The 118,282-nt window shown below is 40.1% G+C and overlaps 4 protein-coding genes across 8 annotated transcripts; 1 reads left to right on the top strand and 3 right to left on the bottom strand.

Annotated features, from left to right (window-relative positions):
• Window positions 1-3,394: 3,394 nt before the first annotated feature.
• On the bottom strand, window positions 3,395-20,873 carry LOC133406699 (ankyrin repeat and LEM domain-containing protein 1-like). Of its 5 annotated transcripts, none has more exons than XM_061684511.1 (10): window positions 20,568-20,873; window positions 18,192-18,344; window positions 17,799-17,904; window positions 17,605-17,728; window positions 12,333-14,681; window positions 12,070-12,241; window positions 11,140-11,302; window positions 8,296-8,428; window positions 7,908-8,036; window positions 3,395-6,382 (listed from the first exon to the last, which is right to left on the bottom strand). In XM_061684511.1, the coding sequence occupies exons 1-10, from the start codon at window positions 20,630-20,632 to the stop codon at window positions 6,336-6,338; spliced, it is 3,441 nt and encodes a 1,146-aa protein (XP_061540495.1). In that variant the 5' UTR covers window positions 20,633-20,873; the 3' UTR covers window positions 3,395-6,335. The 5 variants fall into 5 exon arrangements, with proteins under 5 accessions (XP_061540495.1, XP_061540496.1, XP_061540500.1 ...); XM_061684512.1 differs by having other exon boundaries at window positions 12,333-14,678; XM_061684516.1 differs by lacking the exon at window positions 12,333-14,681.
• Window positions 20,874-22,040: 1,167 nt separating this feature from the next.
• Window positions 22,041-28,941, bottom strand: LOC133406223 (alkaline phosphatase-like). Its single transcript, XM_061683665.1, has 11 exons — window positions 28,866-28,941; window positions 28,559-28,675; window positions 27,889-28,004; window positions 26,857-27,031; window positions 24,866-25,038; window positions 24,600-24,725; window positions 24,409-24,478; window positions 24,130-24,268; window positions 22,848-23,038; window positions 22,652-22,768; window positions 22,041-22,326 (listed from the first exon to the last, which is right to left on the bottom strand). Exons 1-11 carry the CDS (start codon window positions 28,939-28,941, stop codon window positions 22,055-22,057), a joined length of 1,572 nt encoding a protein of 523 aa, XP_061539649.1. The 3' UTR covers window positions 22,041-22,054.
• Window positions 28,942-30,553: 1,612 nt separating this feature from the next.
• Window positions 30,554-44,889, bottom strand: alpi.1 (alkaline phosphatase, intestinal, tandem duplicate 1). Its single transcript, XM_061684183.1, has 11 exons — window positions 44,850-44,889; window positions 44,283-44,408; window positions 39,768-39,883; window positions 37,449-37,623; window positions 36,510-36,682; window positions 35,088-35,222; window positions 34,894-34,969; window positions 33,430-33,564; window positions 32,495-32,686; window positions 32,297-32,413; window positions 30,554-31,360 (listed from the first exon to the last, which is right to left on the bottom strand). The coding sequence occupies exons 1-11, from the start codon at window positions 44,887-44,889 to the stop codon at window positions 31,086-31,088; spliced, it is 1,560 nt and encodes a 519-aa protein (XP_061540167.1). The 3' UTR covers window positions 30,554-31,085.
• A 10,545-nt stretch (window positions 44,890-55,434) lies between these two features.
• On the top strand, window positions 55,435-58,855 carry srek1ip1 (SREK1-interacting protein 1). The gene is made up of 5 exons (XM_061683808.1): window positions 55,435-55,523; window positions 55,824-55,871; window positions 56,081-56,215; window positions 57,255-57,327; window positions 58,099-58,855. Exons 1-5 carry the CDS (start codon window positions 55,511-55,513, stop codon window positions 58,319-58,321), a joined length of 492 nt encoding a protein of 163 aa, XP_061539792.1. The 5' UTR covers window positions 55,435-55,510; the 3' UTR covers window positions 58,322-58,855.
• The last annotated feature ends 59,427 nt before the right edge of the window (window positions 58,856-118,282 follow it).

The following is a 118,282-nucleotide window of genomic DNA, read 5'->3' as shown; positions in this document are numbered from 1 at the left end:
TGGTATTTTGTTTCAAATTGCTTAATCAACTTGGTGACCGTCTGTTCTTTAAAGGTTTCCCAATTGCATACTTAGCTGCTGGCCCCATCTGGACTCATTGCCTCTTATCTACAGTTAGTTTTCTATGAGCAGATTAACAATGTTGCCTGGAAAAGCAACAACAGCCCAATGTTTCGTAAAACCTTTCACGCAAGGCGTTGGGCAGTTTTAGTCGTTGAAGAGCAAGGTTTACATCATAGCAAAACTGATTATTAATTTAGGTGAGTAGACAGTTTCATCCTGCACGTTGCAAGATGCACTCTTGACATTACAGCGCCCTGTAGACCACACCACACCTAAAAACTGCCATGACTCAGCAGTTACGAGATGACATCTTTCTCTTTCTAGTGCTATTTTAAAGGAAATAAGCCTGTTTCGAAACACTGACACTATACTTAGTGTCATAATGAGAATGTGTTATAGGAGTTATGTGCATACAACACTTGGTGACAGTTCATGACAGGCCAGTGTTGACATTGCTGGCATTTAATAATAAGTGAGGCAAAGCCAGTTCATTGTGCAAGGGTCTTGTTAGTGGAGAACATGGAGTGTGCATAGGCTCTAATAATACGTTTATACAAGTTCCTGTTTTAATCCTCTTTTACTGTAATTCTCAGGTTCAGTAGTGCACACGTAAATACGGGATATATGCATATGCATATGCATACAAATATGTCAAGTAAGCTTACTAATGAAATTGTGTTTAGAATTAGCATTGTGTGTATACTGTAGGCATTTGCAGATTGTGGCCAAGCCAAGAAGACGGTATTAAAGTACGGTAAAACCGTGAGAGCATTTTTTTGACATAGAAACATTGCAGCTGTGTTTTTTTTTGCTATCCTTGGTAACCATCGGGTTTGTGCTTGCCCCAGTGAACATTCAACGCTGTCGGTGAGTTTGGCTAAATTGGAAAACCATCGACCGTTGATTGTACCCTGTAGCAGGCTGTTACCCCAAAAATAAATATGCAGATCCTGCACAAAGGCATTGGCAATGACTCATTGACCCTTTTCTACAGGCAAGATGACAATTTCTTTCTTTCTTTTTTTTAAAGAAAAACAACCACAAAGGTCACAATCAACATTCATTGCTGTCGGTGGGTTTAACTGTATAGAAGAGCTCACTGAACGATGAATGCAACTGTGTCCCAGATTTCAGCCGACCATCACAACGCATAATGTCACGATATGCTGATGATGCTATTGTTTATATCTGTGCCTGCCCCGCTCCAAGCCTACCTCCAATAACAGGCAAACACGGCCTGCGCGAACTGACAGGAAGTTCAGATTGCATCTCGGTCTCACTGGCTGCGCTGGAGGGGTTCGAGTCTCACAACAAAAGCAGAACAGGAAGGGGGGGGGGGGGGGGGGGGGGGGGGTGCAGAGATAGTTGGGGAAAGAAATGACCTTTAAAAGAAAATTGCATTTACTTTTGATATGAGGTAGCTGTAAATATTAACTGAAGCAAATATATATATCCTAGATGATCCTATGTACCCAACAAGTTTCTTTGAGTGTTTTTTCCATTGATATAATTTTTAACAAATACTTTTTTAATAAAGGTGGACATGAACAGAATGATTTTTTTCCCTTTTGTATTCATTATTAAAACGTCATTGTTTGTTACAATACTTGCTGCTCGTATTATATCAAACAACATCCACTACAATGGTTCAGATTATTTTTTTTGTAAAGTTTTCCATCCATCCATCCATTTTCTCAACTGCTTGCCCTCATTAAAGTAAGGTGAGTTGGAGCATCCCAGCTGACTTTGGATGAAAGGCGGTGTACACCCTGGACTGGTCGCCAGTCAATTGCAGGACACACACACAACGGCACACATTCACATTTTCACCTATGAACAACCGCCTCCATCTAGATTCAAACACGGAGCCTCTGGACTGTGGGACAGATGTGCCAACCACTACCCACTGTTGCTGCACCACCTAATCAGTTGTCTTTTTAAATAATTAAATATTGAGCTGAACCTTAAATTACCAGCTCAGACTCATCACATTTTATCTTTAGTCGTCTTGCAATCAAATCTAACTTTACAATTCCATTTAATAACTACATCATTGGATATTCATTCTTTAGTGTCATCGTATCTTCTGTATGTCTCCATTGAAGTCATTTGTCCAACGAAAAGAGAAAATCGAATATAAATACAAATAGATTTTTTTGTTTTTTTTACCAGATATTTTAAAATATCTGCATTACAGCAATACCTTAACTTAATGTTAAAATATCTTTATGTGCAATAGGGGTTGCAAGACCAGATTTTTAAAAGTTGAAACTAATGTGATGAAAGTCATCGACAAGTTACTGATAGCATCATACATAGGCCTACATTTATTTAAAAAAAAATAAAAATAAGGGAATGAGGGAATGCTTACAATAATCTATATTCACCCACAATTGGAACACGAGTATTGACATGGCTCACTCGCTGTTGTGTGATGGTATTTCCAGCCAGAGATAAATATCCTCTCCTTCTGCGGGCTTACCACTGGGACAGCCAGGTAAAGTTTGCACAACTTGGCCAAATGAGGAAACTTGTCTTTGTTCTGGGACCACCACAGCTGTGGGTTCTGCATGGCGGGAATTTGCAAATAATCAAGACTCTTAACAGTGTTGGCGTCAAAAAGTTGTTCAAACTCCCGCTCAAGCCTGGCCCCCCCTTACAGGTTCTCCCTCACATACCAAAGTTGCACATTCAGAAATGGAAGATAATTTAAATCAATTAATATGTAATAATTTCATTCAGCGCACTATGCACTCATTTGATGCTGCAAGAGGTTCTGCCTTCTCCTGAAGCCAAAAACATGATTTGCGACGAGTCGACGTCACACTCCAAACGTCAACGTGGAGTAGTAAGTTGACAAACCAACTAGTCTGTACAACCCTTAATGTACAATATATTTATCTTTGGGTTTCAACATGGAAAACTATTCAGACCAATATGCATCTCTGCTTGGATTTATCCCTGCATTAGGTCAAGGGAAAACAATCCAGATGAAAGGCGAGCACACTCGGTCAGTTATATTAGAAAACATTTAAAATGAGTTGACAATGTATGACCATTGTGATTAAAAACAGCTTAGTATTATTATGAATACCAAAATGAAGGCTTGTTTATAATATCATTAACACTGTTTGTTTGCTATGTTAACAGTACACCTGCTTGTAACACGATAACAGCTATGGTTCTAGGTACAAATGTGTGACATCTGTTGGCCACTAGTGGAACTACATAAATTACGGCACAACAAAAGCACACCATCTAGTTCAAGTCTTGTTTTTTGTTCTCCTTTATACAAATTAAAAGATTGAAAGTTGAACAAGAACATGGTAGAAAGAGTACAATCGGTAATCACGATGAAAAGAAATCTGTTTTACAATCAAAGTCATGACAAAAAAACAAAGAATTCGGGGAATTGATTATGCTTGACATCACACATGACATCAGATTATTAAACAATATTGTCAGTATGGTCTAAGACCAACTCCCCTTCATGATCACATGCTTTGATGTACATAAACATTCATGTTGTCATCAGTGACAATTTGTATTACAGTAGAAGAAGAGTCACCTTTATTGTCATGAACATGCATGCATTCACATGAAATTTGTCCTCTGCATTTTACCCATCACAGTGAACACACACACTGGAGCAGGGGGTAGCTGAAGCGCCCGGGGGTTATCAAGTCCTCTAACGTAGTGTATAGTGGGATCTTACTAAAAAAATAGCGATACAACATACAACTCAAAAAATGTAAACAAATCATTTCACATTTCAGCCAATACTGGTACAACAATCCCCAGCCCCCAAAAAAACACTGTTGCTAGTACCAGCTAGCTTTATACACATCTCAATATTCCAACATTCCAACAAATTGAAATGGTTTCTCTTCTAGGAACTAGCAGGTTAAATTAGGAAACATGAAGAAATATACTGTAAACCAAAACAAAGCATTTCATATGATGGTTGAGATGATTACACTGCCCCATAATGGTATTGCTGTCATTGAATAAACAATTGAATTTTTTTTTTTTTTTCTACAACCGATGCTGCCGATGTTAGTGATTCAAGCGAATGACAATGTTTTGTAATAAATGTGATGCAATTTGTGATCTACAGAATGAATTCATGTTGCGCGAATAATCTGATGACATCTGCTCGGCTATCGGAAGAAAACCTTGCCCATGGAACATAATTAGTGACATGGTTGGCAGACCAGGCAGCATTCAAACCAGCGAACCACTAATTGAGTATGTGTGTACATCCATGAATGGTTAATTCTGGCAATGGAACCAAGACTCTGTCCTAGTGCCTATATTTTATGAATGAGATTCATAAAAGCAGAACCATGCACAATGTATGTTTTTATAAATATGATAAAAAGAAAGTCTGCGTGCTTCATAATCTAAAGTTAGAAATCTATGCAATCAATGTTTCACTTTGGTTGGTTGGTACACTCCAGACTACTACTTAGGGGTGGGAATTGTGCAGTAACGATATAAAATTGCAATATTTTGCCAATCATCTTTAATATCAGAATACAATTATGCAATAATCCATACATAGTGGTGCCTTGTGATGTGAGTTTAATTCATTCCTTGACCCAACTCAAAGCACCCAAAAGACGCCATGAACCAGTCACCCAAATAAAACAACAACACAAAATGTTTGTAATGTCATCTCATCTTCCATTCCGCTTATCCTTACCAGGGTAGCGGGCCTGCCCGATGGTACCTATCCCAGGTACCATCGGGCAGGAGGCAGGGTACATTGCCAGCTAATCGCAGGGCACATACAAACAAACAAACAAACCATTCCCACTCACATTCACACCAAAGGGCAATTTAGAGTCTTCAATTACCCTACCCGGCATGTTTTGGGGATGTGGGAGGAAACGGGAGTACCCGGAGAAAACCCACGCAGGCATGGGGAGAACATGCAAACTCCACACAGGCGGGGCCGGGATTTGAACCCCAGCCATCAGAACTGTGAGGCAGATGTGCTAACCAGTCGTCCACCGTGCCACGTTTGTATTGTTTCTGAGAAAAATAGCCATCGATAATATTAAACATACAGTAATGTAATTAAATGGAATGAAAAATATTTTTTTGTCACTTTCTCCTTTAATGCATATTGTGCTACGGACTGTTGTGCGCAGGTTGACCACGTGGGGGCAGTATGAGTTAGACACATAGATAAAAATATATACATACAGTGGGTACGGAAAGTATTCAGAACCCCTTAAAATGTTCACTGTTATATTGCAGCCATTTGCTAAAATCATTTAAGTTCATTTTTTTCTCAATGTACACACAGCACCCCATATTGACAGAAAAAAAAATGAATTGTTGAGATTTTTGCAGATTTATTCAAAAAGAAAAACTGAAATATCAAACAGCCATAAGTATTCAGACCCTTTGCTCAGTGTTTAGTATAAGCACCCTTTTGAGCTAATACAGCCATGAGTCTTTCTGGGAATGATGCATCAAGTTTTTCACACCTGGATTTGGGGATGTGGGAGGAAATCCCAAAAACAAGCGTGGTAGGTTGATTGAAGACTCTAATTTGCCCGTAGGTGTGAATGTGAGTGCGAATGGTTGTTTATGTGTGCCCTGCGATTGGTTGGCAAACACTACATGGTGTACCCCGCCTCCTGCCCGAAGTTAGCTGGGATAGGCTCCAGCACTCCCGTGACCCTAGTGAGGATAAGCGGCTCAGAAAATGGATGGATGGATTTGGGGATCATCAGCCATTCCTCCTTGCAGATCTTCTCCAGTTCTGTCAGGTTGGATGTGAACGTTGGAGGACAGCCATTTTCAGGTCTCTCCAGAGATGCTCAATTGGGTTTAAGTCAGGGCTCTGGCTGGGCCATTCAGGAACAGCTGTTTTAGCTGTGTGCTAAGTGTTATTGTCTTGTTGGAAGGTGAACTTTCGGCCGAGTCTGAGGTCCTGAGCACTATGGAGATGGTTTTCGTCCAGGATATCCCTGTACTTGGCCGCATTCTTCTTTCCTTTGATTGCAACCAGTCGTCCTGTCCCTGCAGCTGAAAAACAGCATGATGCTGCCACCACCATGCTTCACTGGTGGGACTGTATTGGACAGGTGATGAGCAGTACCTGGATTTGTCCACACATACCGCTTACAATTGTATTTTTTTGGTCCCGTTCGGCTGTTAGGTCAATCAGAATGGAGGATCTGTATCCCTTTTATGCCGGAACAGTTTTTTACTGTGTCACAGTGGAGTTTTTAAGCTTCCGCTGTGGTTTCTTAGTATTATAATTGAAGTTTATTGAGAATCAGAGTCGAATAGAACAAAGTTTCTAGAGGGGAGAGAGACAAACGAAGACAAAAGACAAAGCACTAATTGTAAACAAGATGAGAAAAGTTTATCTACAACAATGAAAGATTAAATATGAATGTTGCATGTGCCTGGAGTGCTACACAATGTGAGGGAAGGACAGGACAAGCTAGAACAGGACAAGGACAGGAGAAGAAGCATGCAGGACAAGGGTCATGAACCCGGCTGTACAACTGAAGTGCGGTGGGATTGACTATGTAAATTATAAAAGTCTATAGAAAGAGAGTATAAGTGAGGGGATACACAAGCGATTTGCATATTCATGAGTTATTTGTCACAGTAAGTGCGTTACCCCACACCCAGTGAAAGAGTCCCAGGGGTGTGTGCCTTCGGACACATGCAAGTGAATTGATACCGTTTTACATGCACAAAGACTGACAGAAGTGTCCTGTAATTGCTGTGCCCGTACCGCGGAGGCTGAGGACCCCACCCAATCAATCGAGGGGCGGGATCAGGCCCAGGGGTCCACCTGAGAGCAGCCCGGTGGACGGGACACGTCCCACACCAAGGGACCCAGGGCGCTCCGCCGGCCCCACCGAGACGCCGACAAATGGCCACCCGTTGGGGGCCGTAGGGACCAATGCACCCCCCCCCCCCCCCCCCCCCCCGAGTTAAATATGAGTGTCACGGCAAAGGGTCTGAATACTTTTTTAATAAATCAGCAAAAATTTCAACAATTAAATTTTTTTTCTGTCAATATGGGGTCTGTGTGTACATTAATGAGGAAAATGAACTTAAATGATTTTAACAAATGGCGAAAAATTTAAGGTGTTGTGGAAACTTTCCGTACCCACTGTGTGTGTGTGTGTGTATATATATATATATATATATATATATATATATGAGAGAGAGAGAGAGAGAGAGAGAGAGAGAGAGAGAGAGAGAGAGAGAGATACACACACACACACACAACCCCAATTCCAATGAAGTTGGGACGTTGTGTTTAACAAATAAAAACAGAATACTGTTTTGCGTGCGTGCGTCCGTGCGTGCGTGTGAGAGAGTGTAGATCAGTGATTCTCAACCAGTGTGCTGGGGCACATTAGTGTGCCGTGGGAAATCATAAAATTTTACATAATTGCTCAAAAAATTACTTATTTACAAGAAATGATGTATCTTTGTTCATCTATTTATGCCAGTGAGGCATAGTGACAGACAGAACAAATGAATGCTCTTCTATGAGATGGCAGAAAGTACATACAGTAATTCATTAATCCACTTTTTGTGACATTTTTGTTTCTTGGTGTGCTGTGAGATTTTTCAATTGTAAAATATGTGCCTTGGCTCCATAAAGGTTGGAAATCACTGGAGTAGATGTCTGTCCTCATATGTTCCCAACAATAAAGTAATTCCAGGTTTTGTTCAAGGATCATCGGGATCAAAGGCCATCACAAATAGTTTAAGTTTGAATTTGAGTTTGTGTCAAGAAGTCTATTTTCTGTTTGCTTATTACTGTCTGATGTCTGCTGGCCGGAGCTGTCGCTCACCTTCAGCCAAAAATATCTGCATGGCCCGATAAAGCAGATGGACACCCAGCTCACGCTTTTTCTTCAGCTGCCAATTTGACACCACACCATAGAAATCCCCACGCTTCAGGTTCGTGAGCATCTTCAACCCTGGGACATGAATAGAAGGAGGGAGTAAGGTTGACAAACTGGATTTCATAACAAACTGCTTGATGGGTTATGATTTGCATGTAACATGACAGTAACCTTGACTTTCCTCCACCAAAATTAGTTACATTCTAAGAACTTTTTTTCCCACAATCACACACCAACAGTATGAAAACTACCTGAAACTAAACACCTCATAGTAGACATCAGCAAGGGCATTTTGCAAGCATAATACAAAGAGCGGGTTCCTTCTTCCACTTACCGATTGCCTCCACCATGCAGGCCTCTCTTGTGTAAGCCTCCACTGGAATGACGTTCTGGAAGCAATGCAGTGAGATGACGCCCTGCTCAGCATTCCATACCTGAAGTATTTGCTGCACTTTGGGGCACAGTTTCTGTCACAAAGTTGAAAGTAATTGTTACATCAATACAGTATTTCATTTAGATTTATTCGGACACTAAAAACAAACCTATAAGATCAATAACAATTGATCATTAAAAGTGTTGGCAATGAATTTCATCATTGATTTGTTGTGTCATGCAATTAATACTCTATGTCAGTCTCACACTATGTTACGGGGCTCACATGAGTTTAGCAGGTGATGTATTCATCCATAAACCACAGATACTGTAGCGCATAGTTCAACAACAGGGTAAGTCACCACGGAATCCTCCTTTATTCTGTTTTGAAGTGAGGAAATTTAGCGTTAGCCTCTGCTCGTGCTTGGTGTATAATCACCTTGTATTGTCCATCTTGACGAGCATGAAGAGTTCATTAAACTTACATTAGCGCTATCTCGTTAATAATGGAAGAGCAGGTATAGTGTAGTTTGCCTGCATTATTAGGAATCCCACGCGAGTTCCTGGAAAAACATGACCCGCTGCAACATGATTGGCTCCTGCATCGTGGGACGGGCCGGCTACACATACATAACGAGATGACCATGCCAAATGTGTACTGTATCACAGTTGTACAAAATAAAAACAAAGAAGTTTGTTATAGTTAGGTTTAGGGTTAGGGCTAAAGCGGATTAGGATGGGTTAAGGCTGGGATTAAGGTGGGTTAGGGTTAGTGTATATTAATGCCGCCACACTTAAATCACATACTTCTTTTCCCCTCTGGAAGCAGGCTCTACCGGGATACAGCACCCAATCATAGTGCAGCGGCGTGTGTCCTGGAGTAAGACATGTCCTGCCAGGATCGCATGTGGGATTCCTAATAACCTTATGTCTAGCAAGACTAAAGAATAAGTTTTTGTATTTACATCTTTTTTTGCCCATTAACTGTTCAAGCGGTTGTCGTGTAAATATTCTGTGCTTTGTCCGACATCACTTATTGTTGATGTCGGAATATATGTGTTGTAGAGCTGTGCAATATATCGTTTGAGATCATCATCTCTACGTACGTGTGCACAATAGCCATATTGCAGGTCCTGCGATGCAGGAGGCAAATAAACAAGTGTTCCCATCTACCTGTACATTCAAGGGGAAGTGAGTGATAGGATTGCACAGTACCTCGCCTTCAAAGAAGATATGTCTTTTTAGTGATTTTTTTTCAGAGTGGGTATGTGCATTTTGACAGATAGCAGTCAATTCCAAATAAGAGGTAAAACATTATTGCTTCAAGATGTTTATTGTCACTCCCGGCTGTAGTTTACAGTAAAACTGACACGTAAAACAAAGAATTAAACGATTAACTTGTACGATAACCATCTATGGGGACACGGGAAAACTGCATGCCAGCATTTAATGAATCGTTCTTCAAATTCCAACAGATGGTTGGAGAACAAAGGCATTTTTGAAGAGACAAAGTTAAAGTGTCCATAACGTGTGTTGCTTGAACTAATAAACCCAAAAATAGAAATACTAATCCATAGCAAACAAATGAAGAGTGCTAGGAATGTACTAATGGTATACATACTCACTACGGTATAACTGGGCATGAAAATAAATAATTTTAACTTGAAGTCTATTCCCTGCTCTAAAGTACAAACCCCCCCCTCACAAATCCATATTTCTCATTGTTTTGGGAAATCATGGATGTCGTGTCCTCTGGGCCAAAGAGGAAAAGGACCATCTGACTTGTTAACAGCGCAAAGTTCAAAAGCCAACATCTGTGATGGTATGGGGGTGTGTTAGTGCCCATGCCATGGGTAACTTGCACATCTGTGAAGGCACCATTAATGCTGAAAAGTACATAAACAAACATATGCTGCCATCCAAGCAACGTCTTCTTCAGGGACATCCCTGCTTACTTCAGCAAGAAAATGCCAAGCCATATTCTGCACGTGTTACAACAGCGTGGCTTTGTAGTAAAAGAGTGTGAGCACAAGACTGGCCTGTAAGCAGTCCAGACCTGTCTCCCACTGAAAATATGTAGCACATTATGAAACACAAATTATGACAATGGAGACTTCGGACTTCTGAGCAACTGAAATTGTACATCAAGCAAAAATGGGAACGAATTCCACCTACAAAGCTTCAACAACTAGTATCCTCACTTCCCAAACGCTTATTGAGTGTTGTTAAAGGGAAAGGCGATGTAACAGAGTGATAAACATGCTCTTGTCCCAGCTTTTTGGTACGTGCTAGAGGCATCAAATTCAAAATGAGGAATGTTTTTTTTTTTTTTTTTTTTTAAACTAACGTTCATCAGCTTGAACATTAAATATCTTGTTTTTGTAGTCTATTCAATTGAATATAGGTTGAAAGGGATTTGAAAATCATTGTATTCTGTTTTTATTCGTTTTACACAGCGTCCCAGCTTAAATGGAAATAGAGTTTTTAGTTTTTTTTAATTATTCATGTTTTTTGTTACTTGCAGCAACCTGTTTGTGCACTTTTCTGCACTGTCAATTAGAAATGATGACTGTTCTTGAATAAACGGATGGAAATTTAAAAATGTTTTTTGTCCGATTCATTAATTAATCAAAAAATAATCAACGGATTACTCGATTATGAAAATAATCGTTGAAGCCCTAATATTTATAATAGATGTGAGTGTTGGCGACTTTTCAACTTCTGAATACAATGTACTCTACATTTCAGATGAGTGAAATTATTTAAAATATAATTATTCACATTAAATTTATTGTTAGGACTTTACCTTAGAGGTTTTATCCCCTTTGTAGAACTCCAACGCCTCATAAAGATGACTGTAGGGGCGTGAGCGTTTTCCTTTTCCCACATAAAAGATGGCATTGACAAATGTCTGGAAACACTCCTGTGGAGTCATGCTATGACTCCGGAATGGAAGATTGTTTGTCACTCTGACAGAAAAAAAGCACAGGAAAATAAATTAAATTTTATCTCATTAAAATCCATCAGTAAAATAAACCTCAAAAGTGATTGTACAGGACAAATGTCTAGGTCTAAAATACTGTAATATAATTCTCTACTGATTTGTCTTAATTAATTTGTCTCTGACATCCAGATGGCCTACAGTTCCATGAAAAAGTATTGCCCCACCTTCTTAAATTCTAATATTTTTTGATAGTTTCCCCACTTTAATGTTTAAGATCATCAAACAAATGTAAATATCTTCAAACATAACCCAAGTTAACTTAAAATTCTGTTTTTAAATGGTGATTTTATTTATTAAGGAAAAAGAATATTCAGTTACCTGGCCCTGTGTGAAAAATTACCCCACTTGTTAAATCATGAATTAATTGTGGCTAATCACAATTTTTTGTTAATTTACACTGATCATACCCCAGGCTGATTTCCTCGAGACCTGTTTAATAAGAAATCACTTAAACAGAATATGTCCCGACAAAATCAAGTCAGACAAAAGATCTAAAAAAAGCTGCAACAAATTGACACGATCCAAAGAAATTCCTGAACAGTTGAGAAATGAAGAAATTGACATCTATCAGTCTGAAAAGGGGTTACAAAAGCAATTTCTAAAGCTTTAGGAATCCAGCGAACCATAGGGAGAGCCATTATCCGCACATGGAGAAAACATTGAACAGTGGTGAATTTCAGGGGGTATTTTGTTCTAGAGATATCGTTTTTAAGAGTGAATCCTGAATATCACCTTGGGTCGAGCAGCAGGTAGTTAAAGCTGGACTTGATAATGCCCTCTCTCCACTTTCTGTTCTGATCCGGTTGGTCAAATTGTTGGCACAAGGCCTGCTCGTCATCCTGACAGTTAGGCAGCTTAAACGTTTTCAGGGCCAGATTTAGTTCTGCGGTATAACCTGAAGGTGCTACACACAGAAAAAGGGAAACCAAAACAAGATTGTTAAGATACAGCAACTAAATCAAAATGACAATTTTACAGTATGACAATACTGATACCAGTTTGTGGCTGTTCCACTTGATCTTCATGCTGTGATGGTTTAGAGTTTGACCCCTGCAACAGGCGGCACAGCCTTCGTATGTAGACTGGCCTGCTTCGACGGCTAATAGGGCCAGGACTCTCCCCCAGCTCTATTAACCTCCGTCTGAGCTCCTTATCCGTTATCCCATCAGTCTCTAGCAACAATCTGCACTTAACCTCATTGACCTTCTTGTTATTGGGGATCTCCGATGGCTTCCGGTTTTCCTTGCAGTCTCGTATATCGGCATGCATGGAGCGCCAGTCATAGATGATGGTGTCTTCACTGCTAGTGGTACTCATGCTGGAGTTGCATGAGGTATTAGCCGTAGGTGGAATGTGGGCCTCAATAAGTTTGTGACCCTGCTCCGTATCAGTGTAAAGGTACTCCACGGGTTCATCTGCATCCTCAATGTGCGGACGCCCTCCAGGGGTGTAAGACAGGTTGGCCAGGTGCTGTGACCTGCAGTGAGTTGACAGCCGACTCATGCTGTATCTGGGAGTGCATCCGGTCCCTGGAGTGCACGGAAGGTCTGAGTCTTCCCTTGACCTCCTTGGGGAAAAATAGCTGGAGCTGGATGAAGACGAAACAGATGCCCTCTGAGAGCTAGCGTCCCCCGTAATCCTGACGTCTTCCTGTTGCTGGTAACGTACTTCAGGTGGATCATTTGCCTTCTTTGTTGCCTCATCCGTACTTGTCACATCATCTGTCAAAAAATCCCTACCTTCAGAAAGTCCAAACTCTTGTCCTTGGAGGGCTTGGATAACCTCCGCAAGATTTATTTCATAGAAATCCATTGAGGAATCGTGATTTTCCTCTAGAATAACTGTGTCACAAAGACTCTGTGACTCAACAAATGTGTCACTGATGCTTTTGGGGAGGATAAGTGTATCAGGCTGGCTCAAGATCACACATGAACCTGTTCTCAGGGTGCTGGACTGAGTATCTGGGTAGTCTCTGGGAAAGGAGTCTGGTCCTGTGCTACTCTTTGAATTTGACGATGTGTAGCATTGAGCACGTGGTGAACTATAGGAGATGTTTTTCTGAAACCTGGGAGTTGCTTGCCGAGTTCGTATTGGTTCCCATAAAGTCTCCTCAAATAGACAAGAGGTGCTTAAGAGGCTCTCGGGGGTTCTGCTAGTGTTAAGTGAGCAGCGACTCTGCCTCGATTTTGTCCGGCCTGTTACAAATGGACTTGGTGTAAATTGTTCTTGGCCTTCAGCTGGATTCCCTAACTGAATGTCTTCCAATGGGTGGTCTGCTTCACTTAAAGCAATTACAGCAGAATCAATGAAAACCTTAGCCACATTATTGCTTAGATAATTATCCTCAGTCAAGCTCTGTTTATCAAGTTTAAACACATCAAGTGGAGGTTCATCTTGAGCGACATCTCTATCAGCATATTTGGTAGTTTCTTCCGATAGAGATGGCTGTTTAGGATGCATGAAAATATCCAGTGCACTGCTGAAATGGTCACTTTCACAACTACTATAACTACTGCTGCCTCCACTGCTAATGCTGGCTCCACTACAATGTGCAGGCTGTTCTATATTCTCTTGAGCTTCTTTGACACCCGCATCCCCCTTACAATCACTATGTTGCAAAGTACAGTGATTAATGACTGTTTTCTCCAGGTCTTCGTCTGTGCTTTCACTAATCTCCCGGCAGAAAACAAAGACATGGTCTGGTGAGGTGACATCTATGCCCTGCTGTGGTAGAACAGTTGCCAATCGTTCTGAATCCAGGAAGCTAGAGTACTCAGAAAGGTTGAAAGACATGCTTCCATTACACTGTGTACCATCAACGGCCGGCATCTTTGTGGGAGATTCTGGGCTGAAAACAGGAAAATATTCATCGACATTACAGAAACTGACACTTTTACGGTTCGGTCGTCTGGACAGATATGTGGTAAGCATGTCTAGTTTGGTGGGAGTGATTCGTCCATTTGTTGTGGGTAGATTAAGTACACCCCCCTTTGACAAAAGCACATCATCCTCAGCGAACAAATCATTCCCCTTTGGAAATGGTATTGTGGGTCCCGCTGTAGACATGCGAGTACTTGATAAAAGTGAGGCATCTTCAGATGTCCAGTGTAAGAAAGTGGTACAGTTCGGATTATGTTGTGGTTCACTGTCCCCATCAAAGAGTTTGTTATACATTATTTCTTTGCAAAGTGTCCTTCCATTTATGTTCGAGTTGATAAAAAATGATGACCGCCTTGTGCTGCTTAAAGGGGCTTCACCAAGGTCACTGATCATAGACGACTGGGAAGTGAAGCTGTCGCCAGATTCAGGATAGCCAGATGTGTCTGTGTGGTCGGAATATACTGCTATGGAGAGATAAAAGATAAAGAGGAAACTGATGACTGTCACAGTAGAGTGCTGAGGAAGTTTAGCTATAAATTTCCTGATCACATTTTCATCAGCGCCACTAGTTATACAACCCCCCGCAAAAATTATGGAATCACCGCTCCTGGAGGATGATAATTTGAAAATCATTGATGCTTCGTTCCACAAAACAATTTTCATTCAAAATAACAACCTTCTGGCTTTAAGAAACACAAAACAAAGCAAGAAAGAATATTGTTGTAATCAGCCAATTTCCTTTTTGGAGCTAGTCGAGGAAAGAAAATATATATATAGAATCGCTCAATACTGAGGAAAAAAATATTGAATCATGAAAAACACTACAACAACACTACACCACTAGTACTTTGGTTCACCACCTCTGGATTTTATAACAGCTTAGAGGCTCTGAGGCATGGATTTATCCAGTGACAGACAGCATTGTTCATCAATCTTGCTCCAACGTCCTCTGATTGCTGTTACCACCTCAGCTTTGCAGGTTGGAGCCTTATCATATACCATTTTAATTTTCACCACAGATTTTTGACTGGATAGAGATCCAGACTATTTGTAGGCCATGACATTGTAATTGTCTTTCTTGAAGGAAGGTTTTTATGGTTTTTGCTCAATGGCAAGAAACATCTTGGCGATTACATCTTGAAAAATGTAATCGCCAAATATCTTTTCAATTGATGGAATCATAAGTGTTCAAAATATCTATGTAAACGTGTGCATTTATTGAAGAAGTAATGACTTCCATCTTCCCTGTGCCTTTATCTCACATGCAACCCCATATGATCAATGACTGGAAATGTGCATGTTTTCTTCAGGCAGTCATCTTCATATATCTCATTGGAATGGCAGCCAACAAAAGTTCCAGCATCATCACCTTGCCCAATGCAGATTTGCGATTCATCACTGAATATCACTTTCCTCCAATCACCCACAATTGCTTTTCTTCAGCCCACTCTGGCCTTGTTTTTTTGGTTTTGGTGTTAAGGATGGCTTTCGTTTGGCTTTTCTGAATGTAAATGCAATTTCCTTTAGGTGGTTGCTTACAGTTCGAACACTGTTGACTCCAGTTTCCGCCCATTTGTACCTCATTTGTTTTGTTGTGCATTTTCTGTTTTCAAGACATATTGCTTTAAGTTTTCTATCTTGATGCTTGGAGGTCTTCCTTGGTCTACAGGATGCTTCCCTTTTACAACCCTCCCATTGTGTCTGTACTTCGTCCAGATTTTAGACACTGCTGAGTGGCAACAACCAACATCTTCTGCAACATTCTGTGATGTTTTACCTTCTTGAAGAACTTTCAAAATTCTCTCCTTTGTTTCAACTGACATCTCTCATGTTCGAGTCACTATTCATGTCAATCAACTTGGTGCAACAGCTCTCCAAGGTGCAAACACTCTTATTTAATTGCTGACTAATGAGCTCATTCAATCTGATCTAGGTGTTTGTTTTAGAACTGAAAATTACATGCTGATTCCATACTTGTTTCCTCGGAATTGAGCAATTCCATATTTTTTTCTTCTGCTTTTTTTCTTCTAGTAAATTTGTGACTGACTATCCATCCATCCATTTTCTCTACCACTTATCCTCACAAGGGTCGCTGGAGCCTATCCCAGCTATCTTCGGGCGGGAGGCGGGGTAGACCCTGAACTGGTCGCCAGCCAACCGCAGGGCACATAATAAACAAACAACCATTCACACTCACATTCACACCTACGGGCAATTTAGTCTTCAATTAACCTACCACACATGTTTTTGGGATGGATGGAAGATACAATTACCTTTATTAGTCCCACAATGGGGAAATTTCCATCAGTGTTCTGTAAATTGACTGTCTGTTGTACTAGAGCGGCTCCAACTACCGGAGGCAAATTCCTTGTGTGTTTTGGACATACTTGGCAAATAAAGATGATTCTGATTCTGATTTCAGTAGCAATAGTGGATATAGGAAATATAAATATGTAAGTAGCATCCAAGAAAAAACATCTATACAAGTACATTCACAAAATAGAAATCTAAACTATTGTCCATGCATAAACTATCAAATTCAATCAACCAGCAATGTTATGTTTGTTTGCAAAATAGCGTGCCGAGTTTTAAACCACAGTGACACGGCGGCAGCGGTGATGCGTTCAAACACACATTGGAAAATCCACGCTCAACAAAACAGACCAAGACATGGCTCGCTAAAACCCCTCCTACAGTAACAAATAAGAATAGCACACAACCTAACCCAGTTCGATACAATACGTTTATTAATCTCTATGCGGTGGTTCGCATGTAGCCCAGTCCGCCTCTCTCCCTGTTTTGTTTATACGTAGACTGGTGGCGTGGTGAATACTGAGGCTGAGGAGGAAGTTTGTTTTTGGATACTCTTATTTTTGTAACATGCTACCGGAAGTACGGAAGTCAAATGGAGAGTAGGAAACGCCTTGACTACACAGAGCAAGCAAAGCAGACACTGATGATTTGCCATAAGCTGTTTTGTGTATTGTACAGTACTGCATTTTTAAGAGTACAGCAATGTTTAAAGATGTTTCCATTCATCCATTCTATTAGTCTTTAAGGATCACAGATTGTGGTATTGTTGTTGTTTAAACTATTAATATAAGCAGTTATGACTTTATCCTTATCACAAATTCTATCACCTTTAGGGGGGGCGTCAATTATTCACATCTCCCGCCAATAACAGGGGTCCACTGTATATTGTACTGTTTTGTAGTTGAGTGGTGCATAAATGAATTTTTTTTTTCTTTTTTTTTTTTTTTGTCCTGTTCGGCTGTTAGGTCAAGCAGAATGGAAAATCTGTATCCCTTTTATGCCGTAACAGTTTTTTTTTTAACATTTAAACAAAAAATAATTTGTAAGCTTATTTTTTCAAAAACATTTTCTTACAGTATTTGAATTGAGGTAGGTCCTCCTCTTCCGTGCCCACAGAGCTGCACAGATACTCCTGTAAAACCTGAGCACACCTTCTGTTGTCCTCTTGTTCTGCTAGGTGCACTGGTGTATTTCCTTCCTGCATGAATGAAGAAGTGTTTTAAGAGATTGTGTACATTCTGTGGCCAAATATAGGTAGACCTTCTTACCTTATCTTTTATGTTGGGATTCCCACCATTCATCAAAAGCAGCTTCAGATTCTGATAGCATCCCCAAATTGCAGCTACGTGAAGGGGAGTTAGGCCATCTGATGATCTGTGAGGAAAACAGCAAAATTACTTTTCTTTTTTGCTGGTAATATAAAAACTCAAAGGGTTGTAAAATATTGCCATGAAATATAATCAACTAACTAATTAAATAGCATCTTATGACAAATACATACATGTTCAATCAGTTAACCATGTAAAGTGTTTATTGTCATATCCACAGTAAGGGAACATGTTCCCCTATACAATTAAATTAATTCTTTGCTGTCCACAATGTTGATTATGTTGTAAACTCACAAAAGGCTGGTCCAACATAGAGCACTATGTGTCACTCACTTAACATTTGGGTCTGCACCATGTTGCAGTAGCAGTTTCAAGCATCGCATGTTCTTTTCAGTCTCTTTGCCCACAGCCAAATGTATTGCAGCCACCCCCTTACTCCCCACAAGGTCTGGGATTGCACCCTGGGACAGAAGTAGCTTCACAGATCTGAAGATGAAGAGAGACCTATTACAACTAGTCATATTTCATCATTTCTCAAATTCAGAGAGGACACGCTAATCGACACATCATCAGAATTAAGGCGTTGGTTCATGAGACATACAAATGTGCAATAGGTCCTGTAACAAAGATCCAGAAGGTATGATTCTGACATTCTTGTCCTGCTTACATTTTCTAAAACATGAATCTTACTATAGATTTTGTTAATTAAGTGATTTGCTTTTGGCAATGCATCACACTTATGGCACAGGCACAGTGGGGTCGTCAGCACGCCTGCTTCACAGATCTGAGATTCGGGGTTCGAATATCGGTTCCTGCCTTTGTTTGCATGTTCTCCTCGTGCTTGTGTAGGTTTGCTCCGGGTACGGGGTCCTCTTCCCATGTCTAAAACCATGTATGTTAGGTAAATTAAAGAATCCATGTCCTTAGGTGTGAATGTGAGTGTTAATGATCGTTCCTCTATGTGCCCTACGATTGACTGGCAACCAGACCAGGTTGTACCGCCTCTAGCCCAAAGTCAGCTGTGATAGGCTCCAGGTCACTTGTGACCCTAAAGACGATAAGCTTTGTAGAAAATGCACACTTGGATGAATGAATGGAAGAAAAAAAAAAAACTTCGTCTGGGACAACAGCAACATTACACACCAACTTTATCATTCAGGAAATGACAATGCAGCATCAAGGTAGTAAATGCCGTGACATGCGTGAACGAATAAGAAAAATTATGGACCCTGAATGTTGGCCATAGTCGTTTCTAGCCCATATCCTTTATAAACAAGCTAGAAAAGTGCATGAACATACAGTACTTACTTGGTTGAAACATAATATTGGAACACCAAAAATACAGCACCCCCCTTGCCTCCAAAATTATTTGTTCCAATCCCTCCCACCTCTGCCTGACCATGTTCTGAGATCACTTTCTGCACAGAGCAATATGCTGCCTTCCCGCTCCAGTTATATACAGTCTCTTCAGTCGTGGTGTTAAGTACCTGTCTTATACCAGGATATGGGGAACATTTCTTAGCTTCTACCCCACAATACTAACACACTATTATCATTATCATTCTTCACGTCTGCTGCATTTAATCATAGCTCACCGTTTCTTTTGTTGAGTAGAAGTTAGCGGGCGTTTTTGCTTTTGTTTGTTTTTCTTGTTAGGAAATGTTGCAGCTGGTCAGAGACAGCACCGCTGTCCTCTGCTTGAAATGAAATGAGTGAAGCTACCTGTTGTGTCATGGGCACATGTTAATATTAAAGCCAAGGTGCGAGTGACAAGCTTAACTGACTGGAGGCCAATTCAACATTCTAACTCCTATTAGGACAAAGAGAGAGGGAGGAGCAAATAGAGGATTTTAAATACTGTATTAGCATTCAAAGTATTCACAAAAGTCAATTTATGTTCATGTGTTTTCCAACTTGTGCCTTGCATATCATCCATCCATCCATCCATTTTCTGAGCTGCTTCTCCTCACGCGGGTCGCGGGCGTGCTTGGAGCCTATCCCTGCTATCATCGGGCAGGAGGCGGGGTACACCCTGAACTGGTTGCCAGCCAATCGCAGCCTTGCATATCATATAGAAGTAAAAAAAAATCGAGTCCAAGGTCTATTTTGTTTTATTTTTAGTACTCACTTTAAGGGAAATTAGTATAGTAAAAATATGTTGCTTTTATAAATGCAATCCATTCCTCTTTTGCGGTGGTTCAGCATTTAAATAACCTTTGTCAGATTTGATGGATTTGTCACAGACTTTTCCAAAAGGTGCTGTGCTTAAATTTAATAAATGCTGGAATTAAATGACGTTAAAATGTACAAAACAGTTAAATGTATCTTTCCTGGCCGGGAGTTGAGCATCTCTAAAACCTAGAATCGCCCCTGATGACACTTCTGATGACGCTCTTACCGAAAAATACTCCACATCATGTCATGGGCTGGTTTGTTTTTGTTTTTTACCCACACAGAATTATAGAAGTCAAATCATTCAGCATCGCCAACATAATACGTATTTCTCCCCACAAGTATCTATGGGACCAGTAATTTATCCGACCGACCGACCTCCCTCTTACCCTCATTATACGTCACCCAAAGGGCAATTTGACAAAGGCCGGGAAAACGTAAAATCGACGAAATGACGTACAAAATATTTGTCCGAATTGGACTCGAGCCACGAGGCAGGCATCTTTAGGAAAAACAAAAAGAGTACGTGTACATCACCTAGGTTCTCCATTGTTCACTGCTGCACACAGTTGACTCTCCATTCTCCTTTTCTTCCGATCCATGGTCACATTCGTTCAAAACATACATCAATTCTCAGTTATTAGCATCTTCACGGTGGGACTATTTACACCCGTGCAGCAACATGATCGCGATAATACAATTGCAGCTAACAGGCTAACTTAAAAACCAAAAAGTTGGCTTTTCGACATAATCATTCAGAAGTTCAATATAATTGCCATGTGCCTTGATTACACAATTAAATGCAAGGTCGTCTTACACCTCTGTAATTGATATTATGGCAGCTTTTCGATAAAACTTGATTTGAAAAAAAACTAGATTTGAATAAAAGACTAGATCCGCCAGTCAGCGCGGCTACGGAAGTCACCTAAACGACGTGCCAACGTAGCGGCCATGTTGGCAGAGGCGACGTTCCCATACAAGACAATGCATGGACATTGAAACTGAGTCGTAACTTGCTAATTTATTTAGCCGATTCTTAAGTGGTTCACTTGTGTGTCAATAAAAAAACTTTTATATTAATAGAGAGCATTTGAAAACAAAGTCCAAATATAATATTCTTACCGGTGAAAGGTTATTCTCACTTCCTTGTCGTAAGTGTCCGCCGTTGCGCGCAACCGTATGCGGCAGAATGTGTCGGTATCCTTGATGTTAATATTTTCTTGCCGTCCACATATGGAATGCGCCGACGAGTTTGCCCCTACTAGCCCAGCGTACCCAAAGGCACGCAGTTTGGGAGGGGCGTGTCATATCTACCCTATGTTCTTATCTATGACACTTCCCTCCAAAAGAAACTAGCCTTCACTTTTGATGGCGGATACGGATGTCCCGCCTACCAGTGTCCTCATTCGACCATTTTTTTTTAATTTAACGTTTACGTCACACATAAATCAATGAGAACTCATAAACATGATCAGTGCATGTCTTTCCAAAGATGAATACATCAATTCTTAACAATAACTTTTAATTTAATATATTTTGAGCAAGTCTGTTAGAAATGTGTTACTAACAAAATCCCAAGAAGTAGCTTTTCACAAAGTTCGGTGACCCCTTGCTCTGAATTGTTAGGTGTGAATGTGAATGTTTGTTTGTCTGCATATCCTGCGATTGGCCAGTGACCAGTCCAGGGTGTACCCCGTTTCTCGCCTGACGGCAACTGAGATAGGCACCAGCACAGCCGCAACCCTAGTGAAGATAAGCGGTATAGAAGATGAATGGATGGATTTAACATGTACAGGTTATTCAAAATGTGTAGAAAAATAATTACAATTATTTCACATGAAAAATGGTGTATTGAAAGCAATGGCTTTTGGCAACACTGACATCGAATTTGAATGTCATAACACACAGTCATTATAATGTCAATAAATACACATTACTTGAAATGCCATTTGTAGTGGGTTTTACCACTATAGACAGTAGCCTATCCATAACATTGTTAGAATAACAAGTAATGTCGGTCACAATTACAACGAGAAGCCAGAGAAAATAATGAGGCCAATGAGGAGGAGTAGCAGGCTGGGGTAGAAGGATCCAGCGTGGTTGGGAGGGGTGAGTTTGCAGTCCTCGTAAGGCGGCAGACAAGCCGCGTAAGCCATCACATGGGCAATGTAGTTCTGTTCATGGACCCCATGGAAGAGGTGTGACATTGGACCTTTGGCATAGATGGCTACATCCTCGATGCTGTGGGTCTCTGAATTGAGAGGCACTGTAGCCTGTTGACGGTACATATCATCCACTGAAGGAGATACGAAAAGTGGATTAGGTTAACTGGACTCCGGAAGTTTCTGAAGCACATACAGACAGAATTGTTGGTCTAACCCTTTATGGTATAAATCACATCAAAAGCATACATACTGTAGGCATACTTTATGTATTAACTTTTGTAACGTTTTTGTTTCATGCTGTGCCATGAGACTTTTCTTGATGTAAAATGGTTGCATTGGCTCAATAAAGATTGGGAAATGCTGCACCCAATATCCAGGGCTCCACATCTTACACCACAAGATGGAGCTACTATATTACTTTGTCCTCTATAAAAGGCCTTCTGACAGTCCACTTACTTGAAATTGTCTCATTTACATCTGGACGAGTTCCATTGTAAAACTGGTACCCTGGACCATTTGCATATCCAGCAATTGTAAAGCGCTTGTTGTCCTCAGCAACGTCGCTGGAAATCCCTGTGGATCAAGTGATAAACTAGTATCAGAAAGTGTTTTTTCCACTCAACCCCTGTACACTGTACAGTAAAAGCATCACCTAAAACGGGGTTTCCCCTGGGTGAATTGCCACCAAAGGAGAAGACGTGCGAGTGGTCTGCAGTGACTATTGAGAGGGTGTCCAGCTCACTTGTGAGTTCAGCTGCTCGCCCAATGGCTCGATCAAACTCAATAGCCTCAGTGAGAGCTCTTTTGGCCCTCCCGCCATGGTGTCCATGGTCTATTCTTCCACTTGAATGACAAAGACAAATAACCCTCGGGATCACAAATGTGTTTGGGGCATCGTTCCAGAACCACCCCATGAAATTTTAAAATAATCCCTGCACACAATACTCAAACATACTCTTATTATGTAAATCAGTTGTCCTAAAACAAAATTTAACTGTACCGGACCAAATTACATATCAAACATCCATCCATCCATCCATGATCTTTACCGCTTATCCTCACAAGGGTCGCGGGCTGCTGGAGCCTATCCCAGCTATCACCGGGCGGGAGGCGGGGTACACCCTGAAATGGTCGCCAGCCAATCGCAGGGCACGTAGAAACAAACAACCATTCGCACTCATTTTCACACCTACGGGCAATTTAGAGTCTTCAATCAACCTACCACGCATGTTTTTGGGATGTGGGAGGAAACCGGAGTGCCCGGAGAAAACCCACCCAGGCACAGGGAGAACATGCAAACGCCACACAGGTGGATTTGAACACCGGTCCCCAGAACTGTGAGGCAGATGTGCTAACCAGTTGGTCACTGTGCCGGCCATATCAAACATAACAGATCAAATAAGTTTGAAATCCATTTTTTTTCATTGGATTTTGTTTGTTTATTCTTGACCAGTAAGCATAGCTGCTCACACAGCTTGCATGGAATCTTGAGCAAAAACTCTAATAATAGTATTGATTCTCAACTCTGTTACTTTCAACCGTGTTACTGTAAATTAGCGAATACTCAAATTAAATTAGTATTCAAATAAAATTGAACTTTCTTTTTTAAATCATAAAGGATGAATTTAGAAATTATTTTTACTATGTTCAGCAGGAGTCCGACTACCTTCAACAGGGTTGCGCCAAACACAGCAAAATAATGTACTGTATATGACATGATTTGAATAATAAAATATCATGTAGACGTGAAAGGCTGATTGTTGAGCAAGACCAGTCAAATTAATTTTTTTCTTGAAAACTTAACAGAAAACTATAAATTAAATTGTCAGTTTTTCAAAATCTTTCTGGAATAACCTGTTTACTCACATCATGTATTGCAATGATCTGTATCATATCTATATTTTGTGGTTGTATTGGATGTCAAACAATTATACTTATCTTCCACGAAAAGGAAATATCCTTTTGGGTTTTTGCTAAGAATCTCAATAGCTTTCTCTGTCATCTCAGTTAAAGATGGATCTGTTAACGGATTGCGCTCCAGCTCATAGCGACAGTCCTTGGGCTCAAAAAGGCCTAAAGAAGTTGAGAATAATAACTGTTTAAGGACAAATAGGACAGCTTTTAATATGAGCATGACAAGTTTGAATTTATTAATAAATGAATCATCAACAAACGTGCACAATGTAAGCTTGATGTTTGTGTACTGTACTTACCCATCAGGAAGTCTGTATTCACAGGATTGACAGCATCAAGTTGCTTTTTGTTCCAAACATATTTCGCGTTCTGTTGGCCATGAAAAGTACACTAATAAACTCATGAAAGAAGTTGCAGATTGTAATGAATGTTAAAATGTTTAATGGTAAGGACATTGCACACAAGCGTATATATAAAACAGACCCTTTACCTTTTTAGTCTTTAGCCACTCATCAATAAGGTTTTGTCTATCATTTCGATCTCCTTTAACGCTGGGATATTCTGGGTCTTGCATGTTTCTGGGAAACATGTAAACTCGACCACCCCCAAGTATGACCTTGAAAAGGACGTGAGCAATTTCCATTATTTTTTTTATACTTTGTTTTTTGAAGTATAAATGAGGATGAAGATCATGTCGTGGTAAATAACTGAGACAATTAAAGTGAAATTATCAATGTTCTCTGCTTTAAAACTTACATTTATCTCAACGTTGTGAACAAGCTGGTACGAGATATCTCGACAACCATTTACGACGGCCTCAGAGGTGAGATCCGAGTCAGCGTACCAACCTCGGTTGGCAGTGTGAGCATAGTTTGCACCTGGAGATGCATGCTGCACTCGGGTTGTAGTCACAATCCCAACTGATTTTCCTGAAACAAAAACAAGTTGTTGTTATGTGAATACATACAGTATAGTAGCTGAGCGTACCCAATATAAATTCTATGGAGGTATTTTTCTGTGATATGCCAATCTGTTGCAAAAAAACAGCAATCCTTCATTTAACTTTAGAATTACAGTAGTAGCAGTAGGAGTTGTTGGGAGATTGTCATTTTACTTTGCATTTCATATCATGATATGGTACTGTCACTACTGTTGATTCTGCTATTGTCAGGGTGCCGCCAGGGTTTTGGGCACCAACTGGAAAAAAAGAAAGAAAAAGAGAGACTGCTTCAATGCCACAAGGTGCCCTGTCTGGAATGGGCCTCGGGCCCCTGTCAATTATGGCACCTAAAAATCACATCCCGCTCTTATTGCAAACACTGGCTATCAATATGTACATTGCTCTGTCATCCACCTTTTAACATTTTGTCCCCTCTTAGTCTCTCTGAACTGGGCATACATTGTACAATTTTAGAAGCATTCTTTTTTTTTAATTCCCGCACACGTTAATCACCTGCAACATGGAAGAATTTATAGTAAAGACAGTCAAAATTATGTGACCCAAATTATCACACCACCAAGTTTTAATTTGAGTACAAAATATATATAAAACCAGCAGTACGTTTTGCACATTTAAAATAGTAAACAGCAATAACAAAATTATTTTATATGCAGGCAAGAAACCACAAAATGCAATTACAATTGACAGTGATATATTTAATTTTAAATCTAAAAGCCTTGCATGTGTATGCAATTCTTGGTGGTGAGATGACTCAAATGATTTGACGTGTTCCCCTTGTGCAGCAATTTTTTTCTTGCGTTCTCTGAATACAGGGTTATTATCTTGGATTCATTTTCCATCTGCTCTCTTATAAAAACTGAAATACAGCTACACATTAATGGATGTTGTCATCCTTGACTTCTTTTTCTTTTATTGGTTTGCTGTTGCGGCTCACAGTGGATGCGAGAAGAAGACTATACTGTACTACTCTTGGATATGCTGTTTGAAATAGATGCTGATTGGGAACTGAACCCACGCTTGCCTGCGCCAAAGTCAAGCATCAGCCAGGGCTTGGAAGGACTTCTTCACTGGCCGAAACCCTGTCAGAAGCACTGACCTAAGTTTACAACCCAAATTCCATGAAATTGAATTTATTCTCCGAAGTCTATTCTCTTCAATTCGTAGCATCACTCTTGGTTGCACCGCTTCCGTTACTGTATGTGGATGTAGGAGACAAAAGTCCAGTTAGATTTCAGTTGTCATGTAAATCTAATCTGCCCATGAGCTTCAGAATCAGTAGTGCTGGACGATCTATCTTAAATTTTATTGATAACGGGACTTTTTCTTAAACCAATCAGATTTCAAATTTGCCTCAGAAGCAAAGTCAGCATTTTTCCATCCTTTGATGGCCAAGTTTGACAAGCAAAACACGTCTTTTTGTGCACACATGAATACATTTAGTAATCAGCATCTCTGGTGAGCATGAGGTATTTTATTTTAAAATGTTTTTTTTTTTTTGGTCATGTTATGAAATAAATATTGATTCTAAACTGCTCCAGAAAATGTAATTGGCACACTTACATGCTGCTACATTGCGTTTTGTATAGTATAGATTTCTATGATCACAACGTGATTAAGAGGTGGACTAAGTCGGGTTAGTCCAAATGCACAACCCGCCACTGCCGCCAGTGTTATATCAAAATATACTGGATGAGGTTAAAAGCCATGTTTCAAGTGATTTGGCGCAGTGTAAACACAGTGCATTTGAATTAGACCGAGAGTGGGAAATAGCAAAATCTCATTTTACCTGCTTGCTTGGCCCGATACAGCACAGATTTGACTTCATTACCATAGGTGGCACTGCAGTTGTACCTTGGGGTAGCAGCAGTTACTCCCAAGGTGCCATAGTTAGCCTTCACTCCACATAAGTATGCAGTGGCTGTGCCAGCACTATCTGGCATTTGTTGGTCTACATTGTATGTCTGCAAGGCAAAACACAAAAAAATCTGGTCATATCGTCATGTTGATATTAGAAAGCAAGTTCAACAAGTAGGCGGCACGGTGGACGACTGGTTAGCACATCCGCCTCACAGTTCTGAGGACCCGGGTCCAAATCCGCCCTCGCCTGTGTGGGTTTTCTTTGGGTACTCCGGTTTCCTCCCACATCCCACATCCCAAAAACATGCATGCTAGGTTAAATGAAAGCTCTAAATTGCCCGTAGGTGCGAACGGTTGTTTATTTATATGTGCCCTGCGATTGGCTGGCGACCAGTTCAGGGTGTACCCCGCCTCTCGCCCAAAGTTAGCTGGGATGGGCTCCAGCACACCCGTGACCCTATGAGGATGAGCGGTACGGAAGATGAGTAAATGAATGAGTTCAACAAATTTTAAATTGTATCTAGTGTAAAAATGTCAATAGTATCCTAGTTTTTGGAGAGATTTATTTTCACAACTCTAAAAAATGTCTGTGGTACTTCCACTTTAGTAGTTTCAGTTGGTATTAACCAAGGTATTGTCATAGTACGTTGTACTTTGTGGACATGTGTCATGAACAGTTTGGGATTTTAAAAAAACATATTTTTACCTCTTTGTCCTTTTATTCATTCTTTGACCTTAGATTAAGGGACTTTTTGTTCTCTCAGTTTAGATTTCAGTTTTTGTCTTAATGTGTTGCTTCTGATTTCTGTTTCCTTGTGCAAGATTATGTCCTTTTGCTTCATGCTTGAGTTTTCTTTTTTTTTTTTTGTCTCTATGAGCCCTATGCATATAAACTCTGTATCTAGGTTTTAAATGAACAGCATCCTGTATTTGTAACCTGAGTTATGATGAGTGCACTGACCTTAGACAATGCCAGGTGAGGGAAGGTATCCATGACCAGACTGGTCTCTTCTCCAGACCGCCCTGCCATTTGGCCTTTGAGAATGCGGGCAGCAGTAACTGTTGTTAGTCCCATACCTGGAAGTGGGTGGGAAACCTGAATTATCGATAACATCGACAACCACGCCACAAGGGTGCCATTGCACTTTATGAACTCTACACAGCTCCAATAGTATTATTCCTTCGAAGGGACATATTGCAGTATTGTTGACCTTATTGGACTAAAGAAACAAAGAAATAAAACTTGAATTGCCCCTTAATGGAGCCACAAGTGAATAGAAAACAGACAATCCATTTTATAGATATTACCCAATTAATATTGAGCATGGATACTGTGACCCCAAGGTTTCTGTTCTCGACAAAGCTATCAGAACTCACTCATTGGAAATGCTCCAAATCTAAGATAAAAAATACCTTCAAAAATATTTAGTCTTTTTTTTTTCCCCAAGCAATTTATATAACAAGTCAAAAAGTCACCTCCCTCTGCCATAATAACTTCCTTTTTGGGCTATTTAGTTCACACTAATTTAATCACTTTTTTGAGAACTGTACTGTACCACGGTGATTGAACTTTTACATAGTAATTCCAAGAGGCTCTTTAATTAGGGAGATAATATCTTCCCTCAACTCACCGTCCCCCAAGAAGAGGATGATGTTCTTGGCTTGGTGGAGATTAGGCTGAATGTTGAGGGCAGTGTGAAGCGCTTGCTTCCCTTTGTTGTTCCAGTAACTGGCATGGAGCTCTTCCTCTTTAGAGAGGAAAGAAACAGTGAGTGAGTAACATCCAGATGTGGACTTGAAAGATTCCAATAATTACAAACAATTAAGACAAATTTTGTGTTCAGCCTTTGGTGTTAACACCTGTATGTCATCCTGGAATTATAAATAGTCAACTATAATTTTAAATGAATTATTATGAAATAAGTGATAAATCTTTACCGTCAACAGACACAGTTCTCTGGATTGAAATGAAAAGCAGTAATCCACATAAAACAAACACATGTTTCCCGGCCATGCTATTGACTATGTTTGAGTTTGAAAATATTCCACTGGGGGACATGCACGCACCTTGGTCTTTTTATCACCTCAGTGAAGGAACAAAGGTCTCTGTTACAACAGGCAAAATAGGACATAATAGCATACACACAAGGAACTGGAGTAGGGGCTGCTCTATTATTTGAGTTTTTGGCCTTGATTTGGGTATTGTTCATAAGGTTGTGTATTGATGCAACTCTCGTCAACTTAACTAGAACATTTAAGTAACCTGCAACAAATGTTTTTTAAGGCTTATTATATGTGATCTGCGATCGGCTGGCAACCAGTTCAGGGTGTAGCCCGCCTCCTGCCCGATGATAGCTGGGATGGGCTCCAGCACGCCCGCGATCCTAGTGAGGAGAAGTGGCTCAGAAAAGGGATGGATGGATTATATGTGATATTTATGAGCTCCACGTGCAAATACAATCACGTGTAACTAACACTTAACTTTGGGTGTGTTAGTGGAGTTGTAGTGGTCTATTATCTTATTTATCTTCGTTATACTGTTGATCATTACATGCTTATGATCATTACTTTATAGCCAGTGCATTGGAGCAGGTAGGAAGACTGTATTAAAGACCTTGTAAAGTTAATTCAGAGATTCGTTTCTAAATACATGATACGTTTGAAGATAATTGCTGAAAACATGCAAAGACTCAGAAAAATGTAGTACTGAATTGTGGAGATATAGCGTTAGCTAATTTTCACCATTTTAGTATTCCTGATTTTTTTTGGGCGTGGCTAAAACAACGTGAGAATTCTTAAACAAATGCCCCATAAACTGTATATAAGGTGGAACATACAAAATATGTATTATTAATATGTATTTCTTTCACACCAATGCAATGTTTTGCGACGGTTCACACATTCTGATCAAGTTTTCTTTCACAACTTGAATCACTAATCATTGAAAAACAAGTTAACAATCTAAAATTTAAAGTAAATAAATAAAAAGTATAATAAAAAAAACGTTTTATGACTGCAAAAGTCTTATTTAAGTATTATTTATATATTCTCTACAATCAGTCAGTGACTATTGTCATTTATCTTATCCAACTGAAAAGCTGCAGACCAATTACTTGATTAATATGACTAAACAATGATGCAAGCTTCCATCCATCCATTTTCTGAGCCACTTCTCCTCACTAGGGTCGCGGGCGTGCTGGAGCCTATCCCTGCTGTCATCGGGCAGGAGGCGGGGTACACCCTGAACTGGTTGCCAGCCAATCGCAGGGCACATACAAACAAACAACCATTCGCACTCACATTCATACCTCCGGGCAATTTGGAGTTGTCAATTACCCTACCATGCATGTTTTTGGGATGTGGGAGGAAACCGGAGTGCCCGGAGAAAACCCATGCAGGCACGGGGAGAACATGCAAACCCCACACAGGCGGGACCGGGGATTGAACCCAGGTCCTCAGAACTGTGAAGCTGACGCTCTAACCAGTCGGCCACCGTGCCGCTGAAGCAAGCTTAAAGAACAAAATTAATAATTAAGGGACCATTAATACTGTTTATTCTTATATCAAACATTCTGCAAAAAAGTGTATAAATATACATTTTGCATAGAAAATACATTCATGGAAAATTAAAATAGATTAGTAACAGCAACTTGGACAAACAAACAAATTAACTGTGGTGCCAATGAGGTCCAGATTTGACACCATTACATTAAAGAAAAAATAATCATCCTAAAAACCTGGAAAGACATACAGTACCATTTTAAATTCTTAAGGTCTATTGGTGTTCCAGGTTGGCATGGCAAGATGGCTCCTGGTTCAGAGTCCAGTGCTCCATTCAGTGTCAACATGTGCATCAACAAACTGAACAGTGATCCTTCAGCCTCCTTGTTGCCTTCAAGTTATTCTTGGTGTGTCAGCCTCAGATTCATGTGTAAAAAATCTGAGTGATGAGAGAAGGATAGAAACCTGACAAGCACATTATTTGTTGCCAACATAATATGACAATATTGCTTGAAATAAAATAGTTGCTTGAATTTTAAAATAAGATGGATCTATACACATTTACTTTAATTATTGCATAATGTGTCTGCTGCAAGCATGCCAGGTACTTGCATTATTAAAGACGTATGAACTGATGCATGTGTTTTTGTGTTGATGTCATCTGGACAGCCAGAGGAGGCTGATTAATCCAAACATTAGGTTTGAGGGTGTGCTCACACATGCAGCAGATGTGTGAGAATGAGGTTGAGGGGGACAGTCTTTGTAGGGTTCCAAACAGGCAGCATAGGCCATAACATGAGCCACATAGTTCTGTTCTTTCACCCCATGGAACAGGTGAGCCATGGGGCCTTTGGCATAAATGGCGACATCCTCGCCACCATGTGTTTCAGCATCAAGTGGGACAGCCGCCTGCTGCATGTACTCCTCGTCATCTGCAAATAAAATGAGTAGAGAGGTGAATGTAACTGAGCGCTACCCTTGTGAAACCACAAAGAAAGCACAGAAACACCATAAATCTCCGTCTTAAGTCAAAATCTTGCATTTGCCAATAAGATAATTAACTGCTTTGCTTTTCAACCATAATTGCGAGCCTCATTTGCCAGTGCAAGTATGATCCATTCCAGTGCCACTCAGTCACTACCCTAGCCCATATCTTTATGCCAGTTGGGGAAATCTAACATGGGGCCTTTTGGACACGGTGTATTTTTAGACACGAATGCACAGCTGTCTCTGCATCTGTGGACTGCAGAACCAACGTTCGGCAAATCAAATCAGCCTAACTCTCTCTCTCTCTCTCTCTCTCAATAGCATTTTCCATAAGTGAATCACATATATATAAAGAAGTATATAAATATAAGCCGAAGTCATACCGTTATCAAAATAATCTGCCAATATACAAATTCTCCAGACAAATACAGTATTATACATTTGACAAAGGAATCCCTCAGTTGTAGTCACAAGTTAACCAACGTACCAGATGTGTTGTGCCTGTCAAAACAAATGGTTTTAGTATGTGTATTTTTTTCAGGCAGCCAAATTGAGGGCTTGTGAAAATTATTCATCCCAAGAAAGAGTAATATACAAAGAGTATATAATGCAATGACTGAGTCAAATGGTGCAGAACAGGAGAAGGAGGAAATGGGTCAGTGCATGTCCAGTGTTCCACAAAGAAACACAAATAGTTTGTAGGTACATATACTGCACTTTTACACAGAGGAGTTTAAGACAAAACAGAGCGCGGGACAGTGAATCCTATAAATATTATAGCTGAACTTTTGCATCCCAGTGATTAAAAGCAAGCTGTAATTAAATCAATATACCCAAGCACAGACAAGTTCTGCATCTGAAAGTTATTATCATGTCCTTACAGTAATCCACCATCGTGATGTTCCCTCTGGTTCCATTTATATGCACATAACCAGGCCCATTTGCGTACAGGATGCTGGTGAAAGGCATTTGGTCATCTGCTTTTTTTGGTGCTAGCCCTGGGTCGCAAAAAGAAAATGGTGGTAAATGAGAATAATAATGTACTGGTCAAACGGATCATGAATTTAAATGATTCATACCAAAAATTGGATTTCCGCGGGGTGTGTTGCCGCCAAAAGTGAAGACATGAGAGTGGTCAGCCGTGACAACAGTCAATGTATCAGATTCTCTGGTGAGCTGCGAAGCTCGTTCAATTGCTCGGTCAAACATCACAGCCTCTGTCAGTGCAAGTTTGGCTATGCCATCGTGGTGTCCATGATCGATTCTCCCTCGTAACGGGAAACAAGAAAGAATATATTATTTTAGTTCTTGTTTTGTTTTGTTATACTGTTGTGATTATTTGGCACCAACATTCATTTGCTCTAAGTCCATCCATCCATTTTCTGAGCCGCTTCTCCTCACTCGGGTCGCGGGTGTGCTGGAGCCTATCCCAGCTATCATCGGGCAGGAGGAAGGGTACACCCTGAACTGGATGCCAGCCAATCGCAGGGCACATACAAACAAACAACCTTTTGCACTCACATTCACACCTACGGGCAATTTAGAGTCTCCAATTCATGCATGTCTTTGGGATGTGGGAGGAAACCGGAGTGCCCGGAGAAAACCCACGCAGGCACGGGGAGAACATTCAAACTCCACACAGGCGGGACCGGGGATTGAACGCCGCTCCTCAGAACTGTGAGGCTGACGCTCTAACCAGTCGTCCACCGTGCCGCCTTGCTCTAAGTCAATAGTTCCAAATCATGTTTTGGCTATAAACATGAACCTTTACTACAATTGAAGCATTGAATGTTCCAAAATTTCTTGGTAAGGTGAAGAGTTAAGATTCAGACGCAACTCAAGAGTTTGAGCCCAAATGCCAATTGGTTAATTGATTGATTGATTAGATATTTCTCAATACTTCTGTCCATAATGTTATGCATTCTGTGTATTTATAAAGGTATGGTATCTCAGTTCCAGAAGTTCCATTATGTAGTGAGACATCCTTCTTATATAGTTAGTATTAACCACTCATCTTCCACAAAAAGAAAATAGCCTTTTGGATTCTTGCTCAGGATTTGAATGGCTTTCTCTGTCATCTCTACAATAGAGGGGTCACGGGTGGTATTTCGGAAAACCTCAAATCGCATATCCTTTGGCTCAAACAGACCTGGAACACACAAAAAAGGTGAGATTCTAGATGCTGTTTTGAGTAGTATTTCAAATATTTCATCATATATGTACATTTTAGATCAGTAAAAGAATGACTGAACAAACATTGACATTTGCTTTAAGAGGGTTTTTATTGGCACGGAAGATGAATATTTATTTATTTATTGGGTCACTGATGATGTAGTGGCACACTCGCCTGACTTTGGTGCGGGCAGCGTGGGTTCAGTTCCCACTCAGTGACGGTGTGAATGTGAGTGCGAATGGTTGTCCGTGTCTATATGTGCCCTGCGACTGACTGGCGACCAGTTCAGGGTGTAATCCGCCTTTCGCCCAAAGTCAGCTGGGATAGGCTCCAGCGCCCCGCAACCCTAAACAGGATAAGCCATGTTGATAAAGGATGGATGGATATTAATTTAATTATTTATATATTTTGCAACTCCCAAAAAGTTTAGGTGGTGGAAACATAAGCTAGAGAAAGCAAAGTGAATGCTAGGAAAAACGTTAACAGGTGACATTGGCAGGGTTGGCTGCAAATGCCAAGTTGTTCACAGGCAAGGACGGTGAGAGTTTTAATTGTGTTGCACTATAATGACAACAGAAGAACACATTGAAAATACAGTAAAATTATATTTGGCCCATGGTATTCTCCCATAGTGTCATACAATCTAAAATGGCTGAAAATGAACATTGAACTACTAGTGACCACTGAAAGCCAACAGCTAGTGCCTCTATAAATAGTTATAAATGGATAAGTGACAGGTTCCCGTTCACTGCTTGTACAAATGCAAAGTATAGGGTTAAGTTACCAGAAATTGTGATGTAACAACATCATAAACCTGCGCTTCCAACTGTTTGTAATGAGTAACAGGCAGGTGATAAAGAATGAGTGACTACTTAGCCTTTTCATCGACAATAATGTGAATATTATTTAAAAGTTTCTCAGAAGGTTGTTTATTTGGTCAAACGGAAGGAAACAAGATGGTGCACAGTGCATTTAGTCAGAGCAAGAAACATGCCCTAAGGTTCTTATCACCATTTTAAGGAGTTAATGACACACAGCTATCAATTTACAGTGTCAAACCTTGATGACTTCATATAGCTGTTAAGATGAAAGTTGACATTTCGTTTCTGAACCTTTGCAAAGGTTTCACAATATAAGATAAACTAGATTTCTGTCTCTCAACAACTAGGTATGCTGGACATAGATATGCAAATGTTGGACATGTGTAGAATATGTTTCCAATGCCTTGATAGTAGTACAAAGTATAAGCTTGCATTTTGCCTGCTTGTCCGTCTTATTTGTATGTGCAAGTTAAAAGTTACCCACCCATGAGCCGGTCAGTAGTTTTAATGTTTATTTCATCAAACTCCTTCCTGTGCCAAACATAGTGGGAATTCTTGTTCTGAAAGACACATTAGAGTACACATAAGAAATAGCATTGACAATATATACTTTGTGTCATTTCATTGAGTGTCATAAAAGGTACTATTTATTTTTAAAGCCATTTTAAGTGACCCTACAGGTTTAGCATTCAACCAGACGTCGATAAGGTTCCTCCGGTCTTTACGGTCCCCCTTGCGAGAGTTGGAGGTTGGATACTCAGGGTCCGAAGTGCCTTTTGGTGTCATGTACATCCGCCCTCCTCCCAGGATCACCTTAAAAGGACGTCAGGTCGTTATATACTGGACTACACAAACTGAACAGTTCTATTGTCTTTTTACATTCATGTAGCAATGCACCATTGTTTGTGTACTTAAAAAAAACAACAGTTCTTTAAGTCATTGATGCTGTTGTTTTCAATCACAAAATGCTATATAAAATACGCTATTTCGCTTGTTTTAACGCATAACCTTTATAAACCAATGAGGCAGTACAATGTCAGTTTCATGTTTGTGGCAGTATTAGACAAACTCTGTGTCAAAGAAGATACTAATGACAGCTGTTGGATGTTGACTCTAGCCAAGCAGGAATAGATGCCTTAGCCAAGTAAAGAAACCTCAAACTGTATGGGTTGTTTTTCACAATAAACTGGTTTTGATATTTTCCAACATGGCATACTGCCCTTCCACTGTACACATACATTGGAAAACCAAGCGCCAAGAAAGCAAACTAAAAAGTGGCTTTTAATTTGTCAAGAAGGGAAACACAAAGGAGTTGGCAAGGTGATAGCCCTGGAATAAGGATTCCTGGATGACGTTAGTCAAAGGAGTGTGTCGAAGGGGTTAGCCAAGCCAATTGGATGGCTTGAAAAGAAAAAATGGATTAACAAGCTGTTGTACGCTGGCTTTGGATCAGCTGATAGACACAGTTGTCAACTGAGCAAGTATTTGTAACCTGCCTGAACACTGTGAACGAATATGCAAGTCATATTCACAGTATTTGGTCAAATCTTATTGAGTCAAGCGCAGCAACAACCCCAGTGCTTAATAACCACCCCAACAAATGCTAAACAGGCCTTAAATGCATCAAACCCCTTTTCATAATTATGACAATACAATACTGTATGTTTCTGACTGTCTATCCCATGTTCTTTGAGCACCAAAGTCCTTGCGCACCCATTACACTGTAAGAAAATAGAGCCACAAAATAATAAAGATTCACCTGTACCGCTAAGCAATAAACTTTATACAAAGTATTTTCTATAGTATGAATGTGACGACAAAATCCATATAATATCAGGCAAGGGTGAATATGTCTGTGAAAATTCCTCCATCCAAAACTCCTCCATCCAACAATTGTCTACAGTTTATTTTCAACTGACTTTGAGGTACACACTAGAGTGGTCACCAGCCAATCATTTTGACTGTGAGGCAGATGCGCAACCGTACGACCCGCCTATGCAATTCCACATTCAAAAACGATGGCTCATAATTTTGGGGGGAAACATTTTTTTACTCTAAAATCCTCATATATATTTTTAAAAATAACTGAGATGATCTCACGTCAATGTCAACGTTGGTAACAAGTTGGGTGGCGATGTCCACACACCCTTGATGACGAGCACTACTGGGAAGATCCGCATCACTGTACCAGCTACGGCTGACTGAGTGGGCATAGGCAGCAGCTGGTGATGCATGCTGGACGCGAGTGGTAGTCACAATACCAACTGATTTACCTGCACAGTGAAGACAAAATATGATTTGTTATTTGTGTTTACCTGCAAGTAGACTGCTGATAATGTCTGACATGCTGAGTAGCAGGTAATGTTTTTTTTGGTTGTTTTTTTTAGCAAGTGGAGCACCTTTATTGTATTAAAGCGCAATGCTATCTTTAAAGGTTTGCATGGGAAATTGCCCATATATGATAGAGCCAATTTGCAAAGGGAAAAACAATTTCAGTCTTGCTTAAGACCACGAGGATAAAGTAAATAAAGTACGCTTTACAAGTATGTGCATGCAGTATGTGTGTTGTTTCAGGTCTTCAGTAAAATTAAACATAGATAATTTAAACATCAGGAACAGACAATCAATAAAATTGGATATGCAGTCGGCACTAAATCAGAATAGGGCATTCTTACTGCAGTAACAATATAGCCTTTGTCTTTTTTGGCTATGGAATGTAATCCTAGTTTAGCAAGGTTTAACCTAAATATATATCAGGCTGTATTTTAGAAAGCTAAGAAAAAGTCAATCATACTCAAGGACTAGATCAATATCATGAAAACTGCTCTTTAATAGCCCTCCAGACATTTGATAAGCAATACAAAATGATCTCCTAGTTAGGCTTACTCTAAAAATTTAACTTTAGCTGTTGTTTGTACAGTAACATGCTTACCAGATGATGGTTTTATTCACCTTATTATGCAGATAAGAATCATATCACATGAACCTGCTGACCCTTTCCATTACAAGACACATGCATTTCTATTGTATAACCTTTACCTTTGGCTTTTGCGCGTCGCAGTACGGAGTAGACCTCGTTGCCAAAGGTGGTGTTACATTCATAGGCCACTGCATTGCCGCTCAGTCCAACAGTTTTGGCGTTGGCTTTCACTCCACAATGGTAGGCTGTAGCTGTGCTAGCACTGTCTGCCACCTGCTTGTCTACACTGTAGGTCTGGTGAGAAGAAATACATTTGCTAAAAACAAGATACATTCTAACTAAACTTGGGAAAACGTCACTGACATTTTTTTTTTTTTTTACTGTGCTGGTATGTCAGTCAGCTCTCCCTTTCAAAATGTGTTTGGTTTTCTTGCTGCATTACCAAAAAGTAACCCTATTGTGAGTTGCATTAAAAAAGATAATATTTCTGATAAAGACAGACTAGCCCTAGCACACGAGAAAATATTTAGCATCTAAAGTAGAACTTTGAACTTTCCTTCTCTCTATGATTATCATAATTAAAGACTTATGATGCTGGATTCAACTTTGATCCTACCTTCTACCCATTTTCTCTTGTTTTGCCACAATGTCAGGATTTTGACTTAAATTGTTGACTTTACCCAGCTTGAGGTTTTAGTGAGAAGGTATGAGTCAAGAGGCAACATGTAACGGGAGTTAATCATGTAAAAAACGTACACACAGACACATTAACAACTGAGCTTCCTTTCACACATGTACTGGATACATTGGACCAGATCTCCCACATTGTGGTTAAATTAAAAATGAACTCGTCACTTGCACAATTTAACAAGATCCAATTCAAGAGCTGTCTTGACAAAAATAATGTTCAGTTTTGATGGACAGTGCCAGCGAGGTATGAATTAAATTACATTCAGCACATGATAGGGGAAAAATATTTGTTTTTATGATATATTTATCAAATATGTAGTGTTGCTTTATAATTACGATTATAATAGGGCTGGGAAAAAAATCGAATAACTCAGCTAGGGCCTGGTACACACAAAGATTTTTGTACTCTTAAAGTTTTTTAAATCTGTGACAGACCTCAAACATAAACAGTTTTGGTCGTATTGTGTGTGTTGTGCTCCTATAACCTCAACACAAGACATCACACACATAAACATTCTGTTGAAATGCCGAACTCGAAATCTTGCATGATCACACATGATCTCACAAAACCGAAGAAACACTTCCGGATACGAGACGATGTTTCCCTAGTGTTCCAGAAGGTTGCCGAGATGGCAGCCGTATAAAAAATTACTTGCTTTGCAAAATACTTCTTCCCGTCTGGGAAACCCACTTTTATACAAAGAAAGGACATCGGGTAAGGCATGCTTATTTTTATTTGCAGTCGTTTCCTTTTCTTGAGTCGCTGTGCTTCTTGATTGGCTATCTTCCGATCCACATTACAATTCATGGCTCTCCCCTACACAGAAAGACTTTTTGTAATGAATATTGAACACGTTCCTTACTTAAGCTAGTCGGCCCCGACCTGTTTTGGACCCTAAAATCAGGACGAATTCACTCTTAACACACATCAAAGAACAATCTTATAGGATCATCTTATAAGATTTTTGACTTATAAGACTTATAAGATTGTTTGCCGTTTGATGTGCTTGGTCGGGCAAAATCGGCACAAAAACAGGCCCGAGTGTCTTTATGTGTGTACCGGGCCTTGGTCGACTTCAATAATAGGTTGACGCAAAATTTCGGCCTCGAAGCTCCGCCGATACCAAAACAAACAAACAAAAGAGTTCTGCCCGTAACCATTTTTGCGCTGCAGGAACCCATGTTTCACACAGACATTTATTGCAGACGGACGCAGTGTTGGGCTAGTGATAATAGCTCCAACTACCGGAGACAAATTCCTTGTGTGTTTTTGGTCATACTTGGCAAATAAAGATGATTCTGATTCTGATTCTGATAAACTTTGTCAAAAACAACAGAGGAGCGTCTGTAAGTGATTTTTAAGACACTGTTAGGTGTAATGTACTGTACATATAACATGATGTATGAGTGAGATGAATGGACGTTAGTGTTTTTGACCTAAAATGGTAATCGCAAGCCCACTAATGCTAATAGTGATTGCTAACCATTTAGCATTTATCTTTTGACTGTCTCACAGTGTCCACCAAATTTAAACCATACACTCAGTACTGAAATATGCAGTTTAAGGATAGAAGTAAATCTATCATAAATGAGAATAGAATGCAAGTTAGTAGTAAAAAAAATAAAAATAAAAAAAAAGAAGAAAAAAAATATTTTTTGGGCAGGGGCGATTCGATCAATAACCTATAGGAGAATCAATTCTAAAAATATTTGATAGTGACAGCCCTAATTGTGTTTTCACTTCACACCTTAGAGAGTGCCACATATGGAAAGGTGTCCATGGCCAGTACCGTCTCCTCCCCTGCATTGCCTTCCATTTGACCTTCCAGAATCCGAGCTGCTGACACAGTGGACACTCCCATCCCTGGAAGACAGTGATTGACAGGTTATTGAGTTGCTGTTTGATTTTGTTTTGCTTCGCTAACTGAGTTTACACTTATCACTGTTGTGTTTAAATAATAATAAAAAAAAATCAACACTGTGCATAAAAGATAAAACATTATGAACATAAGCACACAAAAATACTGTTCGATGCTTTATTTGAGGATATTTGAATGATGCAAACAGGCTAAAAGAATCTAACGTCACAAACAGGAAAATATGGTTTGTGGGAAAGTAGACATACAGCACTTGAATAAGCCAAATCAGAGTCATAGGTTCCTCTTCTGAGTTTAAAAAGAACATTATGGCGTATTGTACAGAGTTATAAAATCATAATTATTTTTTAACATGCCTTTTAGTCTTCCATTGAGTGTATTACTGTAATTATTTATTTTTGATTAATGACACATTTGAAGACTTTGTTAAAGACGGAAGGATGATGATCATGATGATTACATTTATTTTCAGGTTATTCTTTTGTTTATTTTTGTCAGATAATGACCTCTTTGACCCTCAAAAGTTCCCAAAGTTGTCCTCAGTTTATGAGCATCCAAAATCAAAACCAGACATTTGCCCTCTTGTTTGAATAGAAAAAAAAAATTGAAGAACTCAAGACTATTCCTGTCAAATTGAGGTAAAAAGAGGATTTGACCGTCTTCCAAGTAAACAAAGTGAATGCCATTAACATCAACTGAAAGTACAAACAGACCTGCACATTTAAGTCAGTGGTTTTCACAGAGAGCAGCATTTGGCAAGTATTAAGACCACTGTTTAAAGAATAAGTCGTGTCAAAATGTGTTACTGCTTTGAAGTGGTGAGTGGTAACAAGCTACATTTACTCCGTTACATTTACTCAAGGAACATTTTGGATTAATTGTACGTGTCAGTGTAGTTTGAATTTTAATTTATTGAGTTTTACTCCATCCCATCGATCGACCTGCCGATCGCTACTTTTATTTATCCATTATTGCGTGCACGATCCATTTTTTAGATTTAATCTTCGACTTCCGTATAGGGTGCCGTTGCGCCAATCCGACGTGATCACTAGTGTCATTTGACTCCAATTCACCAATCAGACAGCACAAGGCAGTCACATGACTGCACACAAAGCCTTTGTAGGCCAATCATAGTAACACATTTTTGAAAAAAAATCAGCTGTGTGAGTGTTTACTTCAGAGACTCTGAAAAACAACAGGTTTATGATGAACTGTAGGCTGCAGAAACATGGACATTTCAGCCCACTTCTAACTTGAGAAAGCACCTTGCGGTAAATTGCAGATATTTGTATTGTTGTTTCAGCAGTGCATATGGCAACATTAGCCCTATTTTATTGTCATAAATCACTGTAAAACAGGCATATTTTGGGTTATGTGCTATGCTGTAATCTCTCTCTCTCTCTCTCTCTCTCTCTTTCTTTCTCTCTCTCTCTCTGTCTCTCTCTCTCTCTCTCTCTCACAAAAAACATGTTTCTGTAGACCCTGGTGCATGTGTTGTTGGTTTTTGGCCACTTAAATGGTGGCAGGTGTTTTTGGACTCCCATATATTTTTAATTTTCATTTTATTTGATTTTCATGCTCAGATTTTTTTTTCTTTCTATCAGACCTTACCAGTTACTCTTTACTTGAATAGTTTTTTTCACTGGAAACTTTCTTGCTCAAGTAAATATATGGAAGACTACTTTTCAGCTTGACAGTATTTCCAGGTATTTACATCTGGATCAGTTAAAGAACCTGTAAGTGATTTCAGTGATTTGTTTCTAAACACATTCAATGTGTTTGAAGATAAGTGCTGAAAGCATGTGCAAAGACTGAGAACAACTTAGTACTGAATTGTTGAGATATAGCATGAAACTATTTTTCACCATTTCAATTGTCCAGATTTTTGGGACGTGGCCAAAACCAAGCCCAAATATGCACTTCCGCTTTGTGGCATAAGTCGGCCCTCCCCCCACTATACAAATACTGAGCACCGTCATTCCACATGACCCGGCCACCGGTCCGCTCACTAGCTTGCTAGAGCACTAGCCCGCTAGACCGCTATGCTATGTGGACCCACACGCGACACAAAACCGAGTGAGGTGGTGACTTATTGGATGACACCAACGCCAATAAGAAAGATAGTACCTTTTGTTTAACTCCAACCATTTGCCATGTACTGACACAGTAGGTCTGGTTTGTTGCCCATGTGGATCCTATTACATTGATTATTCAAACATTGAATAGAATGTCTATGATCAGTTTCGCATTTGGGTTTTACCTGTAAAGACTACATTTACACTAGGTAGAGGTGGAACCAACATGAAAACCATAGCAGTAGAGCTGTCAAAGAATATAAAAAAAAAAAACAAGCAACTGTCAAGATTAGAGAAGATGGAAAAATCAGTCATTGCACAAATATGGCCAGTCAGTACAACCATTTAGAATTTCCAAAGAAACCACTGGTGTACAAAGTAACAGATGTTGCATGGGTGCACCAAGGAAAACAACAGTACATGATGACAGAAACATTGTGAGAGCTGTAAAGAAAGTGGGCGCAATAACCTCCACAGAGCAGGAATAGATGTATCACCATCTATTGTTTGCACAAGACATCAGGAAATATAAAGTAAACAGAGAAGTACAGTAGATGATGCAAGACATACAGTCTTATCAAAAAGAATAGAAGAAACTGAAGGGAAACAAACAACATTGAAGGAGGCTACACTGAAAGTCTGGAAAAGCATGACAAAAGAAGACTGCAAAAATGTTATGTCAATTCCTTCCTGCAATTATTGCAAGCAAAAGTTTGCAATCAGATGCCAAGGCTTATTTATTTCTGTCTATTAAGTCTGTTTCAAGACTTCTCACCTAAAAATTTATGTTTTGTGATGAATAATGCCAAAGTTTTGTATCTGATCCATATGTGAATAGTGTACTTCATCTTTTTGGTCAACTATTGGATTCTCCCCATTATGATGTCCAGAACTCACACTTAACATCATACATGTAAAAACCGACTTGTGATTGTGTTACTGGTGAAACAAAACTAACTCATCAATGATCACCCTGAAAAGCTTTTATTTAAAACAGATGCTCAAGTAGCGGGAACACCTACAAATAATAATAATAATAGTAATAAATAAATACATAGAAAATGCATAACAGCAGTAAATATGCAATTCCGAATTAGAAGGGAACTTTTCTCCCATTGGTAACAGTCATCACTTGAGTTCCGTTGTTGAAAGAGGTCACATCTTGCAGATCTAATCTGACAACCATGGCTGCACTATTCGGCATTGCCACTTGAATTGTCGCTCCATATCCTAAGATCCTGCGGCAAAGACGTCCTCATCCCTGATTGACATACTGGGTAATCTGCATTTATATTGTATGGCCAACTGATAAATATAAGCAATTGTTTAGGTTATTGGGATCTTTTTAATCACAGCCCTTTCCCTTTTCTAACAAAATGCTGGTCAGTATGGTGGACATATGACTAATAATAGGGATAAACAATTAACTACATTCATACTAAGATTGAGCTGTAAAATAGACTTAATGGATTAGAAATACTTTGAGAACCTCTTCAAGCCCCAATTAAATGCCATTTTGGATAAGGGCTTTTTCTGGTCCAGCCTGACTATTCCCCAATGCACAAGGCAAGGTCTATAAAGGCATGATTAGATGAGGTTGATGAGGAAGAACATGAGAGCCCTGAGTCTCAACCCCATCAAATACATTTGTAATGAACTACAACAGTGAATGAGGTTGAGTGAAGTTCTTGTGTCCAACATCAGTGACCAGACAAATTGAATCTTGAATGATGAATGAATAAATTTACTTGATATATTGAATACATATTTTCACAAACTCACTCTATGTTATCTTTGTTCTTCCCAGATTTGTGGAAGCTGTTATATCTGCCAAGGGGAGATACACTCCACATGCTTTTTTTGGTTTGGCTTTAGGTACAATGGCCATGTGTATACTTTTGTCTGTATCCCTGAGGTGGACTTCAAATTCAGGTGCACGTTTGTGCGCCAGCCATTATTTCACATTGGCCTTTTTCATTCACTCCACCAAGAGCCGTATTTATTGGAATTAATCCTGTTAATCAGCGTACTGGAACGCTGAACCTCTATCAACTTCCCACAATATGTTCTCAATGGTTAGTCGTTTGGCTGTCATTTTCTTGCTGAGCACAGGCACATGGCTCTCTTAGTCCATCCAAATCCACTCAATTCTACGTGAACGAGTACTTATCTACTACCCACACATACACATTGTCCTGTTTTCAAAGATGAACTCTACTTTTCTGTAGTCTGTCATGCTGTATTTTGAATTCACCCTCCAACGAGACTGCATTAGCTTTTTGACCGAATATTTCTTTTAAAGTAACTCTACCATCTCCGAGGAACAAGATGACGTTTTTGGCCTGGTGCTCCCGAGGGCGGAGTTGCAACGCAGCATCCAGTGTCGCCTTCGCCTGGGCATCCCAGTAAGCTGGTTCTCTTTCATGTTCATACAGGACTGTGAAGATGACCAAGAATTGGATAAATGCATGTGTAGGAGGATTGATATTAACAGTCTCGTCTAGTGTACTAACAGAACGTTCTAGCTAAACTTAAACTACCCACCTGCTGTGCATTTCAACTTGAATGCAATCAAACTAAAACAACATTTTCTGTCCATGAAGACGCATAGATACTAAAAATAAATATTAACAGTTAACATTGGACCACTTTCCGTAAACAGCTAAACACAGTAAAAAAAATATGCGCCACACCATTTTTATCCATCAGCAGGATTGCTGACGTCTGTCTTTGCTTACACACCTGAGTTTGTGCATTCTGTTCTGAGGCAGAGTCTGTCCTCACACACACTGCCTTGTTGAGTTTACCTGCATCTGAACACACAGTGCTAGAAATAGCCCAACCACAGGGACCACTAGTATCCCTGTTGACTCCTCACCTTGGCTCTCCACAGCAGCCCAATGTCCTGCCAGCAACATAGTTCCCAGAAGAATGAATGGGAGATTCTGGGGCCAGCGATGTGGTGTCTGCATCCCTGGTGTGATGTGACCTGGAGGCTGAAGAGGCTGGAGACAACTGGTTTTCAGAAGAGATTGGCAAAACCAAAAAGGCAGAAGCGCATGGAGAGTGAGACCTCCCTTTTTAAAGCCCCGCAGGGTGTGTAGTAAGGAAGGGCCCTCGCCAGCTCATAGGCTTGGAGAGAATGTGAGTGAAGGAGGAACCAGAGAGAGAGAGAATGTTGAGAGAGAGGGAGAAAGAGAGAGACAGAGAGAGAGAGAGAGAGAGAGACCACACAGGAGTACTGTAGCATCACAGCCCCTCTCCACCCTCTTTTATTGTTTTAAAGGGGTTACTTTAATGCAGTCCTCCCCTTTCCCCCCTCTCACAAATGCGAGTGATAGAAACTTGAATGGGCCCTTGATGTGGTAAATGTCTACCAGCAGCATGCAGCTGGCTTAAATATGGGAGAAAAATGAGTAGGAGGCAAAACTGCTACAGCATTTTTGTTGGCATCCACCTCAAGACAAACCATGACCACTTCTCTTTCCATTTCTTCCCCCTGCCCCTCGAAAAGACAATCCATGCTATTCTTGAGAATGATTGAGAATGATTCTTGATGTGCTCTGCTTCATATGAGTGGGAAATGGTTGCATTTCCATGTCCACCTCCCTTCTCTAGCTTTGCATTTAAAACTGACCAATATTTCCCCTTTCACCAAAACAACTTGGCTTTTTTTCCATGTTTAGCATTTTTCTGCCATGAGTTAGCACAGACCGCCTGCAGGATGGAAATGCTTCTCCTCTGCGCAAGCACAAGAGTTAACGTGTGAAATTAGGTGATTTGAGCCGACTCTTGTTCAACACGGCCAGAGGAATCACATTTCAGGCGAACGACTCTTACCTCCTGAACCTCATGACTGCATCTCTTCTTTCTGCCAGCCGCTCAGCCGTTGCCAACAAGGCTTTATGGTTAGTCAAGTGCTTAATGAAAAGTGCGGTCTAACTGTACTGTAGAGCTGCGATCCGGGTAAAAGAGGCCAACACCACATGAGCTGGGAATACCACTGGCGGCATGCATGACCATGACACAATATCTTACAAAGCATGTTCCTCTGTCCATTCGTCATGGGTCGGCCCCTGACAGAAAGTCCAAATCATGCTGGGAAAGTGAAATTAGCTCCCCTGTAAAATAAGTGAAAATAGCTGATGGCTGTTTTCACTGTGGCCCCTCTATCCACGCAAAGGTGCATACAGACAGTGATTAGAGCAGCCGTCAGGACTTGTACAGTGGCAGTGAACTCTCTGGTTTTGTTCTCTGGTGGTTTTCTGTTTTTATCTAAAACATATCCACCCACCCTTACATGCATGCATCCATCCATCCATCCATCCATAAAATTGCAGGACACATAGACAAACAACCATTCACACTCACATTCACACCTATGACAGACCAATGGACAGGGTGTTAAAGTCTGTTGTCATATTGTGAACTGGTTATTCTTTATTTGGCCTTTTACATTGTCCCGTTTCTTGCACTGTATGTTTTGATAATTTTATCTATGATGCAGTTTTACTGTAAATTTTATGAGTTTGTGTTTGTCATTGTGCACCCCGATTTATTTATTTTTTTCATTATTCCATTTTTTGCACTACAAATGGAAATTAGCTTTCTGCTAAATCTGGTGCAAGCATCTTTTCATCCATCCAGCCGTCCATCAATTTTCCACACTGCTTAACCTCACTAGGGTAGCCTATCCCAGCTGAATCTGGGTGAGAGGTGGGGTACACTCTGAACTGGTCGCCAGCCAATCGCAGGGCACACATAGGCAAACAACCATTTGCACTCATATTCACACCTATGAGCAATTTAGAGTCTTCAATTAACATACTATCCATGTTTTTGGGATGTGGGAGGAAATGGGAGTACCCAGAGAAAACCCATGCAGGCACGGGAAGAGCAGGCGAACTCCAAACAGGGGATGCCACATATTTTCATGTTTATCGATATTGATTAATGTATGTGCACATTGTCCATAAACTAAATAACCTAATAAACTAAACCTAACAAATGTTTTTACAATTTGGGAAGAAGCTGGAGTACCCCAAGAAAACCCAAGCAAGAACAGGGAGAACATGCAAACTCCACATGAAAAGGTGCAAACCCTCAAAGACAGACCTCCTAACTTGGTGATTCCCAACCAGAGTGCTGTGGCACACTAATGTAATATATATATATATATATATATATATATATATATATATATATACACACACACTAAAAAATCTGTTATTTGATTAGGATTTTCCTTTGTCGTTTATTGGATTAGAACAATAATATGTACCGGTGATACGTTCCTTTCCATTTAACAGGAAGTCAGTCAATTTTGTGGTTACCATTTTCTTTCAGTATTAAAACCATTAATGTCGCTCAATTCTGAATGGAAATATAGGAAGTAGCTCCCTTTTTTGTATTACAGTTTCTTTTCCTGAAAAATTATACACCTCAAATCTTCCACAGTTGTAAATATGACATTGTCATTTATCATTTTAAATAAAAGGTGGAAATGAGGACGTAAAATATAAAGTATGAATGAAATATCCAAACAACATACAACGAAATGTACAGTATAAAGCATTGTACTGGTAATATAAAACTATCGAATATGTAAAATGTCCGCCTATAAAAAGTAAAGGTAGACAATGTCAGAGAGGTTCACTGAAGAGGTTGACTTCAAGTTTCTATGTAAAGGAACCTAAATGTATAGAATCCTATTGATATGTTTATAGTTTACACTCACACATACAGTCGAGTGTACACACACATGAACACATCAACGGACATACACACACACACACAACTACACACACACACACACACACACCTGCATCCTGGGGCAGACTCTTCTCAGTCAATTATAAATGTTAAACTACATGTCTACCTCTATCCTCAGTGGTCTTAACATGTCGGCATTTAAGTCTAAATTACATATCACAGAGGGCAACGCTTCATATAAGGTTGCTGAAGCAAGTATATACGTGTTGGAGTGGCTGGTGCGAGACCACACAGCCACCTTTTTATAGACAGAGCCAAATCTTTCTCAGTGACTTCAACAAGTTGGCAAGGGAGAAAAAAATGTTTTTTATGCATGAAAGATGAAGCAGAAAGACTGGGCCAAGAAAGAAGACGGTGATAGCTGTGATGGGACTCCAATATACAGGCGAGGAATAACTTCCTCAGATGCCAGACTTTTTTCTCTTGTTCGTATGCACTGTTGCACTTTTTGGAAAAAAAGAAAGAAAAAAAGAAAGCTGATGAGAGAACCCACCACTGATCCTTTCTTTGCATCGCCTAAGGTGTTAGCAGAAAAGGAAAGCACTTCTTTGACACTATGTATCATATCATGAAATGCTTTTGCCTCTCAACCACCATTGCATTAAAAGTGTTCATCAAGTAAGATTACTAGGCAATTTTCACAACGAGGAATCTCTCAATCTGAGTGGTTTTTCAGTAGTCAAAGTAGGACAACGGGTTGAACGATTCCTGAGAAACAAACAATGTTATATAAATTACAAAGTAAGATAATAAACATATTGTATTATATATGTGTTAAATGATGACTTGAAAAGTGAATTTATGTGGGAAGATTATAAAAAATGCACATTTGTATTAAGGATTGTAGGGGAATTGAACTTCAGTGGAAAACCCCCCCAGAGAAGTTTAATCAACACACATTCGTGCTGTACCTGACTCACTCATTTTCTTTGCATCCCTCCCTCACCACTAAGCTCCCTGCTTAGCCTAGATCCCCTTCACATCGAAGACCCTGATTACAGTCTACAGACCTTTCACATTTGCAGAGAGATTCTGGAAGGAAAGAAGCCTGGAGGGAGGCAGGCAGGTGGCAATTCATTGGGGGAACTGCATCTTTCTTACATACAATTGATGTAAAAGTCGACATGACGCTGTTCAAAGGCCAGGTTTTTGCGATCTAAAAAAAAATGGGACAGAGATATGTAATTTCAAGACTTTTTCCACCATTAATGTAACCTTTAACCTGTTATGACTCCATTGAGAAAGAAAAGAAATACTCTTTTAGGGAGGGGGAAAATAAATTGTGCACACCCATTATTACTTGGGATGTGGCTGTGTTCAGAATTAACCAATTGTATTCAAACTCACGATAAACGGGGCATCACATACCTGCCTCTGATTAACCCCAAATAAAGTTCCGACTGACTTGATACCTTTAAAGAACTAGATCCATCTGAAGCTGTGGAACAGGAAAAGCCTACTAGAACAGATGAACCTTAGTTGGGGTTAATCAGAGGCACTTTAAATGGTAGCATGTGAGTGCTGACTCCAATTTAATATGAGTTTGAATGTGACTGGTCAATTCTGAAAACAGGCACATCCCCAATTTCAAGAGGGTGTGCAACCACATCTCAGTTGTTAGTTTTTGCTTCCCCTCTTGAAAATATTTTTCTTTTTTCAATTGTGTTGTAAAGGTTATGGGTCACATTAAAGGTTTAAGTATTCAAATTATTTTTCCTAGTCTCATTTTTTATATTTCACAAATCTGGCATCTGAACAGGGGGTTGCAGACTTTTTATATCAACTGTATAATGGTAATTCCAAGATTGAGCACAATTTAAAATAAAAAATTCCCCTATGAAACAATGTAAATGTAATAAATCCATTCCGGTTTTTATTGACCAGACACATCAACAACTTACATTCTCACCAATAACTTTGATGACAAACATACAAACACAAAGAAAACAGAGAGTATGTGAAGAGCGTGAGTGCATCTTCTTTTATAATCATTGTTGAGTGATTATGTTGCTACAAGTGACATTTCTAATTCTATGGTTGTCATCGAAGTTTTCCTTTGCCATCAGTAGTACGTTTATAGTTACATCATTTGACAAAAGTGACCCTTTTCTCATAATGTCCCGACTTGGTGGTTTATAATTTCCACCCAAGATGCACCAAGTTGCACCAGATGCGTCACATTAACACAAAAGACCACATCACTTTCATTTAGTTGGTGAAAGGGGAGAAGTACATTGAAAAAAAAGAGAAGATTCATGGAAAATCTATACAAAAGGAAAGAAAAATCAAGCAACATTTTAAAGACAAAGGTCAGGTGTACCATCATCATACAGCATGAGCAAACGAAACAACACGTGTGGTGGAAATGCTCAGAAGCTCAGGTGGAGCTTTACGCCTCTCTTGCCCTCTCTCTCGCTCCCCTCCCCTCTCTCTCTTCGCAGTAATTAGCACCTCCTCGGCCGTGCACCTGTCACCAATCAGCCTTCATTACCACCTGCATTAAAGCCTCCCAGATGCCGGAAATCGTCGCCAGAGTATTAGTGTTTCTCCTGCGGTACAATGGCTCTCAACTTGCACGTAAGAAACGCCAGTCTCAGATTCCCTTGTGACCCCCGCGTTCTACCTTCTCCTCAGTGTTCCCTCTGTGTTCCCTGCCATGCTGACCTCCTCCGCCTTCCGTCAAGCCATCCACCTGCTCACGCCACCGCCTGCTGACCCGCCCCCAAGGATCCATCCTCATATCCGCTTCAATAGCCTTTCACCACAACCCTTTCAGCCTCCGCTTGCTTCCAGGTCCCGTTAACATCAGATCGTGACAGAGTTGGTTATAGTATATGTGTGACGTAAATAGCTTAGTGTGACGCGGGGAATGGCCGACTTTAAAAAAATTTTTTTATTGCAATTGTCCAATTCAGTCCCCTTTCCTCACTGTCGACACATGTGCACCTCAAAATTAAAGCACCGCTTTCAAAATAAAAGCACTGAATATTAAACATTTTATTTTGACTATATAGAGACAGCAAGGGCCCGTTACAGAAGAGTCTGTGGATGGGCTGAATGCGGCCCATGGGCTGTACTTTGCACAGGTCTGCCTTGAGACCGACAGTAGTGAGGGAAAAACAGTAAAATAATGGATATAATGGATACAATGATAAAAAAGGTCTTTTTTTTATATCTGAGTTTGAGTTTAAATAAATGAAAGCCAAATCAAATGGAGTCAATAAATCAAGATGTCCACTCATTTGTTGGGTGTAAATTTGGACGCCTGTTCTACAGGGCTTGTGTTTATGCTTCTGAATGCATACCAAAGCCAGTTTCCTTTTCCTACACGGCCACCCAGTCTTGAGGATCATGCTTGTGGGAGGAACATTGTGTCAAGTGGTCAGGAGACTGCACACACTGGTGCTTGAGGTTAGGCATAGGTTTATTTACACATTGGAGCCTTGCTGAAGCCTGGTGGGCCTCGGTCCAAAAACATCCTCCACGTTGGCCGCAGTGTCCGCCAGGTGCTGACCAGACACACTGTGAGATGAGATGCATCTGACATTCGATTTCAGCATTTACGTCACAATCTACTTTGTATCTTAACAATAAAGCATACACTAAACAAATATACACTACCTTATGAGCGACACAGACCACCCATGGTTTGTAATAGATCTGGGATTTATCATCCTGGGACTCAAGGGTGAAGACATCATTTCAGAAGTTGAGGGCTTCAAGAGCAAGCCAAATTTTATTCGAAAATGATTATCCTCTTGCATTCAACTGCATCTTTCCATAGTGCCCAAAGAACTAAATAATCAACGTGTCCAACACAGTGACAGTTAAGCAATGCAGCCAGGGAATTCTGATGATACAAAAGAATCAGTAGGGGAGGAACGAAAAAAACCCCATACATAACAAAGTTGCCAGCAAACTGATTGGACACAAGATGGAAAGAAGTTCTTGAACCATGTTTTAAATGTTATTTTGAAAAGTGCAAACCCTGTGATTTCAGACTCAAATGTGAATATAATCTGATTTCCTTAGTCCTCCATGAAAGCAGACAAATTAGTAAAAAATAATTATAATAATAGACCAAAACATTCATGGACATCAGCTTGGATTTAAGAAAAATGATTTTTGAAAATGTTTTGCCCATTTTCCGATGTTTTGACTCAAACGCTACCCTCGTCATTCCCAAAACTTAAAGAGTGGCAGGTCCCAATTTCCATCCATCCATCCATTTTCTGAGCCGCTTCTCCTCACTTGGGTCGTGGGCGTGCTGGAGCCTATCCCAGCTGTAATCTGGCAGGAGGCGGGTTACACCCTGAACTGGTTGCCAGCCAATCGCAGGGCACATACAAACAAACAACCATTCGCACTCACAGTCTCACCTACGGGCAATTTTAGAGTCTCCAATTAATGCATGTTTTTGGGATGTGAGAGGAAACCGGGTTGCCCGGAGAAAACCCACGCAGGCACGGGGAGAACATGCAAACTCCACACAGGCAGGACCGGGGATTGAACACAGGTCCTCAGAACTGTGAGGCAGAGGTTCTAACCAGTCGTCCACCGTGCCACCGTTCCCAATTTGAAATCTGAAAAGCCTTTGACTCCCACCATAACATCAACACGAGACTAAGGTCGGTAATTCTCAAATATATTGTTATAACATAATGTTATAAGTTACCAGAATAAGTGTACTGTATGCGAATGTGGGGATATAAAAATGCAATTTAATAATCCTTCCAATTATTAATTCTGAACTTTAAAGTAAACAGGTTTTTGTCCAGCCACATAAACAATAATTAACATATTGAAATACAGTATGAACAAGAAAATATGAACATTAAATTGGATAATTTTCTTATTTAGGGGAGAATGGGGTAAAGTGAGACTTTTTTTTTTTCACGCTCCCCTCTCGGCAAGCTAAGATGGTGAAGAAGTAAAATGTACACATTTCCCATTAACTTAGGATATTTTCTCACAATGGAAATGATCAGAAGATATTCAGGACAAAGGGCAGCGAATATATGAATGTGTTTTGGGTTTTTTCAAACTGATCTTGTCAAAACAAGACAGACCAGGGAAATCAAGGTGGTAAACTGACCCGCTGCCTTTTTCCACTTTAAAACTAATAAAATGTTTTTCAAAATACTTGAAAATAACAATACTGATCAACCAAATACAACACAATTTAACTCAAAATGTGAATGAATGTTTTACTTAACATTAAAATGACAGATAGAACCAGTTACATTAGGACACATTTTGGAGGTCAGAACACAGCACTATTAGAGCCAGTCAGTACACTGTCTGGGGGTCAGACCATAGGACCATCAGAACCAACTTGAATAGCGTGAGACTCAGAACAGGACTAAACCCATCCCACAAATATAAGTTAACTTAATTGACGACTCCTTTGAAGCTAAAATTGCGAAAAAGTGATCCAATTTCGGAATCACTTCAATATTATTGTAAATTAATTTCAATTGTATCTGTCAAAGTATGAAGCGATTGTCACACCGTTCATTAAAAAAAACACAACTCTGTTTTAAATACATTAAACTGATGACAGATCCCAAGTCATAGAAATGAGGCCGAGATAAGCACGAAAGGAAAGAAGCAGCATTAAGCCTCAATGGAATGTCTTGGCGGAGACATAAACACATCTCCGAACAAGCCTGTCTGAAGCTGCTATTCCATATGTCTGGACATTATTTTGAGGCCTCTTCTCCGCTACAGCAAGGGGATGCTATTTCAAAGTATGAGCATGAAAACAGAAAAAGTTCTTCATCCCACATCCCAGTTTAGTCAGTATGAGTAAGATGCTTGTTTTAAACCTTAACTGTGACTGAAATGCAAAGGAAAAATATACAGAGGTACTCCCTTTTGAGTTTGTGGTTAGGCCTCATGTACTAATGTAGGTAAGTAGGTAACATTGTCTGTTATATTTTAGCTTGATGACGTGATCAAAATCTGTGTGTGCGCGTGTGCGTGCGTGTGTGTGAGAGTGAGTGTCTGTGTGTGTTGGGGGTGTTCTGACAACATTTTCCATCTGTCAGTGTAACTCTTGCTGGCTGCCTTCAATTACCAGTAACCTCCTTAGAAACCACAATAGACTTAACTGGAAAAGCAATCAGTTATAGGGTAAATATTATGATAATTTGATGCACTAAATTACTACACACAGAAATAGAGACGAGGAAAGGTTTAAACTGCTTTGATTATTCTAGTCTGAGGTGGCAGAGGCGAAATTGTCAGAGGGTTGGCTACTGTCTATGAGACACTGCAGCCTATTTGAAAGCCCAAGAGATAGTACACAGTAAAGTGTCAATCCAAAACACACACTATGACACTTGTTTTCGATTTAAAGTTCCACCCTCTCAAAGTAAATCATCCATTTCACACAGATCCTGTATTTTAAAAAAAAAAAGTGTATCCAGATGGCTTTGTGGCCTACCGTCTGGTGGAAAAGTGTCCATTTTAATAGTATGCACCACCTGGATCCATGGCCAGGGAGACATAAGTAGAGCTGTCCCCCCCTTGGTATCTCTGAATAAACTCTTCTAATCTATTTTAATAACAATGCAAATTCGTAAAGGTAATGTAGGACATTGAAATTAAGCAAAAGTATGAAAAAATATATAATTTATTTTAAAAGCCATACAAAAATGCCAGGTCATCATGGGCTAGCGCTACTTTAACTCCCCCCACAGCAGTCAAAATTACACGTTGTTACGCACTTCTGGGTCTACTGAATATTTTAGTGAGACAGATTGTATTAATGAGAACTAACAAACTCTTCACAAGTCCAACTTTTACAATGGATGGCTTTACCTGTGTATATCCCTTTTTGAACTTTGAAGGTTATGGTACTTCTGTTTTTTTTTTCTTGGCAGAATCAAAGCAGGAGTGGCATGAGTAACAATAGAATACTGCTGCACTTTGCCGCTGTATTCTACAGGCTGACTTAATTATATTCTGTGAAAGCCCATTGTTTGTTGTTAATTTTTACTCACATTAACGTCTAAGGTCTTATAGTTCATATACCGTTTGAAACTGAATCTTTATTTATTATCTCCACGCAACTCTACAAACACAACATTAAAATAACACGTCTCTTAACAGTGTCAATAAAAAGTGAGAACGATTATTTTTCTCAAGGTACTGTAGAATTGTTGATGGTGTAATTGTATTAGATCTCATTGGATTGTGCAAGTGTAACCGGTGTTGTGAACGGTGAGCGTAGATTGCTATGCACTACCAAGAGTGCCAAAATGAAATAAATTAAATAATTACGTGCCATGATGTATTTATTTCAGTATTTCTTCATCTCAATATGCATTTAATTGTTTCAAAATGCATACAAGTATTTTAATGTGTAATTATTTCACTATTTAATGAATGTTGTCGCTCCTGTTGGCAGTACTGAACACTTTTTGAACACGGTAAAAAAAAAAAAGACTTGATTAGAAAGTGCTTAACGTGCGACACCTAGTGGTAAAATAGTGTTGGCGTTTGACTGTCCGGTTTCTGCTTTCTCGAGGCTGTCGTGTTTGGACAGTATTTTGTTTTTACGATTCCCAATTCCTCTTCCCCAGTATTGACAACATGAAATGATCAGCAATAGTGTAACAATTATTATTATGACAAGAATGCCTACCGTGTATTTATTGAAGTAAATAGAGGGAGGTACATAGGGCGGAACAATTGTATTCCCGGAACTATTAAGTCTACCCGGTTTTATTTTGGGTGACAACTCTGACCATTCGGACGGTTATGGCGGTTCCTGGTAAGTATCAGTTTAGTAACTTTACGTTTATACGGTTTACATGGGGTTATTTAATATACTCCGGGAGTTTCTTAGCATGTAGGGAAGTTGCTAACTTTTACTAGCCGAAACACCGACTCAAGCACTGTACTGATACGATTGAATTCCTCCTGCATTCTTGGTATTTGCGGATCTGAGGTGCCGGTGTGAGTTACGCAGTACTTCAACAATCCATGTCATATCCGAAATGTTTTGATGCCCCCCAGTTGCACCGTTGTGGTCCAACAAACCAATCTATATCTATCCTGTTTAATGACACAGGCCCGAATAAGGACAGTATCCGAGCTGGATGCAAGAAATGCGGATATCGTAAGTATACATTTGACCAAAACTCCCTAGTCACAGGATGTGTTCACCCCAGCTTGGATGACTTACATTCTGGCAGTGATTCGTTTCAGTTAAACTGAAGCAAAGACCAAACAGCCTCTTAGCGGTTTTTGCAATTATTGTCCAATCATTCTTTCACTCGCTCTCTCTTTTTTTAAATAGTTTTTTTTTTTTTTTTTTTTTTTTTTAAGCTGGCCACTTGACCTTTGAGTGCCGAAACTTTGTGAGAGTTGACCCCCAGAAAGACATAGTTCTGGATGTAAGTAGCACCAGCACTGAGGAAAGTGAAGAGGAAGTCCTTGGTAGAAGCGGGCAAAGTCGTAGAGGTAAGAGATCATCTTCAAAACACCAACAACACATGGTCTGATATACATAGCAATGATTGGTTGGTTATATTGTTCGTTGGTTTTGTGTCTGCTTACACATGTTAGATGAGATTCGGGATGTACCGATACCACTTTCTTTCAGACAGAGAACAAGTACTACGCGTGGGAACTCGCTGATAACAAGATACTTGATAATGCCATTACATCTTGAAATTGTGATTATTTTTTTTTTTTTTTTTTTTTTTTTTTGGTAATGAAATTTTGTTTAGAAAAACAAAACAAACTTCTCTTGAGCATGGTATAAGCATCACTCAAATGCTGTATAACACTTTTTATTTTAAAAACTTATTACTGCCATTTTCACATCCAACTGCTTGCCTTGGATGCCACATATTTCACTCAAATGTAGCCTGTAACACAAGGTCTCAGTTATATGGGGTCTCAGTCTGAACACTAGGCAGGTCACTATGGAAAAGTAGTAGCTAGATAGGAGATGAAAATGAACATCGTGTCTACTGGATATACAAGTAGGTATGCGAGCAGTGTTACCTTTGTGTGTTAGCTACAAAAGAAAGTGAGGAAGAAAAAATACAAATCTGCTTCTTGAGAATACCCCAAGTTACCAAATAAAACTATGACAGGACAACTGAAGTGACACTTACACCATTGATTACTTCTTTGTACTCGCCACAGCGCATTGCCCGCAGTCCCTCAGCTTTTTGACAGTAGCTTGGCTGGCTCAGACGGAACAGTGAATGGGACTCGACAAACTCGCTGCATGTGGGACTGCTCGCTGATTGGCCGCCTATGTCTGCAGTCTGCTAACAAAGTGTTGTCATCCGTCTTTACTTTAACTTATCTCCACACGGCTGACATGGCTCCTACTCCACCTGTCATGCTGGTAAAGTTGTATCGGTTGATTTTTTTTCAAGTCAGATTACGAGGACAGACGTACAGATTGGAACTGATACTGTTGTTGGTATCGGTGCATCCCCACAAGATTGTTGACTGTATTTCTGACTGAATTTCCATGTGTTAGACTCTCCTGCTGATGACCATAGAAAAGAGAGGCAGAAGCAGAAGAGGAACAAAGAAAGAAAATCAAGAAAGAGGTATGTTATTTCCATTGAGCGGTGGACAACGTCTGTCAGTTTACATAATGATGATTTCCAAAAATTACTTAATGATAATGATTCCTCAAATGGTTGGAGGGGTGTGGCATGGGCCATCAAGATAAAGATTCCTGGATTTTTTAAATTTTGTATATTCATTCATTCATTTTCCATACCGCTTATCCTCACTAGGGTCCCGGGTGTGCTGGAGCCTATCCCAGCTGACTCTGGGTGAGAGGCGGGGTACACCCTGAAATGGTTGCCAGCCAATCACAGGGCACACGTATACAAACAACCATTCGCACACACTTTCACACGTACGGGCAATTTAGAGTCTTCAGTTAACCTACCTTGCATGTTTTTGGAATGTGGGAGGAAACTAGAGTACCCCGGATAAACGGGCAGAGCATGCAAACGCCACACAGGCGAGGCCGAATTTGAACCCTAGAACTGCGAGGCGGATGTGCTAACCAGTTGGTCACCGTGCCGCCCCTATTTTGTATATTATTGCAAAACCTCCACTGATGACTATTAACACAATCTCTTCTCCTTTAGTTGTGTATGTATATATATATATATATATATATATATATATATATATATTAGTTTGTCAATGAACTTTTGAAATGACTACCGTTTTTCTAGTACTGCACTTGTTTTCTCTTAGCGTAATTTAATAGCCGCTTTGCTATAAGGGGGGGGGGGGGGGAATACATTGGTTACTTTGCGGAGGTCTGTGTTCTTTTTTTTTAAATTTGTTTTATTTCTTAGATATTCCTCACCATCAAGTGATGAAGAAGCTACCAGGAAAAAAAAGAAACGCAGCAGGTCCCTCTCCGGGTCTGATGATGAGAGGCGCGGAAAGAAAAAGAAACTGAAAAGTCACAAGAAGAAAAGTAAGAAGAACAAACGGGAGCATGGGAAGCATAAAAAGAGACAAAGGAAGAAGAAACGGGAAAGCTCCTCCAGCTCAAGTGAATCAGACAGTGACTGAACTGTGTCCAGGGGTCCAGTTTTTTATTTTTTTCCATTCCATGACATTTTCTTGACAAAACTCAAAAAGTAGTTTGTTAAAATTAACTGTTCCTCGGTGGTGGGAAGTAGAAGTGTGTGAGCTACAAGGAAATAGTAGCAGCCTTTCTACACTTTTATTTTTGGAAACATTGTGGGTTATTTTGGAAAGATGTATAAAGCATAAAAGAATCTGCTGAAAACTGATAGCGGTTCTTCTCTGGACATTTGCATGCAATGGGGCTCAATTTACTTTTAACTGTAGGTTTTTAAGACAAATACCAAACAAGGTTATCTGATGGGTAGAAATCATGAGTACATTTTACCATTGGTTGTACCTTACCTCAATAGTACCTTTCTACTGTAATTCTTTGTCATCACAACCATTTGATGAATAACTTTGATGTTCAGGTCACATCTCTGATGGACTATCTTTTGTCACTTGTTAGTAACTTATGGGTGTTTGAAAGGCAATTGAACCGAGAAAAATAAATATACATGCATCCCTGCTTTTTGTAGAATGTAAAGATAATGGAAAATGTCACATTCTTTCTATCTGACTTGTGCACAAAGTGACAAAAAGTTAATTTAATCTAAAATATTTTATTCCTGAGTAATCAATGATCAATCAGTGATCATTGTACATGAAGCAAATCCGTCACCTGTCATTGTATTATTAACAATGACCACAGCCAATACATGTACAGTATTTGACCTAATATTATAAGGATGCACAAAGGAAAACTTTGGGCAATGGAACAGATAATACTTTCCTGTAGATGGCAGCAGCCTGCCGTTATACAGTCTTGTCACGTAATGCCAATGTCCGAAGGCTCATTTGAATAGTTTGTCTGTTATACACCGTGTGTACCAACAAATTGAAAAACTGTGTTTTCTGTATCACTGCCGGAACTGTAATTACATTGCTCATTTCGGTGAGGGCTTCTGTAACATACAGTGGGGCAAAAAATATTTAGTCAGCCAACAGTTGTGCAAGTTCTCCTACTTAAAAAGATATGAGAGGCCTGTAATTTTCATCATAGGTATACCTTGCCTAAGAGAGACCAAATGAGAAAAGAAAAATCCAGAAAATCCTACTGTCTGATTTTTCATGAATTAATTGGTAAATTAATCGGTAAAATAAGTATTTGATCACCTACAAACAAGCAAGAGTTCTGGCTCTCACAGACCTACAACTTATTTAAGAGGCTCCTCTGTGCTCCACTCGTTACCTGTATTAATGGCACTTGTTTGAACTCGTTATCAGTATAAAAGACACCTGTCCACAACGTCAAACAGTCACACTCCAAACTCCACTATGGCCAAGACCAAAGAGCTGTCAAGGGACACCAGAAACAACATTGTAGATCTGCATCAGGCTGGGAAGACTGAATCTACTATAGGTAAGCAGCTTGGTGTGAATAAATCAACTATGGGAGAAATTATTAGAAAATGGAAGACATACAAGACTACTGATAATCTCCCTCGATCTGGGGCTCCACGCAAGATCTCACCCCGTGGGGTCCAAATGATCACAAGAACGGTGACCAAAAATCCCAGTACCCCACAGGGGGACCTTTTGAATGACCTGCAGAGAGCTGGGACCAAAGTAACAAAGGCTACCATCAGTAACACACTACACCACCAGGCACTCAAATCCTGGAGTGCCAGACGTGTTCCCCTGCTTAAGCCAGTACATGTCCAGGCCCGTCTGAATATGGTCTGATGAAACCAACATAGAACTTTTTTGTAAAAACTCAAGTTGTTGTGTTTGGGGAGAAGGAATACTGAGTTGCATCCAAAGAACACCATACCTACTGTAAAGCACGGGGGTGGAAACATAATGCCTTGGGGCTGTTTTTCTGCAAAGGGACCAGGACGACTGATCCGTGTAAAGGAAAGAATGAATGGGGCCATGTAGCGTGAGATTTTAAGTGAAAAGATGAAACTGGGTCTGGGTCTTTCAGCATGACAATGATCCCAAACACACGGCACAGGCAATGAAGGAGTGGCTTCGTAAGAAGCATTTCAAGGTCTTGGAGTGGCCAAGCCAGTCTCCAGATCGCAACCCCATAGAAAATCTTTGGAGGGAGTTGGAAGTCTGTGTTGCCCAGTGACAGCCCAAAACATCACTGCTCTTGAGGAGATTTGCATGGAGGAATGGGCCAAAATACCAGCAACAGTGTGTGAAAACCTTGTGAAGACTTACAGAAAACGTTTGACCTCTGTCATTGCCAACAAAGGGTATATAACACAATATTGAGATGAACTTTTGTTATTGACCAAATACTTATTTTCCACCATAATTTGCTAGTAAATTCTTTAAAAATCCGACAGTGATTTTCTGGGTTTTCTTTTTTTTTTCCTTCTCATTTTGTCTCTCATAGGTGAGGTATATTCCTGTGATGAAAATTATAGGCCTCTCTCATCTTTTTAAGTGGGAGAACTTGCACAATTGGTGGCAGACTAAATAGTTTTGCCCCACGGTATGCTTCTCACGTGTATTTTACTCAGTAGTTTATGTCGGGTGTTTAGAAACAATGGGGGTAAACGATTAAGTCGGCTACAGCAGTGCTGACTCTCCACCTTGTGGTCACAGTTTGAAGATCACAATACAAAACCGCAAATTTGGGATTTTCAGAGTTTGCTTGCTCATCTGTAGTTTAATTCTCGTTTCATAATGCATAATGCATTCAAATAAATGAAAACAAATGTGTGTGAAAGGTGTATAAGGCACACCTTACATGTGTTCTTGCAGCTCAAATTGTTAATAATTTTTGGCCAAGGCACATGTCTCACATCCATCTTAATGTAGTAAATATGTTGCAAAAGGAGGTGATAAACACGTGTATCAGGTTCACACTGGGAGCTCAAGCCAATATGTACATAGTGTGTAAGCAACACACACACTAAGCCATAAAGTTTTGATTCACGACTGTGAACACATTTACACTCAGTACCTGTGAATCGATTTAAAGGGCTGGTGAATACACAATTTTCTGTGACAATTCTCTTGGCAAGGAATCTCAAAAATCCTAGCTGGGTTTTCATGTCGCCAAGTGTGTGACGCTCAACATCTGAAGAGAATGTGCAGAGGCTTTAAAAAAAACCCCTTTGTAATGAAAAATTACCTCTTACAAAAAATATTTCTTTTCCATATTGAACTTTTTGATAAGAGTTTATAACCACCATTATTTCACTTTGATAAAGAGATACAGAAACATCTGTAATATGCTCATATCGTCACACCATGTTGATCTAAGTCCAGAGTTAAAATACTATACTACAAGGACTGGTCGACAGCCAATCACATGGGACAACTAGACAACCATTCGCACTCACAGTCATACTTACAGACAATTTAGTGTTTATATGTTTCTCCCAGTTCTTTCACCACAATAGAAATGACAAGGATAAGTGTTCACAAGAAATTGCCATCACAATGTAGTTTTTCTTTTTCTTATTCAACATTTTAAAAATCAGTTCAGATGTTAAAAGTTTTCTGACTGCAATGCTTTAGATGTGTTGTTGTTGAAGTGTCTAGTGACCTTGTTCCTATTAATTTGTGTAGTATTTGTACACTTACTACTTTCAAATATTCATGAAATAAACTCTTGAAAGTAGTAAACTTCATAATGGCCCAGATTGTAAGACAACATGAAATGAAGCCAAAGTAGAACTGTCCATGAGCAGCCACACTGAGCAAAACATATGCTCTTTGTGACAACAACAACTAGTTCCCCTCAGTCCATTGGCTTTTATTGAGCCTTTTGGGCTGCACAGGAAAGCAGAGAGCAAATGTGACTCCATGGAGCAATTTGAATGAAAATTAGATTTTCAAAGTCCCTTTGAAGAGAACTGAACAGCAGCAGTGCTGCGATTGAGCCTCCATGCAAACATCTTTGGTGCATTCATGTCAGACGGAGACTAAATAGTTTTTTTTTTGGGGGGGGGGGGCAAATGGCTGACCACAATGACTGAATTAACAAGGTGCCAATTCCAATAAGATTGTATGTTTTCAAATACTCAGTAGCGCATTTGTGGAAAACATATCCATGGGAGTCTAGATCCATTGTTATAGCCAATACACAATAGTGAAACCACAACACGCTTGTGGTGCACAGCTCAACATGGATCACACTCCTCAGCCGCCCTGGTAAGGTCTATTCAGGGGTTCTGTAGAGGAGGATCCGTCAGGAAGTTGAATCTCAGATTCAGGAGGATCAGTGTGGTTTTCGTCCTGGCCGTAGAACAGTGGACCAGCTCCACACCCTCAGCAGGGTCCTCGAGGGTGCATGGGAGTTCGCCCAATCAGTCTCGATGTGTTTTGTGGACTCGGAGAAGCCATTCGACCATGTCCTTCGGGGAATCCTGTGGGGGTGCTCCGGGAGTATGGGGTATCGGACTCCCTGATACGGGGTGTTCGGTCCCTGTACGAACGGTGTCAGAGTTTGGGCCACATTGCTGGCAGTAAGTCAGATTCGGTTCCAGTGAGAGTTGGACTCCGCCAAGGCTGCACTTTGTCACAGATTCTGTTCATTACTTTTATGGACATTTTAGGCGCAGCCGGGGTTTTGAGGGGATCCGCTTTGATGACATCAGTATCGCGTTGCTGCTTTTTGTAGATGACATTGGTTCTGATGGCTTCATCAAGCTGTGAACTCCAACTCTCGCTGGAACAGTTTGCAGCCCAGTGCGAAGCGGCTGGGATGAAAATCAGCACCTCCAAATCTGAGGCCATGAAAAAAAAAAGTCAAAAAAGGGTAGAGTGCCCTCTCCGTGTCAGGAAGGACATCATGCCCCAAATGGAGGAGTTCAAGTATCTCTGGGTCTTGTTCACGAGCAAGGGAAGAAAGGAGCGGGAGATGGACAAGCGGATCGGTGCAGGGACTGCAGTGATGCAGACTCTGTATCGGTCTGTCATGTTGAAGAAAGAGCTGGGCCATAAGGCAAAGCTCTCTATTTACCAGTCGATCTACGTTCCTACCCTCTCCTATGGTCATGAGCTGTGGGTCATGACCGAAAGAACAAGAAATGAGTTTCCTCTACTGGGTGTACGGGCTCTCCCTTAGAGATAGAATGAGAAGCTTGGTAATCCGGGAGGGCTCAGTGTTGAGTTGCTGCTCTTCCGCATCGAGAGGAGCCAGATGAGTTGACTCGGGCATCTGGTTAGGATGCTTCCCGGACGCCTCCCTGGTAAGGTGTTCCGGGCACGTCCCACCGAGAGGAGGCCTCGGGGATGACCCAGGACACACTGGAGAGACTACTTCTCTCGGCTTGCCAGGGAACGCCTCAGGATCCCCCCCCCCCCCCAGAAGAGCTACAGGAAGTGGCTGGGAAGAGGTCAGTCTGGGCTTCCCTGCTTAAATTGCTGTCCTCGTGACCTAATCTCAGATAAGTAGAGGAAAATGGATGGATGGATAGATGGATGCCAGCAGGAACAGGAGGTCAAGCAGGAATACAAACTAAGGAATGTACTAATCAATACAGTAAAGGATTATGAATTTTATTAACAGCAGTTTTTTAAAGCTCTTTGTGTTTTTAAAATCAGCACTGCATTTGGTCAATATTTGTTTCGATTTTCTGCCTCAAACATGCAACATTTTCAACAAATAAAAATATTACCTCATTCATTCCATTATCATCATTTAAAAGGTTAGTGAGGGATGTTGTACATGTTCGCTGCAGCTGCTTTTAGCCCCTTTAGAACCTTTTATTCACCGTGTGGTATAATGTAATGTATTATGTAACTATGTAACGGCACTGTATATCACACTGTACAGTTTGCTGTATTATTTGTATTTGCTTTTATTTTGCTTTGTTTTACTCTGTTGTCTGCTGCCAGGTCGGCATTGCAAATGACAATCTGTTCTCAATTGGCTGAACTGGATAAATAAAGGTTAAATAAAATTGTCTTTAAAAATTATACAAGTTTATTCATACACTTTAATCTCAAACTTTAATCACTACTCTCTGAAAAATACCTAACTTGTACCAATATAGGAATCGCTATTGAATGTTTAATCTGCAAACCTTTGCTCATGTGCCTCGTCCACTACACAGAAAAGCATAATATACTCTAAATATTCCCTGAAATTAAATGAAAATCACTTGTGATGCAGTTTGATGGGAGCAGCCCAATTAGAGATGGCGCCGGTTGTGCGTCTGCGACTACTATTGAAATATTGTTTCACAGTTGTACTTACTTGTGAACAAGTGCAGGTTGGAAGCTGTACATTTGCTACCAATTTAGGTTCTACATCTTAGATTTCATTTCTCTCTTCTTATTGTGGCCCTTAAAACAGCAAAAGTAGAGAATAACCTCTAGGATAAATAGACTGTAATCCATATGTCTCAAGTCATACAAAAAAAAGAGGCTGTAAGAAATACCACACAACTTCACAGGAAGTGTGTTCAACATACTCCCAAAACCCACAAGTAAAGATAATAAGGAACCAAATGGGGTGAGGATATTCTCTTGAAAACGTTTTGGGTTGTTGGAGTTTTGTTGACCAAGTTCGTGGCTCACATGGGGGACTTTATGCAAGGTCGCATTGATCATATTTTGTATGACCACCACAGATGACCTGTGTTGACCTCACTGCTTGCAGAGAAGGACAAGGAATAAGGGTCAATTAGAATAACAGATACCGTGATGGAAACCGTTCTTCTGAATTACAGTATTTGATATCTTATAATGTTTAGTTTTTTCCCCCCATTTTTTAGCTAATGGCAACTGTATTGTAGTACACTTGCAGCAATAAAGTCAGTGGAGACTCAAGTTAAATGTCAAAAAAAATAAATAATCTAATAAAAGTCAATTAGAGAACTGTATCAAAATTGTGTACCTTTAAGATGATAGAGAGATGCTCCAACATGACTGACCACAAGATCCAACAGGGTGCTTCCCAAACTGGAGCCTGTCTGACATGTCCTGATGTAAGATGTTGTAACACCCATCTAAAGCAACTTCAAAACTTATTGTCTTCAGGTGACACACAGCCAAGTCTCCAGCAAGTCCCGAAGGTGACAGGAGCAACTCTGGCTGACAATTTATACTTGAAAGGAGAACATTGAGAGCTTGTACCTTCAGCACCACTCAAAAAGATTGCAACTTGTGGTAAAATATTTATAATACATCTTCATCGTCTGACTGGGTTCAAAGACAATTGGCAGACAAACAAACACTTTTTGAATGCTTTCTGCTTCATATTTCTATTAAAAGGGTTGTGTATTTTTGTTTAATGTGACGTTATTGCACCTTTCTTTGTAAAAACCATCAAACTAGACCAGAGGAGCACACAATGGTTAACGGAAGATCAAGTTATTTTTCGTTCTCTTACATCATAATAAACCTTGTTTCCCTTATTTCCCCAGTCTTACCATCCCCTCCTTTTTTCCCTCTCGATGGAAAAAGGTCTTCATATTGCTCATTTTGCCCAAAGAGTCTCCCAGCTGGTGCATGGATACAAACCAGGAACCCTCTCATCACAATGTTTCTTTATAGTAACACTTTTCATTTGGTGAGTTAAGTACCTCACTCAAGGCCATTTAATGAGCACACTGCACAAATTTGACCTGAGGAGCTGTGTAGTTGCATAGCTTCACTGAAGCCGTTGCAGACAGTCACACTTTTACAGAATAACCCTAATCTCATCTGTGGGCTGTTTATTTTAGGCAGTTGAATGATACAAGGAGACATTTTCAGTGTTTAACCTCCCAAAGCGGGCTGAACACGCATACTGTTTTTTTTTGTCTTTTTTTTTTTTTTTTTGTCACCCAAACAACATCAGAACTGCTGAAGATGGAGCACAGGGTTAGGGTTAGGTTAGTTTACTATGTGAAATTGCAACCATAATATTATATGAGTTTAAAGACATATCATCAGATCTGTAAGTTTCTCAGGACTTCTATAATAACACTGGAACAACACATTACTCATGTAATAACATACTAATAACCACAGCACAGTTACAGCACATCCTCTTTTCAAGCATTGTGGTAGGTGTTATACCATTGTAAGGTCTAGTTATTCAAGTGTTCAATTCTATCTTTTCAGTCGCATGCAAAAACAGCATTTTGCCCTCCATCCCCTCTCCTGCTAGTTTGGGACCACAAATGTACATATTTTTTTCTGAAATGGATTTACAAGCCGAGAAACAGGCAAGAAAGGGAAAGCCTATTAGGGAGCAGGGGAAATGTGTAGGCGTGCATTTAGTGCAATGTTGTTCATTTAAAGATAAGTTATTCAGTCATTCCTGCAAGCTTGGCTTTTAATTGTCAACATCAATGCAGTTAATGCTCTGCCAATTACTGGAGAAATTCTGAGCTAATCACTTTTTGTCTAAGGAAAACAACAAAGAGCAGTTTTGTGTTGGAACCTTGTTTCGCAACACAATAGATAAAGTCTTTATCTTCATTTCAGGGACTTTCACCACTGCTTTTAGAAAATACTTAGACATTTAGCGTGGAGCATACAGTAGGAGCGCCTCACATTTTATGTCTTCAGGTTCTGAAGCTACTATAACAAAAGTACCTGCATCTTCTACAAGGAAAATACATTTTACTTTCCTTGCAGGAGAGAAACAATAAAGATACAGAGTCAAAATCTGAGAAAAATGACATACCAAATACAGAACAATCTTTAAGTGCAATAAAGATAGCAGATGGAGTCCATTCCAGAAGGAAAAGAAAAATGGGCCTCAAATACCTGCTAAACCATATTTTACTGATGTGATGTCTTACAATATCAACAGTGACAGTAAAGGATTTTGTCATAGTCTTTAAATGTCCTTCAGTTTTGTACACCGAATATTAACAAAGTAATCCATTGTCAAAGGGGCCAGTGTTATGAAGCCACTAAGTGTATTCACAAATCAAATATAATACAAATAAATGGGGAATGACTTGGATCTTAGTGAATTGATATACAGGTTTTGCAAAGTAAACACCTAGAAAAGTCAAAATGCAGATGCATGTAACTGTCATACTAAGATCACATAGTGCTTTGGTCTTCAGAAATAGGAAGTCGGCCCCAAAATTTGCATTAAACAACGATGCTCGGTTGCCACACCAGTCGCTTAGTTCTCACCAGTCTCTTTTTTTTTGGTCAAAGTGAGAGTGTTGTCATTTTTCATTCATTATTTCAAACACAGCAGTTGTAAAAATTGATAAGGAGCATAAGCACAGAAACAGAGGTAACCAGAGATGTTTTCTCAGTCATTCACTCCGGGATTTGGCTATAACCACGCCTGCAGCACATGGGAAAGGTGAGAGTGAGGAAGACTAAGACAAAGAGAGCATGAAAGACTGGCAACGAATGAAAGCGAGAGAGCAAATATAGAATGAGGGCTGATAAAACGAATGAGACTGATGGGAGGATGAAAGACTATTTTTCTGCCTGAACCTCAAATTCCAGGTTCAAAGTCAGTGGAAAGTAAAAACAATTGACATTTGAACTACTGCAAAACACGAAAACACGCTTAGTCCATTATTTGAATATCAAATTCTATGTTTTTTTGTTTTCTGTTTTTTTTAATTCTAAGTAGGTTTTATCATGTATAACATAATATTGTTGATACATTTCATAAATACAGTATGCATTCTCAATGATTGTTCTCAGTGAGTATTCAAATTAGTGATGCATCGAAATTTTGACAACCAAAATGTTTCAGCAAAAAATGGCCCAAAAGTGCATTTTCACTTTGGGACCAAAAAACTCTTGTCACCAAAATAAAACGGCCGAAACAGGATGTTTTTATGATGCAAGAAAAAACCGTGACCAGCGCATGGTCATGTACACTATATTGTAAAAAAAAAAAAAAACAGAAATAAAAAAACAGTGCGTCCGCATTGAACAGCTACCTACGAGTGACAGCTAACGCGACAAAATATGATGTTGAGCCACAGAGGCAAATGTTCGCTTTGCGTTCGGTGTCAATGCAGCATAAGTAATAGAAAGTGCATAAGTAAAAGCATAAGCAGCATAAGTAATAAGAAAATAATAAGAAGAAAGTGTAATTTGATAATACACATTGCATCTTGCTAACTTGACATGTTAAGAAGTTATAGTCCCTGTAAAGTGAAAATCTCAATGTCATAAATTGGACACACCACAGAAAAGTTTTTTTAAATGGATAACTAGCTAGCTAATTGCACGCTATAGTGATAGAAATGGGCAAGTAATTATAACCAAATAACTTATAATTGCGTCGAATAGCCCCTGATGTGCACAAAGGCACTCAGTTCTTGTATCGTGGGGAAGGGGCGACTCATGCTGGACACCCAAGTGTGCCACTGGGTGCCATTTTAGTCACACTCAAAACATCAAGAAAACTGAAATGGTGAAAAATTGAATACTACACTCTTCTCAATCTTTGCGCATGTTTTCAGCAATTAAATTACAACCCCAATTCTAATGAAGTTGGGACGTTGTGTTAAACATAAATAGAATACAATGATATGCAAATCATGTTCAACCTATATTAAATTTAATACACTACAAAGACAAGATATTTAATGTTCAAACTGATCTGATCAACTTTATTGTTTTTAGCAAATAATCATTAACTTAGAATTTTATGGCTGCAACACGTTCCAAAAAAGCGGTGACAGGGTCATGTTCACCAGTGAGGACACTAATTGTTGAAGCTTTGTAGGTGGAATTCTTTCCCATTCTTGCTTGATGTACAGCTTCAGCTGTTCAACAGTCCGGGGTCTCCGTTGTCGTAATTTACGCTTCATAATGCGCCACACATTTTCAATGGAAGACAGTTCTGGACTGCAGGCAGGCCAGTCTAGTACCCACACTCTTTTACTATGAAGCCACGCTGTTGTAACACCTGCAGAATGTGGTTTGGCATTGTCTTGCTGAAAGCAAGCAGGGGCGTCCATGAAAAAGATGTTGCTTGGATGGCAGCATATGTTTCTCCAAAACCTGTATGTACCTTTCAGCATTAATGGTGCCTTCACAGACAGATGTGTAAGTTACCCATGCCATTAGCACTAACACAGCCCCATACCATCACAAATGCTGGCTTTTGAACTTTGCGTCCATAACAGTCTGGATGGTTCTTTTCCTCTTTGGTGCGGAGGACACATCGTCCACAATTTCCAAAAAGAATTTGAAATGTGGAGTCGTCGGACCACGGAACACTTTTCCACTTTGCATCAGACCATATTAGATGAGAAAAGCTGGCGGCGTTTCTGGGTGTTGTTGATAAATGGCTTTTGCTTTGCATAGTAGAGTTTCAAGTTGCACTTACGGCTGTAGCGCCGAATTGTATTTACTGACATTGGTTTTCTAAAGTGTTCCTCAGCCCATGTGGTGATATCCTTTTTTTGATGCAGTGCCACCTGAGGGATCGCAGGTAACAGGCATTCAATGTTGGTTTTCGGCCTTGCCGCTTACATGCAGTGATTTCTCCAGATTCTCTGAACCTTTTGATGATATTATGAACCATAGATGATGAAATACCTAAATTCCTTGCAATTGTATGTTGAGGAACATTGTCCTTAAACCATTGGACTATTTTCTCATGCACTTGTTCTCAAAGAGGTGAACCTCACCCCATCTTTGCTTGTGAATGACTGAGCAATTCAGGGAAGCTCCTTTTATACCCAATCATGGCACCCACCTGTTCCCAATTAGCCTGTTCACCTGTGGGATGTTCCAAATAGGTGTTTGATGAGCATTCCTCAACTTTTTCAGTCATTTGTGCCAGCTCTCCCAGCTTTTTTGGAACGTGTTGCAGCCTTAAAATTCTAAGTTAATGATTATTTGCTAAAAACAATCAAGTTTATCAATTTGAACATTAAATATCATGTCTTTCTAGTGTATTCAATTCAATGTAGGTTGAACATGATTTTCAAATCATTGTATTCTGTTTTGATTTGTTTAACACAACGTCCCAACTTCATTGGAATTGGGGTTGTATGTTCAATGTATTTAGAAACACATCTCAGAATTCACCTAACAGGTTCTATGACCATTGTAAAACGTAAAAACAGTCAAATACTGTAGTCTTCATTTGTCAACAAGTTACAATGTGCGTTGGTAAGTCTCGAGTGTGTTTATGTCCCATACCTGGTTTACATTCTTCTCCATTATCTCTTCTTATGTTCTTATTCCAGCAAGATCCCTTTTTGAAGCTGGAACGTCCATTGGAAAAAAGCTACATACAAAAAACTAAGAGAACATAGAACACAGGGTTAATACGGTGATGCTTGCTGACCATTGTCCATGATGACAGTTTTAACAATGACGTTTTACATGACTTTAGAGGAGTATTACGGTATTCCTCAAGACATTGGACGAATTATGAACTCCATCCATCCATTTTCTTACACTTATCTGAAGTTGGGTTGAGAGGGCAGTAGCGTTAGCAGGGAAGCTCAGACTTCCTTCTCCCCAGCCACTTCATCCAGCTCTTCCGGGGGGATCCTGAGGCACTCCCGGGCTAGCTGGGAGATGTAGTCTCTGCAGCATGTCCTGGGTCGTCCACGGGGTCTCCTTCCGGTGGGACATGCCCGGAACATCTCACCAGGCGGGTGAGAAGGCATCCTAATCAGATGCCTGAGCCACCTCATCTGGCTCCTTTCAATGTGGACTAGAGTCCTGTTGATTTTAGCATTATTGCAATCTGCTGAATGCATTTATCCATCCATCCATCCATCCATTTTCTGAGCCGCTTATCCTCACAAGGGTCGCGGGCGTGCTGGAGCCTATCCCAGCTGTCATTGGGCAGGGTGGGGGGTACACCCTGAACTGGTTGCCAGCCAATCGCAGGGCACAGAGAAACAAACAACCATTCGCACACACATTCAAACCTACGGGCAATTTAGAGTTGTCAATTAACCTAGCATGCATGTTTTTGGGATGTGGGAGGAAACCGGAGTGCCCGGAGAAAACCCACGCAGGCACCGGCAGAACATGCAAACTCCACACAGGCGGGGCCGGGGATTGAACCCGGGTCCTCAGAACTGTGAGGCAGACGCTCTAACCAGTCGTCCACCGTGCCGCCTGAATGCATTTAAATGTTGTGAATTTCTTATTGGTTGCATTTGTAACACTGGGCTTCTATTAGGTTTATGTGTGTGGGGGATACGTGAAGCAACGTAGCAGGCATGGGTGGTCTCGGTGCTGAAAGGCCTAGTGTTGAAGAGCTCTGATTGATCTGTGCTAGAGATTGGTGGCGGCCTGTGTCATGCAGTTCCATGTGCATGTTGAGAGTGATTATATCAGTTGGAGATTTGAGTTATGCCCTCATTCCAAATACAAGCTGCTTTTCCCACCCTGGGAAAGTGATTCTTGCCAATTTTGCATTTGCAGTTCATTTTGACTGTTGACTGTTGCATAAGACAGGTTCACTCGTACTTTGTTTTCAAAACTAATGTACCTTGTCATTGTCAAGATTCTGTGTTTTATTAATTCTGTATTTTGCAATTTTAACTGAAATGCATTCATGTTCATCCGTCCATTTTCTATGCCGCTTATCCTCACTTGGGTCGTGGGGAGAGGTGGGTAGAGTAGCCAAATATTGTACTCAAGTAAGAGTATTGTTACTTTAGAATAATATGACTCAAGTAAAAGTAAAAAGTACTCATCCAAATATTTACTTGAGTAAGAGAGTTCTCAATGAAAAAACTACTCGAGTAACAAAATAAAATATATATATATAATATATGGGAGTCTACACACACCTGCCACCATTTAAATTTATAACTGCCCAAAACACAACAACACATGCATTAGGTCCTACAGAAACATTCGCTTTTTTCATTTAAATGACTTCATGAAGAAGCTGTTTTCTGGCCAGACTTAGTGATTGTGTATGTGTGTGCGTATGCGACACCATAGGATACGGCTAATGTTGCCATATCCACTGGCGAAACATGAACAGAAACATCTGCAACTTACCGCAAGGTGTTTTCTCAAGTTAGAAGTGGGCTGAAAAGTCCACAATTTAAGAGCTGCATGACAAAGCTGTGTCATCTGATTGTTGAATTGGAGTCAAATGACATTAGTGATCATGTTGGATTGGCACATCGGTGCCCTATGTGGAAGTCGAAGATGGAGTCTCAAAATAGATGCGCACACAAAAATGGATGGAAATAAAAGTAGCGAACGGCATGTCGATCATTGTAATGGAGAAAAAGTATCAATCCTTACTTGCATAAATACTCAAGTAAAAGTAAAAAGTACAGTGCATTTAAAGTACTCTGACAAGTACAGTTTATCGAAAATGTTACTTGAGTAAATGTAAAGGAGTGAATGCAACGTGTTACTACCATCTCTGGTCGTGGGTGAACTGGAGCCTATACCAAGGTGATTTTGGTTGAGATCTGGTGTACACCCTGGATTGGTTGCCAGCCAATACCAGGGCACATTTAGACAAACAACAATTCACACTCACATTAACACCTACGGAAATTGTTTGTCTTCAATAAACCTAACATGAATGTTTTTGGAATGTGGAAGGAAAAAAAACCCATGGAAGCATGGGAGAACATGCAAATACCACACTGGAAGGCATGAGCCTAGATTCAAACCTCCAACTTCCGAACTGCCAGGAGAATGTGCTTACCACTCGGCCTGCATTCCTGTCATTACGGGAATATCACAAATCCATCTTCCATGATACAATTGTGGGTGGTCAAAAGTTTTTAAGGAACAATCAGTGTCCTTGGAGGAGATGTACTGTAGCTGGCAACTGTTGGGGGTGGTTTAGGTACTCTCATATCAAAATCTTAGCTAAACCGTAAGCTCGTAAATAGTGGTGGCCCCCAAATAGTGCATATTCTTTCACAGCAGCAGTTTCACCGGTATTGAAAAACATCTATATCTAAAAGAAGAGCTAAATAAGGCGAGCCTCTAAATTTAATTGAAGTCCTTCAAATCAGAATTTGTCCCACAAAAATCCAGTGGTCAAACCACCTTCATAAAATGACGTTATGGAAGATTCCCACACATAAACATCTTGTGACACGGTAACCTCAGTTCACTGGGTATCTAAAAGATTCCCTTTTTGTGTGTGTGTGCCTGCATGTGTGCCACCGAAGGATACTATTTTTTTTCAGAGAAAAAAAAAAATGATGAAGACCATAGAAATGGGGATGGAATTCATTGCAACCCCTGAAAATAACATTTTAAGCCTTGAAAACGCATGTACTAACAATATGGCTAATGCAGCAACAATATGAGAAAACAACAGACTGAACACTAGAAAGTGAGCTGTGTTTAATGTTTATGTGAGCCAACTTGCCTTCAGTAATGGAACCTATCCTAGCTGACTTTGGGCAAGAGGCGGGGTACACCCTGAACTGGTCGCCAGCTGATATTCGCAGGGCACATATAGCAAACAAACACACATACCGGTACTCTCATTCACACCTACGGACATGTAGGAGGAAACGTAGGGTGGAAAACCAGAGTAAACCCACACAGGCACAGGGAGAACATGCAAACTCCACACAGGAAGGCCGGAACCCGGATTTGAACCCATGACCTCAGAACCGGGAGGTGGATATGCAACCACCATGGCGCCATTTTTATTTATTTTACTTTGAAGAAATCGGAGGTCGGCCAGTATTCAGGAGCGGATTGTGTTCAAAGGATTGCCTGTTGTCATTTATCATGTGTGATCTAATTCTGACAGAATCAGCGAGTTGTTAACGTGGTTGGTTTTGTCCTCTGAAGCACACCGAATGATAACGCCATTACTATACTGCCTTTGTATAGCCTGTTTAGAGTGAATGATAACTGCCTTACCAAAACAACAAGACCATAAGTGAATTATGTTTTGGGGTGGGGTTTGATCTAAATACATTTGTATTATCTATTCATCTTTTGAGGCATCACTGTTTTTTCTTTTGTTAAAAGGAGTAATTGGAAACTAAAGAAGTCAACCTTGAGCTTTTTCCTTATCCCCTTCTCCCAAAAATTAAACAATTTTAGATTGATGATGTCAGTATTTTGACTCCGGCAACAGTTAGATCAAAAGGAACCACTGCCAAGTTATACATGAAAAGAGTCTCAAAATCAAAGTGAGCTATTCAAATCAAAAGATTAAACCTATTATGCAGAGAACACCAGTTTGAGACATTGAAGTAGATTTCAAAACAACCGGGTGAGAGAATTGTTTTTTTATGGTGAATCTTGCTTAAGTCAAATTGAAAGCCAGAATAAGTTGGTTCTTAACTTACAAACTATCTTAATGCCTGGGGGGGGGGGGGGGGGGGGGGGTGTAGTTCAATGAGAGGATGCAAAGAGCAGAAAAACAGAGGTGAACTAAAATCTGATGAATTAGATATTAGACAACATTTGTAGCTATCTCCTTGCTTGGACCTTTCTGCAGGAGTTGGTCACATTAGGAGGAAAATTACATAAACTACCAGTCATTTTCTGATAGCCTTGTCGTCCATCCATCCATCCATTTTCTGAGCTGCTTCTCCTCACTAGGGTCGCGGGTGTGCTGGAGCCTATCCCAGCTGTCATCGGGCAGGAGGCGGGGTACACCCTGAACTGATTGCCAGCCAATCACAGTAGCCTTGTCGTATCCATGGATAAATATGGTGCTGAAGTTCATTTGGGTCCTCAAATGTTTACAACACACACATATGAATGACTCAGAGTGCAGAGGTAGGAGGAATCTCATGTTAACGTCTGAGTCGCACCCAAACTGACTTATATATTATTTGGGAGCTGCCCTTTCAAAACAAAGACAGCCAAGTCATAGTTGAGTAAACTGTAACTAACTAATTTGTGACATACTTTATCTAAATGGACAACAGAGTTAAAGGGTTTATACATTTCATGGATGCGTTTAAAGTAAAAACATGAGCTCATTTGTGTTGTTATAATTACTTAAAAATGAAAGGAAACATAAAAGAGAAAAGGAAAATATATTGTAATTTATATTTTAAGTGCATTTTCAATAGTGCCAATAAAAGACCCCTTTGACTACTTGATGGGCGATTTATTTTTTTGCAAAATAACAGAAATACTACACTTACCAAGTACTAAGAAACATATCAAAGTAAATATGAGTGTGAGAAATTAACTTGATTGCATAAGACTCAGGTGCTGAAGAACAGCTCCCTCACTGTCCAAGAAAACTATTTGTCCTCAAGTTTAACTACTGTAAAGCGATGTACATAATACGTAATATATTATAGAGTTTAAGTCTAAATTATAGTTTTTAATAATTGTATCTTTGCTTAATAAAATTATTGTAAACGAGAAAAAATTAATTCATATTGTCTCTTTGCATTTCTGTGAAGGATTCACTTTAATTTTGGTCTTAAGTCTTGATTTTCAATGTCTGAATCTGGGCTATGGTCAAAATTTTATGTCTGGCTATGTTTCACAAAGCTAATTGAACATGTTCCTGAACAGAAGGTTATGCGCTTACAGTAGATGGCCTGTCCATTCATTTTTGGTTGTCAAGCAATATTGTTTTATTTGGACCAAACACCCACCTACCTCCAAATAAGATGATGTAATATGTCTGGAAAATCATGACACAGTGAAGTAAAACGGTGATTAAATTTGCAAGTGACAGGTGAGGTTCCTGCCTCAATGTTGATGGTATTGAACTTTGGGTCCCCTTGGTCACATGCCGCACTTTTAAGTGCTTGTTCATGGACTAACAAACCAAAGATGAACAGCGATTTCCATGTTGGTACGGAAATGACACAGATGCCCTTGTGAAATCCCCTAGTGTGATCAGTGACATCATACTGTACGCCACGTTGAATGTAGTTATATAGGATCACACTCGCAACTTTATAGTGCTGTATTAGCCCTGAAGTTACCCGGAAACGATGGCCAATGTCAAAAAAATAATATATCCATCGTGGCTGAACATAAATCTCAATATGGGTTGAGAATGAGAAGACAAATGACTCTTCAATATGTCTGTACAGGACGACTATGCCCATCTCTGGAGATGTATTATGGGCCCATTTGCTCCTCAACTTCTCCAGGAACTATGCACAGTGAATGTATGTATGACTAAACAAATAATGATCTAACACGAAACCAAGAGAAAGAGGAATTATGCATTTTAAAATTGGATCAGAGTTGTTGACTGGGAGGCCTCAATGACCCGTTTGAGACTTAGCAGGGCAAGAGACAGTGTACGCTAGAAATGAGAGAAAAACTGTCATCTTTGCAACTTCCCAAATAATGGGAAGCCCCTTCTCTGTTATCATTATGTCAGCTCATGTCAAGGAGTTGATTTTATGACCACAATGCTATATTAAACCTATTGTATGACATTGCCTGTCCCTGCCTGTCTTAGTTTGTCTTAGCTCACATGGTGAAGGTTTCTTGATGAGATGAGATGTTCTATCAAATAGTACAATGATTGAAAAAAAAAAAAAATATATTTTGTTGTGTTTTTTTTTTTTAGGGTTTTAGAGCAGGATAGGTCACCACACTCACACACACCAAAATAAAACTTGTCTGCTGCAAGTAAAAAAATGCACATTGTATTTGCCTTTATTACATTATTTTCACTATTCTTGCCATGAAGCATTTATAAACATGAAGACAAAATGTCTGTTTATACAGGAACGGATCGCAGTAACAGGCCCCACAGTCTGTACTCCTGGAACATCCGTCACAGACATCTGCGGAGGACACAGTTGAATTCCCTTCCAATTGCACAAAGTAAGATAGCGTTCATTAGCTTTATAGACAGAATTGCTAGGCTTTGCCAAGACATTGGATTTGGTGACCCAAGGATGATCTAGTCTACTCTATTTGTAGACAATGTCATCCTGAATGCTTCACCAATTTGTAACTTTTTACTGGGGAGGCTCAATCTGAGTGTGAAGCTGCTGAGATGAAAATTAAAATAAGAAAAGTGGATTGTGCCCTCTGGATTTAGAATTGGAGCTTAAAGTAGAGGTGTCATGGGTGTGTGTGGTTGTTGTCTTACCCCTGCCTTGTACACACCTGCTCCTGAGAGCATCTTCCCCACCTGTGCCTCGTTTACCCTAATTACCCCATGCTTTTAACCTCGTGTCTCATTCTGTCACCAGTTTGTTCTGTCCTGAACGGAACAAAGGACAGGACCCAAAATGCACAACTCCAATTCAAATGGACAGTTTCAAAAAGAGAGGTTTAATAAACGGGTAGAGGTCGGTCCACGGGCAAGCAATCCGAAAAGGCAACAGTATCCAAAAAACATGTACACACCTGCTCCTGAGAGCTTCTTCACCACCTGTGCCTCGTTCACCCTAATTACACCTTGCATTTAACCTCGTGTCTCATTCTTTCTGGTCGCCAGTTCATTGTACCTTGTCGTCACGTTTCAGCATTCCTTGTTTCCACGTCACCGACTCATAGTAAGACGAGACCCTGTTCTGATTATTGACCTTGCCTTTTTGCCTCACGTTTTTTTGGATACTGTTGCCTTTTCGGATTGCCTGCCTATGTACCGACCTCTGCCCGTTTGTTAAACCTCTCTTTTTGAAACTGTCCATTTGAATTGGAGTTGTGCATTTTGAGTCCTGTCCTTTGTTCCGTTCATGACAAGAGGAGGTACTCATGTGGAAGGACTGCAAGTTTGGTTTCTGCTGCGAAAAAAGCCAGCTAAAAGCTCGCTCGGGCATTTACTATTGCCTCGTGGACATCAGGACCTGATGTAAGGGCAGAGATCAGTTGATGCATGGATGGATGATGCCTTGGGCAGTTGTGATCGTACCCTCCTTGTAAATGCCACATTCTACCAGTGCTATACTGTATATTAAAATGAGATAGAGAGAGTTGTAATGATTTCTCACTCTGTAAATAAATCATTGGAATTCAGTGACATATTTGATCATTGAACAGTTATCTCTGCAGTAACTTAAAGGTGCAGTGTTTAAAGTTGAAACTGCTAGCAAAATTTTAATGTAGCCTCAATTGACTACTCCCTCCCATACCACTGCACTCTGGCTGAATCCATGCCCTTCACAGGCCTGCACGCACATGTCACCAGTTGACTTCAGTGTGGTCACCATGTAGAAGCAACTTTGCCATTTTGTGGCATGTCTTTTTCACCTGTAACTACAAAAAAAAATTGTCATACTGTATATAAGTGGCAAACTATATTAGCTAAACTAACTAGCATTATAGTTAGAAAGTTATTAGCATGAAAGTTAGATATAATTATTAGCCCCTGATGTCATTGAGAAATTTTAATGAAATGTATTTACTCAGTAATGTCATGAAGCATGGATTTATATAATTACATTATACATATTTGTACATTATTGTATCTTGAGACAGCCATAAGATATAATTAAAACTCACCTTGGCCTCTGAGTTTGCAACACCTGAGTAGGTCTTAGCTGTTATAATCTGCGGCAGGCCACTGGTGACAAACAACCAGTAATTCCATTTTATTGTTATTGGTTTATTTGTAAGGGACAAGAACAGAGGAAAATTGACAGTTGCAGAGACAGCATGGGTTGCACTGTACCTTTGGTAAATGTTACTCTGAATTTGTGAGCTATACTGTAACGATTCCAGCTCTTCAGTGGACCTGAGAAAACAATGACGAAAAAGTGGCAAGTAGTGTGGTCATACTGATCAACAACAGTTATTCAATGCAGAATGCAGAATGAAGAAGCCACAACAATGAGTTAAGGTAAGGAGCAAGTAAGCCGAGGACAAAATACTATTTCTAAAACATTTCTGGTCAGTTTACGAGTTGGCTTTTATAAAACCCCTAACCACAGCAAAGGTCTTTTTTTTCTTAATTTAAAAAACAAAACAAAAAAAATGATATTGGCAAAAGTAATACATTATGTAATTCTGTACTTATCATAATATACCTGAAAGCCAGATATTTGGGGAGTTTCAGTCAGTCAGTGCATATTGAGATCCATTCTCTCTGTCATTGTTCACACAGGTACTTTGGGGAAAGGAATGTTACAAATATACAATCAATTGGGTAGGAATAAATACAAATGTAGTAACTTCACAACATTCCAGGAATGTACTTGCATAGAGTTTCATATGTCGTTTAACAAAGGGAAACACAGTTTGCAGCGATGTCGCTTTCAATGGCCCGAGTTAGCTTCACTCACTTTTTCTTTTTCTTCGTCTCATCATAAACGTGACACACAACTTTATCACTAAATAAGAGTAAGATTGATCAACGTACCTTAGCACCAACGTCTTTTATCATAAATATAAGCCCCTCACTGGCTTGTTCTCATACACGCTGTATGCTGCAGTTTTTTTGTTTTTTTTCCCCAAGTACAACTTTGAGCTGCTAAAGGGTTATTGTCATGCTAAATTAGCCCACCAGGCCTTTGTTGTTGTTGTTTCAAAAGTATCTAATTCCAAACCCACACTGTTGCATTTACAGAGCAGAACAGATCTCCTGTGCTTCTCCATGCTGCTAATAACGCTGATTACAAAATCTGTCCAACACACCAGCTATGGCTATCAGCTTGTCATAATGCTACAGTAGTTACTGTATTGTTAGCTATCAATGCAATTTTGCTGAACTAGTTTGCGCATTTGCCGTGGCCGAGTGCTAGACACGAACGCGGCTGCGAAGTTATATTTCTGAGGAATCAATTCAACATAAAGGTATGTGATGAACTTACCCGTCGAGCAGAAATGAAGCCACGTCACACTTCCATCAAGTTTCAGTCCATCAAGTTTCACAGGGAGTCGAGGGTCCAATGTGTATCCTCCTGTTTTGTTTCTTTCTATCAGATTCCATCTGTTTACATTTTCTGGTTCCTTCGCTCTGCTTGTGTTTCCTTGTTTTAGAAGACACAGTTGTTGGCAAACGAGGGATAGCCGCCGAAGGCCTCCGCGTCCACCATAGTTCCCAGAGCTTCCTTCTGGCGTAAATGCGCCTACACGAGAAAATGATTGACACACTCCTGGGCCACGTCTCCAGTTTGTACAGTCTCTATCTGGACAATTCTCTCCGTCACGGAGAGTTTTGAAATTAATCATGAAAAGTAAATTAGAGGCATTAGATGAGGTCGGAAAGGGGCGAGTATTCAAAAGATGATTTAAATATTTGTTTTTACTGTCAGGACATGGAGAGAGTTATAATATATATATGACAAAAAGTGTTTTTTTTTTTTTCCAATTACCCACTTCACCTTTAAACTGCACTCAACAAATGTCCCACTGTATCCATGGTAAACTATATCTGAGTCACAACATCGTGTAAAATACAGCACACTCCATGTATTCCATTTGTCATCACACATTTGAGATGACCTTCAAAATAGATAAGTAAAATAAATTTCAGGTCACATTCTGCTTCAGAACGACTTCCTTTTTTCCCCATTTAGGGGATTAACATTAACCACAACCTTGATTTATAAAACAGTAAAGAACTATTTCAGTACACATACACATGGAGAATTAAAAAAGTCAAAATATTAATATTGCATGACTTCAGGTGGAACGGTCCCCGACTGGTTAGCACATCTGCCTCACAGTTCTGAGGACCGGGGTTCAAATCCGGCCCTGCCTGTGTGGAGTTTGCATCTTCTCCACGTGCCTGCGTGGGTTTTCTCCGGGCACTCCGGTTTCCTCCCACATCCCAAAAACATGCAGGATAGGTTAACTGAAGACTCTAAATTGCCCGTCGGTGTGAATGTGAGTGCGAATGGTTGTTTGTTTATATGTGCCCTGCGATTGGCTGGCGACCAATTCAGGTTGGACCCCGCCTCTCGCCCGAAGATAGATGGAATAGGCTCCAGCATGCCTGCGACCCCAGTGAGGACAAGCAGAATAGAAGATGAATGGATGAATGCATTACTTCATTAATAATTACTTATTGCGGGTTAAAACTGGAGTTAAATGTTTCGATGATTTTGGATGTGTTTATGGTACATCTATAGCAATACATATAATCATAGGCTATTTATAGTTTGGATGGCATGCAGTATGTTCTTTGAGTCAGTAGCTTATTAGATGACAGCACCACTTCCCGGTGGCTCAGGTTGCCAGGGAAATTAGCATCCCCCAGAAAGCCTTTTAGTGTGAAATTTGCCCCTGAAAGCACCTGAGATGATGACATCTGAAAAGAACACACACGCACACACACACACACGCACACGCACACACACACACACACACACACACACACACACACACACACACGCCCTGAGTCCATGTGACTGTTATGTAATTTAAGGTTGAAAAGACTGATTTGTGTGAGTCGGTACATAGGCAGGCAAAGTTGAAAACATAAAAAAAGGTTTAAATCTCGCAATGCATCGCTTAAGACACTATTCATTGTGAATAATTAGATTCTTGATATACAGATATATACAGTATGCTTACATTCGAACTTACATTGGATTGTGTCACCCACTTTCATCATCACAGGTTTGCCCTTATTGAAGGCTGCTGAGAGCTGAATGGTGCTTGTTAAAGTGAATCACTGAACTACAAACAAAGACGCACATCCTCTTTAGTGACGAATCTGATTCAAACAAATAAGAGGAAGTGAAGTGTTCCCTTACGCATGTGCAGACAGGCATTTACTGTAACACCTGTCTGCAATAGTGACTTACAGTAAATGTTGAAACATCATCAACCTACTGGTATTTTTCGTGCTATTTACACCAACACGAATTATTAAAGACCCAACAAAGGGGCTGAAAAAATGGGAAGACGCTGTGGAGTATTGGACGATCTGCCAGTTCGCCGCTTATCCACGAGCCCACTAGGGGCTAATACGTAAAAGCCTAGTTGCTAGTAGCAGGCCACTTCGCAGCGGATCCCTCCAACTCGCCGTCAGCTCGCTGTGTGAGCTGCACGTGTAGTCACCACAACAGAGACACTAGCCCAAACAACACAAAAGCCTTCACGGAAGATGCATTTTTCGGGTTGTAGGCATAGTTTGACGGCTGACTGCACAATGCAGTGGTAATAGAAATGGGGCAAGCTAGTATTAAGTAACTCACAATTCCGGCAAATAACCATAGACTGCCCTCGTTAGTTATACTCGCATAGTGGGGGAGGGCCGAATTGTGCTGTTCCCTGGTGACATCAGTGCGACCCTGTTTTAGCCCTGCCCAAAAAATCTGGCGAGCTGAGATGGTGAAAAAGAGTTTTCAGCAATAGCTCAACAATTCAGTACTAAATTGTTTTCAGTCTTTGCAGGTTTTCAGCACTTACCTTCATGCATATTTTGTATTGAGGAATGAAACATGAGAATGACTTTGGTGTGTCTTCAAGTTGTCAATTATCAGAGCTTTATATTTTATGGTACTTTTCTTCACTATGTAATGTGTACATAGGCAAGTAGTTACTTGCTTAGAAGGAAGTTATTGAATTCTAAATTTTGAACATGTGAATGTGCTTTAGTCGTCATATGAAAGAACAGCTTGTAAGGGTGTGAAGGTGTGCAAGTGGGGTCAACATTAGGCAATCGGTGTCATACTTGAAGATGCTTAAGCAGAGTTCAGTATTTGGCAGTCGTGCTTTTGTGACACCTACAGTATTGATCAGTTAAGTGTTGCAATAATTTACAAAAGCTTCTCAGCAGTGTGATACTTAAGGTGTATCTTGATCTACATTTCCTCACACCGCTAAAGAGTTCACTTTTGGTAGTACAACCAAAATGTAGTTCTTTGTTTCACTTAGTTTCTGCATGATTGAGTCACAATGTTTCACATCACTCAAACCCAGCAAAAGACAACCAACACAATTACAAAGCTTGCATTTATATGACCTCTGATATGAGTATCCATATATATTCTTAGCACGCATCCCATCACAAAGGGGGAAAAGAATTGCAGCTTTACGGATTTGCCTGGGACCACTGGGGTAGAGGGCGCAAAACAAGGCGGGCCATTAAAAATGAATGCCAAAAAAGAAGGAAAAGGGGGAAATGTAACAAATGGGGGAAAATAGCCATTGACATATTACGCCGTTCTAAGAGAAAGTATCATTGTTTGGATCTTTTTTGTTAGCAACAGCAGGGGGAGGCTTCCAGCAAGGTCTGAGACATATCATGTGCTTCACTTAAACCACTGAAAGAGCAAATAGAGTGCCAAAACTTGGCCTGGACAGCTCCAGAGGACTTTGAAGTAAAATAAAGCCACCTCATCGATCACAGATTCAAAGGCCTTTTTTTCCCTCCTCTTGTCTCGCACTCTCACTTTTCACTCTCAGGAGACTTTTGTTTATAATGCTGTTATAAAAACCTGTTCATTTCCCCAAGGAAAAAAAAAATCTAAACAAAAATTATAAGATTAACTGGATGATATAATCACATTTTATGACACTGCTTGTGAGCATGTAATAATTTGCACAAAACCATGCAGAATAACCCAACACAGCTCAGCACCTGAATATTGAAGTCAAGTGTATCAAACACACTCAACTAGGTTATATTAACATTCCATCACAATTTCCCAAGTTGTTTTTTTGTACACTGATGATTTGGAATACATTTTGAAGGAGAGGGAAAATATTCACAAAATAGAGGTCGAAAAGCACAAAAGTCTAAATAATTAAATTGCTTTATTACCTAAATAGTGCTGACATTGTGGCGTTCAATTTGCAATCATCTCCAAGTATTACTATGGTATTGAACGGGCCTTCCCTGAAATTTTCCCATGAAAGTTGGTCACAGAATAGTCCCAAATGCCTTGGTAAAACAATGGATTAAGATTCAAGGGGAACTAATGGTAAAGGTCCAACACCATGATCGATATATTAAATGACTAATAAGAATTTTCCAAGAGTTTTGTTTAATTTCATTTTACAATTTACTGGAGATGGAAGCCAAGCCTTGTTTTATATGTCCAACAATAAGGAAACTCTGGCAGCATTAAATGAGGCCTCCACATGGAAAGATGTTCAGGAAGGTGTGAACAAGGGTGGTGCCCGAAAGAAAAGAAGCAGCACGATAGATATTTGAGTTCCTGGTTATGTGGTTATGTCATTACTCACATAAAAAAATGAATCATTTCAATCATGTGATTTTACTCAATAACACTATCTAAAAATCATGTATATGCAGTCAGGGGAGGCAGGGGAGCTAGAGCCTCAACTGCATGTGAAGAGTAAAAGAACAAACAAATAATATCCATCCATCCATTTTCCATACCACTTATCCTCACTAGGGTCATGGGCGTGCCGGAGACTATCCCAGCTGTCTTCAGGCGTGAGGCGGAGTACACCCTGAACTGGTCACTAGCCAATAGCAGGGCACATATAAACAGACAACCATTCGCACTCACATTCACACCTATGGGCAATTTAGAGTCTTCAATCAATCACTTTGGTTGGCAGTCTCCTTTAAAGTGGCTGTGGCAGCCACACTGAAGGGGGTGTACAGGTTCATGTTCTTCTTCTAAGCAGACACTTATAGTGGCTAGCTTGTCTAGCTTTTGTGACTTTGTAACAATACTAAAGGCTGATCTCATTGGACTGTATAGCTAATAAAAGGTGGGGAATTAATGCAAAACTGCGACATCGCTGCAAACTATGATGTAGACCATGTTACGCTCACTGTGCTAGCTATAATAGTGTCTATGGAAAAATCATTATTCCATTAAAGATACGCAAATTATTTCGGAATAGTTCTCATCAAAGAAAACTTTCTGTACTGAGAATAACCGAAAGGTATGTGAATACTGTCACAAAGAAATTGTGTGAAAAGGACTTTGAAGGTGATAGCGAGACGGCAGCTGCCTCCAGATTGTATGATGTCAGAATAACTTTACAAAACTGCATGCTCTTTTACAAGGGGAACCATTTCCAATGCAATTTGGAAGTGTCATCCTAAACCCGACAACCCGTGGTCTGCTAGACAAAGGTCGGATGAAGGCTGCGCCAATGCTGAGCTTGCCAACCTGGAATCAATTCCAAGAAGGAAAATTAATTTGATGACTCTGATGTTTAAAATATTTGCAGACAGTGAGGAAGGGAAGAGAGAGGCTGATTGGAAAGTAGAGTGCCCAACTACGAAATAGGTATAAAAACAGCTTTCAGTTTGGCAAGTGGTGCATTTAGAAGCAGGCATAAAAAATAGAACAGCCAAGCTGAACATTGTGTATGGCGTCAGAAAGACTGATTATCACCATAGAGTATGGTCTATTCAGGGTTTCCATGGGGTCTGGAATAATCTAAAAATAAGTCTTAAAAAAAATCTAAATGTTTGGCCTTACAAAAATCTTAAATTCAATCAGTAATATAATTTGAAATATTTCTGAACTGTCTTACGTTTATGTAACTCAGATGAAAAATGAAGCACTGATGAGGTGTGACAGAAAGTGAACATGGCAGATGGCATAAAGAAAAATGTTATGCAGAGAAAGCTGAATCGATTTAGTCAACATCTGCAGAATGCCTGACCAAAGATCATCATTTAAGGTGCAAACAAACATGGAAGATCTAATGGAGAACGGCTAGATGATATAAAGAAGAATGGTGCAAGACGTGGTGTGGCAAACTAAAACAATTGCCATGGATAGAGAGAACTGGAGGAAATTGGTGGACTTCTCTATCGACACCCTCACGATATGGGTCCATGAATATTAATCAAGTAAGTCAAGTCATTAACCCGTCATGGATCATGAAGCTTGCACAACTGCCTCTATATTTGAGCCTAAAATCAGCATGTTACCCCAGGGGGTGGTTCTGCCTCATGTAAATGAGCCACTGCTCACCCTGCCCCCCACTACTGGGCCAATACAGAGTACGGCTTTCATTACCACAATGACCGAGGGCAGAGCGAGTGGGTTTAGACGGACGGGGCAAGTGGCACTTCATACACTTGACAATAAATGTGCAGATCTGTGTATGCGGCACATGCAGTGAACACACCAAACACAAATACTGTACACCCTTTAACCCTTGCTGAAAGAGCAAAAGAGACAAAGATGGTCCTGAATTCAACATAAGTAGGACATACAATCAAACTCGCTCTAAGCTTTTATCACTGCAGGTCATGGACACAAAATTACTAAACACAAGGAAAAGGCGCAGGAACGATGGGGGTATAGTTTTGGGTGATATCATACTTTCCATAGTCCCTCTTTGGGAATGCTCTCCAAGAGCTGTTCCCCAACATTAGACCATTTTTAGAAAGTTCTTAGTGGCACCTGAAATATTAAATAATCCAAACGAATGCAGTGATTTAAAAATGATTTGCGTTTGCTACATATACATGCCTTCAGGAAGCACCCCTCAACTCTTTTGTTATTAACCTTGTGAGGAGATGTGCATTGTTAATTGCTTATGTCATGTTTTGGTAAACCCAAACCCCAAATTGTTCTTGTGCCATCTGTCTTGTTCTACCGTTTTCCAGCCCTCCCCGCCCCTGAACTCCAACTCCCCCATGCCCTTGCGTCTCGCACTGTTTTTGTCAATGCTCCTTCAGTCTTTGTGAGTGATCCCCCAGCCTCCCCCATTTCCGCCTGGTGCAAAGTTGTGGGTGGGAAAGCTCAGCCAAGGGTCACTGGTGTACTCTTGCTAGCTCCATCCCTGCGCACCTCTTTTATTTGCTTCATCTCTCGCCACAATCACCCTCAAAGACCGTTTTCACTCTCAGTCACCCCAAAGTCAGTGAGGACACAAGCCAACCTTATCCTAGTGTGAAAAAGCAAACAGGCAGAAAACGAGAATATCATTTTCAAATGTTCATGATACGAGCATTGCATTCTCAAAATTCGGGTTAAACTTTACAAGAGAAACCACTCAAAAAGGGTTGTGCGGCAATTGAAACCTCTGGAGACCTGTGGATCTATTTTATGTCCCTATGCCAAATATTGTTCCTACATTTGGCATCTTGTACAGTGTTGAAACTTGTTCTTATTAGATTTTGGTAGAATTTGGTGTGAAAATATTGTAGAGAACTAATAAAAAACATTGTGACAACACATGGGTTAAAATAATGCAAACGGCAGCGATATTGTGTAATAATAACGTTTACATATTACAGACAACTATCTATTCTGGGGAATAAAGTTGTGTCATACTGAATAATCGACAATACTGAAACAATATGGATGAAAATCAATACAGAGAAAGTGCTAATATAGTAGTAAGATACTTGCAAGGTAAATAAATACATTTCATGAATACAGGATTCCAAAACAGGTGTTCTTCATGTTCTCAAATGCCAGAGGACAACAAAATGAAAAGATAACTTGTAAATGTTTACAGGCTGATGAGAACAGTAAGTCATTACATTATCTACAACAATAAAACATTAAATATGAGTGTTGCATGGGGCTGTAGTGCTACACCCTGTGAGGGAAGGACAGGACAAGCTAGAACAGGACAAGGACAGGAGAAGAAGCATGCAGGACAAGGGTCGTAAACATTGTGCAACTGAAGTGTGGTTGGATTGACTATGTAAATTATAGTAGTCTATAGGATGAGAGTATGAGTGAGGGGATACACAAGCAATTCGCATAATCATGAGTTATTTGTTGCAATAACTGAGTGGCCCCACATCCAGTGAAAGAGTCCCAGGGGTGTGTGCCCGTGGACACATGCAAGTGAATTGACACTGTTTTACATGCACAAAGACTGACAGAAGTGTCCTGTAATTGCTGTGCCTGCACCACGGAGGCTGAGGACCCCACCCAATCAATCGAGGGGCGGGATCGGACCCAAGTGTCCACCCGAGAGTGGCCCGCTGGACGGGACACGTCCCACACCGAGGGACACAGGGCGGTCCGCCGGCCCCACCGAGGCGCCCCGACACCGGGTTGTCCCACTAACTTATCTCAAATGGTCTGCATGTCTTTGTGTGTGTGTGTTTGTGTGTGTGTGTGTGTGTGCGGGCGCGCGCATTGGGTGTGCGTGTGTTTGTGATGAGGGGTAATCAGTGCAGTAATGGCTTACATCTGTTGAACCCAGACTTCAAAACCCACAAAAATCTTCTGATAATGTGAGCAACTAAAGTTATACAGCCAGTTTAAGGCATAGAATCTCAGGTGCTGTAGTTATTTCATATATTTATTCAGCAATGACCAGCGGCTTGACAGAAACTGACAAACTGCAGTGCATGTGGCTCAAACAGTGCGGTCACATTCTCATCGGCGATGATTTCATACTAACTTGCAGTAAAGATAATGTCGATAATTATTCCTTTAACACTGCAACTGCAGGTTTAATGTTGTGCTTGATAAGATTAGGGTACGTGCCTTATCTCCCATCTCGTCTGCCTGAGCTGGTGATTTGGAAAGCATGTTGGATGAGGACTGTTTTGGGTTATGAAAAAATGGACATAAACACACGTAGCACGACATCAATATGCACAGTCATTATTTTAGATGGAAAAAATAGCTGTGCTCTAAAGACCTAGGTACGTTACTAATCAGGAAACCTACAATACTCCCACTTTTCTGATTCCTTTTTAAAATTGCATATCTTTTACAATAGCAACAGTAACAATTTTAAAAAAACAATTAAGAAAATCATCATCATGCATAATAATCATGCACAGAAAACAAACATCTACAATAGCAGTTTCCCAACTTTTCTATGGCACATGTAGAAAACTTGATCTTGCATAATCAAATAACTATTGAAAGTTACACTACATTTGAAAATGTCCAAATTGCACCCCCTAAACTATCACTGGTTGAGCCCTGCGCCCTGTCTACGTGATGAAAAATAAATGAATGAATAAATGAATGAATAAATAAATCTCTGAATGAAATACCATTGCCTATCAGAGCTCATAAGGGTGACTCAAAACAGCCCCTTTGGCCAATGAAAAAAAATTGGCATATGCCAGCCACTAAGATGTTAGAATAATAAACTAGGCATTATTTGTTTGTTTGTGTTTCTGATTAGGAAAATATACATTCATCAACACAGCAAGAAATCCTTTACAATATGTACTGTAACTATGAAGTTAGCACAGTGGGTACAAGTCATCCATTGTCCTGAAGTGGATGTCATCATAAAACACATACAGAGCAAAGCAAATGACAATCATGAGGTCAAAAGAACTGCTTGAAGAGCTCAGAGACAGAATTATGGCAAGGCACAGATCTGGCCAAGGTTACAAAAACATTTCTGCTAAACTTAAGATTCCTAAGAGCACAGTGGCCTCCATAATCCTGAAATGGAAGACGTTTGGGACGATCAGAACCCCTTTATAGAGCTGGCCATCCGCCCAAACTGAGCAATTGGGGGAGAAGAGCCTTGTTGAGAGAGGTAAAGAAGAACCCAAAGATCACTGTGGCTGAGCTCCAGAGATGCAGTCGGGAGATGGGAGAAAGTTCTAGAAAGTCAACCATCACTGCAGCCCTCCACCAGTCGGGGCTTTATGGCAGAGTGGCCCAACGGAAGCCTCTGCTCAGTGCAAGACACATGAAAGCCCGCATGGAGTTTGCTAAAAAACACCTGAAAGACTCAAAGAGGGTGAGAAATAAGATTCTCTTGTCTGATGCGGCCAAGATAGAAATTGTTGGCCTTAATTCTAATTGGCATGTGTGGAGAAAACCAGGCACTGCTCATCACCTGTACAATACAGTCCCAACATGGCGGTGGCAGCATTATGCTGTGGGTGTGTTTTTCAGCTGCAGGAACAGGGAGACTGGTTGCAATTGAAGAAAAGATGAATGCGTCAAAGTACAGGGATATCCTGGACGAAAACCTTCTTCAAAGTGCTCAGGACCTCAGACTGGGCCGAAGGTTCACTTTCAAAAAAGACAATGACCCTAAGCACACAGCTAAACCACAGAAGGAGTGGCTTCAGAACAACTCTGTGACTATTTTTGAATGGCCCAACATGAGCCCTGACTTAAACGCAATTGAGCATCTCTGGAAAGACCTGAAAATGGCTGCCCACCAATGTTCACCATCCAACCTGACAGAACTGAAGAGGATCTGTGAGGGGGAATGGCAGCTGATCCCCAAATCCAGGTGTGAAAAACATCATTCCCAAAAAGACTCATGGCTGTATTAGCTCAAAAGGGTGTGTCTACTAAATACTGAGCAAAGGGTCTGAATACTTATGGCTGTGTGATATTTCAGTTTTTCTTTTGTAATAAATCCGCAAAAAAATCAACAATTCAGTTTTTTTTTCTGTCAACATGGGGTGCTGTGTGTACATTGTGGAAAAAAATGAAACTTAAATGATTTTAGCAAATGGCTGCAATATAAAAAAGTGAAAAATTTAAGGGGGTCTGAATACACTGTATGTTTAAAATTTGATTGATTGTATTGAGACTTTTTTTTAAACATCCATCCATTTTCTACACCGCTTATCCTCACTCGGGTCGTGGGCGTGCTGGAACCTATCCCAGCTAACTGCTGGCAGGAGGCGGAGTACACCCTGAACTGGTTGCCAGCCAATCGCAGGGTATATTTAAACAAACAGCTCTTCGCACTCACAATCATACCTACAGACAATTCAGTCTTCAATTAACCTATCATGCATGTTTTTTCGGATGTGGGAGGTACCCGGACAAAACCCACGCAGGCACGGCGAGAACATGTAAACTCCATACAGGTGAGGCCGGATTTGAACCCAGGTCCTCAGCACTGTGAGGCGGATGTGCTGACCAGTCTTTCACCATGCCGCCACTTTCTTTAACATGTTTAAAATTAAGATTGGAATCAAATATTACTCCAAGGTGCTCAGTCTCTCTCCATCCCCCAAGACTAGGTAGCTCTCTCCCTCTGATGGTTGTTGGAAGAAAAACGTACTTAATTTTTGTTGTTGTTGTTTGTTTTTCTTTTTTGGGGGGAGGGGATTCAAATGTAAGCAACTTGATTGCCGCTAATGGGATACTGGAACCATGATTCCTGAGAGAATTTGAGTAGCTTCTTTTCAGTGGGCACGACAGTATAATAACAGCGTCATCAGCATATAGTTGGATTATTATATAGCTACAGCACTGATTTCCAAACTTTATGGAGCCAAGGCACATATTTTACAATTGAAAAATCTCACGGCACACCAACAAACAAAAATGTCACAAAAAGTGGATACATAAATTACTGTATGTACTTCCTCCCATCGAATGTAAGAGCATTTATTTATTCTGTCTGTCACTACACCTCACTGGCATAAATAGATGAACAAAGATACATTATTTCTTGTAAATAAATAATTTTTCGAGCAATTACATAAACTTTTATAATTTCCACGGCACACCTGAAGAGCGCTTACGGCTAATTTGCCCCGGCACACTGGTTGAAAATCATTGATCTACAGACATTTGGTAAGTTATTGACGAAGAGACTGAATAAAACAGGATCCTGCATTGAGCATGGAGACATTGAATCTCCAATTTGAACTGCCTCTTTTCTGTGCGACAGGTATGATTTCATTTAGCAGAGGGCGCTATTTGAAAAGTATTGCGAGTGCAGATGTGTCTGATACACACACACACACACACACACACTGAAGAAATCCCACACAAAAAACATTGAGGATAGCGAGGCAAATCACTGTAATTTCAGGTAAAATCCAGTCCATTGCGATACACTGGGTTTGTTTAGATTTTTTCTATAGAAATAATGCAAATAGAAATAAAAATCAATTACTTACATAGTAGTGTTATTATTATAACATTATGTAAATCAGTAGAACAGTAGAAGGACATTAAAATATTTTTTGTATTATCTTTCTGCATCTGTGCACTTTCCTAAACTCCAGAAAACTCCTATGCTGCTTTGTGATATCATGCTGACAGTTTGCTTTTATATAACAGCTGTCTTCAATTAATTTCAGATAAATCACCCTAACTGATGTTCATTGCATTTATAAGCAAGCCATTTTACCAAGATATTTATGCCCTTCTCCATTAGCTTTAAGCATCATCATCAAGTCGTGGGAGCAAATGGACGTTTCAGTCAGTACTCTGCACCTCCGTGCCTTCCAGAAACACAGTCACACCATCCAAAAGCCATTAAACCAAACAAGTAAGTTGCAAATGTTAAACACTTTAGAAAAACTGTTTATGCCCTCACAGGGTAAAAAACAATCTGGCATGATATCTGAGGACAAGCTCCAGGTTACATTCAACACGTCATAAAACTTTGTACAGCTCCACATTTGTATTACGTGTGTAGACAAGTCACAGTGAAATGGAGACTCTTCAATGTGCATTTCGTCATGGCTTTAAAAGAACAGCTTGATTTCCTCCATCGGGCCTGACTGGGTGTATGCTATTTGCAAAACCAATCTGCAAAGACAATTACAGTTGTTCATTCCACACTCTTCCTGAGGTGGATGAGTGGTGACTGACTGAGTTGCAATAGTCATTGCCGGACATTAAAGCCTTTTAACATGCATGGACATGCACAAACATACACTATGTGCTCCCTTGTATATATATGATGAAATTCCTCAAAATATACAGACGTACATACCAATGTAAAAAAGAAATGGGGAAAAAAAAAAAAGCAGCAATTGATGTTCTTGCTCACATGAACTGTTCCTGTGTCTTTGTTTTTTAGAATTAGGTCTCTGCTCCAACATTACATTTTCTTAACTGTTAAATGTCAACATTTAGTATTACAGTATATTGGTTTTATTGAAACGTGAAAACAACTACCCCATTGTCTCACATTTAAATGTTTCTATTCTTTTCTTTGGAAATGAAGCAGGTGGGTGGTAGGAACTGATTATGGGTGTGAGGTTAATGCCTGGACAACAATGACCTAAAATGCACACTGACCCTTATCATAGAAAAACACACACACACACTACCCTCACAGCAGCAGCACTTTCAGACGTCACTGTGACGGCATTCCACTGTCCTATATGTCATTGAAAGGCATTTTGGGAGTGATGTATGATCTTTGGGGGCAACACCTTTTCTTATTCTTCAGTCGGGCCATCCAAAGTGTGCAAAGAGTAGGGGTTTCTCTCACAAAAACAATACTGACTTAGCAGGATCCAACACAAAGTGTATAATGTAATTTATTCACAAGGATTTACACTGTCAGAGATTAATTTAACAGTGCATATATCTTTGGGTTGTACAGTAGTTTGCAGTGGTGTAGATCTGTACTGCATCAGAGTTTGTCTCTCCCAAGTACCTGAATGAGATAACCAAAGTATAAAAAAAAAAATTTGCTTGTGCTTGTATACCTAGTGTTTTTCATCCTTTTTTAATTGTTGAAACAAGTCTTATACATAATTATGTTTTGGATAAACCTTTTTAGAGCAAAGAACCATATTACAATAATTTCATGGCAACGTTGGAGAGTAACTAATTTCATGAAACACAATTATGTAATTTAATTACAAAATTTATGTAATTGTAATCTGTAGTGGGACAAAATGTGTAATTAAAGTTTTCAAGTTTTTGTAATTAATTACAGTTGCTTTTGGAAATTTCCATGATTACAATTTTAGTTGCAGCCCTATGGGGGGGCACAAGCCAATGCAAACTGTAGGCTGGTGCCAAGCCCAGATAAATGTAGAGAGTTGCATCAGGAAGGGCACCTGGCTTAAAACTTTGCCAAACAAATATGAGCGTTCATCCAAAGAATTCCATACCGGATCAGTCATGGCCCAGGTTAACAACGTTCGCCACCGGCACCGTTAACCTACAGGGCGGCGGTGGAAATTCAGCTACTGTGGCTTGAAGACGAAGAGGTGGAAAGCAGGTTCTTTGGCAAAAAGTGAAGAGCAAAGCACAGAGCCTTGAACTGAATGTGGGGACTTTTGAATGCTGGGACTATGACAGGAAAAGCTTGGGAGTTGGCTGACATGATGATTAGGACAAAGGTTGTTATATTGTGAGTCCAGGAGAGCAGGTGGAAAGGCAGTGAGGCTAAAATTTTGGGGGCAGGGTTCAAATTATTTTACCATGGTGTAAATGGGAAGAGAAATGGAGTAGGGATTATTTTAAAGGAACAGTTAGCTAAGAATATCTTGGAGGTGAAAAGAGTGTCAGATCGAGTGATTCGCCTGAAACCTGAAATTGAGGGTTGATATTTATAATGAGAGGCTATGCCCCACAGGTAGGATGTGACCTAGAGGTGAAAGAGATATTCTGGAAGGAGCTAGACAACGTAGTTCTGAGCATCCCAGACAGAGAGGAAGTCGTGATTGCTGAAGATTGTAATGGACATGTTGGTGAAGGAAACAGGGGTGATGAAAAAGTGATGGGTAAGTTTTCAGAAGATGCAGGAACATAGAGTGACCTACAAGATCGGAGATAGAAGCACGCAGGTGGATTACATCTTGTGCAGACGATGTAATTAGAAGGAGGTTACTGACTGTAAAGTAGTGGTAGGGGAGAGTGTGGCTCGACAGCATAGGATGGTGGTGTGTAAGATGACTCTGGTTGTACAAGTTGGTTGTACTTTTAGGAGTTGATGTATGAGGAAAATGAGAGAGAAGGAAGAGTAGAAGAGGCAAGTGTGGTAGACCAGGAAGTAGCAATGATTAGTAAGGGGGAAGTTAGAAAGGCACTAAAGAGGATGAAAAATGTTGTAGGCAGTTGGTCCTGATGACATACCTGTGGCAGTATGGAAGCATCTAGGAGAGGTGACTGTGGAGTTTTTGACCAGCTTGTTCAACAGAATTCTAGCAGGTGAGAAGATGCCTGAGAAATGGAGGAAAAGTGTGCTGGTGTCCATTTTTAAGAACAAGGGTGATGTGCAGAGCTGTGGGAACTATAGAGGAATAATGTTGATGAGCCACACAATGAAGTTATGGGAAAGAGTAGTGGAGGCTATACTCAGGACAGAAGTATTTGTGAGCAACAGTAGGATTTCATGCCTAGAAAGAATACCACACATGCATTATTTGCCTTGAGGGTGTTGATGGAGAAGTACATTGAAGGTCAGAAGGAGCTACATTGTGTCTTTGTAGATCTAGAGAAAGCATACGACGGAGTACCCAGAGAGGAACTGTGGTACTTCATGCGGAGGTCTGGAGTGACAGAGAAGTATGTTAGAATAATACAGGACATGTATGAGGGCAGCAGAACAGTGGTGAGGTGTGCTGTAGGTGTGACAGATGAGTTTAAGGTGGAGGTGGTACTGCATCAGGGATCAGCCTTGAGCCCCTTCCTGTTTGCAGTGTGATGGATAGGCTGACAGATGAGGTTAGACTGGGATCCCCGTGGACCATGATGTTCGCAGATGACATTGTGATCTGCAGTGAAAGCAGGGAGCGGTTGCAGGAAGAGTTAGAAAGGTGGAGGCGTGCACTGGAAAGGAGAGGAATGAAGATTAGCCGAAGCAAGACAGAATATATGTGCATGAATGAGAGGGGTGGAGGGGGAAGAGTGAGGCAGGGAAAAGAGATAGTAAGGGTGGACGACTTTAAATACTTGGGGTCAACAGTCCAGAGCAATGGTGAGTGTGGTAAGGAAGTTGGTCCAAGCAGGTTGGAACGGGTGGAGGAAGGTGTCAGGTGTGTTGTGTGACAGAAGAGTCTCTGCTAGGATGAAGAGCAAAGTTTATAAAACAGTGGTGAGGCCAGCCCTGATGTACGGATTACAGGAAGTGGCACTGAAGAGACAACAGGAAGCAGAACTGGACGTGGCGGAAATGAAGATGTTGAGGTTCGCTCTAGGAGTGACCAGGTTAAATAGGATTATAAATGAGCTCATTAGAGGGACTGCCAAGGTTAGATGTTTTGGAGACAAAGAGACTTTGATGGTTTGGACACGTCCAGAGGAAAGAGAGTGAGTGCATTGGTAGAAGGATGATGAGGATGGAGCTGGTAGGCAAGAGAGCTAGAGGAAGACCAAATAGAAGGTTGATGGATGTCGTGAGGGAAGACATGAGGGCAGTTGGTGTTAGAGAGGAGGATGCAGAAGATAGGCTTACATGGAAAAGGATGACACACTGTGGCGACCCCTAGAGGGAAAAGTCGAAAGGAAAAGAAGAACATTTTAGTTACATTTGAATATATATGAAATGCAACAATTAAACACGTTTTTATTATGTATTAACGTCTCCTCATGTTTTGTTATCAGTTTATTATTTGTGTAAAGAACACATACTGGTATGTGGTTAATTCCAAAATAATGATCTATGGTTTTAAGCCACTTTTTAGAGGATACATCCAAGGGTGCTGTTGATGCATTCATTCAAAATTCAGAAATTGTAATCAATATGTTAATCTAGTGTGAAGTACTTCTGTGGTAAAACAAGATTAAACAAGACAATGTTGTCCTGCAGTAAATTTCACCTCACATCATTTGAAATGTTCCTCCCCAACAAGCTCCAAATATTTTTAAATCTGTAGTGTCTACCATCAGAGCAAAAATGTGAGTTAGCAATCTCACCAGGGCTCAACACTGCCCTTGCAGCCATTTACCTCAGCAGTCTCTGGGGAGGCTCTCGGGACAGCAATGCCTTGGATTTATATGGGGGGCTGGGCTATTATTCATCCGCGCTCATTCAAGATCAGCAGCCTTTGAAAGCTTAATTGCACTGGATAATTGCTCTACCTCCCTTTTGCTAATGAGGGTCCCCTCCTTGATGATGTCACCAAAATGCCTCTCAGACTACTTTGGTGATGGCTTCTCACTTACGAAGGGCACACCAATGTCTAATTTGCTTCAGTGTGGTGCGGCAGCTGTAATGAAATGACCTTAGTAAGCCACAAACACAAAACTGGTTATCATTCTTTTAAAAAGGGTTAAAAAAAAAAACATATAAGACAAGACATCATAGTCAGTAATCGGAGCTCTTTATCAAGACTGATATTTGAAGAAAAGTAGCGATAGGGAGAGAGAGCGAGACAGAGTCTACTGTATATAAGCATATTGTACTGTATGATACACTAATATTGCATACAACATACTGCATAAGCAAAATATTTAGCAAAAAACTGAATAGCCCTGATTTTATTGTATGCTATTACACTAAAGCTGTAGTGTTGAAAAAACATAACTAAGTAAATAACATTTTCTAGACCAAAACGTGAAAGAAGTCATTGCATGCGCTTCAATTGAAATGAGTACTTCCTAGCCTTTTACGATGGCCATAAAGAGGAAGGAATACTGATGAGCTTCACTACACGAGGGCTTCATGTTTGCTCTTTACTGATGTCAATGAGTTCGTCAATGAACACATGACTAGAGGAGTCCAACACTCTCAGTGTGAATACTCCTTGTGAACACTCCTGTCCACAATGTGGTTAACGTAGAAAGGTGTTCTAACTGAATATGAACATGTCAATGGTGACTTTGAAATTTAAAAAAAGATAAAATGCATACAGTACAAAGAAAATGTGTGAAATAATGTGAATAATTGGACTTACGGTTTCATCCTTTTCGTTTTTCCTTTGGCTTTGTTCACACAGGCTTGATCCAATTTGAACAAGCTCTGGTGTAATTACTCTGCTCGTGTGATTTGTTTGTAAAAATGTCAACTTTACCAGTCAAAACAAGCACAATGAGACCCCTCGAACAGAAAGTGTGAACATGTAAGTCGACCAGCAAAATTATCCATCCATCCATTTTCTGAGCCGCTTCTCCTCACTAGGGTCGTACCATGCATGTTTTTGGGATGTGGGAGGAAACCGGAGTGCCCGCAGAAAACCCCAAAAACTGGGACCTCTTGTTTTCTTATTGGGAAACAACGTTTTAAGGCACCACATCAAAAGAATCAGAATTTGTTTATTTGCCATTTGTGGAAGCATCACTTTGGAAAATAGTTGCAAAAGTGCAATGTACAAACAATTTATATATTGCTGTATTGCTGTATTATTTTGTATTGAAACACAAACAACATGGCACATTTTGTCAAGGAAAAAAAGGATTGACTTGGACACTGTAGGTTTTTGAAAAATACATTGCGTAAATTGTGCACATTTGTCATTAGGTCAACAAGGTGTGGTAAGGTAGTATTCCACATGCTGCAAACAACATGCAACAAACAAATTTTTCATTATGGTATGAATTTACATTTCATTTTTTGTTATCAGTTTACTATTTGTGTAAAGAACACATGCTTTATTCCAAAATAATGACATATTGTGTTAATCCACTTTTTAGCGGGAACATCCAAGGGTCGTGTTGATGCATTCATTCAAAATTAAGAAAAGTAATCAAATATGATTAGTTATATTACTTTGAGAAAGTAATTGAAATAGTTACACTACTACTACATTTTCAACAGGATAACTTATAATTGTAAAAAAATTACATTTCCAAAGTAATCTTGCCACCATTGGTGATATGCTTAAATAAAAAAATACATCATGTGCTGCCATAAAGACATTCCTGGGACTCGTTTTCCATCTCGTGACCCTCCTCCCTAATTTTGTGAATGTTTGCGCTAAACTATTATCTATGTTTTAAATATGCAATGCTTGGGATCACGGATGTCACCTGCGAACCTGCAGCAAAGTACCTTTCAAGTTCCAACTCCGCTGTTGCACTTTATCTCAATAACAGAATTCAGTCCATTGATTTGCTGTCTGGCACAACTTTTCTGTTGTGGCTCATTCTTGCAGCTTTCACAAATTTCGACACTTTACACACAGCAGGAAGTCGCTTTCACAGAGAGAACACTTGTGGAAAAAAACTCCACTGTTGGTGAATATAATGGAACATTAACCTGCTTGAGAGGCAAATATTTCACCCAGGAGGTGATAGACCCTGAGCTAAACAAAGCTTTAAAGAGAGTTGCAGTGCATGGTCCAGTTGCACAGTATATTGTTTGTGGCACCTCAAACCCGATATAGAGTAAAGTTTTTTCCGTTGCAGTGCACTGATAGATGTGCTGTGCTCAATCACTTCGTATGCAGCAAAGAGTTGCCAACTGTAATTTTTTTCTCCGCTTCAGTCATGTTCGGCTGCATTGCTCACTGTGCCCTGGGTCTAAGGTGTTACATTTTTCATCACACATGCCAACCTAATGAGGAAAAGAGGTATGGAAAATTGATGGATTAATGAACACATAAATGACAAGGAGTACACTAATATGGCTGGACGTGGCTGTAAAATTATTTTTTTAAAATCAACATATTTTTGGGTTAGTAAAAAAAGGGCAACACACAGTCTGTAAGGCATAGATACAGAATGGGTGTTGAAATGGACCCCCAATTTATCAGCTTCTGACATGGTATTAGAGGCACAACAGGTGGAATTGCGTCTGCGTGTATGGAAATAGCAAGAAGCCAGGGGTGAAGTTTAACATGCTCACACCCCTTTGTGTTGAAAGTAATTGTTGATGTCCCAGACACTGATGCTAGTGTTGCATTACATATTTATCATGCTGAATGCTCTCTCAACGGGACATTGGTGAGTTTTGTCTGAAAGGTCTAAATGCTGCCTCTGATACGCGAGTTTAGTTGAAAGGCAAGGTGAAAGGGGCTTCTGTTTGAGTTTTTCAGAGCTGAAAGGCAAGCCTACAAGAACTTTACCAATCCGCATTTACTGATTCACATGATAAACAGAGACTCCTAATATCTACGAAATGCGACAGTGGTAATATTATTGTACAAGCAGTCTTGATGTTTTACTAGTGGACCCACCCTGTAACAGCAACATGATGAAATAGGGGAAAGACATGTTCCAAAACATTGCCGCTGTTTCAAAGCTCTCCAAGATTAGATTGGGCAGGTAACTCCATGGAAACACATGATTAGGTTTAGGAGCTGTGAGGTTAGGAAAAGGTAACAGTGCAACTGAAACCCAGATGTGACCAAATGTTAAGATCTGTGAGGGTTTTCCCAAGGACTGCACTGAGGGAACAGGATGGGAATGGCAAAGATGGGCTATTATTGCTATAAATCCCTCCAAACACCGCATAGGAAATGATTTATGTGCATAAATCTTCAGAGTGGGGAAAGGTGGCAGATCAAATTACTGTTTCTGTAGTTGTGCATTGGCGATCTGGGGTGGTGCGTAACAAACCCTACTGTACACACTGATAGTTTTGCATGGGTTGGCAGAGATATTGCTCATATCATCAGATCATTTGTCCTGCATATACAATGATTGGTGAAAACTGGTAAGTTTGCATAATAAGATACAATTTATTGATGTAACTTTTCATGTCTCTTCCAATATCATAACACATATTAGGCAGGTGTGTCTGAAAGAGAAGCTCAGGGCAGTTATGCAACGTCTTTCCAACTTTATATTCGAGATTCCCAGTGACAAAAACAAGTTAGAAAGCATAATTATACATCACAAATTACATGAAGATTTTTGGCAATGTGGGGGCACAGCAAATGGCTGAAAAACCATCCGGACAACAAAACATGCTGCCATCCAACCATCCATTTCACAAACTGCTTCTCCTCACGAGCGTCACGGGCGTATTGAAGCCTCTCCTAGCTGACTCCGGGCGAGAGTCGGGGTACACCCTTAACTGGTCGCCAGCCAATCGCAGGGCACAAATAAACAAACAACCATTTGCCCTCACATACACAACTATGGACGATTTAGAGTTTTCAATTAACCTCCAATGCATGTTTTTGGGATGTGGGAGGAAACCGGAGTACCCGGAGAAAACCCACGCAGGCACGGGAAGAACATGCAAACTCTACACAAGTGAGGCTGGATTTTAACCCGGGTCCTCAGCACTGTGGAGTACCGTGATGATGGCGTACTTCATGGACCTGTTAGGCCTCTAGCCAAACTGGTGATGGTGGAATCTGAGTTCCCCTCAGGCGAGAGGTGATATGCTTAATTTGGTCATGATCATTCATCAATGATTGAAATATAATTTGGGTTTATGTAAATCATCTAATTTGTAGTCACTTCAGAGAAATGTGAGAACCAATGAATATCCTAAATAGGAAACTCCCTGAACATCAGCTTTGACTGATTGTCAGGGCGTGAATAGTAAGACTATGTAGACAACACTGAATCTCGGCCTTGGTAATGATTTGTCATAATATTATTGCATGTAATTTTATTTTCCACTTGTCCATTATTAACTAATACTTTAATTTCTTGTGTATAATACATTCTTGAGTATAATGCGCACCCCCAAAATTGACTCCAAAAATCAGGGAAACCCTTCTTGCTATGTATAATGCGCACCCATGACTTTCTATCCATTGATACATTTATATGCAATAAATGTTAGTGGTGATTGTCTCCAAAATAGTTTTTCTAATTAAATTTATTTGTTCTTTAGCAATGTATATATCACTGTGGCAGACCCTGGTGTTTAGCTTTAACACTGGGGCTTTGTGGAGGTATATCATTGGCACCACAGCGGACTTGCCAACATACTGAAAGCTAGAGAGGTCATGTGCCCAGATAACATGTACACTCCTGATGCAAGATAATAAACAAAAATAGTTAAGACACAAATAAAATGTGGTCCTGCCCAATGCTGGCTGCTCATTAGTCATTCACTGAAGTGAGTGACAACTCTCGCGAATCGCAAATCACATGGCAGTACATTTAGTGAGTTCTCGCCCCCACCTGCACGCTAGGTGCTCATTGGTCATTCGCCGAAGATTCAAAAGTGAGTGACAGAAAGCTACAACAGTTCCATTTCCACTCCCAGCTGATTCGCTCATGGCAGCGGCCAACCTCAAAGAACAAATAATTTCATCAAATGAGTCATTTCAACACCATCCATCCATCCATTTTCTGAGCCGCTTCTCCTCACTAGGGTCGCGGGCGCGCTGGAGCCTATCCCAGCTATCATGGGGCAGGAGGCGGGGTACACCCTGAACTGGTTGCCAGCCAATCACAGGGCACATACAAACAAACAACCATTCGCACTCACATTCACACCTATGGGCAATTTAGAGTTGTCAATTAACCTACCATGCATGTTTTTGGGATGTGGGAGGAAACCGGAGTGCCTGGAGAAAACCCACGCAGGCACGGGGAGAACATGCAAACTCCACACAGGCGGGGCTGGGGATTGAACCCCGGACCTCAGAACTGTGAGGCAGACGCTCTAACCAGTCGTCCACCGTGCCTCATTTCAACACGTTCATTAAAAAGATTTGTTCTTTTGAACGAAACGGCTGGCTGACATGCCAATGGCCACATGGGAGGTAGAAAAGCTACAGTGTCAAAACTAAGCACTAGGGTGAATCACATCCTCAATACCAACACACAATGTAGGAGTAGATGAATTACAACAATTTCAATGTAAACTTAAATATGATGTAAACTAAAACTAATTGGTAGCATTTCTAAAACATATTTACTCATATACAGTACATCATTATACTGTGAAAGAATTTTTTAACTTTTACTAAACATGTATAATACGCACAATTAACTTTTGAAGATTTCTGGTGCGGGGGGAATTGCGGATTATACAGGAGAAATTACGGTAGTTCATATAGTTTAAAAATAGGATCCTTACCTCTTTCCAAAAAGAAACACTCCTCCTCTCAAACTAATCAGAAAAAATAAGGTACAGCAATGAAATGCAATTGGAATTTAAGTTCATAATATTACACCTAAATGTCAGTGCACTTCATCCAGTAATACTAACACCGCCTCTTTAATATTCTTGTGTGATCACTGTTTAATTCTTTACATGATCAAAAAAACAAAACGTTTTTTTATCAACCAGTTAGAAAACATTATTATCCTATTATTATTCAAATAGTATTTAGGGCAAATATATGCGTGAGAATTAAAAAAAAAAATTTAAAAGAAGATATTGAGCTTTACATTTGATATGACAAAACAATAAAAACCCACCCTATCTGAGCTAGAAAGGACGTGTCAGCATGATGGACTTCAAAGTGTGAAAGCAAGGAAAGAGGAAATGAAAAGATTTTTTCGGGGCCACTCTCTGAGCTCACGTTACATGTGAGAGTGCACATTCAATTTCAGCCACAGCTCATCTCATAATGTTGTCTATTATTTAGTTGTGCTACATTTTGCCTCTCAGATTTATTCAAAATGAGTCAGTAGGTAACAAAAACAGTTATCAATTACTTGCTCAAGGGTTTTTACATAAGACAGATGTTTGAGATCCATGGCTCTTTTATCCCTGATTTTGTATATCTGTAACACAATTTATAATTTACGAAGGTGTTCTTGGCCGACACTGTCATATTACAAGAAAAATAGTGATACTATGAGACTTGCATTTTGTCTTCAGGAAAAAAAAAAAAGAATTATAGCAACTGTTGTTTCTTTGTTTTGTTTCTTTGTATTATTAACAGTAAGTGTTTATACCAATACCAATATTCCAACTGTGATTGTTTGGTTATTCAATTGCTTCATTCATGTTTTTTTGCGGTTAATACTCCTTTGTAGCATTACAGAAGACGCCTTCAGTAGCAGCAGCCTGGGCACTTTTACTTCAGCATCATAACTTCAGAATATATCAAATCTCAGAGCAGCTCATCAGTCTTTGCTGTCTCAAAAACAGAGAAAAAAACATTGAGCCTTTGTAACTACATTGAGGGAAAAAGAAAAACATATTGAGTTAAACACTGTACAGACCCTGGTAGTGCTTATGTATGGTACCTGACTTTCCGCAAGACCACCGAAATAGCAGCTCTCCAACACTGACAAACTGAGAAAACGCAAGGGTTTTGTCCTATGGACAACACCCTTGCCAGATTTGCTTCTCGCAAAACAGGGAGGGTTCACACTGGAAAGAACTATACTCACAAATAATGTCATGGCAGTCAGTCAGATTTGTGCAAACAACTGGCTGCCTTAAGAGCATCAGGGCAGCCCTTCTTGTCTCGTGTATGGGTGTGAAACAAACATTTTCCATTTCACTTTTACGAGATAACACTGACAAGATAACGCTGATCCTTTCAACCTTCTCATAACTTATTTTCATCCACAATATGTCTGTCTGTGTTTGCACTGTGCCGATGGCTAATCTGCCACAGCTCTGCACTCTCAGCAAGACCCGTCCAAGACTAACATTATGAAATGAGCAGCACAAATTACTATCAAAATAAAAGGCCGCTTTAAAATAAACCTAGCTGATTTTATATTTACTGAAATATTAGTTCATCTGAGCCCCCGGCCACCTTTTTAAACCACAGTCTCTCTTTTTTATTTTTCCTTTTAACTTTTTCAGTTAGAAATCACCAGTGTACAGTACTGTGTGTGTGTGTGTGTGTGTGTATATATATATATATATTCTTTTTTTTTTCTTTTTCTGGCAAATGACTGAGGTAATGTTTCCTGTCCTCAAAAGATCAAATGAACACACAACCTTCTGGGCAACAAGTCTGACTTGCTACCATGCAACATTAAGTATATTTAATGTGGTGAGCCATAATATTAATATGTATAATTAATTTAATATATGAGAAAAAGAAGGTAAGAATAGAACTTAAACATGTCCTCCTTGGGTCCCGAGTGAGCTGGAGCCTATGCCAGCAGAGCTTAGGAGGAGAGGCGAATACACCCTGGACTGGTCACAGCCAATTGCAGTCGAAGTCAACCAAATTTTTTAGGACAAAAAGACATTCATTGCACAAAACACACCTTCTTCCATCTTCAAAAAAAGAGAAAAAAATCATTTTACTGGCACATCCTCTGCTTGTTTTTTTTTCTTTTTTTTTTTTCTTCTGCCTCTGCGATAAGTGGCGATAAGTCCAGGGTTTACCCCGCCTCTCACCCAAAGTCAGCTAGGAGAGGCTCCAGCTCACCCGTGACCCTAATGAGGATAAGCACTATAGAAATGGATGGATGGACTTCAGTCTGTTCATAATAATTGCTGTCAGCAATTAGAAATGGATCTTGCTTGTGCTCAATTGTGCTTCTTTCCACTTGTGAGATTTTTACTGATTATTCTGACAGTTATTAGGTGCCCAACAACATTGTGACCTCGGCACTGTGTTTGGCTGCTCAGTACAACATAAACAATACGATCCATCCACTTTCGATATCCCTTGTCTACATTAGGTTAGTGGGTAAAGCCCAGCTGACTTTGAGCGATCTTCAATAGGTGGGGCACACCCCAAACTGGTCTCCAATCAGACAAACAACCATTTACACCATATACTCATATTGATAACTAGATAATGATAATAAATGATCTCATTTACGACAGTTACTTGCATACATAATTTTCTCAGAGCTCTGTAATCTGAGCCAAGAGCCGACGATGGAACTTTGTAAAGAAAATATTTTACATATGCGTGTTTTTTGTTTTTGAAAAAATATAAACTGTGAGACCCCTTTTCAAATGTTTGCCTTTTCAGGCTCCAAAACACAGATGGCTAACTTCATTGGCTTCCTGAAGTGTATAACCACCAAAATGTTAAGTTCCAACTATGAAAATATTTTTTTTTCCATTATTTTTTTAACTCATTAGGTAAACCAGAAAAGAAATGAAATGTAGAATGTAATAACACAATTCTCTATCATGTTAAATTTATGAAATGTAAAGGCACAGAAATGGTAATGGTGCTGATGGCGCCGCCAAGAGAGGAAACATTATTTTAGTATACAGTACAGGAAAGTTAAAACATAAGATAAAGTAATAATAATTGATCATTTCCATGCAGCCTTCAGTTAAAACAAAACAAGTCAAGCTTTGTGTGTTTGCTTGTTGCTTGGCTACATTACGGTGGCCTTGGTGATCACAATCCTTAGGATGTTTATTTAATAGGCTCCCCTTTTCTGCACAAAGTTAAGGAAACATTTTGCATTGTGCAGCCCAACATTACTTGATGGGAAATGTGCCCACCATAGTCATGATCTTTAAATAAATATATGTGATTCTCATAAAGTGTTTCCTTTGGGCTTTTGTTTATTTTAATAAATGGAAGTAGAAGTTCTGAAGGAAACAGGAAAGGAAGTGGTTGTTTCACTGTTTTTGTCAATGTAACCTTTGCTGTACCATTAGCAAAAAATATGATTTTGTTCATCCGTTAGTGATGTCATTTTCTGGTTGGGGCGGTCATCTGTGCTTGCCTGGTAAGCTGAAAATGTTTGTCAATTGTAAATAGATAAGTCCCATTCTCTCATTATATACCGGTGGGATGCTTTTGAAAGTGCAAACTATATGTATTCTGGCTGTTATGGTGACAGCCAGAATCAAGGCCTGTGTTAAAATTATTATGAGATCATACCAACAAGGCTACTTCCACTCGGGTAGGCATTCTGGGTGTACCACCATACCTATGGACGTCTAATTGTGGTAGCCATGTCAATGTTTAATTTTATTTCCTTTTATAATGCATTAACTCACTGCTTGGACATCATTCACTTTCCATCATATGTTTTTACTGACTAAAGCAGTTGCTGGTACTGTGCAGTGGAAAAGTGCCCTCACACTAGATAATTTGTAAAGGGCTTAGGCATGTTTGACACCTAAATGTCGTGATCCGTATTTTGGTTGATCTTTTACATTTTGCTTTTGTCTGATTTAGTTTTGTTACGTTTGGTCTTGTTTTCCTGTGTCTGTTCGTGCCTTCCCTCTCTGCTTGTTGTGCTTTGTCTCCACCTGTTCTCACCAGTCCTGCTCCCCTTGTGTCAACCAATCAGCTCACTCCAACCATTCGCATCTTGACCAAGTGTGCCTTGTTATCTCGTCACTCTGTATTTATGTTCTGCTTTCTGTTCATCGTAAAATGTTGCGTGTCCTATATGTCGCCTGTCGGAATGAGTTTCCTTGGTTTATTTGTTTACCTTCGTTGTTGGACTTTGTTAAAGTTTTTTTTATCCTTCAAGTCATTGTCTTTTGCCTTTTTATAATAAATACGTTTTCAGTTTCCCTCAAACTTCTGCCTTCCTTGCTTTCCTCCTTTTGGGTGCGCCTGCTTATTGCCTGCAGTCCATCACAACATGACATTCGATGAAGAACTGAGACAGAATGATGGGGGGAAAAAAAAGAGAAACTAAATACAAGCAGACTGAGAAACTAAATACAAGCAGACTGACAAGACAACGAGGTGCACCTTGACAAAACACAAATGGCTGAAGAGAGTTGATTGGTTGACAATGAAATGAGGGCACAGATGACAAGAATAGGTGGAGACAAAGCATAGTCTGGTTTGTTCGTCTGGTACCAGCACGCTGATCCATACTCACACTTCCTTTTCCACAGCACTGTTGGAAGAGGTGGGCCTGGTCCTTGCATGATTTCTAATGTACATGCACGCACACACACACACACACACACACACACACACACACGTGCAACTCGTAGTTAGCTCCTCCAGCCTTTTTTTTTTTTGGGATAAAAACTGCCACAATCCAAAATTATAAATGTTGTATAAATGGACAGTGGTGACAGAAGTGATGGACCATGCAAATTAACTACATCCCAAATGAGTGCATCGCAGTGAGGGCGGGACAAGTATAATGAATAGTGGGGTTATTGGGCAAGTCCAGCTTCCCAGTGAGCCTGAACAGGATAGGCACATGAACAAGTCAACAGCAACATCAGAAAAACCACAACCAGAGGAAAACTCTTCAGAGGGGGCTTCGTTGATAACATGTTTAGCTTTTGGTGGCACCTGTCTACAGTTATGTACCTCATTTGTTCCTTATAACCCTTCCACCCCTCCTGTGAAACGTCACTGTGCGCCAAATAGTGGGAGGGGCATTACATCAGTGTTGCTTAAGGCCACTGTTTAGTGTGGATGTGTACGCTGTATCAGGCTGACATCATGCCAGACTTTAATCTGCCTGGTAGCAAGGGTCTTTCTTATTTCATTGAACTTCCACATTCCTCTCCAACCTCATTCTTTTTTCTTGGACTCAGAGGCTTCCATCTGTTGACAATCATCTGTCCTTCAAACCTCGGATTGGGACACAGTTCACCGATTAGCAACACCTGCTAGTAATCATTATAAGGCACTGGTAGTGGTTGCAAATCAGGTCCATCATTTAATTCCCCTTTCAATGATAATCCCCAGTTTGTTGTGACGGTTGTGACCCAAGAAATGTCATGAGACATTGAGCCACTATGTTTGGGGGTTAGGTGAAACAACATAAATACGGGGGTCGTAATCGTGGCTGCTAAAGCTGAACTTCCACCAAGGTTATTGATCAGACAGATCACTTGTAGTTGTAACATGTAGTTGCACCACAAATTCAATGTATCAACATCATAATTTATGTATTCGATACATAAAGATTACTTGATTATACATGGTATTAACAAGAAAAAGATATACTTCTAATTAAATTTGTATAAAGCTGGAATTATCATACTCATACTATATTAACCCACAGGCAGTCACAGTTCCACAGAGGGTTATATTACACTAAGCGCTAATCCAATACCTCATATCTCAGACGCTGTTTGTGAGATCACAGGTATTATAACTAGACTTTACACAATCAGGATTTTTGGGGCCGATCACCGATCAGCGAGTTAAAAAAAACGATAACCGATAACCGATCTAATCACAAGATGGAGCAATGTGTCTATTTAAATGTTCATTTACTGTATATACTTGTGTACTTAATTGCTCAAACAATTATATTTACAATAAATAATGTATCTTTGAACAGAATTGGTGACAAAGGGCAGGCTTGGCGGAGTCCAACCCTTACTTGAAACAAGTCCGACTTGCTGCCGGCAATGCGGACCAAACTCTGACACCGGTCGTATAGAGACCGAACAGCCCTCCTTTTATGGACAGAATTTCTAGGCGCAGCCGAGGCGTAGAGGGGGTCTGCTTTGGTGGCCTCAGTATTGAATCTCTGCTCTTTGCAGATGATATGATTCTGTTGGCTTCATCAAGCCGTGATCTCCAACTCTCACTGCAGCGGTTCGCAGCCGAGTGTGAAGCAGCTGGGATGAGAATCAGCACCTCTAAATCTGAAACCATGGTCCTTAGTCGGAAAATGGGTGGAGTGCCCTATCCAGGTCGGGGATGAGATCCTTCCCCAAGTAGAGGAGTTCAAATATCTTGAGGTATTGTTCACCAGTGAGGGAAGAATGGAACGAGAGATCGACAAGTGGATCGGTGCAGTGTCTGCAGTGATGCGTATTTTGTATCGGTCTGTTGTGGTGAAGACGGAGGTAAGCCGAAAGGCGAAGCTCTCAATTTACCGGTCGATCTACGTTCCTACCCTCACCTATGGTCACGAGCTGTGGGTCGTGACCGAAAGAACAATATCCCGGATACAAGCGGCCAAAATGAGTTTCCTCCGCATGGTGTCCGGGCTCTCTCTTAGAGATAGGGTGAGAAGCTCAGTCATTGGGGAGGGGCTCAGAGTAGAGATGCTGGTCCTCCGTATTGAGAGGAGCCAGATGAGGTGGCTTGGGCATCTGTTTAGGATGCCTCCTGGACGCCTCCCTGGTGAGGTGTTCCTGGCACGTCCCACTAGGAGGAGACACCAGTGACGACCCAGGACATGCTGGAGAGACTACTTTTCTCGGCTTGCCTGGGAATGCCTTGGGATCCCCTCGGAAGAGCTAGAGGACATGGCTGGGGAGATGGAAATCTGGGCTTCCCTACTAAAGCTACTGCCCCCGTGACCTGGCCTCTGATAAGTGGAAGACAATGGATGGATGGATGGATGGATAATGTATCTTTGTTCATCTATTTATGCCAGTGAGGCATAGTGATAGACAGAACAAATGAATGGTCTTCTATTCGATGGCACGAAGTAAATACAGTAATTAATGTATCCATTTTTGTGACATTTTTGTTTGTTGGTGTGCCGTGAGATTTTTCAATTGAAAAATATGTTCCTTGGCTCCATAAAGGTTGGAAATCACTGCTCTAGTCAGGTCATGTCTAATCATCCATCCATCTATTCATTTTCTTTACCGCTTATCCTCACTAGGGTCGCGGGCTGCTGAAGCCTATCCCAGTTATCTTCGGGCGGAAGGTGGGGTACACCCTGAACCGGTCGCCACCCAATCGCAGGGCACATAGAAACAAACAACTATTTGCTCTCACATTCACACCTCCAGGCAATTTAGAGTTTTCAATCAACCTTCCACATATGTTTTTGGCATGTGGGAGGAAAACCTACCCAAGCACGGGGAGAACATGCAAACTCCACACTGGTGGGGCCGGGATTTGAACCCCGGTCCCCAGAACTGTAAGGCAGATGTGCTAACCAGTCATCACCATGCCGGCATATTCTAATCAGTCAGGTCAAACCAACATTACAACATGACAGAAATAGGTGCTAACTTACTGTAATTAAATTACTTTTTTGTAATTAAATTTCTTCACCCACCCCGAAACTTTACTGCATGATTCGACAGAACGGCAGCATGTTTACGCACAACCTCAAGCTCCACAAGCTTGCTTGGCTACATAACATTTTCTTGCCTGCTTGCGAGCTGTATCGTATTAAAAGTATGAGAACATACCTCAACCAAGCCTTAAACGAACGTCCTCTCCTGAGCACCGGTGACTACCAACACACGTTTTTCCCCATTTTGTTCTTATAATACAGTCAATGCGATCCACTCTTGTTGTCGTCGCCATGGTAATGAGTGTATCTGGTCGCATCTGACTTGACAAGATAAAGCCCAATGATTTTAAAAAACGGGATGCGGTGGAATACAAGATTTTATTGCAGTAGTCTGACATAGTGCAATCGTGAAAGAGCAAATTTGTCTTGTAGTTTGATCCGGGCAATACGTGTTGTCTGTCCCTCACCGCCGACATGTTTTTTTTTTTTTTTAATAACTTCATTGGCCGTCAAATATTTACAGTACTACGTCAAAAGACACATGACAAGGCTAAAAATAAACCAGCCTTTGGATTCAAATATACTGTGCACGATGGCGATGCGGAGTAAATGTCTTTTGCGGAGCCGATCAATCGGCGAATTATGACATTAAAGGCGATCAGCATAAAATGCTAAATATCGGCCAATACCGATCAGGCCGATCAGATCGGTGTAAAATCTAATTATAACATGTCATTCAGAATTCAGAAAATGTTACCACATTTTTTCCCAATTCTAATATCTAATTGTGGTGAAATAACACACTCAATAATCACATTTAACCTATTTTGTTGCCTGGCCTGCGTTGCATTAATATAGAAACGCACCAATGAAATGTACATCATTAACATCTAAAATCTTGCGAAAATAAATCGGAATAAGATCTTTATTCACCAAATATGTTCAAACACATAAAGAATTTATACTAAGTTCGTGTCACTCGTACAGCAAAAGAAAATAGTTTTCTGTGTTTAATGTACATTCATCTCTCCATGCCCACTTGTATCTAAATGTATTTCTGTATAAATGTATCCTAATCAAATATTTATATTTTTATGATAATAAAACACTGTCAATGCAATTGATTCAGCATGTAAAAATAACCAAACATGTCTATTTCTCATATCACTGGTAGTCTATTTTGAGCACTCACTTTAATTAAAGCAACATGTTTAATATAGTACAAATGAGAGATGTGTTCAACAAAACCCATTCACAAAGCAACCCACAGGTCTTGGGCTTGGAGCATGAGCCAGAATTCACATGGAACTACTGTATGTTTACACTGGATTTATGTAAATAAATGAGCATTGACTGTGGTGTAGCTGGTGACTTTCTACACAAAATGTAGTGTGAAGTGCGAAGTTGCAGGATTAAATTATTTTTAAAGAGGGAACATTAGACAAAAACATGTTTTTTTCCCCCTCTGGTATTGAGTTAATAGGCAAACCTAATAAGGTTAAATGTCAGGTTAATATTACCTGAATTCAAATACACATAAAGAGCACTAAAGATCATGTGTTCATGTACTCCTCAGCATGATGATGGTCACTTGAAAAGCTTAAGTAGAGCATGCGGGGTGTGATTTTCCTACATTTCCTCTAAAAAAAATGTCATCATTGATGTGCATTGGTATGTGCAGCCAGCAGGGTGCCAAACAACAAAGCCCAGAATAATGAGGAAAGTGTATTTGTAAAACTTGGTAAGGATCTGGGAGTGGTTGTGTAGGACGAGGCATCATCAAGGGGTCTTTGGCATGGCTAATCTGTGTTGGAAACATACTTTCCAATATCCCGAACAAAAACAAAACAAAACAAAACAAGAGCGGCAGCAGTACTCCAGGCTCACTGGAAAACACCACGATAAACAGTTGCCTCATGGAATTCACATGGAAACTTAGCCGACTACAACTTGAAGACCTGCCCAGGACTCCCTTTTTCCTGTGCAGGAAACACCAACTAGCTCACTCTATAAAACCCTAGATCAGAGACGTCTCTGTGTTTGGATCTTGTCTTGTGGCAAATGTCCCAGCTGGAAGAACAATTCCATCAACAGAAATTACCGTGATCGCATTCAAATGTTTTGGTTATTCAATTTTTATAGCTTAAAATGTGCCTGCCTCCTCCACTGCTCAAACAGAGCTTTAAGCAGCAATGTTTGACTTTTATCAGTTTGATAATAGTCTGTTAAAATTCTCCCTGTGAGGGAATAAATGCTCAGCACTCTGTTAAACCAGATGTTTCAAGAGATTTGACAGGTTTTTCTGGGATCAGTGAATATCGTTTAATCTCCTGTTTAGTATCTCATGGAGAAAATTGGACCAAACGAGATAATTCAATACAAAAGCACGAAAGCCTAACTTGTCCTGGCTTCTTACACGGCTAATTTATAAGGTGGCTGTGAGGGCTGAAAGTCAAGAAATATGCCCTGTGTGCATGATAGCGTATCCGCTTCCTGGTGTAGTTACAAAATTTTTTCTCAAGGACACCTTTATAATAACTGCTGCTTGAACAGTAACTATAACCTGTTCTTTTCCTACATAAATCTGATACAAACATGTCATTTATGGTGTATGTGTTTTCATTGTGCAGTCTATTATGGTCAATAAATGCATGACTGTACTGGTATATGTATTGATTCATGGTATAATGAAGTCACTGATGGTGTAGTGGTAGACTCGCCTGACTTTGGTGCAGACAGCGTGGGTTCAGTTCCCACTCAGTAACTGTGAATCTGAGTGCGAATCGTTGTCTGTGTCTATATGTGCCCTGCGACTCTCTGGCGAACCAGTTCAGGGTGTGGTCCGCCTTTCACCCGAAGTCAGCTGGGATAGGCTCCAACGCCTCGCGACCCTGAACAGGATAAGTGGTGTTGAGAATGGATGGATGGTATAATGAAGGGGTGGAATGGAGGCGAAAAGTAGCCTGGGAGTCACGGACAGACTGGCCCAGTTCATGTGTGCCGTGGGGAGCCAGCCAGCCAGCAACACAAATTTCATGTAACCCGATGATTTAAATTAAATAAAATGAATTTGATGCTCTTTTGGACAATAATTCACAAAGTAATTAATAAAAACCTAAAACAAAAACTATAAACAAAGACAAAAGGAACAGAGTAAGGGCCATAGATCATTTTACAATTGAGTCTATGTGAGTCTCGGGATGCACATGACATGGAAACAATGAGTCCTACCCAGGCACGGGGAGAACATGTAAACTCCACACAGGCGGGTCCGGATTTGAACCCTGGTTCCCAAAACTGTGAGGCACACGTGATAGCCAATCGTTCACCGTTCCAGCGAATCGGCAATGTCTTGCAATATTTTTTAGCATAAGGTTTACACAATCGGAAAAGTTCTCATCGCTGATCTCACACATAAAAAAGTTGTACAATATTTGCTGCATATTTTTTCAGACATTTTTTTTTAGGTTCAACTATACTAAATCTGGAGATTGAATCTTAGCTGTTGCTACACGGGGAATTCAGGAGCTCAATATCACCTTGCATATACAGTACATATCTGAGACAAACATTTGATGTACAACCCCAATTCCAATGACGTTGGGAGGTTGTGTTAAACATAAATAAAAACAAAATACAATTATTTGGAAATCATGTTCAACCAATATTTAATTGAATACACTACAAAGACAATATATTTAATGTTCAAACTGATAAAGTTTATTGTTTTTAGCAAATAATCATTAACTTAGAATTGTATGGCTGCAACACGTTCCAAAAAAGATGGGACCCGGTCATGTTTACCACTCATTGAAATTGGGGTTGTAAATTATGGCTTCAATATTTGTCATTTTAATGTTTTTATTACATCAACCTTGTAATGGTGGATGTAGTTGCAGACTGAATCAAAGTACCAGTACATGAGAATTCGATATGTCATCATCAAAAATATCTGTGTCTATGGATTAATTCACATTTGCCAATTCTGTATTCAACCTTGGTTGAGCTGGTTGAGCTGGTCTATTAGTCAATTGTAAGAATTATGGTAAGAAGTGTAGCTTTGAGGCGATCATCAGTGACTTAAAATGCATTGACACTGGACGCAAAGAGAACTTTTGCCTATGTGACTTGGCAGCCGGGGGCATAATAAAATAGCGTGTACCAAGCAGCTGTTCAATGTGGATGTGCCGGTAATGTCAGACGCTGGATTTTTTTTTTCCAGTATCCGTAACAATCAGTGTTATGGCTGTAGTGAGTCAACGTTCAGTGATTCCCAAAATAAAATAGGTAACATTTGACAGCTCTGCTTATCCCAGTTGACTTCAGACGAGAGGTGAGTTACACCCTGGACTGATTGCCAGCCAATCACAGGGAAAGCATGAAATACATGTTAATAAAATATATTTTACACATATGCCAGGACTTTTTTATGGAACATTCAATTATCTAGGTCATATGTTGTCTAAATTGTGCACATTTGGCATGAGGTCAACATGGTATGGTATGGTGGTTTTCCAAATGCTGTACACATAGATGGCAACAAACAAATTTGTCATTATATATTTACATTTCATCATGTTTTGTTATCAGTTTATTACTTGTGTAAAAAACAAATACTGTATGTGGTTAATTCCCAAAAAATATCTGTTTTAATCCACTTTTTCATCGGAAACATTCAAGGGTCCTGTTGATGCATATATTTCAAAAATAAGAAAATAAATCATAATATATTTCAATGTAATTACTTCTATTACTTTTAGAAGGTAATGGAAATAATTACACTACTACATCATTTTCAACAGGGTAAATTGTAGTTGTAACCAACTACATTTCCAAAGTAATCTTCCCAATTCTCTAAATAGGTGTGTGTGCGTGCGCGTGCGCGCATGTGCGGGTGCATGCGTGCGCTTGTGCCGTGTACTCTATTTGGTTAATTAATTATTTTCACATATAAGATTAATCAAGTATAAATCATTGCATTTATATAAAGTATTTGGTTAGGAAAAAAACACTTTACAATAAGTCTGTCCTTCTTTGTGTATTGTTAATAAGCAATTTGTTAAAATCAGATAATAATTGTCAATGGAAGAGACTAACTCTCTTGTGAATGTTGTTAGTATAATTCACCAAATATTTAAACAGATTAGCAGACACAATACATATTTTTACACATTATTAATATGTATAATAGTATTTTATTATTATGATTTGATCATCTCTAATGCTTTTTGATTTGCTTGATTAATCGCACAAATGCATAATACAGTTTTTAAAGTGTTCATAAGACGTTTTATGAAAGCTGACTAGAGCCCTGACATTAAATTTCCTGCTTCAAAATGTGCATGGAACAAATTACAATGTCTTGAAATGCCTGCAGATCCTAAAGATAGTCGTAGGTAAGTAATTGGCCTGATGAGGTTCTTGGATCACACATGTGATGCCGGCAACCATAACTTGTCCCAGTCTGCCAACACCCATCAACTTTGGACTTTTAACAAAAAAACAAAAAAACTAAGACCGAATCTGTGCTACACACATGCTGCTCAAAAGCATAGGCAGTTAGTTCCGAAGAAGAAATCATTGCAGGAGTCTAAAGCCATAGCTTAGTGAATTGGCACTCATTTTCAGCACTTATAATGTTGTCACTGCTGCTTCTCAAGTGGTAAGTGGCTCAACATGTCTCTTAGGTCATATCCTCTATGGATTAAAGACAGGCTCATGCCCCCAGTACCACTATTATATGTGTTGAGGTCACATAACCAAAAGCAAGCTTGCAGGCTTGTGAAAGACTTCAAGATAGTGGCACATAGGTTTTTCATTTTCTAAAGCGGCAGCAAGGAATACTTGCTCCAGTTTCTTGTTGTTTGCTCCAGGGAGCCCCAACTGATGTGTAATGCAGTTTACTTCTAAACCATCCATCCATCCATCCATCCATTTTCTGAGCCGCTTCTCCTCACTAGGGTCGCGGGCGTGCTGTAGCCTATCCCAGCTGTCATCGGGCAGGAGGCGGGGTACACCCTGAACTGGTTGCCAGCCAATCGCAGGGCACATAGGAACAAACAACCATTCGCACTCACAGTCATACCTACGGGCAATTTAGAGTCTCCAATTCATGCATGTTTTTGGGATGTGGGAGGAAACCGGAGTGCCCGGAGAAAACCCACGCAGGCACGGGGAGAACATGCAAACTCCACACAGGCGGGGCCGGGGATTGAACCCGGGTCCTCAGAACTGTGAGGCTGACGCTTTAACCAGTCGGCCACCATGCCGCCTACTTCTAAACCATTGTAGTAAATTAAAATTGACAATAGTATATATTTGTTTAACAAAAAGGCATTCTCATGTTATGAACATGAATAGAACTCAAGGGAATTAGTCAATCACAGCATTTATGCTATGCAGGAATTTCTTTTGTGCGCACTACACAGGTGGCAGTATAATTGGACTTTGTTCACACATTGTAATTAAAGCAATAAACGTTAAACAGCTCAACAAAAATTCTGTTCTTGGAGAAGTTAAGAGTTTTTCAAAGGGGTTGTTGAAATATTAGTATAGTATTTACAATCGAGTTCTATTATTACCCACTACCTTTGTAATTAGTTGTAAGTTACAAAACAAATCCTTTATTAGCATAATTACAGTTCAATCAAGTGAACCGTATGAGAAGACAGGAGACTAATTGGTGGCATTTGTTCCAAAAAACAGGTGATCAGTCCAACCATTATTTTACCAGGAGAGGGGTCTGACAGAAAGACTGTCCACACTTTGTACCAAATCGGTCAAAGGCCAGTGGGGAATTGGAAAAGCAGCTCACACTAGAAACACAGGCAAAGCTCAGGGTCAGGGAAAAAAGCTGCGCTACCTCTGGGAGAACACATAAGTGTCCATATTAAATAGGGACTCCCTGGATGGGAGTAGTCTGCTTCTCGCCCGATGTCAGGAGGGATAGGTTCTAGCTCTGCAAACACTAGAGTAGGAGAGCTTGGAAAAATGTGTGGAGAGACCGCATGAAGCAAGGTGAAGAAACAGAATTGGAACAACGTGAAGCAGATACTGATGCAGAACGCGGTGACAAGACACATGCGGAATGAGGAGAATTAGGTACAGGTGTGGAACGACATGATGACAAAACTGGCGTTGAATGAGGTTAGGAAAAGACTGGTGTGGAACAAGGTAAGGAAAAAACAGGGTCAGTATAAACAATTATGACATTTACTTGGGCGCCTGTGTTGGCCATCACATGGAGGTCAGGTATACCGTAAATGGCCAAACAGGTACAAATGGATCAGAAACAGGGAAATGTGACAAAAACTGACTAGGACTAGAAAAACAAGGGGATGAAAAAAATGAGAGGGCTTACTGGTTGAGGGTTGGCTTAGTTGGCAGGCTAAGGGCGATGGCCAGTACAGCGACGGTATGCAGGCCGACTCGTGTGGTAATTGCCAAGTCATTGTTTGTTTTGACCACATTTGGGGGGTTCGTTTTGGTGGTGTGCAGGCATAAGATGGACATAAGAGCAGGGAAGCAGGCAAGGAAAGCAGGACTTCAGGGGAATCGCAAACAAGCATTCATTTCCAAAAACAGCAAACAAAGATATGGGGTTGCGTTAAATATGCGTTGGGTTTGAGCTAAACAAACTGAATTAACAAAATTCAAAGATCCGGATACAAAATAAACAGCGGGGACTCACCGCCACAGACGAAAGGCAACAGGACATGCAAATACATGCAACATTTGACAATGTTCACAAGAGGGCCTGGAAAACAGACTGACAATGAAGGACACCCAGACAGCTAGACAGAGCTCAGTGGTTGACACAACGCGAACAGCACTGACGAGAACAGGTGGAGACAAAGACATAATGAGCAAACCAACCAAAACTAAATGAGCATAAGAAACTGAAATTATCTGAACCAATGTAAACTCAAATATCAAAAGCTGAATAAAACAAATCATGACAGGGGTCTATGCCCTG

Source organism: Phycodurus eques, chromosome 8 (assembly GCF_024500275.1).
Source record: "Phycodurus eques isolate BA_2022a chromosome 8, UOR_Pequ_1.1, whole genome shotgun sequence".
NCBI classification, from domain to species: domain Eukaryota; kingdom Metazoa; phylum Chordata; class Actinopteri; order Syngnathiformes; family Syngnathidae; genus Phycodurus; species Phycodurus eques.
This window is presented reverse-complemented; position numbering and strand designations above follow the sequence as displayed.

Excerpts from the sequence above, each read along its gene's own strand:
- LOC133406699 (XM_061684511.1), bottom strand. The coding sequence starts at position 20,632 with ATGGATCGGAAGAAAAGGAGAATGGAGAGTCAACTGTGTGCAGCAGTG. Across the intron at positions 18,345-20,567 it reads GTGAACAATGGAGAACCTAG|ATCTGTGAAGCTACTTCTGT; the intron begins GTGATGTACACG and ends CTTCATCTTCAG. Across the intron at positions 8,429-11,139 it reads AAGGGGATAAAACCTCTAAG|AAACTGTGCCCCAAAGTGCA; the intron begins GTAAAGTCCTAA and ends ACTTTGTGACAG.
- LOC133406223 (XM_061683665.1), bottom strand. The coding sequence starts at position 28,941 with ATGGCCGGGAAACATGTGTTTGTTTTATGTGGATTACTGCTTTTCATT. Across the intron at positions 28,005-28,558 it reads CATCCTCTTCTTGGGGGACG|GTATGGGACTAACAACAGTT; the intron begins GTGAGTTGAGGG and ends ACCCACTTCCAG. Across the intron at positions 27,032-27,888 it reads CTCACCTGGCATTGTCTAAG|ACATACAATGTAGACCAACA; the intron begins GTCAGTGCACTC and ends TTTGCCTTGCAG.
- alpi.1 (XM_061684183.1), bottom strand. The coding sequence starts at position 44,889 with ATGTTGCTGGCAGGACATTGGGCTGCTGTGGAGAGCCAAG. Across the intron at positions 34,970-35,087 it reads TCTGGTTGAATGCTAAACCT|AACAAGAATTCCCACTATGT; the intron begins GTAGGGTCACTT and ends TGTGTCTTTCAG. Across the intron at positions 31,361-32,296 it reads CATCACGATGGTGGATTACT|ATGACGAGGAGTACATGCAG; the intron begins GTAAGGACATGA and ends TTTTATTTGCAG.
- srek1ip1 (XM_061683808.1), top strand. Across the intron at positions 56,216-57,254 it reads AAGCGGGCAAAGTCGTAGAG|ACTCTCCTGCTGATGACCAT; the intron begins GTAAGAGATCAT and ends TCCATGTGTTAG. Across the intron at positions 57,328-58,098 it reads GAAAGAAAATCAAGAAAGAG|ATATTCCTCACCATCAAGTG; the intron begins GTATGTTATTTC and ends TTTATTTCTTAG.